The 144179-nt window shown below is 45.3% G+C and overlaps 2 protein-coding genes across 6 annotated transcripts; one reads left to right on the top strand and one right to left on the bottom strand.

The window, feature by feature from the left end:
* Nucleotides 1–34757: 34757 nt before the first annotated feature.
* Nucleotides 34758–62584, top strand: LOC129343569 (solute carrier family 2, facilitated glucose transporter member 3-like). 3 transcript variants are annotated; one of them, XM_054999854.1, is made up of 10 exons: nucleotides 34758–34820; nucleotides 39198–39293; nucleotides 46879–47039; nucleotides 47809–48049; nucleotides 48893–49055; nucleotides 51047–51234; nucleotides 54917–55021; nucleotides 55957–56058; nucleotides 58609–58812; nucleotides 59932–62584. In XM_054999854.1, exons 1-10 carry the CDS (start codon nucleotides 34806–34808, stop codon nucleotides 60157–60159), a joined length of 1503 nt encoding a protein of 500 aa, XP_054855829.1. In that variant the 5' UTR covers nucleotides 34758–34805; the 3' UTR covers nucleotides 60160–62584. The 3 variants fall into 3 exon arrangements, with proteins under 3 accessions (XP_054855829.1, XP_054855830.1, XP_054855831.1); XM_054999855.1 differs by lacking the exon at nucleotides 34758–34820 and adding an exon at nucleotides 34999–35016; XM_054999856.1 differs by lacking the exon at nucleotides 34758–34820 and adding an exon at nucleotides 37909–37923.
* A 3408-nt stretch (nucleotides 62585–65992) lies between these two features.
* ABLIM2 (actin binding LIM protein family member 2) lies at nucleotides 65993–141276 on the bottom strand. Of its 3 annotated transcripts, none has more exons than XR_008598296.1 (21): nucleotides 141177–141276; nucleotides 134897–135040; nucleotides 128960–129143; nucleotides 122892–123010; nucleotides 118063–118189; nucleotides 113670–113763; nucleotides 111640–111727; nucleotides 110702–110760; nucleotides 108380–108463; nucleotides 105054–105200; nucleotides 103110–103230; nucleotides 101041–101139; nucleotides 88470–88571; nucleotides 87842–87895; nucleotides 79646–79698; nucleotides 76685–76829; nucleotides 72368–72426; nucleotides 72049–72103; nucleotides 69121–69186; nucleotides 68892–68972; nucleotides 65993–66997 (listed from the first exon to the last, which is right to left on the bottom strand). XR_008598296.1 is itself a non-coding variant. In XM_054999703.1 (21 exons), the coding sequence occupies exons 1-21, from the start codon at nucleotides 141193–141195 to the stop codon at nucleotides 66884–66886; spliced, it is 1956 nt and encodes a 651-aa protein (XP_054855678.1). In that variant the 5' UTR covers nucleotides 141196–141276; the 3' UTR covers nucleotides 65993–66883. The 3 variants fall into 3 exon arrangements, 1 of the variants encoding a protein (XP_054855678.1); XM_054999703.1 differs by having other exon boundaries at nucleotides 69179–69186; XR_008598297.1 differs by lacking the exon at nucleotides 87842–87895.
* Between the last annotated feature and the right edge of the window lie 2903 nt (nucleotides 141277–144179).

Here is a 144179-nt window from a genome sequence, read left to right as displayed (position 1 = left end):
CTGTTACTACAGATCTCAACAACACACAATTCTCAAGAAGTTTAAACGGGCTCCAGGTGGGCAGCAGGGCTGGTTAAAAATTATGCTGGCCACCTACCTTTTCAGATAATGTTGGAGTTGTTGTCCATTAATATGACATAATATGTAAAATCAATGTTTTAAAATAACACTTGTGACTCAGAAAGCATGATGAGAACACTACAGCATGATATCAGTGCATGGAAAACAGCAAGACTACTGAATCCCAGAAAGATGCAAAGAGTGATGCAAGATCACCAGAATAAAGCACAGCAAAATTGACAGTGGCCCAGGCAAAGGTTTTTGAAGAGATACAGGGCTTTCCAGCAAGCTCAATTTACTCCTGATTTTCTTGGCAGTCGATCCACAAGCCTTGGAATCGGTTTGTGCCTGGTGCATTCCACACGTGTGCCCTCTCTCTGCATTTTTACAGCTGCACAGTTATTTTCTTCTGCACGTGTCTCAAATAACCAGGATTCTCAAGGGAGGGTGCAGTCATCATTGGTGGTATCACAGCACCCCTTTTTATTTTTGTGCTTATGCTTATACTGATATATTGATATAATGGTTGAATTTTTTAAAAGATCAAAATTGAGCAGACACTTAGGGACAAAGAAAAAGAGGGGGGCTTCACTGACACACACAAGACTCTGTGTGTGGGGGGGGGAATGATAGCATTCTCAGGTTGGGGGGGGGCTGCAGCTGGTTATTGAGGATGGTTGACACAAGCCCTCCATTCCCGCATGAGAAAGCTCTGCAGTTTATCTGTTTATGAATCATATATGAAGCACTGTGTTCCTTTCAAACTGCACCACTTTTTTCTGGCGCTGGAAGTGGCCACCCTCCCTTCCCTGGCCACCTGTAGGATTGCTAGGACCCCGATGGGACAAACCAGGGGGCAGGGTCCTGGGGATGGGGGCAGCAGGGAATTTACCCACCATACGCCCCTGGACTCCCCTGTCATGCCCAAAAATGGGCAATGTTCTAATGGGCCATTTTAAATTAGTCTGGCTACAGTGCAACCCACAGATCCTCCATTGTGCAGCTCAATCAGAGAGTGCGGGAGCATCCACACTTCTCCCCCTATGCCTTCACACACACACCCCGGCTGGCCAGGTGAGTGGGGCCTGGGGTGGCAGGTATGTGGCAAGCCTAGCCAGTTGGGCTTTTGCAATAAAAAAAGCCTAGTTATTTGAATATTGCTTTATCAACATACCATTGTAATGGTAGGTTTATCAGGTTCTCTGAATTCTCCGCTTTCATTTAAGAAGAGATAAGTCTCTAGCCTCTCAGAACCAAGCTACAAGTGACGAATGACACTTGCCTGGCAAGTGAACAGACTCACGTGTATTCCTCTCTGTTCACTTGCCGTTCACTTGCGCTCCACTTGATCAAGTGGAGCGCAAGTGAATGGCAAGTGAACAGGGAGGAATACATGTGAGTCTGTTCACTTGCCAAGCAAGTGTAGCTCGTCACTTGTAGCTTGGCTCTCATAGACATATAAAGCACAAGGGAAGGGTCAAGAAGCTTACTTTTTAAAATGACAGCTGGGAATTTAGAGCACCCGTGAAACCTATCAATTTTTTTGTGCATATTTATGGCCCTATATTGATATAAAGGTTGAATTTTTAAAAAAACATTGAAAACAAAACCACTTATCTCTTGTGGGGATAGCAGGAGAAGGAGTGGTTTGATGATGATGATAGTCCAATCAGAAGGCTATTGGGCAGGACAAAGAAAACTGTAAGGACAAGTACAAGGGGAAAAAAATCAGCTTTCAGAAAAAGATGGGGATAGAAGTGGTCTCAACAGAACCAGAAAAAAACGAGGTGGGGGGTGAAGACAAAAAAAAATGAAGGAAAAATGAAAGGCACAAAAATGTTTGCAGAAATCAGGATAAACTGGAGCATTATGGGGCTAGAATCAATGAAAAACCTGTGTGAAAAATCTACACTGTTGGAAGTATGATAGGGCAGGGCATTTCAAACGTGAATGTCCACAGAAACTAAGGGCCAAGCTAGGAGTGATGAATGACACTTGAATGGCAAGTGAACAGACTCGGAGCCAAACAACAAGTGATGCCTGACACAGGTTGGACACTTGTCAGCTTCCCTCAAGTTTTGATGGGAAATGTAGGCAGCTTGGCGGAATGTTGGACAAGTGACAGTTGGAAAGTCCATTGGACAGCAGTCGGAGAGCCAAGCTGCAAGACCAAGATGCCTACATTTCCCACCAAAACGTGAGGGAAGCTGACAAGTATCCAACCTGTGTCAGGCGTCACTTGTAGCTTGGCTCTCAAGTGATGAATTACACTTGAATGGCAAGTGAACAGACTCACATGATCAAGTGGAGCGCAAGTGGAGCACAAATGAACAGGGAGGAATACATGTGAGTTTGTTCACTTGCCATTCAAGTGTAATTCGTCACTTCTAGCTTGGCCCACAGTGTAAGGCAACAGGGAATGCCCAAGGCCCTATCCAACAGGTCCTGGAAGCAAATGACATTCCTGGTGCTATCACTGGACTTGCTGTAACATTTTGGTTGACACCAGAGCACAAGTTTCCGCAGTCTATTTCCAGTTCTAGAAAGCGGTTGCTAAAGAAGACTGGCAGAAATTGTGGCCTTTCCCTGGGACAGTTTGAGTTGCAAACGAAACTAGGTTTATGCGTAGGAATATGGAGAGCTACCCTCACTCTAGACATACTTAATCTACCTTATGAATTCTTAGTTACAGAAGAAGCTTCCTATAAAGCCCTATTGCTTTCCTCAGACAGTGTGATGCTGGAAGGTTTGGAAAGGGCCTCTATACTGTGAGGTTTGCTTTGAAACTTTACAAGCATAGAATAGAGATAAATGAGGTACCGTATAAAGGACAGTGACACTCATGGCTCATTTCAAGGGGGAACGCACAGGAATGCAGTTCCGGCAGTTCCCCAAAGAGGTCACATGTCAGCTGGCCCCGCCCACCTGACTCTTGGCCATTTTGGGCCCGTTTCGGCCTGGATTGGGGCCAAAACAGCCTGGATCGGGCCTCTGACGGGTGGTGAATCACTCTCCCACTCAGCAGAAGCCCAATCCTGACAGTTTTGGGCCCCTTTCGACCATGTTCAGTCCCTTTTTGCCATTTTGGGCCCAATTTCGGCCCTGAATGGCCAGGATTGGGTCCAAAAAAGCCAGGCTAGGTGATGCCAGGGAGTGTGGCATATGCAAATCAGTTATGCTAATGACACCTTTCCAGTGATGTCAAGGAGTGTGGCATATGCTAATGAGTTATGCTAATGAGTTCCTCCAGCTCTTTTTCTATGAAATGACCCCTGGTGACACTGCCACATAAGTGAGACAGTCATACTTGAGCAAATATCTCACAGAAGGAGGGGAACACATGCTGGAACCCCCCACAATTATGTCAACATGAATTTCTGGTGGCATGAACTATGGCCAGGAGTCAAAAAAGTAGTGAGAGCTGCCAATCTGAAAACAGGGTCACAAATGTGTATCAAGGCACAAATCTGGAAATGTTCTACTCAGTTGTAGTGGCTTATGGAGACGTGACATTCGAAGTATTTACAGCTAAGCTCTACGACCAGGCCAAGACAGGAACACCAAAAGAAAAGGACAAAGATGACAAATGGTAGGTCTTGAGCAAAGGCTGATGCTGAGAAACAGAAATGGATCACCAAAGCAACTGTTTCTTAGGCCAGCATACCCCTAAACATCCAGTGTGCAAGGGAGCCAGGATAAGAACATAACAGGAAGAAATTCTCTTGATGGTGACAGCTTACCTACCAAAGTAACAGTCCCATATATGAGGGACTTGGGAGGTAAAGGTTTTTAAACAGTGAGACCCTCTTGCTTCTTGGCAAACCTCTGCCCAATGCAGAAACTGCAAAGTGCAAGGTGATGTGAGGAAGCCGGGCAGTTGAAGATGGCAGTTGTGACATCCTTCCAACTTCTTGTTCCTTGATTAGCTGTTGGTTATAGGTATGCCAACTCCAATTTAGGAAATTCCTGGAGATCTGGGGGACAGAGCCTGGAGTGAATGGAGTTTGGGGGAGTCAGGGAGCTCAACCAAGGGTGTGATGCCAGAGTCCACCCTCCATTTTTCCGTCACTCCTCCTTTTGAGAAGTTGGATTGCAGCTTTCCTAGTCCCTCCCCTCACCTGTTTCTTCGCTCAGATTGCAGGAGCATGGACAGTGTCTCAGGGCCCAGTGGAGATGGTGGTGGTATCTGGTGAACTGGTGATTCTGGGGCTGCCCACTCCCTCACATTATGGGAGCCACTAATGTCCCATAGCCAACCAATTCCATGTCATTGCCCACTGTTTGGTAGCGCTGGAAACAATGCACATTCTGCACTTTCTACACCCCTTTCTACTTGTACTTCTATTAATCAAGGTATTTGGGGAGAAGTTGGTCTGTAAAAATGCCAGTGGGAAGTCAAACCTTTCACGTACTAAGGGTATTGACTCCTCGCCCTAAAGGCATTCATTTATCTAGATGGAATATGGAAGGAATGCTCGCCCTTCAAAGTCTTGGACCTTATTCATTCCACTATGAAGATATGTATCTTGCCTGAGATACATGGCTAAATTTTCCCACGTTAGGATACATATCACCAGCACAATTTTTTTTCTCCACCACTAAATCATCATCCTTCCATCTAGAAAAACTCACTTTCATCAGTTTGAAAGGAAATATCCTTGGGCAATTTTCCTGGAGAAGCCTCGAGCATTCTTCTTGATTCAGGACCTTCCGGCAGAAAGTTTTTGATCTCTATCATGGCCGTTTCATTTGTGGAAAATGGAGAAGAACCCTCAAAACCTCAATCCAAGTTTCAGCAAGGCAGAAGATGCCAAAGATGAGAAGAATGGGTGGGATAGACAGGAGGGCAAAGGATACACAAACAAAGTCAATGCTGAGAAAACCTATCACACCCCATCAGGGCTTTTTTTCTGGGAAAAGAGGTGGTGGAACTCAGTGGATTGCCCTCAGAGAAAATGGTCACATGGCTGGTGGCCCCGCCCCCTGATCTCCAGACAGAGGGGAGTTTAGATTGCCCTACGTGCCGCTCGGCGGCGCATAGGGCAATCTCAACTCCCCTCTGTCTGGAGATCAGGGGCGGGGCCACCAGCCATGTGACCATTTTCAAGAGGTTCCGGAACTCCGTTCCACTGCATTCCAGCTGAAAAAAAGCCCTGCACCTCATCCAATTTCTTCTAAGGAAAAGGAATTCTCATGTTGGCTTTACTAAGGGGCAGGCCTGGAAAATGGTTTGGAAACTGCAGATCGTCCAGAATGCAGCAGAAAGGTTAATTCAAAGTGCTGATTTTAATATGTAAAATCTTACACAAGGATACTTAAAGAACCACTTTCTGAAAATAGTCCTGCCCAGGTGCTGCATTAACAACAACAATAACAATAACTGCACTTATATACCACTCTTCTAGACAGTTTAGTGCCTCACCCAGAATGGTGAACAAGTTAAGTGTTATTATTTTATCTCATCATACATGTTCATGAACGAGCGCATATTTGTAGTACAATACTCTGCAGACTTATAGTACCATTCTAAACAGAGTTACCCCAGTCTAAGCCCACAGACATCGATGGGCTTAGACTGGAGTAACTCAGTTTAGGATTGAACTGTTAGTCCATCAGAAATCTGCTGAACCACACAGGCAATGGAGTATCCACTCACTAGGCAGGCCATTATGTCAGAAGAATGGTGATGGTGAAGGCAACGTGTTCAAGGAGCCGTCAAATACAGAAAGTACAGGGTATAATTTCTGGGCACAATTATGCAGTCGGCACATAAAAGCACCACCTCCTGTAGGAAACCCGCCACCAACAGACCACCACACCTACTTGAGTAAAAGATAGTGGTAGTTGCATTGGTCCATAGCAAAGTCCAAAAATAGAAAAGCCATGTAAAATATTTCATTTCATTATTATTTTATTATTCAGAGGTAGGCTTGAAATTGCTTATGTTTTGTTTCAGCATTGTTTCGGCTTTGTATCAGATTTATGTTTGTTTTCAGATTTCTGCCCTCCATACCCTATTGTATTGTTTATTGAATGTCCCAGGTGTTGACTGTGTTGGCTTACCCTGGAGTTTCAGTGAGAAATATGGACTAGAAATAAATAGACATCACCCACTATTCAATTTTTTGAGTTCTCCAGAACTCTGCTGCAATGACCTTAATGCTTCTTTTGTTCTGGGTGAACTTTGTCACTTTCAGCGGGTGTGAAGTGTGGATAGTATCAAGTTGGCACTGCAACACACATAGACCCAATGTAAGCTAAACTTTACTGCAGTTCATTTTCTGCTACTTTTTTAACCTGCTCTTCAATCTGGTATAGCAAACTTTAGTCAGTTTTTTGACGACGTTGTTTATTAAAAATCATCACAGATTTTTATATTTTGTAACCCCCCCTGCTGTTTGATTGAATTGTCATTTTTCTCATATTTTGTAATCTGCCTTGGGTTGCGGTGAGAAAGGCGGCCTATAAATGAAGTTAAATAAAAATAAATATAAATAAATATTTATCTAAAGGAGAGAGCTCGGACTCACAAAAGCTTGTGCTGGAGTTCATGTTGTTATCCTTTAAGATGCCACTGTACTTCTGTTTTAGGTTAGAATCTGTGATAGGGGCTGTTGGAAATTGTAGCCACTCAGAAATTCCATTACATGGTAAAAGGCACAAGAGACAACCCTGCTTTTTCCCTTGCTAATTAAAAAGGCTGTGAGTAATACCCATGAGTGGTCATAAATACCTTAGGTTCTGTATCTGATCCATTTTGCAAATTCCATTGTTTCTAATACAGATGACAGAAAATTTCAGTGGATTCTATCAAAGGGCTATTCCGCCTCCATGGACTAGACCAAACGCGGGAAAGCCTTTCTGCTAGCTGCCATTATATTCCTCTGCAAGTTTCCTTGAAGCCCACTTGTGAAAAGTGCAAAAATGTAAAAAGACAGGTGCGAAGATGATTTTCTAATGTTGCAGAGATTATTTTGACATCCACATTGTTAAGAAATGATACTTCTCACATTGCAATGGCTCTCCATCATGTTTATTGAGAAGTGAAATATTTACTTCATTCATAGGGGAAGTGTCACTCCTCTTATTTTGTTAGTCAAACTGTACAATATTGGGATCAATTCTGCTTGTAGGCATCTGTACCATTTAACTGGAAAGCCTCTTAGTCCTGGTGCTTTACCTAATTTCATGTTTAAGATGTATTTTCTGTTTTGCACAGTGATGTTGGAGCGGCTGATGCCTGTTGCTTTAAAATGCATGAGAGCAGAATACTTTCCTGAAAACATTTAATTTCATCTGCATGAATACCAACATCTCTTAAGTATAATTTTACAGTAATTTATAAATAAATCATTCATTTCCTACATAGTGTTAATTTTGTTCATAGAATACCAGAGTTAATATTTCTATTTTGAATTTGTTTTAAATAATAATAATAATAATAATATTCGATGTATATACCACCCTTCAGGATGATTTAACACCCACACAGAGTGGTTTACAAAGTATGTTATTATTATCCTCACAACAAAACACCCTGTGAGGTGGGTGGGGCTGAGAGAGCTAGAAGCTGTGACTGACCCAAGGTCACCCAGTTGGTTTCAAGTGGGGGAGTGAGGAATCAAACCCGGTTCTCCAGATTAGAGCCCCTCGCTCATAACCTCTACACCCAACTGGCTCTAATGATATGCTACTGAGTGTATCTTACTGACTTAGAATCATAGAGTTGGAAAGGGCATTCGGGGTCATCTAGTCCAAACCCCCGGCACAATGCAGGAAGTTCACAACTACTTCAAATTTTAATTTAAAAAGGTTGTGGTAACAATCTGGGACTGGATCTGCCTGCAGTCTTCTGTGGGGCCTGTTGGAGGTCAGTTTCTAGCGGCTGTAAATCTAAGGCATGTTCCTTTTTAAAAATTATTTATATGCAATGATACACCCTGTCATGCTATGCCCTGAGGGCATCCCAAAGCATAGCTGTGCTTATCTCCCTTATCTATCATCCTCAAGATGTGAAATATCATTATGTTTGGTCTATGATATCCATTTATTTGGATATTAACCTGTGTGGGTATAGTAGTCAGTTTAAGGTATGGAATTAGCTGGTAGCTTCAGAGCTGAGTTCGGTATTTTGGGACAGTGTCTAAATTGGCCATGAGAGGGTCCTTCCATCAGCTTCATACTGTATGAGGGAGCAGAGGCTGATTTCTACATACTCGGTTAGAGTAGACTGGTCTGGGAGAGTAAGCTTCTAGCAGAAAGCCTTCTGGCCACATCTGCATAACTAAACCCCAAGGCTAGGTGAGGCATAGAAAATATCTGACTTTCCCTTCCCCCTCCTACCTGTTCTCAGCTGAAAGACATTTTTTAAACTGGAGGAAACACAGTCCAAACGTACAAATAAAAGCATTTCTCCACATCTCCTCCTCACAAGATTCTAGCAAAAAAGTTCCCCTTTTCAAAAGAGTACACTGCAGCAAATCCAAGCAAATCCAAGTCACAAGAAACTTATGTGATACACAGCACACTTTAGAGAATCTACATGCAAGTCTCATAATCACACATAACAGCCCATTCCCAGGCTTTAAGAGTCTATGTCCTTTCTGGAAAGCAAGCCTGCCATCTCATTGTTGCACCCAACCATCTTCCAAGACTGGGATTCTCCAGTGGCAATCCAAATCTCTGCCTGGCAAGTGCTACTCCTGTGGTGTCCCCCCCTAGCCCTCAGAGGGGCTTTTGCTCCTTCTCTCTTGCACCCACTGCCATCACTTAGCCTTTGAGAGAATTGCCTATGGAGAGGGGCAAGACTCCCCTCTCCCCTGGGCAGGCTTACCCCTCTGAACCCTGCTTGTGCCCAGTCTCTGCTACTCAGCACTTAGTTACTGCAGGGACTGTTTACTGAACCTGTGCACCACTGGGGGATCAGCCAATTACCAACAGACCAATCCCTTCATGTGGCAGGCTTGGTGTGGGTTGGTGGTTGAGTGAGTTTAATTCCTGCAGCATTGGTGGGGCTGATTGGCAGGTACCCTTGAGAGAGCAATCCTAAATAGATCTGCTCAGAAAGAAGTAGGGTTTCCAGGTCCCTTTACCCTCCTGGTGGGAGGAGTGGTTGACCTGGCACTTGCCCTAGTGTCCTCCTTGGCAGGTATGATGGCATCACTTCCGGAAGTGATTTTGTTGTGCCCATGGGGAGTGTGCCCAATGCATGCTGGCTTGGGAGGTTTCTTGCCTCCCGTTCCCTGGGGCCTTTCCTCCCCACCAGCCAGTTGAGTGGTGGCAGGGGGCAGAGGCTGGGAGCAGGAGATCCCCAGCCCGCATTGAGGGACGTGGCAGTCCTAGAAGGAAGTACTATTTTACTCCTTCCTGCCTGCGCTACCCTCCCTCTGATTGGTCAGCTGTGGAACTCTTGTGTTCTGAGGTAAAAATCAGGTCAAGGAAACTGCAGACGGTTGAAGAAAGGCGGTAACTGGATTTAAAGTAGTTATATACCATAGTGAAGCACAGGTATCAAGCTAGTTAGAAATAAAGCTAGAAGCTAGTGGTTAGCATATTGAGACACCCAGGTTTGATTTCCTGCTCTGCCATGGAAGCTTACTGGGTGACCTTGGACCACTCTCTCAACCTAACCTATTTCACAGGGTTGTTGTGAGGATATGGAGGAGAGGAGAATGCTGTAGGCCTCTTTGGGTTCCCACTGTGAGAAAGGTGGGGTATAAATGAAGTAAAAAAAAACTGGCCACCCAACTTCAGGATGATCATGGGAGTTGCAGTGCCCAGAATGAAGGGAGTCGACTCGGAACATCCTGGCCTGGTTTATCTCCTAAATATCCCTCAGCTATTGGAAATGGAACTGCCTGCCCTCCTCATTAGCTGTGGAAAGGATGCTTGCCCTGCCCCAGAGGAGGGACAGGCAATCACAAGCCTGCCCAGAATGGCATTTGATGAGGGCACATAGTGCTAGGCAGCATTTAACTCCTGGAAATACTCCACATGTTACTCTTTACTCATGGACTCAGCTTAGGAAGCAGCTGAGCTAGAATTCACAAGCACAGCAATAAAAGGCAGCTATATAAAATAAAAATAAAGTACTTTTCTTGGCATCTATGGCAGACCCCCCCCCTTTCACTCCCCCACGCTGAGGCAGAGTTTCCTGCCAAAATCCAAGTTTACCTGCTTTGGCAGAGCACCCCAGGCAGTGTCTCTCTATTTGTGTTTAGGTTTGTTTGTGTCCAATCCTGATAAGCAGTTATAATTTTGGCTTTTTAGCCCAGCCCAGAAATTTGATGTGGGAAAAGCAGGAACCCTCTTTGTCTGTGTTGGAAACGGCACTGGAGACTTTATAATGTTCAAAAGAAACAACTTTATTGAACTGGCAGAGATGGAATAAGGGTAGTTAGGAAATGAAAGTGCTGAGGTAAAATTTGTTGGTGGAACAGTATACTCTTTAAGTAACAGGCAAAACAGTTTTCTTGAAGCTTAGTTTCTATGTTCTTAATCCTTAACAGCAAGAGCTGTTTTGTTTAATACTTTGATTACAGCAGCCATGTTTCTTCACAGAGTTCCTTTTTACAACTAAGGTTTCCTGATGTTAGTGCAAGACTGTTTTCCTTTCACAACAGACCTGGGGTCCTCCTCAGAGCCAAACCCTCTTTAGACACTGGGCAGGAATTAATCTTCTTTTCCTAAGAAGAATTAACTCTTCTTCACTTGGCTTGAATGGGAGTCTCCGCTTACTACCTACTCACTCTTGCCAAAACCACACTCCCAGTTCTATCGTGGCTGTGTAAATGGATTTCAGCTTGTGCTGGCTTTTATACACGGAAATCTTAACTAGAATTCTTTCTTAAGACAATGATGTTCCAGTTAGAACAAAATATTTCTTTTTCCTCACTCCAGAGGGGAACCTATCTGACTTTCCCTGTCAGACTCTCACACGCACTTTTTCTGAATCCCAAATCCTGTCAGCAACTGTCATCCTGAGTAGCCAATTAGAGAGAGGAGGGAGCAGCCTGTCAATCAAACTCTCATTCCAGGCAATTGTTAACTTCTTCACTTCCAGCTGTCTAATTGCTGCACTTAGGAAACCTGCTTTAAAGTGCATTCCATCAAAGCATCCTCCTCCATTCACCTTAATAGTGGTTTCATTGAGGAAGTGAATTAGGACATGAGGGTTAAGAAGTTACAGATTTCTCTTATAGCAATTAAAGAACAACACTGATTGCTCTGGTGGAGGTTAGTAGGGCAGCTGGGACACACAGAGGTTAGAAATTCTCCCTCTTCCCCATATCATCGGTTGGAGGGTTCTATTATTTGACTGCAACCCAGACCCCTTCTCTTTTCCAAGCACCATTTTTATTCAGGATAATTATGGGAGCTGCCATGCCAAAAATAAATGGAATTGGAACATCCTCCTGACCCAGATTAACTCCAGAACATCCCTGTGCTAATTGCAATGTAAATGATGGTTTACAGAATAGAAGCCAGAAAGGTAGAGGTAGGGTGGGTGGGGAATATCCCTTGCTTTACAAAACAAAGAGGGTTTAGCAACTTCTGACCTATGCTTCAAAAACCACTCCTTTCTTTGTACTTCCTTAATCAGTGGTTGTTCTGGCAACCACCAGTACTCTATAAGGCCCCCACCTACCTATTTTTAGGGACTTCTGCCGAGATTGAAGTCTTCCTGCAAGCTGAAGCAAAGCCACAGCTACACAGATGGAGAAGACAAACTGTTTACTTCTGGTGTTCTAAATGATTTCTTTTAAAGAAGAGCTAGTTCTTGTCAAACAAAATGTATTGAAAATACTTATCAATAGAGGAGAAAAAATATAGCCAAATGCTGCTTTGGAGGTTTGCCCACAGAACGTGCAGTGAGTGCAGCTAAGGGTTGGCCAGTGGAGTGGGCAGGGGCTGGCTCCTATTAAATACTAACAAAATTTTGTAATGTGCCAGGGAGCTTCTTGTTCTTGGGAAACTTGGCAGTCCTGTTTACCTTTGTAATAAATTCTTTTGGATTGGAATTTAAACAAAGCCTCGTACTGGCCCTTCTAACAGCAAACCCTAATGCTAAATGCTTATTTCCTTAATAATCCACTGCACATAGGGATGTAAAAAACCATAATCTACCTCCTTGACTTATATGACTTTTCAGTTCTTGCTTTGTGGTTGTGACAGAATAGGAACGGAGCCGGTGGCAGATTGACCTGGACTGATCTTTGGAACACATGGCACTTGGTAGAACTGCTAAGCACATAAAATATCTGTGGTTCTTAGCTGAGCGGAATGTTTTGTGTTGGCACCCCCCTTTTACACCTCATCTTTGCCCTGGTTATATGGTTTTCCTACACTGATTGCTCTGGTTGCACTCCTAGGTGTGCCCTCTAGCCTTTGCTGGATATGTGCCTTTGAAGAGCTGCCAGCCCTACTTGTCTCACAACCCCGCCCCCCCCCACAGCCCCATGGTTGGCCTATCAAGTATGCAGGACTACATTTGTGGGTGTGCATGACTCCTGCTGTATGCGCTGCGCCTCAGTCTTCAGCTCCTTTGGTAGGATCAGTGAGAGTGGGGGCAGGAGAAAAGCACATAGTAATTACAGGGGGCCTAGTCCTTGGGGTTGGAGAACTCTCTCTCTCAGGGGTGGGCTCTCTCAGGGCAGGCCCATTTCCCTGACTTTAATACTAAAACACTGTTGTGGGTCTGTGTGACAGAAACCCAAGATTCAACATGGCTCAAAAGTAGGGTTGCCAGGCCCCCTCAATCTCCCAGCGGGGGGTTTGGGGCCTGGCTTTTACCTCTTTTCTGAGGGGGGTGCACGCGCGTGAAGCGGCCCTGCAAAGTGCGATGACGTCACTTCCGGGAAGTGGCATAACCACGCTGCGCATGCCCCCCCCCCCGCGCTCCCACGCTCTGCAGGGGCTCGCGTTGGGGGCTGCTGTGGAGCGCAGGAACGCTCCTGCACTCCACAGTGGCCCAAAACGTGCCTGCATATCGGGCCCATTTTGAGCTGCTGTGGAGTGCGGGAGCACTTCTGCATGCTGCAGCCACTCAAAATGGGCCTGATCCAGGCCCAAACAGGGCTGTTTTGAGGTGCTGAGGAGCGCAGGAGCACCTCAAAATGGGCCCAATCTGCGGGAGCGTGCAGCTCCACAGGGGAGCGCGCATAGAGGGTTTGCACCCCCCACACTGGCCAGGTAAGTGGGGGCAGGGTGTGGGGGTGAGGGTGGGGGATCCCCCGCCCTCACTGTGGGTCTGGCACTCCTACTCAAGAGTACCACCCAGGGTGTCTGGGTTATTGGACCCTTGGAGCTTATCTGTGAATAACATTTTATCCTCCATTCCACATCGAGGCTACCTGGCCAACTTAATCCTTTTTTGGCAATGAACAACCAGCTTGGGCTAGATTCCCTTTTTGTCATGGAAGTGCAGAGCTATAAATATGGCAGGACCATTCTGTAATAATTTTCTGATTAAATAATCTCTGACATCAGAGATGGAGCTTGATTAATCAATCTCATAGAGGAGGCTGTCTTAGGTCAGACTCTACTGCCTATAAATATCTAGAAGCTGTGGACTATTCTTTGTCCCAACTTTGGAACATCTGGAGACCCCAAGATCTGTGGGCCAGGGGTTAAGGACTTCTCCACTAACTTGGTATTGCAAGGAACTCTGTACATGCTCTGATGAAACCTGCTACAACCTAAATAAAATGTACTTAGCTGAATTAGAGCAAATGTGTTGTTTTTATTTAAGCGACTGTGCGCTAGTGTGCTTTTATTTGAGAGAGTGTATGATAGTGTACTCTCCTCTATGCTTTATTTGTATTTTATCCCCTTTCCTAACCTTTTTGAATCCACCCACCATTTCCTCCTTTTTTTCTATAATAAACGTTCTTTCTATAAAGACATTTTTTGGCTTCTTTAGTACAATACTTTTCCTCTCTGAGATATTTCTTTAAATTTACAGTATCGTCCAAATCAAAGTTTTGCTTATGTAAGTTCTATGAATTTAGAAGGATGTCACTCTGCTAAGGATTGCCCTGAAGCCCGGTTCACAGTGAATGCACGTGTCATCTGTATACAGTGTACACTTGATTTTTCTTTTCTCATGTGTTAAATCATTCTTATGTTACATTCAGCACGTATGATTGAAACTACTCATTTACCCAGGTTTCATTTATATTCATATGCATGGAAATTAGTTCTTATTGAAGAAAATATGTGGGACAAAGTAAATTCCCAGTTTTTAGGAAGTATAACATATTTAATAGTTAGTTAATGGATGTGCATAAATGAAGAAAGGGGCTGGGGAGGGGAGGGGGTCTAGAAGGTGGAGTCCTGCCCCCCCCCAAAAAGGGGCTTCTTTTAGGACTATTGTACCTCTGTGGTGTCCGGCCTGCTCCTTTTGCAGTGTGACGAGGGCTCGTCCAGTGACTGGCCTGCCTCTTCTCCACCTGATCCCCATCTTTTCATAGTTGGTGATTCTGAAGAAATCTTCAAGGGACCCCCAAAGGCTGTGGCAAAACAGTGAAGGACGGGAAGGCACAAGTAGAGCTTGCTTATCTTCTTCCAGTTGATAGGGGCAGATTGGGAGAGGAAAATATCCCTGGAAAAGATGCCCGCCCGCCCTGGCACTGCCTCCCCAACAGAGAGAGGCGAGAGGAAGAGCAAAACACCTGCCTGGTGCAGGATGAAGGCTGCTGGCTTGTCCCTGCCCACATTGTAACATAAACAACAGAAAGAAGTTTAAAACTGTATATATATTCATTTATTTTATGTTTTATTTATTTTATTTGTGTAATTTATAGTCCACCTTTCCCACCGAGACTCGAGGCAGATTACACAGTGTGAGATTAGTACAGTCAGTTTCAAGGGCATTTCCATAAACAATGCCATAGGGTAAAGAAACACAATTTTACAAAGACATAACAGTTGTAAGAATCCAATACAGAGTTGAAGAAATGCTGAAACAGAGCATAAGCAATTCTAGGGCTCACATTAGACCACCTGAAACACAAGCAGCTCATAGGAGCACATATTTAAGACAACAGGTAGTATGTAAGGCAATACAGTGGTGAAGTCTATGGTCCTGGACTCATTAGTGAAGCATCTGAGACCCCCTCCCTACAATACATCCCTCCTTTCTGAGTATAAATCCGTCCTGAGCCTGCTGCCGTGAGGAGGGTGGAATATAAATTGAATTAAATAAATAAATAAATGCATTGCATCTCATGCCTGCCTTGCTTGAGATTAGGGTGGCAGTGATGGGCACGGACTCCCTCCCAGACCATCAGTCTACACTCTCTGCCCATGCTTATTGAAGGTCACAGCACTGAAGGAGAAAGCAGGGGACTGGAGGCAAACAGTTGTTATGGGGAAGGGCTTGAGGGACTGCCTGAAGATAAGAGAGATTTATTTATTTTGTTTACTTTTTTAGTATCCCACCTTTCTCCACAATGGGAACCCAAGGAGGCTTACATTATTCTTCTTCCTTTCATTGTATCCCCACAACAACCCTGTGAGGTAGGTTAGGCTGAGAAAGAGTGATGGCAAAGGTCTCCCAGCCAAGCTTCCATGGCAGAGTGTGGTTTGAACCTGGTTCTCCCACATCCTAGTCTCTAACCACTACACCATGCTGACTTTCATAAGGATTAGGAAGAATGTGTTTGCTGAGAGCCTTGAACAGGCGGGGTTTACATGAAATCCTGTTGGCGGAGAGAGTAAGCCAAGGGAAGCAGTAAGCCAAGTGTTAGGAACAAGAACATGTGAGACAAGAGGAAGCCAGATGGTGAGGGAGGTGCCAGATAATTTGCAGGAAAATTGAATGGGGAAATCCTTAGTGTGCAGGGCCCATAATCTCTGAGGGCCAAGCTACAAGTGAGGAATGACACTTTCCTGGCAAGTGAACAGACTCACATGTATTCCTCCCTGTTCACTTGCCATTCACTTGCTCTCCACTTGATCAAATGGAGCACAAGTGAATGGCAAGTGAACAGGGAGAAATACATGTGAGTCTGTTCACTTGCCAGGCAAGTGTCATTCCTCACTTGTAGCTTGGCCCTGAGATCTACAATAAGGTATGAATATGGGAGACAAACAGGATGAACTCAACACCCAAATCCTGGCAGAAAATTATGGATAGGCATCATTGAGACTTGGCAGGTGAAACATGACTTGAATAAAGGGAATATAAGGTATACTTTATTCAGAAGGAAATAAGGGAGAATTACTATATGTCAAGAATGTATATACTGTAACATAAATCCACAAATCTTAAAGTGAAAACCCTGTTGTTGTTTTTATTTAAAACATTTATTAGCCACCTTTCTACCTTGTAGGAACTCAAGGAGGCTTACAACATAAATTATCATAAAATGAATAAAAAGAAAGTTTAAAAGCACAGTTCAAGACCACTGATAAACATGGAAGCAAAGTTAATTTAAAGCAGTCCTAAATAAAAATGCCTTCAGCCAGGGCTTTTTTTTCAGTAGGAACGCAGTGGAACGGAGTACCGGCACCTCTTAAAAATGGTCACACGGCCGGTGGCCCCGCCCCCTGATCTCCAGACAGAGGGGAGTTGAGATGGCCCTCCACACCACTCAGTGCGGCCTCCCAGCCACCCACGCTGCCTTTTGCCTGCTCAGCAGGACAAGGGGCATGCGGCAAGCCGGCTGCACCTTGTCCTGTGGGGCAAGCGAATGGCGTGGACAGCCTCCCAGCCACCTGCGCTGCCGCTGCCAGCTCCACAGAACAGAGGTCACGCAACAAACACACCCCGTCTTGCCGCTCGCGTGCTCCCGGGGTGGCAGCTGTGCCCGGCACCCCCTCTTTGGCGGCGCCGGGGGCAGACTACCCCCTTTGCCCCCCCGTCGATCCAGCCCTGTCCATGGGGGTATGTTGCATCACAACATTTTCTTGGCAGACATTTTCCGGGGTGGTTTGCCATTGCCTTCCCCAGTCATCTACACTTTACCCCCAGGAAACTGGGTACTCATTTTACCAACCTCGTAAGGATGGAAGGCTGAGTCAACCTTGAGCCGGCTACCTGAACCCAGCTTCCGCCGGGATCAAACTCAGGTCTGTAACCCGGACCTTGAGATGACCTCTCCCAGTGCCTCTTCATATAGATATAAATAGCATGGAGGATAAGATTGAACCTTGTGGAACCCCTATTGAAGGCCTCTGAGAATGGCCAGAAGGAATTGTTGACCAGGACCGCAGGGGTACACGTGCATGGCCTTCACATATGAACTCCTGTCTCCAGATATTTGGTATTTTAAAAATCACCACTCTGCCATGGCAGCTCACTGGGTGACCTTGGGTCAGTCAAACACTACCAGCCTAACCTACCTCACAAGGCTGTCATGAAGAGAAAAGGAGAAATGATGTAAGCTGCTTTGGGTCCTCTTTGCAGAGAAAGGTGAAGTATAAATGAACTAATAAGTTGTCAATAAATACAATTGTGTGTTTGGAGGTAGTATTGTTTTGGAGGTGATATTGAGAAATGAAGCAAAGACAGTTCTAATTCTAGAGAGGTTTTTATTTATTGCAGAGGATAAAGGTAGAGAAGGAAAGGCATGGAAATGGATTCAGAGGATAAATGCATTTGGTGGATGAGCAGCAAAATGATCTCAAATGAATGCTCTGCTGCAAGAGAAAATCTATTAAACCCGTCCTGTATTTGTGGTTGCAGGAAAAATGTTCCCAGAAGAGAAATTCAGATAGATCTCAAGAGGGAGAGGGAGAAAACAGGAGATACAACTGCTGGGGAAAGTTTTAGCCTAGGCATGGGGTGGGATGGGTGCCATTGCAAAAGCCAAGGCTGAGAGCAGAGCCTTTTTGGGGACGAGAGGGGGCCCTGGGAAGGGGAGAAGTACTGGAAGGGGGATATTCATTTAGAATGTAGTGGGACTCTGGCCCATTTGGGACTCTGAGGATCCCCCTTTAAAAGGGAGGGGGGATAGAGAGCAAGCAGGCGAGGGAAGCGTTACACTTTGCCTGATCAAAGATTCTGGGCATGACGTTTGATATTCAAAAACCTCTCTTCTCCGGTCTCCAAAATTCTCAGGTATTTAGGGTTATATGGTTAGGGTTAGCATTATAGGATAGGTAGGTATTTTCTCAAGGAGAATTACTCTAGCATCTATGTTAATTTATGACAGGCTATGATTTTATCTCTGCTAATTGCTCAGGAAGGTAATTTGATTGCCCCATCTAATGGCTCTGGTATGTACCTGGATGTTTCCCTGGTTATTTCGGCTTCTGTTTTGGGTTGATGTTGGTCAGCTATGAGCCTCCAGGCTATGGGGCTCCCAGCTTGCTTCTCTCCTGAGTCAGTCAAAAAAAAAGGGAGAAAAACAATTTTACCTCCTTGAAGGATCAATCAAAATTCTGTTTGCCTGATCTAAAGTGGCTATTTGATGCTGTTCACTACTAGTGTTTTCTTAGGACTCTTGATCTTTGCTCATGGCCATCACTGGGTCCAGTGGAAGTGAATTCCACAATTTAATTACTCACTGAGTAAAAATTACTTTTCCTCAGCTGGAACTCTGTTGCCCATCAACTTCAGTGGGTGCCCCTAAATCCCAATATTATAAGCGAGGAAAAAATAGTTCCTTCAATCCACTTCTCCACCTATGCTTAATTTTATCAACTCCTCCATTAAGGCCCCTCCCTCACTTGTCTGTTTTCTAAGTAGAAAAGTCCCCAACTCTTTAGCCTTTCCTCATAGGAAAGATGCTCCAACTTCTTAACTATCTTTTGCACTCTTTCCAGCTCTGCAATGTCCGTTTTGAGATACAATGGCCAGAACTGCACACAGTATTCCAAAGGAGGCTGCACCAAAGATTTATACAGAGCCATTGCTCTATTGATCTTCTTTAATTTTCAGTCCCTTTCCTAATAATCCCTAGCATGGGCTTTGTATTTTTTTACTGCCACACTGGGGAAGGCAATGGCAAACCACCCCATAACAAAAAGTCTGCCAAGAAAACATTGTCATGATGCGATGTCCCCCCATGGGTCAGTAATGACTTGGTGTTTTCACAGGGGAGGGGACTACCTTTACCTTTTTACTGCTGCACTGAGTCAACATTTTCATCGAGCTATTCATTAGACCCCCCCAAAGTTTCTTTCCATCACAGTCTCAGCCACCTCAGATGCCATCAATATGTATTTAGAATTTTTTGTTCCCATGTGTATCACTTTTTATACATACCTATACTCAGGGCTTTTTTTCTGAGAAAAGAGGTGGTGGAACTCAGTGGGTTGCCCTCGGAGAAAATGGTCACATATCTGGTGGCCCCTATTCTCCAGACAGAGGGGAGTTTAGATTGCCCTCCGCACCGCTGAGCAGCATGGAGGACAATCTAAACTCCCCTCCGTCTGGAGAGCAGGGGGCGGGGCCAGCTGCCATGTGACCATTTTCAAGAGGTTCTGGAACTCTGTTCCACCGTGTTCCAGCTGAAAAAAAGCCCTGCCTATACTGAACTTCATTTTCACATTTTTGCCCACTCACCTAATTTAGGCAGATCCTACTGAAGTTTGGTTTTCCCAATCCTAATAATTTGGTATCATCTTTGCCACTCAATGGCTCACCCCCAGTTCCAAATAATTTCTTTAAAAAACTAAATAGCACTGGCCCCTGGACTGCTACTCACTTCTAGCCATTGCTAGAACTTCCAATTTATTCCAGTTCTCCGCTTCCTGTTATTTAACCAATCTACAATCCACTAGTAAGTCTTTATGGTGCCACTGGACTACTGTCTTATCTTTACTCCCCTCCCCCTTTTTTACATTTGCTATTGATTTCTGTGAATCATTCTATCACTACAATTTTTCTTAAAGTAACCTTTGACAAAAAAATATACAAATGTTCTTCAATGGGACCTACTTGCTAGATGTTTCATTCCTGATAGCTTTGCGTTCCTGAATAAGATATTTAACAGAGTCAGAGAAGGTGCCATGAATTCTAATTTAGGCATCTAAAGCTGTAATTTTGCTTTAAAGATTTTTTTTGGGGGGGGGAGTAGTAAAATGGTGGCATTCAGATCAGCAACAGTGTATCCTTGGAGTCTAAAATGCTCCTTTCTGTTTTCTAAATTGTTGTATGTGAAGGACACAAGGACATATATTACATGGGCCTAGGATAGTATTGTTGGTGTTATTAAGTGTTGTTCTTTCATACACACACAAGCACTATTGTTTCATGAATGGCGGGAAATTTACACTCACATGGAAAAAATATCCCCAGGTAGCCACAGTGCCCACTTCATGAAATATAACTTACATCTGAAGAAGTGAAAGCTGACTCACAAAAGTATATGCTGGAATACATTTTGCTAGTTTTTAAGGGGCCACTGAACTGAAAGTGAGATGAAATATGTGTACAGTCTATGAGCACACTTACTGTGACTCAGAAAAATAGTCACAAATGGCTAGGGTTGCCAACTCTGAGTTGGGAAATTCCTGGAGATTTGGGGGTGGGTTTGGAGAGGGGATGGACCTCAGCAGGACATAATGCCATATAGACCACCCTCCAAAGCAATCTTTTTTTTTTCAGGCAAGCTGATTTCTGTAATCTGGAAACCACAATACTACTGTGTACTATCTGTTGCTGTAAGTATGTTCCTACTTAATTATGGCCAAATCCACACGCACTCACCATCCGCTTATCTTGTGCAGTCATGGCAATCGGGTTCATTCTGCTACCATGATGTGCATCATCACATTCACTCTTGCAGTGTGTCTTCGTGGCACAATCAGCTCTCCACACGCCACTGAGTAAAGCGTTACAGTGGGAAGATTCCTCCTCCATCGCCAGCATTGATGACGCACGTCACTTCCCTTTAAAAAAAAAAAAAGTTAATTTTGCACAATACCGATATTCTGACTTTTAAGAAATGGCAAGGTCCCCGCCCCCTCAATTTTGATTGGCCCAATAAAGGTTTGCTTGGCTGGTAATAGCAAAGAGTGCTCTCCACGCGCTCTTAAAAATGGCGGGACACACTATGGGAATGGTCACTGTGTGACATGCGCATGCTCCAGGGACCGTTTCTTTTCCCGCACAAACCGCTGCTCAGTAAAGTAGATTTTGCAGTATACCGACCTTTCTTTATTGTGCAAATGTGCTATGAAAGCCCTTTAAAAAAAAAAAAGGGCTGGGCAAAAACAGATTTCTGCCATTATCACGATACGGAAAGGAGCCGCAATTGTGGTGCGGTGATGGCGGGGAACACGCAGAATAGGAAAGCGTGTGAGTATCTGCTTGAACAGCGTTGCAGTTGCGAAAAAGGCGCAGAAACACAAAGGAAGTGTAGATTCGGCCTATTTCTGCATTGTTTAATGTGTCATGTTTAATTGTCTATGCATTGATTCAGCTGTGTATCAGATTTCTACTTGCTTTCAAATGTCAGCAATCCAAACCCTAGAGACCAACAAGATTTTCAGGGAGTAAGCCTTTGACTCTCAAAAGCTAACACTCTGAAAATGTTGTTGGTTCTAAGGTGTCACTGGACTCATATCCTGCTGTTCTACTGTAGACCGACACAGCTACCACCTAAAACAATCCAAACCCTATTACACTGTTTATTGACTGTCCCAGTTGTTGACCATATTGAACTAGAGTGTGTAATCCACCTTGTCTCAGTGAAAAAGGTGGGCTATATAAATAAATAGTTCACGTGCATAAAAGAACAGAAACCCTAAGCACAAACAGTATCATTTCTATTTGCAAGAAAAAAGAACAGCAACAGAAACAGAGGAGAAAAGAGAAGAGTAGCTGTATTTTTCTCCTTCCACAGGAAGGGAGGGTGAGAGTGAAAATTCTTGTGCAGGGATGAATTCCAGTTGGTTCAACATCCCTTTGAACAGATACTTTGTATGCACATACCCTTTGGGCCTGCTTCCTCAAGCACGTACTGATGGGCCTAAAGGCAGCTCCGGAAAGAGAAAAAACAAGGATGCATTTCTAGGGCAGGCCCTAGCCAAATTCCTTTCTCCCAGACTCCCACAGATACAAAGCATCCCCAGGCCAAGGGGGTTGCTGCCTAGCCAGGGCCATCTTATACCAGGTGAGGCAGCTTTCTCTGCTAGCAGTTTTGAGGCAGTGGAAAATTGAGAGGGCCACAATCCACTAGGAAGCTTTTCTGCATAAGTCTTAGTTCCCATCCATTTCAACAGAGGCAACTTACAGTGTCCTGGAGAGTTGTGTTCCAGTTAACTTAATAGCCCATTTCTGTGCATATAATCCATGCACAGTGTACCTTACTTGATTTCTCAAGTAATTCTCATGTTACAGTCAACACACATACAGCTGCATATGTGATTTAAATACCGCATTTATCCAGTTGTTTCATTTGTAAAGCGAGCGTGCTTTGGCTGTAACTGTAACGTGGAAAGGGCTACTGTGTTGGGGGGGGGGGGTGCAGTGTCAAGTGGATTTCTCACTTGAACCACAAAATGTTCTGGGCTGGTCGTTGCTGACCATTGTATCAAAATGCCCACTGTCGTTTGAGAGCCAAGGCGTAGTTCCAGATGATGGGCACCTGTAGGTGGAGACGGCCATGAATACCTCCATATATCAAATTAGCAGAAATCCCTGTGGCCTGACAGCACCAGTGTTCAGTGGTGGAAATTTTTTTAGTGCATTTAGTGCATTACAGATGGTAAATCTTAATCGTGTTTCACTGGAGCTAGTGGTGGGAGTGTTAGAACTGGGGGGGGGGGTACACATAGGGATGATTACCTGTTGTTTTCCTGTTGCTGCTGCAGCTGTAGTTCCAGTACTGTGGCAATGGGGCTTCTAGATTATTTGCCCTGCCTCATCTCCACCCCGATCCCATTTCCCCGCTCATATCTGAGAGCATTTTAAAAACAATATGCATTGCTAGATCACTCAGTGGCCGTTTTCACATTTCCTACTGGCTACGGAATATTGCACAAAGCTCCTGGAACGCCAGCATCTCCCTGGTGCGATTTCCCGTCATAACTCCAGTTCTCGCACAAAATCGTGCCAGGAAGACACTGTTGTTCCAGGAGCTTTGCACGATGTTCCACGGCCGGTAAGAAGTGTGAAAATGGCCTATCATTATAAAGTTGTAAAAATCTGTTGCAAGTTCTCAATTCTCATTTTTTAAAAAAAGTAAGTCCCTAGGTCTTTTTACTGTAGAGTTATAAGGGGAAAAGTTGAAGCTTTCTTGTATTTGGAAAACAAGTTCCCCCTCTTCTGACTTCTGATTGTCAGAGTCAAAGCCAGGTCAGGGGAACACAGACCCTTTATATGACAAATAATAACATGCTATGTATTGTGATGCATGGTTTGGCCCCAAGTCACGCTGTTCTAAGGCACATACTTACGCCGAAGGATTAAGTCTCTGCACAAAATGTCAAGATGTAACCCCGCCATACCACCTTTTAAGCTGGAGGCTGTACCAGATGCAGAGCTGCACAAGTAGGGAGGGAGCGATGAGAAAGCAGCATATACTGTGATGATGCACATACAGTGATCTTTTCTCTACAATTGGATTTTTGAGATCTAAACACTACCTTATCAAGAACCACATTATTAGGATCACAGCTACGTGCCATTTAGGGAGCACAACGCTACACATTAACATCCAGTGAATAAAAGCTTGTATTCCCTTTTTTACTGATATTGTGGCTGCTGGGATTTAGAAAGAGAGGCCAAAGTGTGGGGGTAATAGGACCAACATTCAGTCATCCAGAGAGCCTTTTTCCTCAGAGGTCTCCCCCTCCAACTTCCCCTCTTTCTCCTTCCCCATCACATCAGGGCTTTGTCACAAATAAACCAGTCCAAAAAAAGCGGAGAGTCACAGCACTGAACTAGCAGCAAAAAAGGGAACAAAATCCAATGCAATGCACTAATTAGATATCAAGTCAAAGATACAACATCATTGCAACGCACTAATTAGGTATCAAGTCAACATCATTGCACAAATCCAATCTAAGGTACAATAAAGGAATTTAAAGAATGTCATACATAGCATTTCTGCATTATAAAGTGACCAAATGCAATACACAATAAATATACATCAAAGGCAAGATATTTCAGCCTTTGTATCCAAAGAATCATTCAATTGTATCAACTGGATTGGATTTGTGCAATGATATTGTAATATGGTTCTCTGACTTGATGTCTAATCAGTGGCGTAGTGTGGAGGGGCAGAGGGGCGGCTGCCCCAGTCTCAAAATTATTAGGGGGTGCCAGCCACTGAGGAGAGCCTGCGTCATGTCTGTGGGAGCTGGGAGGCCACCCATGCCGCCCTGGCTGCCTAATGTGCCGACAGGGCAGCTGGCTCTCTGGGCGCCAAGCTGGCCCTCTGTGGCTGCTGGCCGAGGAACATGCTGAGCGGGTGGTGGCAGTATGGGCAGCTGTGGTAGAGGGGTAAGGGGTGGGGAGGCGAGCAGCCATGAATCGCGGGAGCGCTCCCAGGGGGGCAAGCGGCAGCAGCAGAGGGATAAGGGGTGGGGAGGCGCGTGGCCCTGAATCAGGGGAGCAATTGCGGGGACCAGCCAGACCCTACGTGATGCTGTCACTTCCCAGAAGTGATGTTATTGTGCGGGGCCCACCTCCTGCCAGGAGTTGTTCTGGGCGCTCGCAACCCACACTACACCGCTGTGTCTAATTAGTATGTTGCGGTGGATTTTATTCCCTTTTTTGCTACAAATAAATCAGTGGTAGCCCACTCTATGCAGTAACAATGTACTGCAAAAGTGATGACAGCCAAGTGCTAACCGTCCTGTTAGAATCTGAGTAAATTATACACAAGACACTCCCTCAGCCTATATTTTCATTGCAGAACACAGAAACATAGCTACTTATACAGTGGTGCTTTGATCAACCCCTGCCAATGAAATGTTGAGAGTCTTCTGCTCAGAAAAGATTTTATCAACTAACATAGATTTCAGTAAGTCCAGAGCCGTTTCCACACGGCTCCCCGCTGCTCGTAACAACCCAGAATATCGCGAAAAAAACACGGAAGATCACGTTTTCTCATGCGAGATTTGCGCGACGTCACGTGATGTCGCGCAAATCTCGTGCGAGAAAACGCGATCTTCCGCCGTTTTTTTTGTGATATTCCGGGTTGTTACGAGCAGTGGGGAGCCGTGTGGAAATGGCTCAGGTGTGTTTGTACATAAAATCTACCATGAAATAACACGTGAACTAATGAGTGATTCAATCAAGTTATCAGAGCAGGAACAAAATATGTGATTAAATGCAATGTTTTAGTATCTTCCTGTCACCAATGCACATAGTAGCACATAAAATCTAGCCAGCATATCCCCATGACAATATCTGGAACAGTTAATATTGATAAATAACATGCATATTGGTGGGGGATCATTGGAGTTAAATTTAATGGGAGGAGAGAACACACACCTCATGGGCTTTGGCCAATGTTTCTTGAACATTAATGTCCATTATATGGTCATTGATCACCAAAGTAGCCTTATTTAGCTCCATGAATTTTTAAAAGGAGGCGGATTTTTACAAAGCCTAATCAAGTGACGCAGTGGGAGTGGAGACAGGATGAAGAAACCTGTAACAACAACATTTGATTTATATACCGCCCTTCAGGACAACTTAATGCCCACTCAGAGTGGTTTACAAACTGCAACTGATTGTGGAGTGACTAATTAAAGTACTATTATCAAACCAGCCCAACATTCATGTCAAGTCCTGCAGCCATTCTGATCCCTGGAAAAATGATTCCTGGATCCATATGGAGGAATAGCTAAAATGAGGAGAGACAAGGGCATGAAATCAACCTGTCTCCTGGGCCAACCGATGCTACAGCATGTCCGCCCAAGAAACTGGCAAACACCTCTGGCCCAGAGTATGAATTTCAACCTTATATATTAGCTAGAATGTACATTCCATGACTTTCTCCTTAAGTAGGTGATAAAAGCAGTGCCAAGATGGTTTTCCATAGCAGCTTTTTCCCTGGCTGATTCTGATTTTAATCCAGTGTGATGTGTGGGGAAAAGTACACAACAAGGAGACATCAGCATGCATTTGCCTGTACATGTGCTGTGAAATAGCTGTTCCTTTGGACTGTACCATATGTCACAGATTACCAGTTTGGGGTCTTTAAAGGACTCAAGAATGTTTTTTGAATTAGGGTGCTTACTGCTATTTTTGTTGTTTTTAAAAAGCCGTATGTGGAAACATCCTTTTCTGTTTAGCTGTAAAAAAGGTCATTGTTGTGACAGGTTCTTAACAGACCCAACCCATTTCATTTGCTGTGACAGGGCACATAAGCATCCAAGATCTAACACCTTAAATGGCTGTCTGAGTGCTTTGCCAAGTGCCACCACAATAGCGGTGAGATCCATGTATACATAATGGCCCACCTCTGGGAAATGTTCCCTCATATAGACACCTCAGGCAGACACCAGATGGAAGACTTTTGCAGTTCAGCTTCAGTGCCTGCACACCAAAGGGGCATTGGTCTTGTCGGAAGGAATGCTTCCATGGAGCCCCACGTCTTCTAACTGGCCATAGAAGGCTCACTGAACTCCTACGATGAGGGCTAGTGAGAAGAAGGGGACTTTTGTCAGCCTTCAGCCTAAAACCTGAATGACTGTCTGGCCAGGAGGGAAGGCACAGAAGATTGGAAACATCTTGTGAGAGTTGTATTAGCTAGAAACAACAACATTCAATTTATATACCACCCATCAGGACAACTTAACGCCTACTCAGAGCGGTTTACAAAGTGTGTTGTTATTATTTTCCTCAGGACAATCACCCTGTGAGGTGGGTGGGGCTGAGAGAGCTCCAAGAAGCTGTGACTGGCCCAATGTCACCCAGCTGGTTGTCTTAACCACTACACCAAACTATATTTCTATTTTGTTTTCTATGTTCTCTATTTCCCTTCCCCAGTTCCCCTTGTTTGCCCATCTGCGTGCTTACAATAAACTTTAAAAATCAGAATAAACTTCACCTTTTAGGAAAGGCTGAAGAGGGTGAGGCAGTGGCCCAGTAGAGAAAAGGGACTTGCTCAGGTCTGCCTCCTCGGCAGAGCAGGGCTTTCCCTGTTACCGACACACTCTTGCCCGTTGAGATTCTGAAGGAATCAAGCAGGGCCCAGAAAGAGTTGGCAGTTCTACCTAAGCACAGACGATCCAGAAGCATTGGATACTGTGCATGAAGTCTCCCCTGCATCCCTCCCAACAGGTCCTGCATGCCAGTACATGGTAAAATTAAGTATCTATGATGTGCGAGTCTGTAGCCAGTGGCTGCATTAATTCCAGCTCCAACTGAGTACATTAATCTTGCTGAAGTTAAACCTTTTGTAATCTTGGAAAGAATTTTATTCTGTGTTGTGTGTGTGTGTGCATGCGTTTTCCATTACAACCACTTTTGCAATAGGAAGAATACCAGGGTTTTGTTTTATTCCTCTTGATTGGTGGGCAGAAGACTATCTATATGATCTTTATCAGCTTAATCATCATATTATAGTAACAGAAAAAGATGAATAAACATAAATTGGAAGGTCATAAAGTTACAAAAAATAAAGCATGATTTTGTATAAAGCTTTTCTGCAGTTGTTCCCAAAGGTACCCGATTTCTGTCAACCATCTTTCTGGTTTCCTGTGTGCATGTTATCTTTGTTTATGTACATACTTTCAGGAGGGTATCCTGTTGGTCAAAGAAAGAAAAGAGCTTTGACTGTGAAAAGCTCAAACTCTGGAAATCTAGTTGGTCTTTAAGGTGCTACTGAATCTGAATCTTGCTGCTTATGTACATCCAGGGCCCCCAAACTTTTTGACCCTGTGGGCACATGTGGAATTCTGACACAGTGTGGTGAGCATAGCAACAAAATGGCTGCCACAAAATCGACGCGGCAGGAGACGGAGCCAGCCCCAAAGTGGCTGCTACAGCTTACCTTCAGTCGTACAATAAAGATCCTTGTGGTGCGGAAGCCGTTTCTGCCAAAGCAATGTTTTTTTAAAATTGGCCCAGTCAATCAATACTCCAATGGCCCCACCTACTTTCTAAAAATACTTGGTGGGCACCAGGAAAGGTGTTGACAGGCACAATTGTGCCCATGGGCACCACGTTGGGGACCTCTGATGTACATGATATGCTAAAACTTGGCTAACCATTCCAGTTTGCCTGGCATATACTGAAATATACTGCAACTTCCACTTTTTGTCAGACTCGTGCATTCATTAATATGTAGATAAACACTCCACATTTCCCCGCCCACAACTCATCCCAGAGAGGCAGTAACTTACAAGGGTTATATTAGGACATGTTTTTCAGACTGAATCACTTTTAATTCTCTCCACATCAGGCCCAGATTATCCTGGAGCTGCCTTCTATTAGAGGAGGGCATGGAATCAGAATATTGCCCCACCCAACCTATCCAGCAAAGACATGGTGGTTTACTAGATAGTGGATGATTACTATTTTGCAATAATGTGTTTCCCCAACACAAACTGCTCCAAATCTCATCTGACCTTCATCTGTAGCTAATTTTAGATTGCAATACTGGAATGGGAAAGAGTTGTTGGGTATGGGGGTGAGAGATAACATGAAGTCACGGCTTCTCTCCCATGACTCTTACTGGCATAACAAAGCGCACAGGCCTCTCTTCTTTATTTTGTTGTCCTCCTTTTTTGTTCTTCACTGCTGCAAAAGACCTTGAAATTCCATTCGGGAGCTGACTGGGCGCACGGCACGGGCTGTTCTCATCCTGCACGTTTCAGAATGTGGTCTCTATCTGCGTGCTCAAGTGCATGTTGCTAATACACGCCTAGGGTGCTGCACAAATGTGTAACTGTAGGAAGGGAGAGTGTTAACAGTTCATCAAAGACCTGGTTGCTGGGACCGCACGCTCTGGAAATAAAACATGCCAACATTTTAGGGAGAGGCCTAAGAGCCAAACTACAAGTGACGCCTGACACAGGTTGGACACTTGTCAGCTTCCCTCAAGTTTTGATGGGAAATGTAGGCGTCCTGGTCTTACAGCTTGGCTCTCCATTACAGCTGCAAGACCAGGACGCCTACATTTCCCATCAAAACTTGAGGGAAGCTGACAAGTGTCCAACCTGTGTCAGGCATCACTTGTAGCTTGGCTCTCAGTCTCAAAGACAGTTATAGGACAGGTGACTGCTGTGGTACATCAAGAACAGGGCTGTTTGACTCTGGAAGTCAAATGCCAACCCTACAATCAATAGTTGGTATATGAAAATCTGGGATCACTTAATCTCAGAGAAATTACATGGTAAAATCCTCCAGATGGAGTACTTCCCAAGAACCACAAATTTTCTAGAAAAGTGGCTTCCCTTCCTTGAATATCTTGAAATTAATAAGACTCCATCCAGGCTTAAAACAGTTTTATTTACATTCAAATGTAATTACATTCAATTACCAGGGAATGTTATTGACCAACCTCCATGCCCTGAAAAGCTTCAACTGCTCATTAAATGGATTAAACTCTGCTGAAGGGTCAATAGGACATTTTTTTCCCTGGTCAGTTGGCCTAGAGTTGGAGTGGAGGAATGCCTCCCGGGGCAAAAGATCTGCCCAGTTCTCTAGACTGTCCTTCCAGCTAAAGCGTGTTTCTCTCTCTCTGGTTCAGTGCTGAGAACCCTTTCTGGGTCACCTCTACCAGGAGGCAAAGCAAATAATGGGTGCCGCACAAAGGTAAATGTTTATATTGCACATGTGCAGTATTGTAGTTTAACAGACGATTCTGAGGCCAAAGCAGAGAGGGCAAGACTGTTGGGAAAGCTGGGGAGGGTGGAGGACAGAATAATTAATCAGTGCCTTAATTACTAGAAGGGGCGATCCCTAATATACACCTGTCTTCAGATTACTTCCTCCAACCTAGAAACAATCTAGTAATGTTGGTTGTTGTGGATTTTCCGGGCTGTATCGCCATGGTCTTGGCATTGTAGTTCCTGACGTTTTGCCAGCAGCTGTGACTGGCATCTTCAGAGGTGTAGCACCAAAAGACAGAGATCTCTCAGTGTCTGAGGGCCAAACTACAAGTGACGAATGACACTTGAACAGCAAGTCTATTCCACCCTGTTCACTTGCCCTCCACTCGATCCACTTGCCGTTCAAGTGTCATTTGTCACTTGTAGCTTGGCCCAAAGTTATTAAAGTTTGACACTGAGAGATCCCTGTCTTTTGGTGCTACATCTCTGAAGATGCCAGTCATGGCTGCTGGCGAAACGTCAGGAAGTACAATGCCAAGACCATGGCTATACAGCCCAGAAAATCCACAACAAACATCGTTCTCCAGCCGTGAAAGCCTTCGACAATCCAATAATGTATTTATTCATTTATTTAAAACATTTGTATGCTACCTTTCCACTCAAAACAGGGTGCCCAAGGCAGTTTACCAGGTAGACAGATGTATGAGGTTACTATCTAACAACAGAAACAGCCTCTAGACATTTTTTTTAAAAAAAATTATTTATAGTCCATCTTTTTCACTGAGACTCCAGGCGGATTGCAGAGTACGCAAACAGGGGAAAAAATGTAATTATATAGTGTTAGGACATTGAATGAACAATGCAATAGGACTAGGAGTACAAAATCAAATGACAATGTGATCAGACATTATAAGATACACAATGAACAATGCAGTGGGACGAGAAATACAAAATTCAATGACGCGTGCGTTGTGTTTGCAGTCTTGGCATGGGGAGAACTGATTATTCTTGGCACAGGTTTATTTATACCCTCCCAAAGGCCTTATTTTTCTGCAATGAGAGGTGAGGGGGTTTAAACCTGCCTGAGTATTGTGCCTCTTCGATTTTTCAGCCCTAATTCAATTGGGAGAGAGGGCATGATCTTGACAATGGTTATTCAATGACGAGTGAAAGGCATTTTGCACATGCTCAGAGGTATGCATACAGACAATGCATACAGACAATGGTTATTCAATACTACGAAAAGGCATTTTGCACATGCTCAGAGGTATGTATACAGACAATGTATACAATGGTTATTCAATGACTGAAAGGCATTTTGCACATGCTCAGAGGTATGCATACAGACAATGCATACAGACAATGGTTATTCAATACTACGAAAAGGCATTTTGCACATGCTCAGAGGTATGTATACAGACAATGTATACAATGGTTATTCAATGACTGAAAGGCATTTTGCACATGCTCAGAGGTATGCATACAGACAAGCTACAAGGTGGTTTGTAATTACAGAGGCTGAGTAAATGATGTTTTCAGCTTCTGCTCACTCTCTGTTCCAGGGGGGAGGAATCAGCCGCCTCTTGCCTCATTTCCACTCACTGTGTGTCCTTGTACCGCAGCCTTTCCCTCCTTCTTTTCATAGGATGCCCCCTATGGCTAGGGGAGAAGACAGAAAGGCGGGAGAGTGCGTCTCCTGCCGGAGCTGTTCTGGGCCAGCAGCCAGGTGTGATACTGCTGGTGCTGAGGCCCAGATGCTTCCAGAGGCTCCTCAGCAGCAACAGCAGAACTTGCCCAGCCACACACAGGCATGAAACGGTGCCCGACTGTGGAAGCAGCAGTGTGTGTGGGGGGGGGGAGCAAGCAAGGAGAGGGGCCCCACCCCTCCCTTCTATCCGTGCTGGTTCGTCTCCAACTGGGCTGCATCACCTTGTGGCTTGAAAGGGGAAGATGCTGGACTGAGCTCCATCATTTTTTAAAAATAATATTTTATTGAGTTTTTAAAATTTTTCTATACAAACATTATAACAAGCTTAATAGTGAAAAGATTCTCTTGACAGCATGAGAGAACAGTCCAATTTAACAAGCACAAATTTACTATAAGAACTAACAAACAAACAAGCAATCTTCACACCTCTGACTCCTATTTGAGCTCCATCCTTTTCAAGGCGAAGCTCAACTCTGCCCACTCCCCAATTTGGCTGTAGGCGAAGTTTCCACAGAAAACTTCCACCCACCGCTGCCGTGCATTTCCCCTGTGTGTCAAAATAAAGAGGAACAATTTGGAAATCCTCATTTCCTAAATCTTGCCCCCTCCAGGAATTTTTAAGCTCTCAGGGACATGAGCAGGATTTTCCATCCCCTCCCTCTCCCCAGTTTTCTCCCCAAGGTGGCTTACATCATTCTCCTCTATTTTATCCCCATGACAATTCTGTGAGGTAGGTTAGGATAAGAGTAAGTGACTGGCAGGCTACCCAGTGAGCTTCCATGGCAGAGTGGGTGTTTGAACGAGTCTACTGGATCCTAGTGGAGCACTCCTACTCACGGAACTATGCAGGCTTGCTTATGGGGTGTGTGTGGGGGGGTGAGTTTTGCTACTTTCATATTCCTGATGGGCCCAGCCACTCTACTATTAATTACACTATAGGACACAATCCAAACAGGTGGCCCATAAAGGTCCTTGACTGGCGCTAAGTGGGTCCCTTTTGGCTCTGTCCTATGACATCACCAGGTTCCACTGTGGTACAGGTAAATGTGTGGAGGGGGATGAGAATGCTACTTCCCAGCTGTCCTCTGGATTGAGAGGTGATCTTTCAACCCCCACCCCACCCCATGCAGAAATTTCTCAGTTGCATGCACCCCAGGGCCTCATCACTGCAATGCTGCAGTGAAGTTTCCTGGTGTGGGAGAGGTATGTTAGCCTGTTGCCTATTAACTCTTTTCTCAGTGCAACCAAACCATTGCAGAAATATAAATGTTGGTGAAAATTTAGTCTCCAACACGGCTATTGCAGAGGAGATTCCTGGAGATATGATTGGTAGATGTGAATGAAATGGTGCTTGAGAGAGATAAACAGCCACTCCCAGAGCATCATATTCATACAAGAGAGGAGCATGGAGCATTCCCTTCCGGTTTGGTTGTTAGGCCCTGTTGCCATAGCAACACAGATCAGGGGAAAAAGGGCTTGTGGCAAAGATGCTGAAATTGAGTCTTATCCAACTGATGCAAAGAAGGCAGTCGGAAAGGGTGAAGGGCTCGAAAACCTCAGACACCCTGCCACAGGATGTCACGTCTTCCTCGCCAGCATACAGCACCAGCGTCCAGGAAGTGTTGCAACCCCATAACCGTTCTCAGAAGAGCCTCTTCTGCTTGGCACTGGTGACCTCATTTCTGGCTGTCTCCTCAGACCTTGAAAGGAAGAAGTGTCACAGGAAGAAGTACACACAGACAGGCACGCAAATGCGTCCAGGAAATTTTAGACCATGCACAGCTACAAAATTAAAACGTATAATTGTCAATATAACTGGGGTGGGGGAATCGGGATACGATTTCCAGTTCTAACGCAGTGTAGTTGAACTTTGTGGGGAGCCATTCTGTTGTGGAGGGAGCTGCATGCAGAATTACAGCAGAGGGGTCAGGACCCCTTTGGGGCTGGATACAAGATCAGGAGCAAATGGGGGGAGGGCAGAGACCGCTTGAGGTAAGGAGCAGGGAGCTCAAGGGATGCCCAGCACCAGCAGCCTGGCCACAGACCCCGCTGGACTCCAAGCACTACAGGGGTCCTTTGCAGGTCGTCCTATGACCCGGGCAGGCTTTTCCTATGGGGGCTGGTTTGAAGCTGCTACTGCTCCTTGTGCAGCCAGGACACGCCCCCCCACCCCCACCGAGCTCCCCCATCTACTGTCATGAGTTTCATTTCAGATGGAAATGAAGATGCTGAATGCTCCAGCCGACAAGACACCTTCCCTCCTCCTTTGAGCCAACACTCTTACTGAGCCCCTAGGGCATGTGGAGCAAAGGGCTGTGATCCTCTGGCCAATGCCTGCTAGGAACGATGTGCCATTCAGATAGGAAAATACCAGGGGCTTGGCCAGAAAGGAGGGTTGCCAAGCTCCAGGCAGGACCTGGAGATCTCCCAGCATTACAACTGACTTCCAGGCTGCAGAGATCAGTTCCCCCGGGAGAAAATGGTTGTTTTGGAGAGGGAGGACATTATGGCATCATATCTCACAGAGGTCCCTCCACTATCCAAGCCCTGCCCTCCCCAGGCTCCACTCCTATAATCTCCAGGAATTTCTCAACCCAATCCAGAGTTGGCAACCCTAAAGGAGGCATCCAAGCATACTGGAAAGGTCAGGATTCGGTCAGCCATGCTGCAATCAGCTAAGCGCTCCACACTCCACGAGATGCAGGCAAGAGGGGGGTTCTGCCCCGTCCCCTTTTAGCATCCAGCAAGAGGAAACCTCCCGTTTGGCTCAGCTGCAGGTGCCCCTCGCTGTGTCCCTTGGGTTGGGCTTCATCGAGCTATTCTGTGGGTCTGGATTTTGCCGAGGACCAAGATGGCGACCTACCTTTTCCATTCACGAAGCCACCCTCTGGCTTCTCCCTCCTGCCTAAGTTTGTGAGAAGCAAAGCCAGGCGGCTTGCAAAGGGCCGGCCCGGGATGTCTGGAAGGGGGCCAGAGGGAGATGCTGAAGCGGCTCTTTCGAAGCCACCAGGCCGCTCCAGCCACCGCCCGCACGGGGCAACAGCGCCGGTGGTCCCTTCTCGTCGCGGCCAGTCCTTCCAAGCGGATCGGCCGATGGGGGCGGGGGGAGCCGGGGTCGCGCTTGGCTTCTTCTCAGCCTCGAGGCTATGGGCGGGCGGGCGGGGGGGGGGGTGAGGCCGGGCTCAGATTGGGCTGCGCGCAGCCGGCGGCTGGGCGGGCGAGAAGGAGATGCGCTCGGGCCGGGCCCGCCCCGCCAGCCCCGCCCCGGCCATAAAGAGGCCAGTCCCGGAGCGTCCCGGAGAGCTGGTGGCCGGCAGACGGGGCGGCAGGTCGGCGCGCGGGGGCCGCGATGGAGGGCAAGAAGGTGAGGGCGGCGCCGGGCCCGGGCAGGCTCCTCCTCCGCCAGGCGCCGAGCCTAGCCCGCGGGGCGCGCAAAGGGGCTGCTGCGGGCGGGAGGGAGGGGGAGCTGCGGCGCGGGGCCAGCCGCCCGGGATGCTGGGGAAGGGCGGGCGCCGGGGTCCCGGGGCTGAGGCAGAGCCGGGATGGAGGCGCGGGAATCGGCGCCGGCGGCACTTGGGGGGGGGGTGATGCCAAGGTCGTCGGGAGGGATGGCACAGGTGGGGTGGCTCGCTCGGAGCCCCGTCGCGGATTCCCGTTCAGAGGCAGGCCAGAGGTGCCTGCCCAAGCCCGCGGGGTGTGTCGGAAGGAGGGATGGAGGGATGGACGGGAGGGCGCGGGCCTGTTTGGAGCGATTTCGCGAGGGCAGAGACCATCGCGGGGGACGAGCAGGGCTGGGCCGGGGGGCCCGAGGGCTCCGCCGGGGCCGCTTGCAGGGTCCTCTGGCGCTGCCGGCTCAGGGGGATGAGTCTGCAGGAGGAGAGCCGAGATGGAGGCTGCGGCGCGGCGGGCTGGGCTGGGCACACGCAGGCACGTCTGCCTCGTTCGCTCCTGCCCGCCAGCGCAGGAGAGCCGTGGCCGGGGGCCAGGACGTCCCTGGTTCGGCTCGCGTTCCCTTCGGCACCTCTAGGCAAGTGCTCGGCTGCGTCCACGTCGCTCCCACCTTTCTTGCATAAAATGCAGGTCGCCCAAAGAGGGTTCGTAGTGTGGCCTCCTGGCCACACACTGATGCAATCCACCAGCCCTGCTCGCTGTCTGCGGGGCCTCAGGCAATAGCTTGGGGGCCATCTCTCCTCTTCCCGCCTTCGCGATATCGAGGCACCGCAGATCGAGGCCTGCCCCTCAGATCCGTTGCAAGAACCACAGAGATCCTGTATGTGAAGCTTTCCGGCCATTGAAAAGCACCGGGTCAATTACTTGGGGATGGGTCACAAATACAACCCCAGCCTTTAGTAGCCAGACTTTGAGTCTCTGTATCAAAAGAGCTGCCAAGGGGCCAGCTGGACTCAAGAGGGCGCAGAGCTCTGTAGTGGGCTGTGGACCTGCTGGGTTTAGATTTGGTGGGGGTAGGGCGGTCTGAAGCTTGGCAGTGAACAGGGGGCCCTCCTGAGCCCATGTTCTTCCCCATGAGACCACAAGGAAGCTCTAGAAGGAGAAAGTGGCGGTAGGTGGGGAGAAGGTGAGGGCTGAAGATCCATCTACCCCTTTTGTGCTTTTTATCTTGCTCATCTCCACTTTGTGCAGGTTTGGAAGGACCCATGCTGCCCTCACAGGTCAAGTGCCCCTGAAATGCCCGCAATACATCAGTAGAGCCCTGTAGACCAAAAGAAACACTGGGGTTGGCTTGGCTAGCCAGCGTAGCTGCAGGGCTGCCCCAAAGAGAGCATCTTCCTATTCTATGGCCTCTCTCCGGTCTCTGCTGGTTCTGCAAAGATTAGAAATGTGGGTTGGGGCAATTGGCAAAAAAGCAGGCCAAGCTTAGATCCTCCTGGCCTTAGGGGGAGCAGGAATACATTGCACTAAGTCTTTGAATGTTGCTCCAGCTGCTACTCGGGAATCTGCACTGAATGTGAATCTAGAAGGAGCCCATTGCAGGCTTTCTCGAGCCAGCCTGCTTTGGCTTTGGGCCTGGCTTCCCTAAGCAAGATACTTGGGCAGCTGGTAGGGAGCCTGGGAGAGCTGGAGATAAAGTGCAGGATGTGACAGCAGAGAGACGGGAGGAAGTGGCTTCCAAGGGATATTTCAAGGCATGTCCTGTCTGGGTGCTGTCAGTGGTGCTGGCATATCTCATTCTGTGGCTGAAAGTGGGGTGATGCCTGGTAGTTACACACATGCACAGGCTGACTGCAAAGGCAAGACCTGTGCAAATGCAATTTATACTATGGGATTAAGGGGACAGCAGAATGTCTTTTGTCATCTCCAACCCCCTGTAAGAGCCCTGGATGTGGAGTTCCCTTCCCCAAGGGGTGAGATTGGTGCCATTCCTACTGCCCTTCTGAACTGAATGGAAGACCTTTCTTCCTGGAAGGACTTCAGACTGGATTGTAACAGGGAACTCTGGTTGTTTATGTCCTCAAGCATGTTTATTGCTTCAGTTTGTGATCATTTATTTAGAAAATATTTTATTTTTTTTAACTTGCCAGGTCACTGCCTTTTGGATCTTTTAGATGGAAAGGTGGCCTATAAATATTGTAAATTTGATCATGGAGATCTATACAATTACAGACCAGTAACTTCCCCATCAGCTTGAGTGGGTGCAAAATATTGTGGGTGATCTTGTCAAGCTAGCCCAGTGCCAATGAAGCTGATTTGTCTCCAGCACAATGCAGTGTGCTGGTTGTAATGTTAAAGCAGCAAAGGACTCAGGCCAGAGTACCTGAAGGGCCACCTTTATTGGCCGGCCTGGGACCTAAGATCCATGCCTGGTGCCTTTCTCTGGGACAGACCTGGTGGTGAGGTGAGGTTGGCTGGGATTCAGGCGGGATGGCCTTCTCCAATGCCACCCTTCAGCTGTGCAACTCCCTTCCCCTGGTGCTGATAGTGGCTTCATCTCTAGCAGCCTTCCCAATTTCTGGAGGGCCTTGAATTCGATTGAAATGTGGTGGTGCTTGCTAATTGTGAAGCAGATCTTGATAATACTGTTTACTGCCTGATATTTTAAACAGCGTTTCTCTGCTATTTTTTATGGGCTTATCATGTATGGCTTACGTGCTAACTATTCTGAGGACCTTTCTAATTAAAAGGCAGTCTAAAAGTTTGCTAAAAAATACGCAACACAGCAGCACTAAGAGCCAAACTACAAGTGACGCCTGACACTAGTTGGAGACTTGTCAGCTTCCCTCAGGTTTTGATGGGAAATGTAGGTGGCCTGGTCTTGCAGCTTGGCTCTCCGACTGCTGTCCAATGGACTTTTCAACTGTCACTTGTCCAACATTCTGCCAAGCTGCCTACATTTCCCATCAAAACTTGAGGGAAGCTGACAAGGGTCCCAACCTGTGTCAGGCATCACTTGTAGTTTGGCTCTCAGGCAATTCTCTCATGGAAAGTGGCTGGAAATGGATAGCAAGAAGGTAATTGCGAGACCGCACTGAGGCACAAAACTAGAGAGCTGAAGTCCTTTTGGGGGGATGGAAATCTGGGGTTGGAGAGAGGAATTGGATTCTCTTGTGATTCTTCCTCCAAGGCTCCCCCCCCCCCCAATAAAAATATTGAAAAATTTGTTGGGAGTGCTGAAAAAGCCTCCTGTGAAATACTGATTTTAGAAATGGTGAAATGCAAGCAAGGGTTTTCACCCTCAACATATAGCATGAAAAAGTCTGGGGAAAGTGGTAAATTTTGGAGAGCACTGAAAACAGCTCTTGTACTATAGACGTATAAAACATACCTGGAAGATGTCTGAGGTGGGCAGACAAAGCTGACTCCCATAAATCTGACAGAACAAAAAAAATCTAGAAATCCGTAGGTGAATGTCTTAACCCCTCTGGTCATTCTGCTAGGAACCTCAGAGAGTTCATCCGCAAACATCTATGTTTGCATGGAAGTGGTAAAGCAAGAATTTATTTGTCAATTGGAGTGTGTCGGTTGAGGCTTGAATAGGCAGTATGGCTCCATCTCACATGACGTAAGAGCTGAGGGTTTTGTACCCCTGATTTCTCCATGTGCAGGCCTTAACGCTGAACATCTTTTCAGCCCATTTCCTGGCTTGCAACTCCGTCTCACTGGTTTATAATAAAGTCCATAATAACCAAAAAACCCTTCAGACCTTGTAAATAAAAGACAAGAACTGGTCTAAAGGGAGCCGTTGGATATTTCTTAATATACAGATATGCATATTACAGTCGATCTAGCAGCAATGGTTTTCCCCTTGATTGTCAATAACTTGCATCACTGATAAGTCTGGAGTGACTTTTTGAGTGATCTCAAGGAGTTGTTGTGCCCCTGCATGGCAGAGTTTTGAGCTCATCGGGGAGGTAGAGGAGAACATATTTGGGGATGAGAATGCGGACGTAATGAAAGAGCAGATATGCCTCTACAGGACATTAGATACTCTTGTATTGGGGGATTTATCTGTTGTCCAGTCATTCAAGGTATCAAACCCAGTAAGAATTATTTTTCCCACTTGATGGTTAGTGTTCTGAAAACCTTGGGGTTTTTTCACACTCTTATTTCTTGGGAGCTGTAGAAGCGCTCACGCGTTCCTCCACAAGAAAGAAGGAAAGTGATCTATCCTCTTAAATTTGATTTTTGATAATCCCTAATTTGAAGTGACTGTTTCTTTACATAGTAAACGTATCTGTTTGGGGAAGTGTAACTGAACTGACCAGCCCTTCCTTTTCTCCACCAGAAGGTAACCTGTCCCCTTGTCTGTGCTGTATTTGTGGCTGTCATTGGATCCATCCAGTATGGGTACAACACGGGAGTCATCAATGCTCCTGAAGAGGTAAGGCAGATGGAAAGTGAGGGTGGCGGTGGTGATGCTGTCGGTGTGCCTGGTGCCCCTGAGGAGATTTAGATTTGAATCCCTGAAGTAAAGGAGGAGAGGACAGTACAAGAGGGGAAGAAGCTGCATCCTTGTCGATTGCAAATGCTGAAGCTTAGTTAGCATAATGGTTAAGTGGTTGGGTTATGAATCAGCACTCTGCTGGTTCAAATCCCGCTACTGCCATGAGCTCTGCAGGTGGCCTTGGGTAAGCCACTCCTTTCAGCGCCGGCAGTATTGTGGGGATAATTGTGGGGATAATGATAACACTGGCTTTGTTCACTACTCTGAGTGAGGCACTAATCTATCAAGAAGAGTGGTATATAAGCACAGTTGTTGTTGTTGCTGTCTGTTGCTGGTGCCCCAAGGGTTGTGCATGCAGTGTGGCGAGACAGAAAAAATGGGTTTTAAGGAATAACGGACATTTGTGATTGCTCCATCCTGACTGTAGAATCTGCTCTGTCTGGACTTGGAGATGAGAAGTTTGAAGGGAGTCATGAAGGACAGAGAGGGAGAAGAACAAAAAAAATCAGTTTATGTTAAAATGTGAGACAACAGTGATAGAAACAGGCTGCAGAGGACAGACAGATCCTTTACTCTGGCAAAACCCAAAGAGAGGGGAAATTCCTGGTGTGATAGGCAGAAATTCCTTTGTGATAAGCAGAAATTAAACTTGCGCCGTTTTCTCTATGTTGGATATTTGCTGAACTTCTGCCTGCCTAACAGCTAACTGTTAATGACACAGAGCCATTGCCAGGAAGAAAGGATGCCAGCTCACTGAGTGTGTGTTCTGTGGGATGGTTGGGCAATGAGGCATTACCTAATCGGCCTGGTGAGGCGGGTGTTGGAATCCCGCTGTTTATAAATATATGCGAGTAGAGGAAGGTGGCCTTGTTTTCCTTTGAATTGTCTTGTGATGTCGCCGTGTCTATCCTTGCCTGTTTTGTGGATGAAGAGTGAACCGAAGCACTTTAGTCCAAAGAACTAACCATAGATTTATATACCGCCCTTCAGGACAACTTAATATCCACTCAGAGTGGTTTACAAAGTGTTATTATTATCCCCAGAACAATCACCCTGTGAGGTGGGTGGGGCTGAGAGAGCTCTGAGAGAGCTGTGACTGACCCAAGGTCACCCAACTGGCTTCAAGCGGAGGAGTGGGGAATCAAACCCGGCTCTCCAGATTACAGTCCTGCCACTCTTAACCACTACACCAAACTGGCTCTTGGTAGTGGCAGCCTCGGGAGAAGCTTGGCAAATCTCCCAAGTTGCTTGGGAGCAGCATCCCGTCTCTCAAGGAGCATTTCCACCTCTGTCAGACTGGACAAATCTCAGCATTGAGACTGACCAGGTCTGTGGCTCATAGGCAGGCACCTTGGCTTGCGCTTTTTATTTGAGGGCCCAGATTTATCTGCTGTGGTGACTGTTTAAGCGCTTATCTAACGGTGCTTGTGCTGAGATGGAGAGATTGGAGAAAGAGGCAGCCAGGAGGAGACGTGTTCTTCTAGCTTTCTGTCCAAGAAGTTGAGGGTCTGCGCAGCCCATCCCAGCACTATGAAAAGTTGTTCATGAGCAGCTAGTGAGTGAGTTGTTGATCAGATTTTCAGCCTAAGATTCAGTCTTGGGTTCCACAGCGATTTTGTCCTTCGAAACCTTCCCCCAAGGATGCCCTTTCATTGCCACCCTCACTGCTGATGGATTCTCCTTCCATTTTGGTCCCCTTGAACTGCTTCTCTCTTCAAGCCCTTGTCTTTCTGCTGTAGGCAAGGTTCTTTCCATCAGTCTGTTGTAGGGTTGCCAGCCTCCAGGTAGTGGCTGGAGATCCCCCGGAATTACAACTGGTCTCCAAGCCACAGAGGTCAGTTTACCTGGAGAACTGCCCTGGAGAAAATGGCTCCTTTGGGGGGTGGACTGTATGGAATTATGCCATGCCAAGGTCCTTTCCCTCCCCCAAACCCCACTTTTTCTAGGTTTCTCCAGGTTTCACCCCCCCCCCCAGATCTCCAGGAATTTCCCAACTTGGAGCTGGCAACCCTAGTCTGTTTGAAAAAGTCTTTGCAGCCTTTATGGCTGTGCACCTCATGACTGAGCTCCACAAATTGTAGAGATGCTCTGTAAGTGATCCTGGGCTTGTGGGTGCATTGGTTTCCTCCCTTGGGTCTTCCAAGCTGTTGGTCTTATTAATGCCATTGAGCTTACACATCGGAACAGGGTTGATTCAGAAGAGATGCAGCTCCCAGGAAAACTTCATCTATATTGCCATTTCCCTGACAAATCTGAGGGCGCCTGTTTGTGCGTCCCCGTATCCTAATGTATTTGGGACAAAACGGTCCTTTCCTCAGTTAGCAAGCCAGTGCTTGAATGTGGCTACACAACTGTCATAGTTCCTGAGTGATTCTCTTTGCCCAAACGCACACTTGGGGTGCCACCCTGAGCAGGCAGATCTACCCTTCCTAGCATTGTTCCTGTCCTCTTGGTTGCTCCTGTTGGCAGCTGCCTGTCTGGACCCTTGTGGAGGTCTCTTCTGAAGGAGAAGCTCTTGAACGGCTGCTGTTCCCAAGCAGGGAAATAGGCATGCAAAGACACTTGCATAAAATGCGTACTGTTAAACGGCTGTGTTGACTTCGCCTGTTCTGAACTTTCCTCCCAGTGTCTTGTGCAAAGAAGATGGATCGGCTCACTTCTAGGAAGATAGCTATGTTTCTGGGGATAGACAGCAGAAGAGGAGTTGGGAAGAAGGGCTTTCAAAACCTCTTCTGTACACACTTGGTTTTATTAATAAAGCAAAGAATCAACATTTAAAAATGAAGTGGCTACTTTCCAATGCTGCTGTAAGCTCCTGTAAGGAGGAGGAGAGTAAATACCAGGAGGTGTTTTTTTTCCTCCCGGGGGCTCAGCTTTTATGGTTGAGATCCTGGTCCAGTCTCTTTCCAAGGCAACTTGCTCCTGAATTAAGCATGTGAGGGTGGCAAGAGGCAGCACCTAGTAAGAAAAAGGGACTCCAGATGTTCAGAATTGCTCTTTCTTCCCGGTCTTGACCCTGGCCACCTTGGTTGCCCTGACTGGGCAAGAAGGCAGAATACAAATTCGGTAAATAAATATAAATAAATAAGTGTTTGAAAACTAATTTCTGAGCTAAGCCCTGTTGAGGTCAGAGTAAAGTCATTAATTCCAGAGGGGTAGCCGTGTTTGTCTGTTGCAGCAAGACCAAAAAGGAATTTTGTGCCACCTTAAGGGCTCGCAGATCTATTGTAGATATGCTTTCATGGCCAACGCCGCCTCCTTCATCAGATACAGGATCTTCAGTCATCCGATTTAGCAACACTCAGGGTTATACGGAGGGGAAATTGTGAAAGGTGGGGTTAAAATGCCATGAAATGCAAAGAGTATGTTTGGAACACATCTGTGCAAAACTCAGAAGTTCAAAATAAGTACCGTCACCATGCACGGCACCCATTCACGCCCTGGTCAATTCAATTTATGTTTACATTCTAACTTAGGAATTATTTATCCTGCTCAATAGCTGTTAATCTTTGAGGTGCTACAGAACTCTGTTATAATCATAATACCCATTAAAATGTTTTTCAACATGAATCTATGATCCTTTGCAATGAATGAATAAGGATTATACATTTAATGTAAATATTTTTAAAATAACAAGAAAATCATAGCCTTGGAAATGATAGGTGGTTTCCTATGAACCCAGGTCGTGCTGTTCAGGGCCAAATCAGCGGGGAGGGCACAACTGTACTTTGCATGGGGTGACAGAATACCTTGGGCTGGCCCTGCTCTCTCTCCCCAGTGCTCAGGGCATCTGGTAGAGGCTCTCACTGCCTAGTCCCTATCTGCAGACATGACCTTGAGACTAGAGAAAACCATCCAGGGATACCTGCCAGCATGGTCTGGCGACTCAGCAGCTTCGGCTGGTCATGTCTTCTCTTTGCAGGTTGAATAGTGATGTAGGGAGGGGGGGGGACCAGTGAGAGCATGCCTGTTCCCCCGTGTGGAGCAAGGCAGCAGTTTCCTGACCCATGTGGGGTTTCTAGATTGCAGTTATAACATTCATATAACTTCAAATCTACCCTCCCCATATAACAAGAGAGAAGGCACCAGCAGCTCCACCTGTTCCCTTCCTGGTTCTCTCATCCCTTTGTGTGTCCCCTGCTGCTGCTGGTGAACAGGACTTTTCTGTGGGCTGCACACCACGTGTGCAGAGGGGAGTAAACGGGAGGGTTGTTTGTGTCATAAGGCACATCAGCACTGTGGGTTGCAACCAGGCAACCTCTGTCCATTGCACAGACTGAACATTGTTCTCTATTGCGTTGCAGCAGTATCTTGTTAATGCCATTGAACGGACAGTGTGGGTCGTCTGAGCGCTGGCCATGCTGTGCGGGGGCGGCGATGGCACAGAGAACCGATTTGCATCCTTGAGGTGTCTTTGGTCAAGTGCCCCTCCGCTTCCCCCCCCCCTTCCCATGTGGATTTCTGAATGTTTCCATTTGCACATCTGATTTAGGTTCACAACTTTCCTTTCTCTTGAGACTCTACTCCCCCCGCCACACACACACACATACCATGCTCTTACTTTGTGTTGTGAGTTCTGCAGTTTGCCTAGTTTTCATCCTCTTAGTTTCATACAACCAACATAATAAGACTACTGAAGACATAAAGAGGGGAGTTTCCAAAGGATGCATCTCAAAATTATGCCGGTAGATTAAAAAGAGAAGAAATGGGAAATGAAAAACTGCACATTTTTCCTCTCAAAGGAGACCGTCCTAATGGCCCAAGTGTACCACTATATTTTCTCTCGTTCTGGGAATGCTGATGTCATCGCTGCACAGATTTTTCGGAGGAGCGTCTGGGGATCAAAGGACTGTGCCAAGTCTCCGTTGCTAATGCCTGCTGCCAATCTGTGGAAATGCAAAATTTGGCCTGAGAGACCCAAAAAGCAGACCAGGCCTACCTATATGTTTGAAAAGGGGAGAATAGATGCAGAACTCCCGCCTCTCTCCTTGCCTCTGTGTAGCACACTATACTTTACCTCCTTTATGCAGAAATCTAGGAGTGCTAGACATCTGGATATCCAGTACTCGAAGGTGGCTATGAACATCCCATTAGTCTTATTTAATGCCACATTATCCTCTAGAAAATTACCGAAGCTATTCGGTTCTGTATTTGAATAGGATTGTGTATGATTAAATGTACTGCTTTAAGCCTCTGTTCCTCTTCACACCTGCCTGTGAGTAGTCAATTGAATACAAGAGTTGGCTGCTTGAAATAAGCTTTCTTCTTTGTTTAAAATTATTTTTATCTACATGTATATCAGTTAAAAGCAGGGCTTTTTTTCAGCTGGAACACGGTGGAACAGAGTTCCGGAACCACTTGAAAATGGTCACATGGCTGGTGGCCCCGCCCCCTGATCTCCAGACAGAGGGGAGTTGAGATTGCCCTCCGTACCACTCAGCGGCGAAGAGGGCAATCTCAACTCCCCTCTGTCTGGAGATCAGGGGGCGGTGCCACCAGCCATGTGACCATTTTCTCCGAGGGCAACCCACTGAGTTCCACATCCTCTTTTCCCAGAAAAAAGGCCCTGATTAAAAGTACAGTCATGATTTTAAATTCCAGAGGTTCAAGAAAGTTTTCAACATAATGAACTTCATTTAGAGTTAACACAGGGAGACTCTTGGGTCTGTTTTCTGTCTTCTTTTGTGTATACTTAATCTGTTAATTTGTCTTTGTTGGCAGTTACTGATCTTACCTGCTATTAGCAAATTTCATATCCGATTGTAATGTTGGTATTTTACTGCTGCATCTAGGAATTCTACCAGATGCTAAGGGGTTGTGTCACCCCTGGGTTCAGTGGCACCTGGGGGACAGGGGCACCCATCACACAGAGTTCTCCCCCATTGACCACCCTTATCATCAGCTGCTGTGAGCCCTTTATTTATTCCCTTCCACACAAAACTAAAGAGTGCGATTCCTTTAAAGAGAGTCTGCAGTCCCGTCCCTAGGTTTGGAGCCTGCTTGCTGGCCCTGCCTCACCTAGGGAGCAGCTCCGCCTGGTATTGCTCTCTGCTGCCTGGTCCTCTCTGCCTCCAGTCCCAGTGCCCGCTCCTTCCTTGAGAGCTGTCTCTGCTCTTCCCCAGAGCCAGCTGCCTTCAACTAAGCCCTGCCCTGCCTTCTTTCCTCGCGGTCTGTCCTCCCCCCTCTTCCTGCTGGGGCTGCCTTTTATCGGGTTCCAGCCTGAGGAAGAGGAAGATGCCTCGCCCACTGCAGCCCTGCCCTGTCCCCTCCCTGGCTGTTTTTAAACTCAGCTGGGCCAGTGAGGGGTGCAGGACTTAAGTGCGGCTGTTGTAGCCCTCTCACAGGTTAGATGAAATAACATATTGCTTGATTGATGTGATGGGTTGTGATACTTTTTTCAAAACTTTCAATGAAGGCATAAATCTTCAGCATAATTCCCCAGTCTAAATTTCTCTTTCCCGCAGGGCAAATAGCTATTGAGGGAGTATAAAATAGGAAAACACTTTTTTAAAAATAATAATTGTATTAACATTGACATTAACAACTATCATCAAACAAGACAAAAACATACTCAGATTAAAACCAAAGATTGATACAAATTTGTCAGTATCCATACAATTAACCATTAACACTTATTTTAAACTTGCAACAAACAAAACAATCTTAACAGTAGAGATACTAATAATAATGCAACAATCTACACAAAAGGTCACCACAAACCCCACATTAAATAGGAAAACACTTAATGGAAATAATCCCCCCCAAACTGCTAGTCAAGATGCATCACTTGTCACGTGACCCTCACTGTTACTGCAGCTTAGTTGCTGATCTTTGGCTGGGGATTGTTCCATCCTGACAGCTGGTCACAACAAGCAAGAGGATGGTGCCTGTGCGTATGAAGGAAAAAGGCCCCAGGAGATCTTTCAGTGATGCTTGTAAGGCTCAGAGGTATCCCACAAGGGGCCGCTGGCTCAGCTCTGCTTTGTGGAGGTTTTCTTCCTCTAGAGCAGCTGTCAAGGTTTCTTCCTTCGGGAACATTTTTCCCAATGACTTCTCAGCCCTGGACACACTATGCAGGGTCCTGAAGCAACTTCTGGTCCACAGTGAATTTGTATAAGGCCTTGGGCTGACCAGACCCATTCCAGCTCATCAGAGGTTCCCATGGGTAGAGAGCTGGGCTTGAACACATGTGGTGTTACCCTCTGAGGAGTGATGGCTGCCTGTCAGGGAGGTGAGGGTGTTTTTTCTGATGTCCATATCTGTGATAAGCTTTAGGATCTTTGTAGATGTTTTGTTGGCTATTGTGAAAAACCGGAGTCGACTTTAGACTAGATGGGCCTTTGGTTGCATCCAGGAGGGTTCTTCATACATTTTTAATTTCGGTGGTCTCTCCTGATTCCTTTATGGTATACACAAACTCTTTTTTTTTTCTTGGAATCCTAGCATGTCACACCTTTTTGTACATCTGTTTTGCCTAGTTCTAATCCCATGCTTGTGGGATATATATTTTCCCCTTCTGCAGATCATCAAGAGCTTCTTCAATGAGACGTGGATTGAACGGACAGGAGAACCAATATCCAAAAACCTTCTGACTTCTCTGTGGTCTCTCTCTGTGGCAATTTTCTCAGTAGGCGGGATGATTGGCTCTTTTTCTGTTGGACTTTTTGTCAACCGATTTGGCAGGTAAATTAGTAGGAGTCAGGGTTACGCATGTAGATCTGAGGCATTTGCGAGGAATTAGGCCCCAAAGAGGGAACTCAAAACAAAGTAAAGATTTACTTCTGATAATACCAGGAGGCCAAGTAAGGTGGCCACCTCAAGCAACACTGGTTGTTGGTGACATTAAAGGTGGCAAGTGAGACATACGGATCTAATCCATAGGGCACAACCCGCTATGGGTCTCCTGTGCATTTCCCACTGAAATGAACTGCCATGTTCCTTGAGGCAGCTTCAGAAAAAAATATTCCAAAAGCGGGCTATGTCCCCTGTTAAGTAGGGTGGGGATCAACTGGAATTTCTGCCTGAATTTTACAAGGGCCTGAATAAATCTGTTATGTATGTTATTGTTACAGATACACAATTTCCAGAAATTTCTAAGCCATGGGAAAAATGTTTTGAAACGTTTGAAAGAAACAAAATATATGCAGTATTTTTTCAATTTCTTTCCCTCGGCCTTCACATCTCTGGTAGTAGTGGAAAGTGCCATCAAGTCATATCTGAGTTATGGTGACCCCTGGTGGGGTTTTCATGGCAAGAGACTAACAGGGGTGGTTTGCCACTGCCTGCCTCTGCAACCTTGACCTTTGTTGGAGGTCTCCCGTCTCTTTACCAAGGCGAACCCTGCTTAGCTTTCAAGAGCTGACTTACCTGGGCTATCTAGGTTAGAGTCTTCGCATCTCTAGTTATCTTCAATTTAAAAAATATATATATTTCACGATTCTTCCCTGTGCAGGCGAAACTCGATGCTGCTGGTGAACATTCTGGCCATCATAGGTGGAACTCTGATGGGGTTTTCTAAACTAGCAAAGGCGGTGGAGATGCTCATCGTGGGCCGCTTTATCATTGGCCTTTTTTGTGGTCTTTGCACTGGCTTTGTGCCCATGTACATCAGTGAGGTCTCTCCCACTGCTCTGCGAGGGGCTTTTGGCACCATGAACCAGCTGGGCGTTGTCGTTGGCATCCTGGTGGCACAAGTAAGATGGGTTTCTTTTACATTGGCTGCAAAGCCTGTCTGTCTGTCTCTCATTTATAGTCCTCCTTGCTCACTGAGACTTAGTGCGGCTTACACAGTGTAAGATTAGTACAGCCAATATCAAGAACATTTCCATAAACAATGCCATAGGGCAAATAGATATAAGTTCACAAACACATAGCATTAGCAGGAACATAGCACAAACACATAGCATTAGCAGGAATATAGCACAAACACATAGCATTAGCCACATAGCCTTCCAAGGCCATGTGGCTCACTGGTGCTAGTCGAAAGCCGTGTCTTCCTTCTGACACTGGAGCATTGGAGTAAGTGAGCAAGCGGATGCAGAATTTGGAGGGTGGGAAGGAAGCAGATCGAGCCAACATTAGAATTCCTCCAGAAGAGAAGTGGACCTACAGGAGCACCAAGAATGAAGGGAAGGTTTTTTCAGTTTCTGCCTCTTTACAAGACGTGGGCCATTGGAATTAAAGCTTGAGAATTTAAAAGCATATGCTACTAAAAATCGACCTTTTGTTTCAGTGGTACACCCAACTTGCAGAAGAAGATGGTTGGGTGAAAGGCTAAGGGGGGAAAGTAGGTGCATGGCTGCTGGTGAGAGATTACACAGTAGGTTTACCAATGACAGGGTGCAGAAATTAAGAAGGGCAACCTTACATACATTTTTCAAGTTTTTCCAAGCATAAGTGAATTTATAAGCAATGTCGAACTGAAACTTTTTTGATCCTAGAGTATTTTTGTTTCAGATATGCGTGAATAAACTTTAAACAATATGGAAATAAGTTACACCCATTCTCTCTCTCTCTCCTGCCACTGTTACCCTTAGGTCTTTGGCTTAGAGGTCATCATGGGAACTAAAATGCTCTGGCCGCTGTTGCTGGGGTTCACCATTATCCTCGCCATCTTGCAGTGTGCAGCATTGCCATTTTGTCCTGAGAGTCCCCGCTTCTTGCTGATCAACAAGAAGGAGGAGGAGAAAGCACAAGCAGGTAACCGCTCCCAGCCATCACCATCAAGAGACTCCCTCTTTCTCCTGCCAGTAGTGACTGTAGTATGTATTAAGTTAAGGAGGACGAATGTTCATCAGCCAAACTCAGGTCTTTCTCTTTGTGATCCCTAAAAAAAATTCTTAGTCTGTGTACCCCAGGAAGAGAGGGACTGTCAGAAACCCAGAATGTCTCTTGGGTGTTTTTGTGTCCGGGGATGAGCTGTCTGCACACACACATCCCGTACTTGCCACAGCCACAGCACCCAGTGCCTGCAAAAGGCATACCACCACCACAGCGAGCAGAGAGCAGTGGGACACTGGGGCCTGGGGGAGCCCCAGACGGGCAAGAAGGCAGCCTGCGGACGCCAGGAGACCCGGGAGCAGCTGCAGAGAAGCCCCAGACCTCTCCCCAGGTGCAAGGCACTGAAGGGCAAAGCACATGCCCAAACAACCAAATAGACAGGCAGGAAATCCCCCCACCCAGGCACACGTTGGGTGGAGCCGGCAAGCAGGACATCAGGCACACAGAAATGCCACCTGTCTAGCCACCCAGATGTCCCTGGAGAGGCGGCTACCGGGATGCCTTGCCTGGAAAGGCCCTGCAAGCCCCATCCTCCGAGTAGGGAATAAAGGAAAAGGGAGAGGCAGGAGCTGGGGAGAGACATCTGGGAGCCTCCCCAGCTGGCCCAGATCAGAAGCAGTCAGCCCAGGAGAAGAAGGGTGGAGATCAGAGCAAGGAGGGACACCTGGAGGCCTCTCCAGCTGGCCAAGATCAGGAACAATCATCCCAGGAGAGGGTGGAGAGCAGAGCAGGAAGCCCTATATAAGCAGGCTCAGTAGGGAGCTAAGTGGGGAGAGAGTTGAGGAATGGAGTGGGCTGCATATGGAAGGGAGTGCGAAAGGAGGCAGCAGGCAGTCAAGGCGATGGAGTGGATGAGAGGGAGTGTGGGTGATGTATACTGCCCCCCCCCCCCGGCCACAAACCCAATGCTGGTGATGAGCCTCAAGGCAGCCTCCCCGAAGCACCCACCAGGCACGAGAGTGCCTTGTGTAGTGGCGCCCCAGCCAAGTCAGGGCAAGGCCGCTTACCTAAAGCCCCAGCAAGATGCCCAGGGGCCAAGTGCAGCTACACCCCAGCCGAGGTGGGATGGGTTTACTTACCTGAAGCTCCCAACAGGCAGCAGGGTGACAGGTGTAGCCATGCCCGGATAGGGGCCTGACATTTTTACAACATCTATTCCTATAATGTTAGTTTCTCTCTTCATTGGGGCAATCAACAAGCTGAGTGTTAGATTCGGATTATTTTCATTCTCAGGGAGATTCATCCTGATAAGAGCAGGTTCCAAATCCACAACAGTCATGACTTTCCTCAAGTAAAAACTTTTTATGGGCTTTCAACCAGTCACAGATCAGCAAGGCCTGGCCATTCTCTGACCAATCTTATGATGATAACTGTTTGATTGACATGGTGCTGTGGTAAAAGCTTTGCAAACAACATTTTGCTGAGTTCTCTAAAGACCAAAGGAGAAGTCCGTGGCCAGAATGTTTGCAGTCTTATCTAAATGGGAAAGATGACAGAGGAAACAGAGAGTCTAGGGTAGCATGGAGGAGAGAATTAGTAGATGCAGTGTTCCTCCTGAAGTTGAAAGTGATGATGGTTAACAAAGACCAAGAACCACCTATTGTGGTTGTGTAAACTGTTGTCAAGTAGCGACTGACTTTTGTGAACCCTGATGAGGTTTTCAAGTCAAGAGATGGATAGAGGTGGTTTGACATCCCGTGACTCTGCATAGTGACCCTGGACTTCCTAGGAGGTCTCCCATCCCTGTAACAGCCACAGTTGACTTTGCTTAGCTTCCAAGATCTGATTAGCGTGAGCTTCTCTGGGGCCATCCAGGTCATCATATGAACTATAAGTGTGTGATGGAATCTCCACTGGAAATATTGAAATATCTCCACTGTGTTATTGAGATGCTTGGTTCTTCTCACCAGTTCTCCAAAAACTCCGTGGCACCCAGGACGTGTCCTCTGATATTCAGGAGATGAAAGAAGAAAGTGCCAAGATGTCCCAGGAGAAGAAAGTGACAATCCCCGAACTCTTCCGTTCCCCCAGCTACCGCCAGGCCATCATCATCGCTATTGCCCTCCAACTCTCCCAGCAGCTCTCGGGCATCAATGCGGTATGTCCCCTGCTTGTTCGATTTCCTGAGCTTTCTTCCTGCTTTGTGATGTGTAGCGGGAGAGTGCCACAATTTCAGCTGAAGAAAAGGGCTGGTTCTGTCTGGAACTGACGTGGGAATACTCAGCACTTGGTAGTGGATGACCTTGGGCGTGTTGTAGTGTTTCAGCCTCCCTGCAGGCGGCAAACTTAACTTAGGTGAAAATGTGTCCAAACCCAACTTGTTGCCAAGCTTTCAGGACTCCCTCGCTACCAGATAATCCCAGTTAAAAGCTAACTCTAGCTACTAAGAGCATATCAATGCAGGTGTCTGGCTTAACCTGGCCTAAGCTCTGGTTTAAAATCCCAGTGAGAGGAAAAACTCTTCCTGGTTGACCTGCCACCAGAGGGGAGGCAGCACACAAACTGGGCTTGTGCTCGTTTGCATGGAACATGTTCAGGGTGCCGTCAGATTGCCGCCTCAGACTCCACTCCTGATCCATCAAATTGGCTGGTGAAACTGGACTGTTGCAGGAGCAAACGAGAACAGGGGGTATGGTTAATTTTTTTTTGAGGCTTAGGAAGAGGGAAGGCCATGAGGCTGATTAAACAATTTAATATTTCAGTTAGGAATCCAGTTCGATCCAGAAACTGGCATTTATTGCCAAAGGTGTGTATGGTTGATGATGATATTACACAAATGCAGAGATTGCTGGCTTTGCTGATAACAGTTTCCAAATGCAGGGCCGGATCTAGGGTTGTCTGCGCCCAGGTCAACCCAAGCCCTGTGGTTCCCTGCATGTGTGTAAAGCACACGAGCTCACAGCTCTGCATGATGACGTCACTTTTGTGACGTCATCATGCAGGGCCCCCCAAGAAAAGCATGCTGCCCCGCTGCTGCTGGAGGGAAGGGAGTGCACGGCAAGCTGGCCGCCCTAGAGCACGGTGCACCGCGGAGCTGGTGGCAGCCGCACAGGCAGCTGAGTGGACGGCTGGAAGGCCACCCTCGCCATTCCCCTTCCCCGGTGACGGGGCAGCTGGCTTGCCGTGCGCTCCCTTCCCTCCAGCGGTAGGTTTCGCGGGTGACACGCTTCCAGGGGGTACCCTGCGCTGCTGCCAGCCACCTGGTCAGTGGAGCAGGCGAATGGTGCGGCAGCCTTCCAGCCCTCCATTCAGCCGCCCATGCGGCCACTGCCAGCCCCGTGGCACGCCGTGTTCTGGAGCGGCTGGCTTGCTGCCCCCTCTTTGGTGGTGCCAGGGGCAAGGTAACCCCCCTGCTCCCCCCTCGATCCGGCCTTGGCCAAACATGCACTAATTTTGCAAGGAATCCTTGTCATTGGATATGGGTTGGGGGGAAAGCTTCACCAGCTACATTTCTGTGGGTGAGGTTTGCATTTAACAGGCTGGGGACGTGGGCCAGATGGAAAAGGTGCCAAGCTAGCAGAAATCAATATCGGCCATACAATTTGGTGGCATCCTTCACATTGGGGCTGTTACAACGATTGTCGAGCTTGTTTCTTACCATGCCAAGAAAGTGCAGGAAGTGCAGCTGCATAGGAATGGATGAGCTGGTCACCTTGTGATCAATTAAGCTCCCAGTCAAGGTTACTGTGAGAGAAAGAGCAAGGATAGTTTTTCTACCACTCACCCATCCAGGGCCTTTAATGCCCACTGGCTGTTCAGAGCCTGCTGAGCTGCATGCTCAGCTATACGCCAAGGGAAGGTTTGCCTGCTGGTTTCTGCGGAGCACGTGGCCATTCGAGGCTTGTCTGCTCTTTTTCTGTTTCTGATGAGCCGGCAAGCTCAGGACAAGGTACAGCATTTAATATGATTGATTTAACCTCTAACTTGCCCTTCATTCAAGGAGCCAAGGGCAGCATCCTTGGACCCTGCTTCCATTTGATTCTTAGCAATCCAGTGACAGCAAGCCCAGGGTCACCCAGGAATGGAGGTTTTCTATAGTCTAGATCTCTCCACTGCATCTGGCCAGCTGTCTTTCATTATCCTCACTTTTTAAAAATACTTTACTTAACTGTGGTTGTAGTAGGTTTGTACAACGGATGAACAGAAGAAGTGGTTTAACATGACAGTCTGATAACCAGGGCTTTTTTTCAGTGGGAACGCTGAATGGGGGAACGGAGTTCCGGAACCTCTTGAAAATGGTCACATGGCTGGTGGCCCCGCCCCCTGATCTCCAGACAGAAGGGAGTTTAGATCGCCCTCCGTGCTGCTCTGCACTGGAGCAGCGCGGAGGGCAATCTAAACCCCCCTCTGTCTGGAGATCAGGGGGCGGGGCCACCAGCCATGTGACCATTTTCTCCAAGGGTGACCCACTGAATTCCACCACCTCTTTTCCCAGAAAAAAAGCCCTGCTGATAACTATTAATCGAACATGCTTATTATTCAGTTAGATACTAATGATTAAGAAAGTCAGACTTTAAAGCTAAGATAAGATAAAACACAAGAGAAATGACTGATTAAAAATTATTGATACTAAAGTTTGGGTATAAGCAAATAAGGAGGGGGAATGAGAGCTATTATGTAATTTAGTTGTGCTGTTATATATTCTGAATATATCTATTAGCCTAATTTAAATTCAAACATAGTGCTTGTATAAGTTCTTACTCACTTTCTATTGTTATATCTTTACTTTTTAAATAAAATCTTTAAATTTTTTTTAAAAAGGAAGTCAAACTTTGTGTAACAGTAATTGAAAATCAAAACATTTACAGATAGAACATTTCATTAAAATATTCACTGGTTGAAGTGGACCTTTTCACCAAGTCATTCTCTGTGAGATATTTTACCACTGGAGGCCAATATTCCATAAAGCGTGATTTGCAGTTGAAATGTTCTGTTTGTGCAATCTGTTCAGAAATTTTCTCCGTAGTGAAACAGTTCCAAACTCAGGTGATCCAGTTGGAGATTTGAGGTGTGGTTTTTTCTTTCCAGGAAAAGGCTATTGTTGATTTAGTTTCTGATAGCAGACTGGCTATCAAATTTGTGCGAGATGGTGGAATTGTTTTATCATGCCTATAGTTAAGAAGTATAGTCTCCAGCTTCATAGGTATAGTATAGTCAGGGCTGGTGCCTCCATTGAGGCGGTGAGGTGGGCGCCACGGGCACTGAGGTGCTGAAGGGGATGCCAGAGGGGGTGCGGAGGCGCATGCCACAGAGCTGGCGTGCCTGGCCGCAGCTGCTGCAGCCAGCCAGCCAGCCCTGTGCCGCCACCGCCGCCAACACACAGGTGCAGCAGCCACGGGCTAGGCACAGCAGGCATCCGGGGTGGTGTGCGGAACCTCCCCAGCCACCTGCCATGCCCGACTGGGAGCATGGGCAGCCTCCACGCGCCGTCCCAGCCACCCGCCGGCCAATGGGGCTTGCTTGCTGCGTGATGATGTCATCATGTAGTGATGTCATCATGTAGTCCAGGGGGCACACACGTGCACTATGTGCGCATGCACGTAGGGGCAGCCACGGGCGCCAGAAACCCTGGCGCCGCCCCTGAGTATAGGTGGTCATCAGTTTTATTATTTCAGTTACCTTAGTTCAAAATCTTTGCATTTCTACACATTCCCACCAACAATGAATACAGGATCATTATCCTCACTTGATATTTGTAATAACTGGTTGAAATGTTCTGACCAAATGCAGTTTGCCTCATATTTTTTGCTCATTAGCTCTAAATATTTCTCTGCCCTTAGGTGTTTTACTATTCCACTGGAATCTTCAAGGATGCTGGAGTCCAACAGCCAGTATATGCGACCATTGGTGCTGGAGTAGTCAACACCGTCTTTACAGTTGTATCAGTAAGTGTTTATAAAAATTACAAGGTATCATACTTGAGGGCACCATTTCAGAGATTGGGGGAGATTTCAGTTGAGGCGCAGATTTGCAGCAATTTCTTAAAGATGACTGAAATTTCAGAGGCAAAAAGTAATGGAGGTGTCTCTGTAATATCACAGTAGGTTGAGACTTACATGTTGGAGAATGATCCCCTGTTGTCTGACATTTTGAAATGGGCGATATGCCTGCAGGATGGCTCTGACAATTGCAGCTGTAATGATAGTGCACGGTCCCAAGTTGGGGTCCCCGGGTTCCAGTTCCAGATGAGAGAGAAGGGGAGGGCTGTGGGCTCCATGCCTTCTACACTTGGCTGAATTCTGTTGGCAGCAGAGGTTTTCCCTTGCCTTGTTCTCTAGACTGCAGCAGGCTTGCCCTGTGAGCATATACATAACGTCCACTTCCCAGGCTTTCCCTGCCCTTGGTACATTCTGCCTCAAACCTGGTTTGTTACGACCTCTCCAGAGACAGCACAGGCCAAACAGGTTAAAGGGGTGCATCTCTGAAAGTCCTGCTCACATGATGCCACTTTTCCTGCTGTGCCACTTTTAAAAATGGTTATAGCAATCGTGTGCTGTAGCCTAACAGTAATTGCCACCTCTTGCGATGATGCCCTAAGTCCTCTGAAATCTCAGCTATAATTATTTTAAAACAAAAAGTTTTTCTTGGGGATCTCAAAAAGCCCTCCAGGAGTGAGTGAGAGTGAGAGAAATGCGGGAGAAATGGTATCTGTCGTAGCAAAGTGTGCACAAAACCTGTGTGTCGATTGCCATTTTGAATGCCTCTGTGGTCCAGCATTGGCAGGGATCCTTGCTGTGCGGATGCAGCTTCAATCTCAGGCCTGCGACTCCCTCCAGCAAATGCCAAAAGCACTTGTTCTTGTTCTTCCTCCGTTATGCAGCTTTTCCTTGTGGAGCGTGCCGGACGCAGGACACTCCATTTGGTTGGCTTGGGAGGCATGGCGGTCTGTGCGGTTTTCATGACCATTGCCTTGGTGTTGCAGGTAAGGGGGTCAGCTTTCCTACATCTTTGCGTATCAGAAGAATCGGCATATAAACAGCATAATCAGAGCAAAAGTGAATGATGCAAACAAGCGTAACGAAAGTTTGACCTAAGAGAGAAACAATTCAGCAGTAAAGAAAGCAGGGCTTTTTTTCAGCTGGAAATGGTCACATGGCTGGTGGCCCCGCCCCCTGATCTCCAGACAGAGAGGAATTTAGATTGCCCTCCCTGCCGCTCTGTCTGGAGATCAGGGGGCGGGGCCACCAGCCATGTGACTATTTTCTCCAAGAGCAACCCACTGAGTTCCACCACCACTTTTCCCAGAAAAAAAGCCCTGAAACAAAGATAGGGACTTTGCAGATTTTAACCGCCACCGCCACCCCAGATCTGGAAGAGAATTCTAGGGGAGAAACTTTCTGGTTTGAGACAGGAGTAAGTATGTTCTACAGTCCCTTGTACAGTGCTGGCTTGCACCATGCACCTGCTCTTTCCCTTTGTCCATGTGAGAGAGTCCTCAGGTTGCGTCTGGGTCCACTGTGAGAAGCTACAATCAGATGTGAGTTGTGACTTTCTCCGTTAGGAACTCCGTTCCCAGCGTAGTGGAGTTCTGAATTGCATTGGGATGAAGGGGCTGACCTTCCTGACCAGAAAAGGCTTGGGGCAGAGGGAGAACTATATAACCTGTTGGGGTCTCCGTGGGTACTGATGTTTCCCTAATTGGCAAATAGCATTCCCTGGTGCTGTTTCAGGTCAGGAAATTGACACGGAGGGGGGCATAAATGCCCTCTCCCTGTGTGCCATGGTCCCCTTCTAATGACAGAATTCACTCAAATTACTTGAGCTCTCTTGGGAGAAGTAGAGGCTCCATGATAGTGAGCCATGGACTGTCATTTTAAGGACCTTTCCTGTTCTCAGTAATCTTCCCATCAACCCCGCTGGAAGGTTCCATGTATCATCACCAGCTTATTTTTTTTGCTGCCGAACTGCAAAAACGTCATCCTGCCATTGTTAACAGTGGAACGCTCTGTTCCTCCTAGCATTTTGTCCCTTCCCTCTGAAAACTGGGCCAGGGATGTCTCCTGGGATGCTGCAGAGGACGAGCCAACTGTTTCCAAGGGCTGGCACTGGTATGCGCGTTGCCAAGGGCTCCAGGTCTGGGCCCAGGCCTTTTAAAGGGTTTTTGTGTGTGGTGCTCTGGAGCAGGGACCCTGTAAGACTACCACATCAGTGCTCTGTGATCCCCGCACATGTTTTTTGGATGAGTGTGACGGCAGACTCTGTCCTCAGTCTTGGGATGGCAGCTGTTCTTTGCAGTGCTGCTCACCCTCTGGACATATGCTCTTCCTGACATGGAATTTGTGGTGGCTGCCACAGACATTTCAGATGTTGCTCCAAGCACTGTGGAGCCCACAGACTGCCCCCCCCACCTATTTCATACTCCTCTAGTCAGCAGTACTCAGTTCTTTTATATTTGGATCCGTTTCCAGCAGCTTGCTAACCTTTGGCTTATGCCCCCCTCCCTCCATAGTGGCCTGCAGCATCTCCCAGTTTGTGAAAACTGCGTTCCACTGTTACCTTTTGCTTCTGAGAAAGTATAGAAGGGCACAGGAAGTCCAAGGTTATTTGCATTTCTGCCTTCATATATGCAGGACTGCCTCTCTCCCTGTGCTCCACCACAGCAGCTTCATTCATCGGAACAGGGCCTTCTGCAGATACCACTCTGCAGTTGGGCAAAGTCAACCGCTGCCTATGCAGGCGCATTCTCTGTGGTGGCCCCTGCCTTATGGAGTGGCCTGCCTCGAGAGGTCAGGAAAGCTCCCACTCTCCTGACTTTCTGAAAACTGTGCAAAAACAAGCTATTCAGGAAGGCTTTTAAACACAGATAATAGGGCTGTGCTGTGAGGAGGTGGTTCAGAGAAATGCTTATGATAAAAGGACTGTAGACTGTAATACTGGATGCTGTCTGTTGATGTAGGTATGTTTCTGCAGGTTAGTTTCTGCACCATTTAATATGTCATGTCAAATTGCTTGTTTGTTTTGACTTTGTATTTGGTGCTGTAACACAGAAGGCAAACTTAAAAAAAAAACCCTACCAGGGAAGCAGGGTATTCAACAAAAAGGAAAACCAAACCAAACCACTCTGCAGTGCTCCAAACTTCTGTTTTCTTGTTGGGAAATGTGGATGCAGAATCTGAGGTACCATAGAACTGTGGAGTGATGAGGAAGTCAGAGTAGTTCATGGTCAGAGTAGTTCAGAGGTGGAATCAGCTGCCTAGGGAGGTGGTGAGCTCCCCCTCACTGGCAGTTTTCAAGAGGAGGCTGGATGAATACTTGTCAGAGATGCTTTAGGCTGATCCTGCACTGGGCAGGGGGTTGGACTGGAAGGTCTGTATGGCCCCTTCCAACTCTATGATTCTATGATTCTGTGAAGTAGAACTGAAGAAATCCACTGTTCTATTAAAAAAATAATGAAATGCTTTGTCAAAATGTAAGCCTGTTAAATCTGCAGTGTTAATGAAATAAAGGTGTGTTCCCTTTCTTTCTGTTCCAGAAAACTGTGGCCTGGATGAGTTACATCAGCATTATTTCTATTCTTGCCTTTGTGGCTCTCTTTGAAATTGGCCCTGGCCCAATCCCCTGGTTCATCGTATCCGAACTCTTCAGCCAGGGTCCTCGCCCTGCTGCCGTGGCTGTTGCTGGTTGCTCCAACTGGACGTCCAATTTCCTGGTGGCCATGCTATTCCCCTACGCAGCGGTGAGAGCTTCCTCCAGAAACTCACCTTGTTAAGAGAGATGTAGCAGCATCCGTATATAGCAAAACAAACCCAGAGTTTCCTGGGTTTATCTCCAAGCAGGCTTCCATAAGGCTCCTCCTCCGTTGATCCTGTGCGGGGAGGAAAATAGAAAAGAGTCCAGTAGCACCTTTAAGACTAACCAACTTTACTGTAGCATCAGCTTTCGTGAATCACAGTTCTCTTCGTCAGATGTGGGGGAAGGGTTAGGCTGAGAGAGTAACTAGTCCAAGGTTACCCTATAAACTTCATGGTGAGGGCAGATTTGGACTCTCCAGCCAGAGGTGTAGCGTGGGGGGGCGGGGGGCTGCCCTGGGTGCAAAAGTGTGAGGGGGCACCACTTCCACGCCCCCCCCCCGGAGCGCCCCTTTGCCACTGCTGCCCACCTCAGCCCCCAGCGAGCTGGACGCCCCAGCGGTACAGCAGCGAGCAGGGAGGCGAGTGGGGAGGCAGGCCACCTCCCCGCTCGCCTCTTTGCCACTGCCACCTGTCTCAGCTCTTCCACCTCCCCGCTCACCCCTTCACCGCTGCCACCTGTCTCGGCTCGGCTGCCACCCCACTCACCCCTTCGCCACTGCTGCCCGCTTCAGATGAGGGGGGCTGTTCCTGCGCGATGACATCACAAGTGACATCATTGTGCAGGGCCAGAGCGCATGCGTGCTTTGTGCATGCGCACGGAGTGAGGGTCGTCACCTCCTGCCCTGGGAGCCCCGCAACCACACTGTGCCGCTGTCTCCAGCCCTAATCCAGTCCTGCAACCACTTCACCATGCTGGTGCTTGAAGATCTGCAAGCTGTTTCAACTATTGCCCTTAGCACTCACTCTTCCAGGAGCGAGGTGTGATGACTTCATTCTTGGGCACCCCAGCCCATAAGGATTCTGGCGACACTGTAGCATGTTTGGTATAGCCCTGGCAAAGAATCTGGCAAGGAAGAGTATTTGAATGGTATAAGAAGCATCTGCAACCTGCCTGCCATGCAGATAGGATAGGGAAATTTGCGTGCTTTTTGATTTGGGCCCTTGCAGATAACGGCCACTTTTAAGCTTTCGGGTCTGTTAATTTCTTTTTTCTTCCTTCACAGGAATACTGTGGCCCTTATGTCTTTATTATCTTCATTGTCTTCCTTGTGTTCTTCTTCATCTTCACCTTCTTCAAAGTCCCTGAGACAAAAGGCCGGACTTTTGAAGATATCTCTAGCGGCTTTGAGAGGCGAGCAGTGGATGGTGTTGCCACAGCAACTGTGGAGAAAGGCCCCGTAATGGAAATGACCAGCATTCAGCCCACAAAAGATGTTGCTGGAGATATCTAACATGATCCATTCTTGAGGCTTGCTTGTTCTTGATACAAGTGGAGCTACATGTCAGAAGAGAAGATTAGGTCACCTTCCTCGTTTCTGCTGAGACTCTTGCAAAGCGCTGAAGCGAGTCTGCTACGGCAGGCCTGGAAGCCATGATGGCAAAGCTAAACCATTCTCTTTTCCCTGCTGCCCATTTGTGGAGAGTCGAGATGAATTGCTGAGTGTTTTTTTTTTAAAGTTCTGTTTACCTTGAAAATTGTTACACGGGATTAACCTGTTTTTGCCTGTATTGGTCATTAATGGTGTAGAGCAAATTACTTTTCCTAAAGTGAGCAACCAAACCACTCCTCCGACCCATTGCTAGAATGTTTTCTGCCATGTAAGAATAGGGTGTCCATGACACTGGCATTTTTAAATGAAAGAAGCCATTGCTGTGTTTTCTTTATCCTCAGGAAATGGGGACGAATGTGCAAGGGATCTTTTTCTCGTTTTTCAGGCAGCCTGTGAAATTTTATTTGCGTGAGTGTATTTATTCCTGTGTCACTTGGCTTGTTAAGTATTTATTTTTTTAATGTAAGAATACTACCCTCTGTAAATATGAACCAGGAAAAAATGTTTTAAGATACGTAACTATTTTTCAAGATGATGCTGTGAACTGAGATGTGAAATGTTTGTAAAAGCAGGCAATGAAACACCAAAGAGAAAAGAAAAGGGTCACCTTGTGGAAAGGTGCTGGACGTGGGATGGATGACTCTGCTGAGGCTGAAAGGGGTAAATTCTGCCTTCTGGAGAAGGTACGGGGAAGCTGAGCTGTGCAGAACACAGCCATGGAGCTCTGTTTCTATACAGTGCTGGGCCCACCAACATATTTGGTACTAAGGATTATAGTGAAGTTGTGATAACACATCAATGTTGGTTGCCTTGACTTGATTCCTCTTCACGGAAAAGGAGTGAGGCCATTTCTCATGGTATTTAGAAGAGAGTGACTCTCCCATTGCTGCTGTTGTGTGAAAATGTAAATGGAAGAGGAAACATGCATGTCAGGCAGCATGGTGTAGTGGTTAGAGAGTGAGACTAGGAGATCCGGCTCAAATCCCCATTCTGGGTGGGTGTCCTTGGATACTCACTCTACTTCATAGGGTTGGTGTGAGGATAAAATGAAGGGGAGGAGGAGGCTGTAAGCCACTTTGGGTCTCCAGGGAGTACAAAGGTATAAATAAAATGTCTTTTTCAAGACTTTGTAGGGCTGTCAACAACCTACCTGTTATGAACCATGGGATGGAGGGACGCTTTGTCTCCACTGATACGCCTCTTGCCTTCTGGAGGGCAGGCACTTGGGTCAAGAACTAAAGTCTTTGGCGCCCATTTTCTTCCTCCTTTTAGATATTACTTTAATCTTTTGATATTATTTTAATCTCCTCCTTGAAACAGATGCCATAATTAATTAAACAAATCTTCACCATGTTCAAAGCAGCTTGCGAATTCATGGTCACTAAAAACAATAAAGCCTCCTCCCGTCTCATTTTCACATCTGCAGCAGTCTTGGAGGGCATTCCCTTGTCTTCTAAGTGGGAAAAGAAGGTGAAGGCCTTAGTCAACTGAGCTCATGTCTTCTCGGTTTCCCTTTGTTAAAGGAACTAAGTGTTAATGCAGAAAGAGACAACAGATATTTATGACAGAGAAACAAAACTAGTTTTTGAACATGTATTTTTGCATTTGATTATTTTTATTATGAGATGGCACGAGGCAGCTTTCACAGCAAGACATACAGTCAGCTAGGATTCTAACAGTGGAAATCATGTGAGAATCGAGACCAAAGTTTCTAAGAATTGATACTGAAGAGAAGTAGAGTAAATTTCCTGTATGTGAGTAGTCTGCACAGATCCACAATACTTGTTAATCAGCATGAATGTAGACAACTGGGTTTAATTTAACTGAAGAGATGAAAATGATGGCTGTGTGAACGTGTTTCTGTATTGTTCAGGGAGTAAATTTTCCTGTAGCCAGTTGAGACTGGGTTTTGGAGATGCATGAAATAGTGAAAAATTGTCCCTTTTGGGGAGAAAAGTGGGGTATAAATACAGACGCTAGCATGTTATGGAGGGCTTCAGGGCATTTTGTGGGCTAGTAAAGAACCTAGCTCCTGGGCATGAGCTTTTCCTCAGTCCGCACACACAGTGAAGGAATGGGAATGAAACTTCTGAGAGCAGAACTACAAGTGACAAAAGGCACAGATTGGACACTTGTCAGCTTCCCTCAAGTTTTGATGGGAAATGTAGGCATCCTGGTCTTGCAGCTTGGCTCTTCGACTGCTGTCCAATGGACTTTTCAACTGTCACTTGTCCAACACTCCGCCAAGCTGCCTACATTTCCCATCAAAACTTGAGGGAAGCTGACAAGTGTCCAATCTGTGCTTTTTGTCACTTGTAGTTCCGCTCTGAGTCGGCAGGCATATATCTGCCCTGTAGACCAAAAGAAATGTAATAGACATTCCTTCTTCATTGGGAATGGCTATAGTTCTAGACCAGGGACTGGAGGTCACAAATAGCAAATGTCGGGTGCTCTTGACAAACTAACTCCCAGGATTCTTTGTGGTTGTCCTGGTATAAAAAGGATGTAAGATTCTAATGCTGAGATCAGTGTCACAGGCTCTGATATGATCATCCTTTGATGCAACAGGGGAAGCGGCGAAATGCATATTTGACTGTGTAGTTCTTCTTTAATGGGTTGAGAGGTTCTGGCTGCCAGTTTGGTGTAGTGGTTAAGAGTGGCAGGACTCTAATCTGGAGAACTTGGTTTAATTCCCCACTCCTTCACTTGAAGCCAGCTGGGTGACTTTGGGTCAGTCACAGCTTCTAGGAGCTCTCTCAGCCCCACCCACCTCACAGGGTGTTTGTTGTGGGGATAATAACAACATACTTTGTAAACCGCTCTGAGTGGGTGTTAAGTTGTCCTGAAGAGCGGCATATAAATCAAATGTTATTATGGTCACATCAGCAGTCCTGAAGACCTTTCCTTAACCAAAATGATTCCCTTTGAGAGATCAGATAAACATTCCTTCAATCTTCTGAGCTAGTTCAAGCAGACTTACGGATTCTTCTCATTTTCCTTCATAGCAGGTTCTTTACTGCATGTGTCAAAACATATTGTTGAGATTTCTGCTTTCACTCTGAAAAATGCACCTATTTCTTTAACGTCTCAAAAATGTTTATCTCATGCCCAGGCACCAGTTGAGTCTGCCCTCATTTTAGGGGTTCACCGCTCTTCATGTTTGATCCTCTCAAACCCTCTCATTCAGCTCTCCTGGAGCAGATTCTAGAGCATTTTCTCTCATAGGTCAGTGTGTCTCAATCTTCATCATATCCCAAGAAGCAAAATCCCTTGGGGATAAATGCAGCTCATGTAAGAATCTTGGGGCAATGCGATGGTTTGAAATGTGTGTCATTTTGTTGATTTTTTGTTGTTGTTGCCTGCATTGTGAAGATTTCAGTGGGTTTTATTATTGTGACTGTTACATGTTTTTAAATAAAAAGTTGGGATGAAAAAATGTGGTTTTTATCGTATGTAAATCCTTGCTTTGTAATCCTGCCTCCCCAATTTTCTTAACCGAGACTTCTTCCAAAAATGGTAGGGTCCACTCTATTTTTTACCAAAAGTTCATACTACAGATCTCTCAAACTTGCAGTGAAAATGTTAATCAGCTGTGGTCACTTGGGAAGCTGAAACTTGGATTACTCGGGCCTGAGCTGAAGATCTTCCTACCTCCAGCTTTACAGTTGTCCAGTAGCCGGGGTGGTGGTGTTTAATTTCCTTTCGAGGAAATTTCAAGGTGTTTTTGCATTGGTGCAGTAGGTAAATTCAGTTCTGTATTGCAGTCATGGATGGTCAGGTGAAGTAATGAACTGAAGGCCAGTTTGCTGTAGTGGTTATGAGCAGCAGGACTCTAATTTGGAGAACCGGGTTTGATTCCCCACTCCTCTGCTTGAAGCCAGCTGGGTGACCTTGGGTCAGTCACAGCTCTCTCAGAGCTCTCTCAGCCCCACCCACCTCACAGGGTGTTTATTCTGAGAACAACAACACACTTTGTAAACTGCTCCGAGTGTGGCATTAAGTTGTCCTGAAGGGTGGTATATAAATTATTATTTTAATTTTATTAATCAGTGTGCTTTTTGTTCATGTATATAGAAAGGCAGGAAGATGTGTACCATGTCTTTCCATACAGTGCAATAAAGATCTTGGACAGTGTTCTTTCCCAAAAGTTTGGCATAAATAAAATGGGGAAATGGGGGAGAATGGGGAAAGCCTGGAAACAGAATGATCACAGCATGATGTCATGTGAAGGAACCACACACACACCCAGCACCCCAGTATGGAAGCCAAAGGAGAGAAATCTCTCTGCTTGGAAGGAGGCCTCCCTCTAGTAAGGAAGGACTAGACCCCAGCACCCCTGCAGTTAGCAAGCGTTTAATGATGCGGGCTAATTATTCTGGGGATTCCCTGCATTAAGAAAACCAATGTTCTTCTGTAGGAAAAATGATGTCATATTTTGGTCACCATGGCAACAGAATACTAGCCCTCTTCCCCACCCACCCTCCAATGCCATTGATTGTATTACTTTGGGGAGCATGGATGCCACTCTGCGAAGCGGGTAGGCTTCCTTTTGTAAAGGCAGGGGGGCTGGGGGTGTGGAGCACCACTAGACACGGATGTGGCATTTCAGCTACCTACCAACACTGCGGGACCCATGACTGTCCCCATGTTGGAGAAAGGCATGCAATGCCTGTAAGTCTTTAAAAAAATACAGTGCCTCCTTCCCCAACTTCTGCTTTCAGATGCAAGGAAAGCATTTGCTTGCTCTTCCTTTCTGGCTCACGTTTGACAGCTGGAAAGGCAAAAAGCAGCTTCGGATATATCAAATGAGAGTCAGGGACCCAGCAGTGTGCTTGGGGGGAAATGCCAAGCCAAGATGTGACTGTTGTGCAGCTTTATGCCCTTCATGCTGGAGCAAGGCATGTGATGCCTTTGAGTCCTAAAAAAACCTTTCCCCAATCTTATCTAGTGCCTTCAGATGCAAGCATTCTGGCCTGGCAGGCACATAACTGCTAAGACATGATTTTCTCTCTCTCTCTCTCTCACACACACACACACACACGCACACTCTTTTAAAAGCATAAAAGAAAGTGATGCCTCAGACATCCAACAGCATCAGAAAAATGGCTACAAATGGTTCAGTCTGTTTGGGACTGAACACTGGATGTCATTTGTGTTTAGCTTTTTTTAAAAAAAAAATTCTGACTGCACACCCCCTACTCAGAGAGATCTCTTCCTTTCATTCTCAATGCATCTGTTTTTTCCCTATTTTTCTTCTTTTGATAAGGGCCAAAGGATATATAAGACTGGATCCAGACCAAATGTTTCACCCGTGTGAAAAAGTACACCACTTCTCCAAGGCGGGTGGTGATCTGCCGCAGTTAGTGTAAAATTAAGTCTAGATCCAACACACACACCTTTATACACTTGCATCTTCTTAGCCTAACGTTTTTGAACTCCTGACCTAAATAATTTCGTAAACGACTGCTTCCTCCTAAATTTAAGGACATGCTTTTTCTTACTGCTGGCAAATTGACTTTAGAGAAAGGTATTAATCCCCAGTCCCTCATTTTCTGCTTTGTCACCTACTATGCAAATATATTTTATAGGCGACAAGCTGAATGGGGGCTGACAGGGGGGGGGGGGAGAAGAGGGTCCAGAGTGCATGTGGGGGGGGCACCCTCTGCCCAGAGGCTTAGAAAGCCATTCATGTGAAGAGCACCTCTTTAAATGAAACGAAGAGTGGACTGAACTGTAACATTTACAAACCCATATTTTTAATGCAGACATTAGTGAGTGTATAGAATCAAGATTAATTACATCTGTCTTGTACCAGCATGAAATGTAGAAGAAAGACATACACAATCAGCATTGCACATTTTCCACACAAAAATTTAGTATTTTTGTGAATTGAACTTCTGCATGGTCTACAGTCTAGTGAATCATGAAGTACTGATATTTAAGGGAATTTTGTCTTACTAAGTTCAAGCATTATAAATCAAGTACTTCATCTAACCTGGGTTGTAGGATGAACTGCTTATATGTATGGTATTCTCAACACAGTACATTACACTCTAATTTTTACAAAAATAAAACTTTTGATAGCTCTTTTTCCACTTGCTAGTTCCTATCTGAAACAGTAGTTTGTATATACATGAGAGAATGAGACTTAAGGTGCTTTAGATAGTGTTTAACTCTTAAAATCTGTCTCACAACTATTTGCAAGAGTGACTGTCTGACGTGGTTTTCTTTGGCTTTATCCCATTTGCTTCATAGTAGCACATTTTCTTCTGCAGGAAGAATTTTCTTTCTATCTGTGTTGTGTACACTAGAGAAACAAAATGGTGGTAGTGTTTTCTAGTTGTAAAAACATTAATTCTTTTCGACTTGCAGTTATTGGTTTGCCACAAGAAACAATTAAAACAAGAATTAATTTAAAACAAGGCTCTGTGTGTTCATTTTGGGCCCAGAAGTCATGGAGATAAAATGCCTTCTGGGCCACACCAAGCTACCCTCAGGGCCAGTTTCTTTCCTGTGGTCTCCCTTGCTAAAACAATGAATCTGGACAAATGGACTACAGCCAGTGCATATGATACGTTGGCAAATGTATTTTGTTTTCACTAAGCATATTTTTTCCTGTAGGAAGCTAGAAAAGCAGCGCCTTTTTCTTTAGCTCATTCCGTTTCCAAAGTGCAAGCCGCTCAAACTGTTCAATGCTCATTTTGAAGACTTCCTGGAACTCTTCAGGGGACAGGTGCCGCTTGAAAAAGAAACCATAAAAGCAACGTAAGATCCTTATTCTAGAAATGTATATAAGTATAACATATACAGAAGTAAAGATTTGAAACAGATTTCCATCTTATTTTAGTAATAGTTTTAAGATTCATCATAAGATGTTAAATAAAATAGAGAAGCTGTTTCTTGGGGATGAATTCTAATGATCAAAGACATGCTATGCAATTTAATTCATTTTGATAATAAAAAAATAGTTGATTGCTGTGTGCTAGGGGTGCGCACCCAATAACGTTCAGTAAATCTGGATTAGGAATACTGAAGTTAAAAAATCTGGAATTCCCTAAAGAATTGATTCTCTGATCACAGAACAGAAGCAACCTGAAGCAAGGGAATGCTTTGTATTTGTGGCTGGGGTACTGCTTGGTTCTGTAATGTGGTGTTCTCCCAATGGCTGAACCCAATGCCTGGCTGCTGTGAATGACACTGGTTCTGTTGGACTAAACTGAAACAGTGTCCCTTTGCTTCGCTTTGGTTCTATGGGGATTCTGTTCCCGTGCTTCAGTTTGGACTTCCTTTAGGATGAACTCAGCTTGCATTTTGGAGTGCACTTTGGCCATGGCAGCCTTGCCCCAGTGTTTCTGCAGTGGGAGTCAGCTTTGACGTTTTTCCCATAGGAAACAATGATGCGGCTGGGGCACCTCCTTTAGGGCCCACAGAATTGGCCCCCAGGGTCCAATCTTCCTGAAACTTGGCAAGTCTTTAGATGATAAACAAGAGTTTATCATCTGCAAATTTGGTGGAGTTTGCTTGAAAAATGACGCCCCCCCCCCAGCCCCTGGATAGCTCCCAGATAGTTTTTCCATAGGGAATAATGAAGACTGGCTGGAGGCACCTTCTTTAGGGGCCCACAGAATTGGTCCCTGGGGTCCAATCTTCCTGAAACTTGGGGAGTTTTTAGAGGACAGTCAGAAGTAGGTTCCTGGCAAATTTGGTGAAATTTGCTTAAAAAACGACTCCCCCCCCTCAGTCCACTGGATTGATTTCCCCTTAGGAAACAGCCAAATCTTACCAAATTAAATGGAATGAATTTGATACAAAATACCGGCATACCAAATCTACTTCAGTATTCACTGGTTTTGATCTGAAATATCTGGATCCCACTGAATCAGCCAAAGTTTGGTATTTTAATCCAAATACCAAACTGAACTGCGCACCCCTAATGTGTGCAGTTTGCAAGCCCCAGGGTATCAAGGAGCTACATGATGTCATGGAACGTTCACAAGCTTTACAATTGTTTGGGGAATGTTGCCTACCAACAAGGCAGCTATTGAGAGGAAAAGGAAGGTCTGTTAGATTAGAGGAAAGCTCTCATGGGTCCAGGTATAGGAAAAGCTGCAGTAACTGGGAGATGAAGGCTAGGATACATGCAAAGATTTATAATCTAACCCTCCCACCCTCATTTCCAGAAAATGTTGTTTTGAGAGAGGGTGATTAGGAACAGAGAATTGATATGAAGGGGCAGCATTATGACCTCCCCCTTCCACTATCAAAACAGGGCACAAAAAAAGGGATCTACAAAATGAAATTGCAAGTCATGTAAAAAAACTCTCTGGATTCTTTAATGTTGGAAATAAAGCTAATCAGTTGAGGAAATCAATTAAAGAGTCACTTCTTTGTTTCAATGAGAAACATACTTCCAGATGTAACCCTCCCCTCCACAGGGCTAAAATTCTCAGGGATTGTACCCCTCATTGAAGAGAGCTTCCTTTCCAAATTTTAGGCAGAAAGAATTGGCAATAGCCCAGCAGCAGCTAACATTTCTGTTATCTATACTGAATCAAGATGGTGGGATTTTGTACATCAGTAACAATAATTTGAGCCTAATAGTTTTAAAAATTAAAAGCAGATGCCATTCTTACTTCCAACTTGGTTCGGTCCACATCCTTTGGTAGTTTTACACGAACTCTGTTTGTTACAATAAGTGTTTCATAGGAATAGACCTGTTTTAACAGAAAAAGAAAGATCATTGTATCTAAGAAAATCATCCGGTGAGACTATTGTTTTCTTTATGCGAGGGTACATACTTGTATCTATATTTGAGGTACTATTTTCACACGGACTAAAGAAGAAAAAAGGAATATACTGAACCTTGCTAGGAAGGGCTGATTTTCAACATCCTCCCAGAATGGTTGGCAGTGTTCCTTACCTTGTATTCTGTAAAAGACCAGAGAAATAATTAGTAGATTAATACAGTCCTGGCTGTAGTTTACCTGAGAACATTTTGAGACCTGGTTGCAATATTACTTTCCCCACCTGAGTACGGCCTAAAACCTCTTCTCTCCGGTGCCATTCTAGGAAGGTGCTGTGCAGGAGGCATCTATGGAATTTGCCATTCCATCTTTGTGAGGAGGAGGAAATTCAATTCCTCATAAAACCCACTCATTTTGACTAGCCAAATTTCAGATAGATCGATCAAAAATCACACAGTTTGAACATTTTTGTTCAAATATATTGTCGAAGGCTTTCATGGCCAGAGAATGATGGTTGTTGTGGATTTTCTGGGCTGTATCGCCGTGGTCATGGCGTAGTTCCTGATGTTTCACCAGCAGCTGTGACTGGCCTCTTCAGAGGCGTAGCACCGAAAGACAGAGATCTCTAAGTATCAAACTGAGAGATCTCTGTCTTTGACACTGAGAGATCTCTGTCTTTCGGTGCTACACCTCTGAAGATGCCAGCCACAGCTGCTGGCGAAATATCAGGAACTACAATGCCAAGACCATGGCAATACAGCCTGGAAAACCCACAACAACCATTTTTGTTCAAACTTGAGGTTGTTCTTGCTTGCAGAATTGCTTGATTTTGTATATAAGAAACATACCTTCAACATTTTCCCTCCTGATTCGCATTCTGGAAAAAGTGGAATATTTTCCAAGTGGCCTAACCCTCAAAACAATTTGGCTTTGATGGTTGCCTCTGATTCAATTTAGCTGGCACAAAAACAAAAGTAAGCCTCAAGACAACTTTCAAGACTAACAAATGTTTTGTCATATACACTTGCAAGGACTAAAGCCCACTTCATTGACTGCATGAGGGAAACCTGTTTGTGTTTGAGAGAAAGCACCTGTGACCTGTGTAATCATAAATCTATTCAAATCCAAGAAGTATACTCTGTGACATTTCTATTCAAAATTTAAATGTATGTAAGAAAAGTAGTAGTAGTAGTAGTAGTAGTAGTAGTAGTAGTAGTAGTAGTAGTAGTAGTAGTAGTAGTAGTAGTAGTAACAACAACAACAACAACAACAACAACAACAACTGCACTTATATACCGCTCTTCTAGACAGATTAGTGCCCATCCAGAGTGGTGAACAAGACAGTGTTATTAAACCCTGCAGTGACTATAATTTTATATTTTACTACACAACAGATCGGTTATTCTTTAAAATGCCCTCAAACTCCATTTTGTCTATTTCTGCAACAGACTAAAGCTACTCCACTGGAATTTTTAGTTGTCATTAAGCTGTCCATCTTCAAAAAATGACATTTAGTTAGTTTAAGAGAGGAATTAAACCATTGACAATTTTCTCCCATAACCTTAAAAACTTGGACACAGTCTCAGATATGATACCCATCTTTGAGTCTTAGCTAGATTTTAGAGATGTGTCCTGACAGAAAATCAACAAATGCAGCTGTCCCAAACACTTGTGACACATGTATTTATCTATCGAACCAATTTTTGGTTAGACACACCCATAAGGGACACAGCGCTTTCTCACCATACCAAGTCAAGGCAAAACACTTGCTGTCTTACAGTGCAATCCTAAGAAGAGTAGCTCCAGTCTAAGCCCATTGAAATCAATGGGCTTAGACTAGAGTAACTCTCCTTAGGATTGCTCAGTTAGTTCCTGAGTGGACAGAATACTCATTGGCAAAATCAAATTGTATGACGAGTGCAGTTTGGTGCCAAAAGGCAACGTGATATTTTGAAAAGGTGTTCAGATTTGCATGGTTTGGAACTATGTAAAAACCAGGTGCTGATAGTTGCATCTGACACACACGTGCGGACACACACACAATTACTGAATTCATGGAAACCCACAAAACCCCAGCTTGTTCCAGATAGAGGATGTTTCCTGCCCAAGAGACGTTTCTACTTGTACTTACTAATGGGCTTCTCAGATCCTTGGAGCTCAGCAATTCCCATCTGTAAGATGGGTTTAACTATGATGCTCAGTTGTTTTGTGGTTAAAATGTTTATAAATGTTCTTGGGCAATATAAATATCTGGTCCTCAGTGGTCCCCACCTGTAAAATGGGACAAATAAAAATCTGTATGCATGTGCCCTATGCTGGCCATACATGTGTGTATGTGTATCTGTGAAATAGGGAGACAGCCTTGCGAAGATGGTCCGTAGTTCAGAATTCTCAGGCTCGGATGCACTGCGAGGCTTAGGCAATCACTGAGGGCTATGGTTCAGCGTTCCTTATGGAAACATCAGGCAGAAATACATTAGGGGTATATGTCACACGTGTTTGGGAAACAGCTGCTGTTGACTTTCAACATCGATGCCCCATCGAACCCAATGTGAGCTGAAAGACCAAGACAAAGGGTGGTACACAGATTGTAATTTGGAAGTAAGACTGCAGGATGTTCACCCTATTGCAGAGCGGAAGTCAGGTCAAGGTTTAGCTTGTCCTTTCATTACCACATCAACACAAAGCACTATAAGAGAAGAAATTACTCGGTGGTGCTTCTCTGAGAGTAGCAAAATCTACCCCAGCTCAGAAATTTTGAGATGACTGTCAGGCAGCTGTAGAACCTAGAAGCTGGTCTAGCTCAAGAGGTCTGAGAGCTCTTGACAATATTTCTGGTAACATCAGGAAAGCCACTCACTTGCACCCAGGCTGATAAAAAAAATCTTGCAATTATAACATTAACCCCAAAGCTTTGCAATATGTGTGTGTGTATTCTTTGCAATAAGTACAATACTTGGGTGATATAATATTAACACAGCTGAGAAGCTCCCCACCCAGTAGAAAATTCCAAGCTCATGCGGAATAACATGATGACATATTTTACCTCTCTTTCCCCAATTAGAATCCTGGTCCATTTCATATTGGGTCATGTTTGCATCCTAGAACAGAAAGAAAATCTGTGTGTAAAAAGTTGGTCCAGGGGAATGCAGAATCCCTCTCTCCTTCCATCCACTTTCCCCAAAACCTCATTGCACCTTGGGAAATGTAGTCCTCAGGATATTGGACATCAAGATATTTTGGCAAATAGCTTTCCTTATCCGTGTCCAGCGCTAAAGTGACCTCAGAAGGATTCACTCATTTTTGCCACAAAATGAAAGCGTAGCATTGCTCAAGCACTTAGATTTTTTAAAATGTCTACCTACGTGGTGTAACCCATTCTTGCCATAGTCAGGAAGAGAGGCAGATTTGGAATATGGAAATCCTGTAAGAACAGAAAAGAGATTTCTTGTAAAATGCCACTGTCTAAAATGCGTACCAATCATAAAAGCCATAAACAGGAGATTATCTTTGTAAAAATGAATGGCTCTTGTCAAACACACAAGTTCAAAACCAAGATAGAGTCTGTGGCATGAACTATTTATATAAAACTGAGATCTTTTCTTTATTTCAGTGTAACAGTACCTTCCTTCATTTAACAAGAGATGGAAAGCACTAGCTATAAATACACTGAGTGTCTGCAGATGTTTTGGATTTTCAGCTGTCTTACACCCAAGACTGGGGATAGAGAAGGGTGGAAAGAAGCTTGCCTTTCCCCAAAGGTTCCCCCAATACCTACTACCACCCCGGGCCTCTCCAGGGTCCTCTAGACTAGCACAGTCTCTCAACTCCTGTGCGTGCAGTAGGGCGAGCAGAGGCATGAATTAGACTGGCTGTGCCTCCCCAGGGGATGCCCCATTCTCAACATGCACACCTGCTGAGGATTCTCTAGGCCCTGGTGTGTCCACTGTCATTGTAGGCTGTTGCTTAGAGAATTCTGTTAGGATGATTTGTAGACATTGTGGGGACCTGATGGAACCTGCCAACGCCATTGTGGGTAGATCCCAAAAGATTCTGTAAAAATTGCTGCCTTCGCAAAACTTTAAACCCACTGCTTCACAAACAACACTTGCAACAAATTCACTGGTAGGTTAAACACAACAAACCATTAGACAGCCTTTCTTCTGAAGACAGGCTGTTTCTGAAGAAAAGAACCTGGAGTATTGACCTCCCAGCCTTTCTCGCTGAACATACTTCTTTGCAATGTTGGCATCATGTTGCATTGATGCCCTAGGCTCGAGACGGTGATGCTTATTGGCTGGAACAGCAGATTCTGGGACTAGTCCAAAGACATAAATCACTATACAGGAATGTTTAAAATATGCTAACAGGAAACAGAATTATCTTGAGCCCCAAATGCCTAACTTCATTAGAGGTCTGAAACAAAAGGCAAGACATACAAATTTCAAAGATCCCCCCTCCACTCCTCTTGAATAACCCCTTTGGTGAACACAGAAGGCACTGCCAGAGTGACATGGGAACTCTGGTTGCATTACTGGACTGTGCCCTTCTCTTGGAAAAAGAGTCAAAGACTTTTCCTTCAAAAGTCAGAATTGCCACTTTTTGGAGGCTGTGTGGCTAGGAAGAACTTTGCATTCTGGTTGTTTACAGTTCCTTAAAACTCCCATTACTGGAGCAACATGAGACCTAGAAACATGAAAATGACTCCAATGCTATTGCGGTTACATAGGAGTAATTCCATTGGCCTATTTGTGGGATACTCATTCCTACCTTGGACTCAAGAAGTCCAGGGAATCCCCATAGAGACAATCTTAGAGGCAGTTCAGGCATGTGAAGGAAAAGTCATCAGCTGCCTGCGACAAAAATGCTAATTGGCTAGGGAATATCCTCAACTATGAGCTGTCTTTAGGGGAAAAGAAAGCTTAAATGAGGCCACAGTAAATATCTGCCCTGATGCATGCATTTTCATCTGCAGGTTAGAAGCTGAATGCTTTCTCTGCTCCACTGAAGAAAAGAAAGGGTAGAATCTTTGCCACTTCTATGATTATTTATCCTATCCTAGAGACCAAGAGAAGAATTTATTTTTCTTGTTTCTGGTGCTTCCCAACCCATGATCAGTGCTTAACGGCCTTAGTCCAGTTGTATCTACTTTGGTATGTTGGTATGCCACCAGCACTGGTAGGTTCTCCTTCTGAGAACTCAAGCCATTGAAGCACAGCGTGGGGGCTGGCATGACTGACTGGGTCTCTCTTGTATTTATAAGGATGGAAATACTATTGTGGGATTTCTCTGCCGTCAACAGAACAGTGGCAGCAGCTCTTGAACTTTGGTTGACTGCCTGGTGAACTGGTTGGAAAACTCAAGAAAAAGCTTTAATTTTTTTTTTCTGTTAGCTAAATCTATCATATTTATCAATTTCCTGATGTTTCAAGTGGCATACCAAACGGATATAAAATGGGTTTGATTGGAAGATATATATCTTGATGCTATATTCAGCCTATTTGCCAAAATTGATGTCAAAATTTTGTAGCCATAATTTAAAACGTAAATAAACATAGGAGGTAATTGTTTGTAGGTCTTTACTCGATTTGGGGGATAATGATAATTTTTTACTGTGACCAAGAAGAAGGAAATCTTTTCTTTTCAAAAATTTCATTCCTCACAGCTAAATAGAGGTGGTGCAAGGACAGGGGCAAAGGTTAGATAATATTCAGATATTAATCCATCCAACCCAGGTGATTTATTTTTCTTCAGATTTTTAATTGCATTCGCCACTTCTTGAAGTGTCATTGGAGAGTCAAGAATGTTTCTAACTCATAATTTATGAGTTTCTCAACTCAACTCAGAACTCAGATAATTTATGTATTTTTAACTTCCTAAGAAATCTAAAATCAATCGAGTATCTGGTTCCTATGAATCAGAGAGTTTTAAAGAAATCAGTAAATTCCACGATTTGCTCAGTATTAGCAACGATAGCCCCCTATTTCATTGTTATTGAATTGATTATCTCATTCGCCCTCCTAGGCCGCCTTTCTCACTGAGACCCAAGGCAGAGTGCACAGTGTGAGTCAATGGTATCAACAGATAGGACATTCAATAAAAATACAATAGGATATTCATAGCAGAAATTTGAGAAGAAGCATCAAATTTGAATACAGGAATACAGAGATGAAATGCTGCAGAAACAAAATAAAAGTGAGTTGATGTAACCTATTAAACAATTGCCTCATGGCATTTTTAAAGAGCCAAGTTCAGCTCTAAAATGGCATCAGCATCCATGAAACATCTAGTCTGGCTGCAAGACAACTATTATGGGAATCTAGACAGTTTTAGACAGTTAATAATAATGCAGACTAAATGAATTCTTTAAACCCTTAGTTCAGCCACTTAGATTATATTACTCAATCTACTGGACTAAGAAAATCATTTAATAGTCAGAAAATAATCCTTTAAACGCCTACACCAAGGAACATTTCCAATCCCTTCTGAGACTGCTTTAGCTATTATAGTGAATTCCTAAAAATCTATCTAGTACGTTGGTACTCTTACATGAACTGATACAAGCAAAGGCAAAATGGAAATTGACCCAAGAGTGCGTACAAACATCTGAGGAGCATTTGACTTCAGCTGCAGTTCTCACGCATTTCGCAGGTTCTCTTTCTCTGCAAGTGCCCTGGGATGCTTCTCCATATGAAGTGGACACAGTCCCCCCTTTCATTTTTCCCAATGGCTTTTGCTTCCTACACACTAAACCCTATTGAAAGGAATTTACTACAAAACTGAATGAGAAGCCCTGAGCATTAGTTTTTGGTGCAATAAAGTTTCTATTTGTAGGGCAAGCAGCTTGATTCTGCTATTAGCTTATTCCTGTAACATTCAATACTGGAATTCAACCTGGCAATGTCAATGAGATCTGTACTTCTTTCCAGCCACAAAGCTCACATCATCCAAGAGTCTGACTATGAAATATTTTATCGCAATTTAATTAACAAGCTGCTTATCATTATGGTTCTATCAAGAAAGGAAGTGCTAATATCCTTTCTCTTGTGATAGGAACAGTCTTCCATGGTACAACTGACTCCCAAAAGCCCATATTTTATCCCTTTCATATTGCAGAGACCGGAAATGCTGGGAAAGTAGCAAACCCGTCTCAGAGGTTTTCAACATACCTGAAATATACCTTTAAAATATGTTGGGAGATTCAAAATCTTCATCTTGCCTTGTTTACCCTAATATTTAAAGTGGGGAGAGAAACCAGCAGTCTTTCTATAGGCATATGGAAATTGCTTTTGAATTTTTGGAACAGAAGATTTGGTCAAAATGTGCCAGAGGTCTATCATCCCTACAGAAGTCTTCTTTGCAATCTTTAATAACAAGAAAACGTATCTTCTGTTGCTATGGTTTTGTGTTGATGACGCTTTTAATAAAATAAAAATTTAAAAAGAAATCCAGGGGCTATTCCAGTGTCATCATTTATGAATCAACTTGGGGCAAAAAAACAAAATGGGAAAATTCTTTCACCGCATCTGAAGTTTCTCTCCAGTGGTATTTCTTTAGTGGATGAGGATGTTCTGCAGTCTAAAGAACCAACCCACCAGAGACCCCGATGTGGACATAATTTGGAAGCCGCTCTCTGCCCTGGTTCTCTCCGCCACATTTGGGACATGCGAGTCAGTGCTTACGTGGGTAAGTGCTGCTGTCGTTGTGTTGCAATCGCTGAAGCTCTCGATCAGTCCCAGGACTTTGTGGGAGCGACTGCGTATCCAGACCAGGTGAGTTGGTTCTAGCATCGATGTCTCCTTTCATAGCCAACCAACTAGACTTTATCTAAGAAGAACGAATCTGAGCATTAAACACGGGATGCTTTCCGGCAAATTCACACAGGCAGGAAATCTGCACGAGACTTCAACACATAAAAGTGCACTTTTATCACTGATTTATCTGTAGCCAGTTTGAATCAGAAGGGCAGTATTTCAGGCTGGAATGCTGGTGGTAAAGAATGCATTCACTATTCAGCGGTGACAGGTTGCATTTATTGCAATGTTACTCCAGTAAATGTTTAGGTGTGCAGCTAACATTTTAATTTCAAGGGACAAATAATTGTTCCACCCTCACTTTCAAGACTAGGAGTTTACTTATTAGTAGAATGATATTTCCTCCAACTGCTTTATGGAAAAGAGGAGAAACGAACAGCTCTGAAGCTCAGAATTGCTGCCGTTCCTTACCTCCTGGTCTAACGGCAGCTGTGTGTTAGCCAGAGTGAAGAAAAAAGAAGCAACACAGATCCTGTTCTCAGAGTTGTGATGTGGGAGTAACAAGACAGGGCATGAAATAAGAGCTCAAAGTTGACAAGAAGTATAAGAGTGCGAAGGGCAGGATAGGAAGGGCTGGAAAGGAATTTTCTGAAGAATCAGACAAGTCATTATATGGATCCTCCCTAATGAATCTAACAAAAATTCTCCATTTTGTCAGGTTCATTAGGAGGACCTGTATCTCCTAAGAAGGGGTTTCCTTCCTACAAACTCCTAAATTGTCCCACAGGCATTTGTTATCCTTCAGGAAACTGTAGAGAGAAGAGGCACCAGGCAGGTTACGAGTCCTTGTTCATGCACGTCTCTCATTCCAAAGGCAACTCCACCGAGGAAAGGATAGCTGTTAGCTGTCTAATAATGCAAGTAAACACCCACACTACCATCTTGGAGCCAAGCTACAAGTGACGCCTGACACAGGTTGGACACTTGTCAGCTTCCCTCAAGTTTTGATGGGAAATGTAGGCGTCCTGGTTTTACAGCTTGGCTCTCCATTACAGCTGCAAGACCAGGATGCCTACATTTCCCATCAAAACTTGAGGGAAGCTGACTAGTGTCCAACCTGTGTCAGGCGTCACTTGTAGCTTGGCTCTTACAGATCTCTTTCAGGGGAGATGTAGCCAGGAATGTAGCAGAATGAAACATGATATACTGTGGTGAGGATTTGTTCAACGTATAGGCTGACCCAATACATCCCTGCACCATTTAAACAAGGATACATTCTGAGGCCTTCTTATTCACTGGCCTCTTGAAGAAGAAATCAACTACAGTCTTAGAGATTCTAAAAACTGCAGTCCTATCTAAATAGTACCTAAGGGCTCTTCTCAAAATCTAATCTATGCCAGTTCTTCTCCTAAGGATGGACAGGATTTAGGCGGAGGAAAAGGACTACCTCCTATCACCTCTGGAAGAGAGAATTTATTTGGGCATAAAAGATGGATGTGGTTTAAGGTCTACCTTATCTATTATTATAGTAATTATCATTATCATTATTAATTATAGTTCGCCCACCCCGTGAACGGGCACAAGGCGGATCACAACAACATCCAGATAAAAACACATTGATAAAACAGTATAATGATAAAAGCCAGATTTAGGGGCATAAAAACAAACTCTGTAGCATGTTCCTAATATCCCAGGGCGGGATTCAAATTCAATACGATGTAATGAAGGCTGTTGGTTTACCAGGACCTTTCAGCCATGTTTAACACGGTATGCCACTTGCCAACATGGGCTTAGGTTGGTTGCGAGACAAGGCTCAGAATGTACTGATGGATTAAGTCAGCTGCAAGAGGCTACAGAGTTCCACAAGGTCCAATCGTGCCCTCCACTAAATAAATACTCTGGGAGTGATCGTCCAGAGTTTGGAAGCACAGTATTGCCAATATACCAATAACACACAACTGCATCTCTCCTTTCCAACCAAATGTAGGGAGCAGTGGAAGAACTGAACCAAAATGTGAGGGAAGTTAAGGACTGGTTGTGGGTAAAAAAACTGAAATTTAACCCGCACAGGACAGAGGATCTGTGGGTTAGAAATAAAGCTGATGCAGAAACAGGCGTCATGCCTGTTCTGGACAAGAGTACGGACAGAAGCAGGTATCCAGTCTGGGGTGCACCTGGATGCCTAGAGAGACAGATGGCAGAAGAAGTAGGCAGGAGTGTCGTTCTCCAACTCATGGTCGTTTCTCAATTATGCTCTTCCTATAAACACGTCATTTAGTCAAAGTCATACATGTCCTAGCGCTTGTACTTATGCTTGTAACTAATGCTTGCAGATGATACTACTGGAACAAACTTTACATGGAGCGGCCCTTGAAGATGGTTTGGAAGCATCAACTGATTCACCATACTGCAGCTAGAGTTCTCACCGATACCTGTTGGTAATTCGCATGCAATTGTCCAATAGGCAGGAAGGTCTCAAAATATATCCAGTCTAAATGGTGCTGAAGTGTACTGGGTCAGCCTACAGTATGTTGAACAAGTACTCAGCTCAGTATATCGTGCTTCAATCTGCTACATTCTTGGCGAAGTGACCCTGAAGGAGATCTGTAGGATGGCGGGGCACCTTTCTGTATCTGACAACAAATACCAGTTGAAGTTATGAAAGTTAGGAACATATATTCTTTTGGCTAGGAACTGAAATTTTTAGAACCACTTCCCTGGGAACAGTCCTATTGGTTTAAATGAGGCCACCCTTCTTGATGTGATTTTAGCATTTCAGCATAGGTATTTTAGGAAATCAGTGGCCTGTTTAAGCCACAAGGATGTAATTAAGCATCGGACAAAACCCAGCACTGATTCCCAGGATTACAGAAAGACGGCAGAGTTTACCTTCATGCTGTCCTGATCAGAATTCCCGCTACCACCATCAGATTTCCTCAAGGCTGAAAGAGAAAAAAGAAAGTCTAAAATCCAGCATATTATATTTATGGGGTTATGGCAAGCCACCTTTGGGAGCAGTGGCAGCTTGAATTCGCCAGGTGTGCACAACACAGCAGCCCCTCTTTTTAAAAAAGTGCCAGAAAGCTTGTGACACCTGCTCAGGCCTAACAAAGGGATTTTTTCCTGGCCATTATAGTATAGTAAAGACAGGACATTAGTAATTGTGCACCAGATATGAGCCCTGGCACTGCACAGGACATAATGCCACACAACTGGCCAAAGCCTTCTAAAGCACAGCTTCTTTCAATTATTCAATTATTTCTGCTTCCTGTTCACAGTAGCCGGTTGGCTAGAGATGGGTGACATTTTAGAACAGATTACTAATGTGAAACAACAACTCAACGAACAATTGTGTCCCATTTTCTACTCCCCAGGGGCTAAGACAGCTTCCTAATATAAGTACAGTAGTTGTATGCTGATGTGCCAGGAGGAACCCTCAACACTCAACGAGAGACTACAGCGGGGCTTGCTTTGTAGATGGCTGGGGTTTCAGGGCTGCTTTAATTCACCACAGTTCTATCACCTTGGCCAAGGATTCCATATAAGGATCAAAAAGCCTTCAGTTTAAGGGAAGAGTTCAGCCACATGCAAACTCAGCCATGCTCCACAAGCACCACGATCATAAATTTAAACCATGGCTTCAATTTTGCTCTATGTCACTTGTAGCCATGTTGGACAGCCTCATATGTTATGCTCACTTAAAAAAAAAAACTTAATTCACACCCTGCCTTTCTCCCAATGTGGACCCGTTGCGGCATGCATCACTCTCCTCCATTTTATCTTCACAATAACCCCTGTGAGGTAGGTTTGCCTGAGAGTGTATGGCTGGCCCACAGTCGCACTGCAAGCTTCCATGGCAGAGCAGTGATTCAAATCTGGGTCTCCCACATTCTAGACTGAGAGCCAAGCTACAAGTGACGAATGACACTTGAACAGCAAGTGAACAGACTCACATGTATTCCTCCCTGTTCACTTGCGCTCCATTTGCACTCCACTACATGATCAAGTGGAGCGCAAGTGAACATGGAGGAATACATGTGAGTCTGTTCACTTGCCGTTCAAGTGTCATTCGTCACTTGTAGCTTGGCCCTAACACTAACAGCTCCATCACATTGGTTCCACGCGTGTACCCTCTGCACGATCTGTCAGCTCAGCAACAGGCTCCAGGAGAAACAGAACAGGTCAGCATCCCCAAGCCCTTGCTACATACACACTTAACTTTGTGAATTTAAAATTTGCAAGTGCAGCTCAGCTTTTCACATAGCTCTCCATTCATTTCACCAATATAAGACACGCATAGCAGGCACAGAATACATATACCTGCACTTTCTATTTATCCCATTTTACAGAAGGGAAACACTGAGGGTCGGGGAAGTTATCTGTCTAATGACAGGAACTATAAAAACAACAACTTGAACATAATTAGTCCCCTTTTCATGGTGGACATCAGTGAGATTGGAGAACATGTGGCAATAAAACCTTAAAACACAAACAGAAGTATATTCTGTACAAACAACTTGAGGTTTTTCTGGTTCCTAAAAACTGGATATAAAAATGTCTAACGAGTCCGATCCTTCACTAAGTTCTCCCTCAACTACAGCCTTACGTAGCATATATGAAGATACTGGTTTGTGACAGGAGTAATTTACTAGAGTTCATTTCAATAAGGCGGAAGAAACAAAAAGCTACCAAGGCTGCTTGAGAGCTAAACCACACAAGACAAATTACACGAGGACACTCAAGTGAAGGGAGACGCAATGTTAGCCAGGAAGCATAGCTTGAGTTTCACCTCTCTCTACAGAGCCGGCAAAGATCGCTCCTCAGAGGGTTTGTTAATTTCCTCTTTGCCTCCTTGAAGGCTCTGTCAATTAACAAACTCTCTGAGGAGCGATCTTTGCCGGCTCTGTAGAGAGAGGTGAAATTCAAACTACGCTTCCCGGCTAACATTGCATCTCCCTTCACTTGAGCATCCTCGTGTAATTCGTCTCGTGTGGTTTAGCTCTCAGTCTCAGAGAAACCAGTCATGCTGGGTGGAACTGCCTGGGGTTAGAATACGAGGGTCACTGGACTCACCAGCATTAGAAGAAAGGTCCTAGAGAAAAATGTCCTGCCCTTTTAATGGAGGCTCAATGTGTGAAATGGGAAGCTGAAGCTTTTCATGAACCAGAGGAAAACACAATCACCTAGTAAATAACGTCTCATTAAACCTCTAAGATAAAGAGACAGGGCATTTTTTCTTCAGGCAGCCGGCAGTTACATCTGCAATCACTTCTGCAGCCCCTACTTCTTGTTTAAATTTGGAAGAGGGCCCTTCCAGTCCTAACTCAGGGCTACCAGTCTGAAAGGGCCTGTGGATGGCCTGTATCTCTGCCCGTCAGGCTGGTTTGATACCTGAGGGACTATCTAGTTCTGAGGTTGTCCACTGAAACAGCAATCCAGTCCAGTCCTGCTTTCACCTTGCCAAGCCCCGACTCGCTTGTAGCAGGCCCCTGATTTAGAGTAGTTCAAAAGTTATCAGATCCGTTTCAAAGTTATCTGGATTAAATGCACTTATTTATTTTATTTGTGTTAATTACAGTCAACTGTTCTCACTGAGACTCAAGGCGGATTATACATTGCAAGACAATGCGATGGACAGGATGGGCCACCCAAGAAGCGATATAAGAAGATTAGGATTGCAGAAATCTAACAACCTTGCATAAAGTTAGTAATTCCAGAATTTAAAAAACCTTTCAAATTAAGAGTTAATGATCTTACAAATCCATTCATGCATCCCATTCCATGTAAGCACTAACACCCTCTCACAAACTGGCCTTTCAGCCCTCCAGAATTTCAGCCCAGAATTTTCAGCCCCAGAAAATCCACCGACTTTAACTGAAGAGCTGCACTTCTGGTTATATAAACCTGGAGAACATGGAGGACGGGTCTCTCAGTGGCTACTAGCCAGGGTGACTAAATAGAACCTCCATATTCAGAGGCAGTAAACTGAATACCAGTGCCAGGAGGCAACACTGGGGGAGGCTTCGGCCCCTATTCCTTGTTGTTGGCCCTCCAGAGTAACTGGTTGGCCATTGTGTGAGACAGGATGTTGGACTGGATGTAGCACAGGTCTGATGTTATGTAAACATCTTGCACTTACATTCACAGTATAATGATGGCAGGACTTCAACATTTCTTTAAAATGTGTATTGTTCATTCAAATCCATGAACAATTAAATTAAATAACCAAAAATAGAGTCTTGGAATGGTAGCAAGCATTGGCCAGTGTTTGAACCAAGATAAAGAATGATTCTAAACCTCTGGGGGTTTTGACAACAGAATCCCATAGACAAAACTTCTGTATCTTTAGACTTCAGTTCAAGCCCAGCTCACACAACTCTGGCCCAGGCAGATTTGTCCAGATGCCTGGAGTTTTGCTAACTGCACGTGTTTACCAATAATTATGGCTACACATTCAAAGGGTACAACCTAGGAGTAAATCAGCTCACTAGTAGTTACAAACTCCTGGCTAAGGATATATCAACCATGCATTTACTGTATATAATTTACAAAGTGCTATACGTGTAAACAAAAAAATCAATATTTACAATCAATGTACAGTAATACAATCATACAACAATAGTACATAAATCTAGGGTTATATCATCCGGTATCAGGTCCTGATGTACAAAGTTGATGGAATTATCCTGGGAAGACTATAAACAACACAGTTCATAAGTTCATAAAAGAGGTAAGTGCTGCAGATGTTGAGGAAGATATACTGGAGTAGTCAATCCTCAAAGAGTCTTCAAAGAATCATGCTGCATTCACGTGAATTCACGTATGATTGTATTACTGTACATTGATTGTAAATATTGATCTTTTGTTTATACGTATAGCACTTTACCAATAATTATGGCCTGTTTTCATCACTAAAAGATTTCCGAGTGAACATTTACTGAGATAAGTTATCCTGCTATATAAAAGGCAAGCCGTATTGGCGACAACTCACTTTTTATCCTCATGCAGGCGCACCCCCGATGACTCTAGCTTTGAGGCCGCTGCGAAGTGCTCACTTGCTGCTAGGAGGGGGCCTGCCGAATCAGTTTTCTAGAACCCGATGTATTTTTTCAGACAACAGGCTTGGCTGTTAGTCCATACATACAAGGCAACATACCCCCAAAAAACTAGGTGCTTGTTTTCTTCCTCCACAACTTTTTTTTACAAAACATAAAATAAATTGCCATCAACACACCCACCAACATCTGAACTTAATAACACATTAAATCAATTCAAATTTATTTGAATCAATTTGATTCAGTCAATGAATAAATTGACAATATAGGCAGCACGAGTAAATGGGGGGCTCTTGTAATGGAGGGAAATAAGCAGTAGAGTCTTGCAGCGATCAGTATCGAGGCTGGTGCTGTTCAATAGGTTCATAAAGGATCTGGAATTGGGGCAGGGGGGAGTAGTGAAGTGGCCAAATTTATAGTTGACACCGAACTATTCAGAATGTTACAAACCAAGGCAGACTGTAAAGAGCTGCAAAAAGGGTTCCTTCAAACTGGGTAAGTGGGCAGCAATAAGGCAAATGAGGTTTAATGTATGTAAAAGGAGATGTACGCTGGAGGAGGGAAAATATCCAAACTCTTAAATATACACTGATGGGATCTGGATTGGCAGAGATTGATAAGGAAAGTGACTTTGGAGTTGTGGTTGGTTAGTTCTATGAAAATGTGCGGCAGCAATAAAAAAGGCAAATTTTATGGCAGGGATTAGTTCAAGGGCAGCAGAGTCTAGACAAGCAAAAGAAAGCACTTCTTCATTGCAATAGTGATACAATTGTGGAATCTGCTGCAGTGTGATGTACAGATGGCCACCAGTTTAGCTGGCTTTAAAAGGGAATTGGACGCACTCATGGAAGAGAGCTCTGACCTGATGACTAAATGGAACCTCAACATTCAGAGGCAGTAACCCTCCAGATATCAGTGCTGGGTGACACGACAGAAAGAGGCTTTGTTCTCTGTCTCTTGCTTATGGATCCTTCAGGCACATCCGGTTGTCCAGTGTGTGAAACAGGATGCTGGACTATAGGTGGACTACCGGTCTGATCCAGCGGGACCGGTCATGTTCTTGGTAGAGGAGACATAAAACGACTCACTGTTTAGGATCTTCTACGCCAAAATTTTTTCCCATTGCCTGGTTCATACCTCAAGCGGTCTGCATCTTCATTATAATGAAGACATTCAAGCACTTTTCTCTGCACAGATATTGGTATAACAACATTGTGTGACCTTCGTAAACATTAGGTTTGCAACAGAACCAACAAATGTTTTTTTCCTGAATTGTGCCAAAGTCTATGTCCTCAGTCTGTGTCTCTTTTAATAAATCTGCTGATACAATGTACCTGGCTCAGGGTTCTTACACTCTTCTTGAAACACAACCTCCCAGGACCAAGCTGTATCCTCTTTTTTTTAACCACTCCCAATAGTTTTACAAATCCACAGCCACATTCTGCTTCCCAGGTTTATGGTGCATATAGTCAGATTGTTTGAGGATTTACCTTGCACAGGTGATTTTTCTAGCTTGTAACATGTACCCTCTGAATTCTGCACCCAGCAATGAGGGCCGATAAATTTTGAGAGCCCGCACAATAAGCGAATGTCCCATTTCTGTTGCTGTCTAGCTTCTGTCCATCAAAGAGCATCTTCCTGTGCCTTCTCTGCTCATCTCTTTGTTCCAGTGCAACTTCCACAGCAGCTTTGGAGGAATCCCAGCTTGCAATAAATGGATGGGAAGGACCCAAGAATTTAAGAAGCAAACCTTCTGTCAGCAACACAAATACTTTCTGATGCTTTGCCCTCCCCAAAGACAGTCTTTGGAAGCTGGTATAATGGTGTTGTACTCCCTGAAAAATCTTTTACAAATCTCTTGTAGAGTCAACGGAGACCAAAGTATCCTTCTACCACCTCAAGAGTTGATGTGGTCTTCCAGATTTTTATTGCATCTAGTTTTGGGAGATGAGCATCAACCTTTACTTAGGTTAATTTACAGTACAATCCTATGCAGAGTTACTCCAGTCTAGGCCCATTGACTTCAGCAGGCTTAGAATAGAGTAACTCTACATAGGATTGCCCTGTAGGCCACTAATAAGAAAAGTGATGCTACTCCTGGCATTTACCATAACACTCTTTTGAGGTTACTCCTGGCAAACTGGCATTTGTTCCCTAACAGTGTAAGTCCAGACTCTCTGAATTGTTTCAGAGAGTTTTCCACACCCAATATTCCTTTCACCATTCATGAAAATAAATAAATATAATCATCTATGAGCATAAGAATGTCTTCAGTTTTCAACACCTTAATAACTCGTTGGAAGGTACCTGGGGCATTCCAGGTGCATAAGAACGAAAAGAGTCATATAGCATAATCCCCTTTTTTCTGGCCCCAGCTGAATTTCTAATATGGAGACCAAATCAAAAAAATTGCGCTGTATTTCCCGGGACTCTGGAGAACAAAACAGTTACAGGCTCAAATGTCTGATAAAATAATAATGCCAGTCTCCTTGGTGCAGAGGTTAAAGTGATGAACTAGGATCTGGGAGACCTGGGTTCGAATCCCCACTCTGCCATGAAGCTTGTCAGGTGATCTTGGGCCAGTCACTCTCTAAGCCTAACCTACCTCATAGGATTGTTGTGAGAATAAAATGGAGGGAGGGAAGTGATGGACACAGCCCTAAGCTCCCATCCTGGAGGACGGATAAAAATATAGTAAACAAATACATAATGTTTTTATGGATAATGCTCGACTCCTTGCAACTATCATTCTGAAATGTTGCAGGTATCTTGCTGAAGAATATCTCCACATCTTCTGAGAGTTATATGCAAATTGCAAAAAACCCAAAACCTACAAGCAGGACAAGTAGAAGCATTTTAAAACAATCAAATGTAATGCCCTGGAATAAAAATCCCAGCATCTATTTGGATGAAAATTAGCAGAAATTGAGGGCTATAAATTTCCCTGTAAAAATCCCTGTAAATTTCATAGGATTCTATGAACAAAGATAAAATTGCAATGAAGGGAAGTTTACCCTTCGAAATTAACAGGAAACTATTCCAAAACTGAAACAAAGTGATTGCCTAGATTGGGCACAAAATGAAACCAAGCAATGAAATGAATCAAACCGCCAAGTAATAAACAAAATCAGTTTTTTTTTTTTGCATATCCCAATTTATGCCACTTTTTGTCCTGTTATAATCTTTGAATATTCCTCCTATGTCCAGCCTCCTCTTCCAAAAACTGCAGACTTTTTTAAAAAAATGCCTAATCTGTCAGTTGTGCCCTATATACCCAACTGGCTCTCAATACATTTGACTGAGGTTTGCCAAGGAAGACATAATATGAGCCCGCTTGCAGGGAGAGTGGACTAAAAGTCTACTGAATGAATGAATGAATGAATGAATGAATGAATGAATGAATGAATGAATGAATATGGGAAGTGTGTCAAAAGAGGCTGACCCAAGAAGGTTTTGGACTCTTCAGCAGCTACTAAAAAAAACAAAAAAGATGTAATTACTAATAAGGTTAAAATGATCTAACAAGGGTAGACACAAACACACGTCAAGGAGAAACAAATGGAGGGCTTGGCACATCTCCCCCCCCTGCCCCGGGAGGGGGGTCTGCTGTGGCACCACCAGAGTATCTGCATCCTTGGATGAGATGACTGATCCCTTGCTGAATGTTAATCGAAGAAAGCTCAATAGAAACTGCTTGTGGTCCTCCTATTAGGTGAACACAATGATCCAGTGTTGCCACTGAACAGACTGAGAAAGAACCAAGGAGAACACAAAATCTTTGTCTGGGTGAGTCACACAAATGTACAAATGTTGCATAAAAGCATTCAGAAAGCACACTACACCATGACAGATGTTGGGAATTTCAATAGTACCATGCACAAAAACAAAAAAAAACCCTTTCTGTCTGGATACATCTTAATCAATGGGAACTCAGATATAATTATATGGGAATAAACTCATTCACAGGGAAGCAAGCACATGGGTGAGCTAGACCACACTGCAGCGGGGTGGGGTGGGGGGGAGACTATACCATGCTGTTTGTAGATAGGGGGCTTCCTATAGATGTTATCTTTTGCTCCAGTGTCTGAAGAAAAGAAAAATAAAAGAACCAAAGAGTAAGCAAGAAGCTGAAATATGTCATTTTATTTTCAAATGCCCACAACCCCCAATGTAAACAGAGTCGGCTTAGTTCGATCATGTTTCCTTTTACAATAAAAAGCAAGATTAAAAAGTATTGTCGAAGGCTTTCACGGCCGGAGAACGATGGTTGTTGTGGGTTTTCCGGGCTGTATTGCCGTGGTCTTGGCATTGTAGTTCCTGTAGTTCCTGCAAGCACCTCAACTCTTTTCAAAAACGTCAGGAACTACAATGCCAAGACCACGGCAATACAGCCCGGAAAACCCACAACAACCAAGCTTAAAAAGTACTGGCTGCGGGGGGGCTCCCCCAAAATTTCACTTGTTTCGAATGGGACAACAATTTGATGGCCTAGAAATGAGTTGATAGCAAATGGAAATTAAGCCCCGTTTACTGAACATAAATATGCAATTAACAGTAGCATTTAAACTTGTTTGGCTTGTTACATTGCTTAGCTTATTCACACCACTGATGCATGCAGCCGATGTATAGAGATGACAGCAACAGCAATGAATGCCTACCTGGAACATGAAAATGTCTAGGAGCCTGCGGATAGAGAGATGAGGAAGATTTGCTGTCTGAGTATATGGATAAGCTTGGAGTACTCCGGCCACTTTCACTGCCTCCAAGGGGGGAAAGCAAAAAAAAAAAAAAAAAAAGAAGCAGATAAAACAAAAAATGGCAAGCAAAGTAGAGAATTCAAACATAAGATGCTTTTCGTACGGCTTGTTAATCAACAGAGATCAGCACTCTGGACTGATTCTACGAGCATCAGCAACACTGTAATGTGACTCAAATGCTGTATTTACTCAGGAATAGGAAAAGGTTTCTTGCCTGTGCCTATAACTTTGCAGAAGGGCTTGAAAAGACACTGCTGGTTTGTAGGTGAATGCATCTCACAATGACTGCTTCAGGAATCCAACCTGCATCCTGCCCTACAAACAAATGGATCTGGGGCAGAGCACACAGGGTGCCAAACAAGGTCGCTATCACCCCCCCCCCCCCCGCTATGAGAAGAATAGGCACGTGCACATTCAATATAGCATGGAAATTGCACCACACAAAACTATATAACCTCTTACACAGCAAAGAAGTTAGGCCAGGCATCTTTGGCCATAGGTTCATACTTAACATGGTGTGAGTGAATTTGCAAGCACCTCAACTCTTTTCAAAAACTGAAGGTCTTTTGATTGTAGAATTTTCTTGATTTTTAAAAGCAAATCCAGTGAATTATGAGACAAAAAAAACCCCTTTTTCCACATCTCGCTTGCACATATAGAGTTAGAGCCCACAGAAACTGCACTGTTCATTTAAAGGATACAGGTATTGCATTGTGCTTCCAAGTCTTCTGCAACTAGGCAAGACATGTGATATCAAATTTGAATAGACTTGACACAACACAATCCATACAACAACTGTGTCACAAGCACAAAAGATCAAAAAGTCCATGCAGAGCAGTCTACGCAAGCATTTGAGCCCTTGTGCACAGTGGCAGACCGCATGTCTGCTCACACGCAGAATATATGCATTATATTATCAAGGAATGAAACATTTGGGAACGTCGCTTTTCCTCATTTTACACACGTGGAGCACCAAGGCTGAAATCCAAGGACCTTTCGTGAATTCGTAGCAGATGGCTTCCTGCCATTGTCACCTACTGAGAAGTCTTTCATACCTGGGCAAGGTGGCAGCTTCCTCGGGACGAGTGTTATGGGCAGTCTGTGGGGACAGCGTTGCTAAAGACTTGGTGGGAGTGGCTGACTGCCATTATTGCTATGAGAGCTCTCTTTTCTACTTATAGCTACTGCTCTTTGAACTCTCTTTGCTGGGAGAATGGAGAATACCAACCAGTCACATCAGCAAGCCCACCAGCGTGGCAGCAGCCGTCTTACGCTCAACGGCAGGATCACCTTCCTTCCTCCCTTTATTATCTGAGTTCAATCCTTGCGTATTAATTGATAACATTTCAGTTGTGTTATAGCAATTAATAGTTATAAGGAAAGAAGAGTCTGAACAAGAGGGATTGCTTCTGTAGTCACAAGGAACTGATCCTGAGATTGGTTGTCATTCTTTTTGCTTCCTTTGAAGTACGTGCTATAATTTGGCCATCTTTTAGGGAAACTAACAATTCAAATAAAATGCCACCATCTTTAACCAACATTATTCCTCCCTTAACTAAAAAGTTAAACATTTCAACTACCTTTTCAATTCAGAGGTGCAATCAGCTAGAATTCATATTTCTGGTCCTGCCAGAATTATTTTAGAGCACTTATACTGCATCTTCCTCAGCCTTCGCAGACCCCCAAGGCAGCTAACAATTTAGAAGAGTGATATATTTTATAAATCAAATAAAGTCAAGATAAAATAGTTGTCACAGTAAAACCCATAGAAGTTCATAAAACAATCTGGTAATCCAAGCAATTACCAGTGCTCCTTCCATCAGTTCAGTTCAAAGGCATTCCAGAACAGAAATGTTTCGAGTTTGTGTCAAAATGCCTGCAAGAATGGTGCCAGCCAAACGGGCTGTCCCCCACTATAATGGACACCCAATATAACTTCTTCATAACCGTCCAGTGAATAAACTATACAATAACATAGATGGGCTTGTTTAATCGTTTAGCATTACTCCTACATAGCTTTAATTCCAATAGCACAATTTACTCACACAGTACATCAGAAAATGCTATCATAGTCTACTATTTGAGCACTCTCAATGCTCGCTGGTACGCTTTATATGATAACATCTTAATTCTTATTCCACTGCCCGTAATCCCGTTTTTAGTCTTATCATTTCCTCATCTTTAGATTTATTTATTTTTTTTACCAAATACCAAATGGAAGAATTATGTTTTGTTAGCAAATGCCATGCACTGGATTTGACATACCAAAGGGGCTAAAAAATTGAAAATGACTTTTTTTGGCTCACTAACAATGACAAGTTGGTTAATACTTTTAATATTACCAACAATGTTTCTCAATGGCAAGGTGAGCAGCCGGTGCAAAACCTGTGCTACAACACATGTGATTGTTGTGGAGATGCCAATACTATTGCACACGACAGAATTCTCTCTGCTATGACATTGCTCATTCTGAATATCAGAGTGACAGAATGTGATTCTAGAAAGGGATCAGCAGAAGGTGGTACCCGTTTTCTTTGCTCAAAAGGGTGATGGTACATGCCTTCATCTTCCCTCCACATGTGGGGCAGGGCGCTGACACTCATTCCCTGACACTCTTAAGATGACTTCAATCCCCGTAGCTATAGTGAGGCCGATGGTAACGGGCCCTGTCAAATGCTGAAGGCAACTTGCGAAGAGACTGACTTTGGCCTATCCCAGGTTCTGCTATCAACAGCGGGTCAAGCTACATGAGTAAGCATCCATGGCTTTATCCCCGCGGCCACTGATGCAACTGTGCATGGGAATGCATGAGAATTGTAGTTTTCGAAGTTTTGTAAGACAGAGCCATGCGGGCTCACTGGGGGATGGGAGGAATTGCCCTGCATCCCTCCACCTGACTATGACTGGCTAATCAGCCAGCAACCCCCCCCCCCCCGCCCACCCTCTTGTTGCACTCTGGGTTGCAGTACCTGGGCAGAAAGTGAACCTGCCGGCTGACTTCTTGTGTATTGGCCTATCTTGGTGCACTCAAGTCCCACTGGCAGCGGCTCTCCAAGGTCTTTCCCAGCTCTGCTACCACAGATCCTCTTCCATTGGAAGTGCCCAGAACTGGATCTAGCCCTTTCCCACCTTGCCATCACCTTCCTCCTGCCCTTGCTCCCTCCCCCTATGCTCTGGGTGGCTGCATGCCCACAGCCCAAGATGGGCAGCCATTGCAACACCACATGCCAGAGCACAGGAAAGAGACAAAGGGGGCTGGCCAAGCAGCCAGCAGCCACCAAAAAGCTGTGGGGCAATCCCGCCCCCCACTTCATCCCCCTGTGAGCCCACATGGCTCTGTCTTACAACTACAATTCCCGTGCACAATTGTATCAGCGGCCAAAGGGACAAACCCACAGCCACTGTCTTATGTAGCTTGACCCAGAGACTCTTGGAAGCAACCTCAGTAGACAGCCTTGATGGCTCAAAGTCACTATGAATGCTATCAAGAGCTGGGCACTGAGGAATTGTGTCTAAGGGCAAAGGAGGAGATAAGGGCCATACTTCTCTCCTGAACAGCCTCTAATCTAGTTATACTTCAAGTAGAGGAAATTTCATGCACAAAGTTCAAAGGAAAATGGTGAATGAGTACTATCAAGAGTGAAATGACTTTTTTAAAAATAAAAAAATGTGAATAATTAGAGAGGGGAGTTTCCTCGAAAGAGACTACTCATGTTTTTAAAGGGTGGCCAACTATATTTTAGTGGTAAAGAAGGACTATCTTGTTCTGAGTCTGCAGTAAAGCACCAAAACTCTGTTTCGTGGGGATGGGCCCAGCTCATCAACACTCCAGATTTGGAGGGGCGGGGATCAGCAGGCAGACGTCTCACTTTGGCCATCCATCACAGAGCCAAGCTACAAGTGACGCCTTACACAGGTTGGACACTTGTCAGCTTCCCTCAAGTTTTGATGGGAAATGTAGGCATCCTGGTTTTACAGCTTGGTTCTCCATTACAGCTGCAAGACCAGGATGCCTACATTTCCCATCAAAACTTGAGGGAAGCTGACAAGTGTCCAACCTGTGTCAGGCGTCACTTGTAGCTTGGCTCACAGACTCCTGTTAACCCTGTGGTGAGATAGGAATCGATAAGAGTATTTCCCCAGTCTAAGTCCTTCCTCTGTGCACTCTACACTGTTGCGGGGGACATGATCAAAACCCCCTAGAATCCTAAGGGATAAGTTTATTCATCCAAGCCTCCTTTGGAGATGGAACTGCATCCGTCGAAAGGGAAGAAGGCACATCGGGTGTAAGAATCAGAGTCACCATTATACTGTTGCCCTTGAAAAAGCTTGGATAGTGAAACAATCGTGGCTAGCAAAATGTTAGGCGGAGCCTGCCCCGTCCCACACCCATACAAGATATACCTCTTAGGATAGACCGGGTTGCACTTTGCACTTTGCTTGTTGCCTCTTTCTGTGGGAGCCTCGGGAGGATTCCAGACAGCGATACCCTTTTACGCACGTGGACTGACTGTTCCATCTACTTATCAGGACTTTTATCACCTACACAGATTGTACACATATGAGCTATTATGCTGCTAACGTTGTGATTGTAATTGACTGCTATGTATGAACTATTTAGTAATTGTATTTATTGCTATTCATCATATGCACTGAGCACTTTACACATTTTTTCACAACCTGAACATTTTGATTAAAAAATTTAAATATTTATTGGGAGACTTTTCTATTTGGTTGTACTATTTGGGACTATGAATCTTGAGGGGGGGAAAGAGCATGTCTCAGAGCTCTCAATTCACTTTTCTCTACATGCAGAGGTAATTGCTGTGAGGAGCTGAAGGGAACACATTTCCAAAGGGACTACCAGTGTTAAACTCCACTGTGGAACAGGAGCAGAGAGTGATCAACCTAGACTCTCTCTGATTAAAGGCAGACTTTCACTTCATTGGGAGATGAGAACAAACTATCACTCTTGAGCAGACTTTAGTGGAAGCATTAGCTAAACCTTTAATTCTTTAGACTAAGAAGATATTCAAAGATATGATTTAGAACACAAAACTGAAGAAACGCATTCTTCTCAAGGGATGACTGAAGAAGGCTACTCCACCCAAAGGAATAAGATTTTCTGGTAAATGGTTTTCTGTTTTCTGTTAGCATTTTCTGAATGACCTCTGATAGCCTTCTGCCTAACTATGAATCTGCCAAGCAATAAGATATGAAGATCTGATGCTGAGATGAATTAACCCCTCCCAAGACAACAGATCACAGGGATATGAATATATATCTCCTTGAACAGAACTGTAAGAAAGGTGAACCAGGGTAGTCTGGCTGAAAAAAATACATATAATTCTAGCCCTTTCTAGATTGCATAGCAGCCTGGCACTGTGGACAGTACATTAAAAAAAAACTCCATACCTAACTGATTTGGAAAGATTCTTATGTTCTATAGCCTCTGGGGTGACTCGTAACTAGAGATGGGCACAAACAGCAATATGAACAAAAAAAGGCCATGAACAGCCCAATCCGCTGTTCACGCGAGCAAGTTGTTCATGAGCCCCCGTTCCCAGCGAACATGTGTTCGTTCCAGCCGTTCGTAAAGCCAGACAGTTCGGCGCCTTTTAATCAATTCCCCTGGCAACATAGGCATGGACTGTCTCAACTCTGTCTGAACTCCTTCTGGCTTTCCTTCTGGCTTGTAACCCCTCAAAGTAGCTTCCAGCAGACAGTCCAGTTTTTGCCACTGTGAAAAGAAAATGACAGGAAAGGGAGGAAGCCATGGATCATGGCTTTCCCAGGGTCCAATCTCTCTGAAACTTGGGGGGTGCTCAGAGGACAGTGAGGACTATGTCCCCTGCAAATTTGGTGGGTATTGGACATTGAGAAGGTCAGTTTGTAACTCCTCAATTAGCTTCTAGCAGACAGTCCAGTTTTTACTACTGTGAAGAAAAAATAACATGAAAGGGGGGGGAGCCATGGACTCTCCTTTCCTTGGCTCAAGTTCAGCTAAGTCCCAAGGGGGCCATTCTGGCTCCCATGAACCTCCAACTATGAACATGTTCATGACCATGTCATGTCCGTTGATGTTCATGAACCCGTTTGTGGATGGCAACAAACAACGAACATCGTGTTCATTTTTTTCCTGTTCGTGCCCATCTCTACTTGTAACTCCTTAAAGAATATGAAGTTTTACATTTTGTATTGAGTTCTGACTCAAACAGATAACTTGAAGTTGGAATATGGTTATCTTGAGAGAGGCTCCCCACCTTGTGTTTCCCTAGAGGTCCAGCTCAAACAGCTTGCCAGGACATGTTTTGCTTGTGCAACATGAATGGTGTGTACTGCAACTCTGTGTATGCGATGAAGAGATGCTGCAGTAGTATTCCACCCTACCCACCACTTTCGTTAACTGACAAAGGAAATAAGTTTGTGGTTTACAGGTTTCAACACCAACACATTTACGTGAAGCAGTGAATGACTAGGATCAAATGATTGGTCAATATCCTTCTCCAACCACAGAAGATGCTCAGATCATTCTGAATTTTTTTTTTGTTCTGATAAAATTATTCAGCTTCTTCAAATCAAGTATGGGTCATTTCCTACTTCCTAAGTTTGGAGTGATTTTTAGTGAATTGACCCCCAGCATGACCCATAGCTTCCATGTTGTGCTGGAAAATGATGTCATTTTCCAGTGCAATGGGTGGGTGTCAGAGTAAGTATCCTGCTGCCCCCCCAATTTGTCCCCTGGGTGACCTGGCACTTCTATTCCTCATATATTCAAAAATGTTGTCTTACAGAACTAAGGTTATGGGGAGGTAATTGCAGTTTAGACTGATGTTTAGATCTCTGGAACAATTTTTATCAGTACGATATTTTTGTGAACCTGTATTTTATTTATAATAAGGACAGGAACAGTATCACTGAAATTTCCAATATTTATAGATATATTATGGTCTACTAAATAGGTTTCACTGTTGGGAATCAAACTGAGGTATTCATCCCAAGAGACTTTGCTGTGAACCTGTTTTTCCTTATCAGCCAGAATGCCTCATCTGGGCTTGAATAGAAAAATTCAGAAGTTTCAAAGGGAAGATTTTCTTCTACCATATTTTTGGTCTACCATATTTTTTCTTCTACCATATTTTGTTGAAGAGCCATAGCACTGAACCGTATGTTGTTCTTAAATCCATTATAGTTAGTTATGTTCCTAACTGAATAATCTACTGTGCTACTATGTTTTACAATGCTGATCTTTTGCTTTGACAACTTTATTAGTACTACCTACAACCCCTTGGCTCAATTCTTTTTCTTGTCTGGAACTAGATCTAAGAACAAAGGCATGCAGTCTCATAACAATAACACCTGCCCATTATAGCTTCATAATTAGATATTTTGAATATTAAGACAAGGATGAGTATGTTTTTCTTCCAGGAATATATCTAATTCTCAATATGGCCCTATCTGTGGATACTCAAATCCAGAGATTGGAGCCAGGAAGAGACAAGGCAGGTCCTTCTGCAAACCTGAGAAAAGCCCCAGGTTTGCAGAAAAATCTGAAATCTAATAAAAGAGGGGGTTAACCAAAATAATAGAAGAAGCTCCTGTAGGTTTCAGAAATGAATTCCCTGCATGGACATTGTTCAGCAACCACAACAGCATAGGCAGCCATCGTGGTTTGGTTTCTGTCAGTATGAGGCAGAGGACAGGGCCATTTACAGTTCTGTTTTGGCCTTTGAGAGAGGACGCATCGGGGCCAGGCCCAGTAGCAACCAACAGGTAGTTTGCTACTACTTGACTTGCATAAATTACTCAGGCCTAGCTATTTTCCACTGTTCAACAGTAGTCACACCAACAAAAGATAGTGTGGAATAGCGGTTAGAGTCTCAGAGTAGGATGTGGTTCAAGTCCTCATTCTGCCATGGAAGGTCACTTGGTGACCTTGGGTCAGTTACACATTCTCCATACGACCTACCTCACAGGGTTTTTGTGAGGATAAAATGGAGTAGAGGAGAATGTTGCAAGCTGCTTTGGTTCGCTAGCGTAGAGAAAAGTGGAATATAAAATGTAGGAAATTAATAATAAATATAGCTGAAAATGAGGGGCAGCTAAATAGTTGGTGGGTGGGGACTGGGAAGGAGAAAAGGAAGCAGGGAAGGATGATTATATGGGTATGACCAGGAAAAGAGGAAATGATTTGGGAAAGAGAAAAATGAGATGCCCTTGCAAGACCTTGTGGGGTGCCTACTGTGCCACTGGACCTGGCCCAGCAGCCAGTACTGGGCATCTGGGCCCAGCCTGGCAACCAGCACCATATAACTGTGCCTGGCTCAGCCCAGCAACTGGAACGGCACTGAGTTTTCCCAGGAGAGGCTGCCATGGACAGAGAGAGAGGGGAAGCTGAAGACGGGGAGGGACAGATAAAGGTAAATTGGCTGGTAGGTGGGAAGGAGAGAAGGAAGCAAGAAAAGGGAGCTGCTATTTTTCCTAAAGCAACACAGCACTGACAATCTCTTCACAAAGTTTACAGGGCTTACTGCCACATGATGGCCACAAGCAGAAATACTTTTAAAGGGCAAGTTGACAAATGCAGGGAGGGAAGATCTATCACCGGCTAGACACCATAATGGAGCCTCCATGTCCAGAGGCAATGTACTTCTGATTATCAGGCATTGGGGACAGACAATAGGAGAGGGGGATGCTGTTGAATTGCATCTAGCTTTATGAAAGAGAATGCTGGAGCACGCAGATTGCGGCAGAGTAGGTTGTAGCATTCAGCAAGGCATTTCTTCTTGCTCTGAGATCCTAGCTGGATGGAATTACTCATTGGTAAAATCAAGCTGTATGAGATCGGTCCAGTCTGGGGCCAGAAGGTAACAGGGTGTTTCAAAAAGATGTTCACACAGCTCCAGAAATAGCAGAAGCTGATGTTTGTATTTTTTTTTCTGGTTCTAGGGTTCTTAGGAATTAGCAAAAATCCCATCTGCTCTGGATAGATGCTGAACAAGGGATCTTCCCGTTACTTTTAAAGAATTTATCTGACCCTCACAGTAAGCCCAGTCTGTATAATGAGACCAGTTATAATGACCAAGGAGCTCTGCTTGTTACTAAGAATTTCTTGACTGTCGTGGGCAAAACTTTTACCTCTGGCCCTCTGGGCTTCCCATCATCCTGTGCCCACAGGATTTCTGATGTGTGTGAAATGGAGAGGCAGTTGCAGTTGTGAGGCAGTTGCGCAACGAAGCCACCATCAGCCCTTCACTAGATTCACTGAAGACCCTCAGGATGGTCACTTATGTCTGTTTCAGAGGTCCTCAGTGATAAACTCGAACAGATGCTCCTAGTTAAGTCTTCTAAAAGATGCAACTGCTTTCTTTTTAATGTCGTCGTTTTCAAAAATCCAATTTCAGTTTTGAAAAGGTTAGTTGTGGCATTTTCTAGGATTTTTCACCTTTAAATTGCTTTTTATTTTTATTTTACTTCATTTGGATCCCACTTTTCTCCCTAACAGGCACCCAAAGTAATTTACATTTGCCCATTTTCCATGTTATGCATACAACAGCTCTGCGAGGTAGATTTGGCCAAGAGCACATGACTGGTCCAAGGTCACTCAGTGAGCTTCCAAGGCAGAGTGGGGATCTGAACCTGTGTCTCCCAGATCCTAGCCCAACACTCCAACTGCTAAACCACACTGGCCGTGATCCTGAGGCTTTCAGTAGCCCCAGGCAGTACTCTGCCTGTTAGAGTAAGCTCAGTGTATTCTCTTCAGCTCGTAATTCCAGTCTCCGAAAAACTTGGTTCTTTCTGGGTTCTCAATAAGCTCTGAAAGGCTTTTGAGTCTGCTCTAGAGTCTTCTTTGCATGGTTAGTGTAAATTACTAAATATTTCTAATGTGCTGCTTCCAATGGAATCAAGTATGATAAGCTGCTAGAAACTTCCGGCTGGCTGCTGGCTTTGGAAATTATGTATGGCTGAAACCTTGGTTTGTTTCCACTTCCAATTTTCAGCAAGGTAGTCTGCTAAGGATAGTTCTGCTGGTAACACCACTGCTAAGACCACAGAGAATTTGAATTCAGGGATACACTTGTTACAAAACTCCTGTACAGGATGTCTTCGTATTCAGTTATATGGCAGTACACCCCAAAATATTGCCTAGCATGCTAGACTGTATTTGTAATATTCACAGACGTGATTGTCGGGAGGGGGGCTGCCACTACTTTCTAAATTAGTTTTCTACCTTCATCTTTTATTTTTCCTATTTTTATTTTTCCTATTTCTCAGGAGTCAAAAATTAACATATATGTGCTATGGTAGCAGTTTCAGCAGTTAGCAACTCCTTCTCAAGTACTGGGTATACTTGCAATTTTTCTTATAGAAAACAAAGGTATTTATTCTTTCAAATCCACAAATAGGACAAATAGTAACATTGTGTGTGTTAACTAACTTATAAATGATGCTGAGAGAGTTCTAGAGGGCACACGACGACATGCATGCCTAGTAACTATGTAACAACACTTTCATCCTCTTTTCCATTGTATGATGCGTCTCAGCACCCGGTTCTTGAAGGATGAGCCTCACTCATAGCCCCACGTCCTTCTTCAGGTAAGACATGGGGAGACAGCACCTGCCGGGCCACCTCCCTTCCCTCAATGCTCCTCCCCTCCTACTTTTCTTCCTCTACCAGCCTTTTCTCTTCCTCTTTGACCTTCTGCCTCCTCTTTTTTTTCCTTTCTCTTTCGGTCTCCTCTGCTGCTCTTACTCTTTCTCTGTCTGCCCCATCTGCTCTCCTCTCCTTCCCTCTCTGCTATCACTGCCTTTCTGTCTTCTGGCTCCATCCTTCATTCTGACGCCTTCTCTGTTGGCGCTGGACCCTGCCCTCACTGTCACTGGCTCCTCATCTCCTCCCACCCTCCCGTTTCTACTTTGGGGTGGACTGGGTGAGGCCACTGTCAAGCTTCGGAGGGACTGCTGCTGCCGGGAGAAGACTGGCTGTTGGGGGGCTCCACTGCTGGGCCACTGAGGCCGGTGTGTGGCTTTGGTGGGCTTCCTACACAGCTCCCGGCTATCACTTGAGTTGCTGGGAGTGGATCGTCATCACTTTCGCTGGCCAAGGTTGCCACCTCCTTTTCACAGATGTGTATTATATTACTCAACCACCAAAATAAGTTTAAGTTTGACAGGAGAGTAAGCTTTGCATATATTCCAATTTCCCCTCAAATTCTTGGGGTTTTTTGGGTGGCCAGGGGAATGGAAACCCCTTTTTCCCGTGGCTTCAAAATCTCCAGAAATTTCTACCCTCAACAGCATTGCAAGATCCAATTTAAATCAGCTTAGCAAGAGATGACACCATACTGTGTACAAGTGCAACGCAGCACAAGGAATATCTCAAGGCTGCACATCTCATCACATGTGGCTGGGACTAAACCCCACTGAATATGCTTCTGAATAAACATGTTTAGGATTAAACGCTACATGCCATTTAAAAAGGGGACAATGAGAGGTTGCTTTTTGAAAAGAAAATGGTTAGGATCTTTGCAGGGAATTGCCTGGCTGAGAGAACAGGTTCCTTAAAATAAAGGTCCACTAGCATGAAGCCACAGTGTTCCACTGCCACATCCTAGAGCATGAACACTGCTTTCATGCATACCACTGAAACTCATGTTCACTTTAATTGCTCAAGATGAGTATACTTGAACCGTAGAGGTGAGTCGGCCTTTTGCAATTACAAACCAGCTTTCATCTCACTCGTTTCTGGGAGTTAGGCCTCCTCAAAGTGACCACTGCCTCTCCCCTAAATACACCTTTTACTGCTTCAGCTATCACTTCCTTTGGTTTCCCATTTATTTTACAATAATGATCAATTAAGTGGGCATGATCAGTTAAGAAAAAAGTTGAATTAAACGCCTGCAAGTTACTGAACTAAGGAATACTAAGGCAATCTAATACAAGAGTCCATAGAATCTGTTCACCCCACAACACATACACCAGATGTAGCTTATAAATAGTTCCAGTGTTTTTGTCTGATATCAGAAGTTCCCAGTCTAATAAAAAGCACTGCTGAGCGAATAAAACACACCAACTAGAACAGGACTAGAAATCCTTAAATGAACCACTGGGGGGAAAAAACCCTGCCCTCTCTACAGATCGTCCCATTCAATGACAAAGCATTTCAGAGGCTGGCCACCTTTCCCGTCTCCCATGACAATTCTGGTTGTGAACTGATGCATTTTTTTCATGGGCTTTCTATCTTTGCATTACCAAAATACCAAAACAGACATGTTCGTAAATTGTGCAGCATCGTTTCTAAGTGTTAAAAAGCCTTCAGGAATTGTTCCACACTCATCAGAAGAAAAGGTTTCATATTTATATCAGAAAAGTATCAAAACTGTCTCTATTCAGGACATGCGCAAACATAACATCCAAACACAGGCAGAAAGGCGTACAGTCACCACAGCACGAACGGCATTCCTGGCCTTACCTTTGAAGAAGGGGATGTAATGGTGCCTGAATGCAGATGTGAGGCTTGTGTGTTGGGGGAGGGAGAGGCAGCTACTGGTACCAGGACTCTGAGTACCAGCTAGAGGGCAACAGAAAGTTCAGTGAAAATCAGTGCCTTCATTTCCTGTCTAAGATCTACAAAACATTCCGTATCCCGGAGCTTAGGAAAGGGTTTCTCAGCCGGGCTGGGTTCCCCTTCCCCTTGCTCATCTGGCATTCCAGCAAGGGCCACCAAAGCTGCAGCCCTGGGAGTGAGGAGTTCAGCAAAGGGAGCCACGGACTGGGAAGGCACGATCTCTATAAGGACCAGCTGGATCCCAGGCTCACAGGTGCCTGGCTAGAGACAGTGGAGGAGTAAGTGCAGCTGACCTGCTGCTGCCTACCATAGGGAGAACTTGTTGCTCCTGGTAGGAGGGTACATATTTCTCCCTGAGTGTTCCACTGGATCTGGGATTCCTGCCTGCTGATGCACCAGAGGAGAGAGAACCTTGGAGAGCATCTCCTCTGCTCCATCTCTCCTCCGCCTCTCTCCCTCTGCTCTGCTCCTTTTTCCTGCTGCTTCAACAAAATCCAGCCATATTCAACTGCTGGCTCCCTTTGCTAGTGGGGCTCTTATTGACTGGGCACTTAACATGAGGCCCAGTGCTCATTTTTGGGACTGTTCGGCACTTGAGACTCCTCCTCCCGTCCCGTTTTAATCCTAGGCATATCAGAAAAATGGGAAATTCAGTATGATCCCGATGGGCTACCTCATTCTGTAGGAAGGCTTCACAAGTCTTGAAGGCCTGTGTTGCAATGGTAAGCTCTTGATGGTGGTTTCCACATAGGGAAAGGTTTATGCGATTTCCTCACTGCTGCTGTAGCTGTCAATACAGCACAGCGGCAACGGGACCTACACATGAGAGGATTCCCCAGTTTCCCTGCCCCAGTCCCCCAGTAGCAGCCATCTCAAGAGTCACCAGAGCCTTTTCAGTTTTGTTTTTTAAAAAAGGCAATGAATTACAGTTATACTGATATAGTGTATAACAATCGCTATATCAGGTTCTCTAAATTCCCAGTTTCATTTTTTTTAAGTAAGCCTCTAGGTCCTTTAATTGTGGAGACATGGCTTTCCTCTTGTGTCTCTGAAACAAAAGGGGCCAGAGACTTACTTTTTAAAGAACAAAATGACAACTGGGAATTCATAGATCCTGGTACACAGTCTGTTATAATGATATTTAATTTTGAAAAACCGAAAAGGCCCCCCGGGAGAGGAGAAAATGGCCATCACGGGGACAGAGGAAATGGTTGCCATGTGGGTAGCAGCCATCTAGGATTTCCCAAAATCTTTCTCAAAACTTTGGAGCAAAGGAGGTTTGAGAAAGATCAGAGAAAAGCCCGGAAAATCCCAGGAAGTGCATGAATGTACCATGATGCAGCGGGAAAGCAAGAAACAACCCCGCTTCCCAACATCGTTGAATCTAGGGCAGATGATTCATGTTGTGTGGAAACAGCCCCTCTCTAGCATTTCGCTGGAAGCTCTCAAGGCCTTCACTGCAGCCCTTCCATTCACAAGAGCAGTCCTGAACATTCAAGCCCCAGTCATCTCAGAGGAGATGATCTCATGACAAAGCGTACATTGTCATTTTCAGCGACTCTCTTGTGCTGGACTACTTCTTACACTTCCCCAAGTTCAGAAAGGAGTTGCTGGACTAAAGGTTTCATTTATTTAAAATATTTACCCCTTTCCTTTGTTCCTATTGATAGCTGGGGAAGAGGAACGCACAACGGAGTCCTACAAGACTCTTAAAAATCCCTCAACGTCCTTCAGGGTTAGGAGCTATGATTACACTTCTACAAGAGTTATGTGCGAGTTTTCTCATCTCACCATACCTCTTTAACTTTCTCACGATGGAAACCCTTTGATCACATCACCCACAAACACGCTTGATAGAATTTGCATGGTTTCTCCTAACACAGATCTGATTCAGGGGACTGTCCCCTTCTCCGGTGACCCCAAAAGGGAAATGTAAAGTGATGGCTGACAAAAGCTGCCTTCTCATCCATTACCTGGTCTGCTGTAACTCTGAGGAGAGAGGCACGGGGGCGTGTTGCAGCTGTAGCCGAGCGATCCCGTGGAGCTGGGGCTCGATGTCCTGTACTGTTTGTAGGATCGGTCATCTTGGTCCCCCTAGAAAGAAGGAGGGGGAGAACCTTTTACATCATTATGAAAAAGGGGGACTTGACTTATCTTCATCCAATACAATATATTGCTGGATTTTGTGTTGTCTGAAGTTAGTTGCTTTTACTGTTAATGAAACTGACAAGTCTATTGATTTTTAAGCTAAATTCGAATGTTTATTCACTGTTGCTTTTGAAACACTTTTACAGTGCCAGTTTTAAGTTTTAAGGACTTCTTTTGTCAACTTGTTTTGAAACGTTTCAGTGTTTTGTCATCATGTATTTTAGATTAAGCCATTACGTTTTCTATTCAAGTTACCAAAGACAGTGTCAAATATTCTGTTTAGTAGTGTATGCTTTTCACCCTATCCCAGTGAAAGAAAGAAGAAAAAATTAGCTACAAATATCTTAAATCCACTCTTTTACTGGTAACAAATATTCTATATAAATGTAATCTCATAGTACATTGTAAATGGAATGAGTTAAAATTTTTGTGACTGATTATATCCAACTTATTTCTTTATATTCTGCTTTTCTCCCTAATAGGACTTACAGTATCATTCTCCACTTGTCCATTTTATCCCCACAGCAACCCTGTGAGGTATGCTGGATGAGAGAGAGAGCGCGACTGGCCCAAGGTCACCCAGCAGCCTTCCATAGCAAAATGAGGATTTGAACTTGAGTGTCTTAGACCTTAGTCCACCCTAACCACTACACTATGCTGCCTCTCCAAGTTAAATTCTACAAACTATGATGGCCTTGAAGGCTAGTCAACAGAATTGTATCTAAACTTTATCTAAAAAATTATCTAATTTCAAAAGAAACATTCCATGATGACCTGGTTGTAATAATCAAGCATGTGTGATCAGCAGCTACCACTATGCCAAATTCTGCCACTGCACAGAAACAAAAGCTGCTTGTATTATGGCTCCCTTTGAACTGAATCTTGGAGAGGATCAAAAGAGACACCCAATTCAAGTGAATATGCTATTTAGAAGTCTGAATGTAGACTGCATTTCCTGTGAAGTTTGCAGCACCCCACATTATTGTATGCTACTGATTGTGTAATTTGATGGAAATCAAGAGGGAACAGAGAGGGTTAAGGCATAAAATGAAGTCTGCTGATAGAGCAATTGTGCTGAAACGAAGGAGGCCTGTGCCTGGGGAATTTTTAAATGGGAGCATGCTTTTGAATACTATATGTGTTACCTTGAGTTGCCCAGAGAAATGTGAGGAATACATTTAGTGAATATATTTTAAAATATTAGGCTAGGCTGAGCGTCCTTGTGTTAAAAAAGGCTGTGGCACTGCATAAAACTTGGTAGCTATTGTTAATTAAACAATTCAGACCGGCTGTTGTGAACTTCAGGACTGGACATTCTCAATTTTAAAGCAAGACAACATAAGGAAGTGAACCAAGGTATAAAAACGCTTCTAGAAGAAAGGCCTTCTATGACATAAAAAAGTGTTCTACAAATGCACAATTCTGGTAAGTGTCTGACATTTAAAATATACATTATTTGAAGATGAAGTGGACTGAAAGATAACTACTGGGAATTTGTGGAAAGGGAAAAAGTACCTATATTGTTCCAATGTAATTATTTTCCACATAACAAAAATATTAAGGTATTTGACTGTCAGAATTAAATGCAGAAATATTTCCTATCTCAAGCACACATAAAATACTTGGCAGAAAAACTTTTAAAAAACCATTAAAACATTAGTGCACAGAACTAACAAAGAAACTGGAAAACAACAGCTTTAATTCCAAGAGGAGCATTTACAAATGGATAAAGTGACTCAAAGAGTGTAAAAAACATGGACTCTCAGTACCTCCTCATAACTGCGCCTGTAATCTGATGAATAGCTGATATAGGGAGAATAGGAGATCATATCTGGACGGTCGATGTTATAGATGGCTTTGTCCTTAGGAAGGGCAGCCAAATCCCTGTAGTCAATGATTTCATCACCAAGCTTTGCCTACAGAGGAAAGAACAGCTGAACACAGTCTGATACAATTCTAGGATATCTGAGGATATAATAATAATAGTAACATTCAATTTATACACCGCCCTTCAGGATGACTTAACACCCACTCAGGGTGGTTTACAAAGTATGTTATTATGCCCACAACAAAACACCCTGTGAGGTGGGTGGGGCTGAGAGAGCTCCTAGAAGCTGTGACTGACCCAGGGTCACCCAGCTGGCTTCAAGCAGAGGAGTGGGGAATCAAACCCAGTTCTCTAGATTAGAGTCCCACACTCTTAACCACTACACCAAACTGGCTCTCAAATACAAGGTATTTGTGGCACATGACATGAGACTCTACCTAAAATAATGACCAGGTGGCTGTGTCTTCCTTTCCAACTGCCACAGCACAAAATCAACAAACTGTCATCGCTTAGGCAACCACTGCCTCAGGATCTGTCCCTCCATTTCTCAGCCTTTCGCTGGTCCAAAACTGAAACTGGGCTTGGGAAAGAAGCCACTCTGAAATGACTGCTCAAGCTGCTCCTGCCCGCTCAGTCTTTTCTTCACTACCACACAACTCCATAACATTCTAGGGGACACAGTTGTCGTCCCCTAGAGGGAGTTAAGGCTAACTTACTGCTACTACTACTGCTACTACTACTGCTACTACTACTTATAGTCTGCCTTTCTCACAGAGACCAACGAGGATTACATAGATCCAGAGGAGTTAGCCGTGTTAGTCTGTAGTAGCGAAATCAAAAAGAGTCCAGTAGCACCTTTAAGACTAACCCATTTTATTGTAGCATAAGCTTTCAAGAATCACAGTTCTCTTTGTCAGATGCATGGAGGGCAGAAAGAGAAACTGGTCAAATATAGAGGAGGAGAGAGGAGGGGAGGAGGAGAGGAGGGATGTAAACAACTCCTTTGATATGGAGATGCAAACAACTCCTTTTGATGTGGGGATCAGTTTGCTTGTGTAAAGGTTCAGAGGAGTTTGCCGTGTTAGTCTGGAGTAGCAAAATCAAAAAGAGTCCAGCAGCACCACCAAGACCAACCAATTCCACTGCAGACATAGTGCAGGTCAATACGATCAACAGCTAGGATATTCAATGAACAAAATTGTAGGGTATGGATTGCAGAAATTGAAAAACAAGAATAATCCAAACACAGATGAAAACACTGCTGAAACAAAGTATAAGTAATTAAACATGCCATCTTTAACAACATGGAAACTAGGTAGTTTCCATGTTGTTGAAGATGTCATATGTATGTCAACAGACAGTACTTAGCAGAATTGTTTCTCTACTGTGCCATTTTTCTAAGCCGTTTCTTATTGCACAGTGCTATTACATAAGTTAAAAAAGCACTCCTGAATAATTTAGTTTTGCATAATTTGCAGAAAGCCAGGAAAGTGAGAGTTTCCCTGACCTCTTCAGGCAGGCCGCCGTTCCATAAGATGGGGGCTACCACAGAGAAGACACGTGTGTGAGCAGCTGCTGATTTAGCTCAGCGGAAGGGTGGTATCTGCAGAAGGCCCTGCTCAGATGCTCTGCCACTGCACAGCACAGGGAGAGAGGCAGTCCTGCAGATATGAAGGACAAAGGCGATGAAGGGCTTGGTATGTGATAGCCCACACTTTGATGGTTGCAGAATGGGAGTAACATGCATACTCCACTAGCTCCTGATAATAATTGAGCTGCAGTGTTCTGCAGCAGATGGTGTCTCCGAGTTAACTTTAAGGGGATATCTATGTAGAGCGCATTACAGTAGTCTAGTTTCGCTGTTACTGTGGTGTGAATCCAGGTGGCCAGATCAGCCAGGTAGCAAGCCATCTTCCAGGCTAGTAGGAGTTGGAAGGAGGCCTTTTTTGCAGCTGCATTTACTTGCTTTTCTAGCAGCAGTACTGGATCCACTATAACTCCTAGGCTCTACCTAGTCAGCAAGGGTCAGATGAAGCCCATCAAAAGCAGGCAATGGGAAGATCTCTGCCTTCCCAACCAGTATCACTTCCATCCTGTCTGGGTTCAATTTCAATTTGTTTAAGTCATTTGACCACAGCTATCAAGCTGCGACTCAAACCTCTTACTGAATTACCAGGGAATTTGGACAGTGAGATATAGAACTGTGTATCATTTGTGTATTGATGGCATTCAATTTCATAGTTACGATTGATTTCGCCTAAAGTGGTTTACAATTGAATAAAATGGGGGAGAAGGTTGAATAACATGGGAGATAAGATTGCACCGTGTGAAATCTCACCAAGTAATTCCCTCACAGAAGATGGCTGGTCTCCAACAGCAACCCATGAAGAGCCAAACTACAAGAGACCAATTACACAAGGAGGAGCACGCGAAGGGAGTCACAATGTTAGCCGGGAAGCTGAGTTTTAAAAGAGACCGGAAGGCTTTGTCAATTTTTCCTCTCTACAGAGCCAGGGAGATGCTGCTCAGAGGGTGTCTGTTCCATGAGGATTGATGGTCCTCAATAGCAGAGTTTGAAAATCAGGCTGACTACAAACATGACACACAATGCAGTTTAGCTCTGTCTATAGTCATGGAGCTGTGAAGAGTCACAAATCCATTCTATTACCAGAACTGTTTCATGTTTTTATGAAGTCCCTGGGAGAGACTATTAAGATCATGAATTTGCTGATATATCTAACACTCAGGGCTTTTTTCTGGGAAAAGAGGTGGTGGAACTCAGTGGGTTGCCCTCGGAGAAAATGGTCACATGGCTGGCGGCCCCGCCCCCTGATCTCCAGACAGAGGGGAGATTAGATTGCCCTCCGTGCAGCAATCTCAACTCCCCTCTGTCTGGAGATCAGGGGGCGGGGCCACCAGCCATGTGACCATTTTCAAGAGGTTCCAGAACTCCGTTCCACCACGTTCCTACTGAAAAAAAAACCCTGCTAACACTTATTTTTCCCTTTCCACTGATCCACAAGCAGAAATAACCCCGAATCAGAGTTCAGTGGCTGAGAAGGATTAAATAAGGATCAGAAGCCATTTAATCCGGCCCAGATTGACTGTGTTTCTACTGATGGTCATCAAGATACTAATAAGTACTAACTTTGTTCTGGTGTTCAAGACAATACAGTCCATATTCTTGTTTCTTTTACTGTTCTATCATTCTGTTCTCCATTGCTCACATTTCTTTTCTTAGTGCAAATCTTTACTACAAACACTTACATATATCACTCTGCTCGGGGACCCTGATGTACTTGAAGCAGGTACTGATATGATGCTCTCAGAGGATGTCCTGGTTTCTTGCAACTGGAAACAAATATGCAAAATGGATTTCACCTTGTGCTTATTAAAGAAATATGTTTTTGAAACCATTGGCCTTCTCAGGTACTTACAACTGGAATGCAATGCTGGTCAAATAAAAGCAGATAAAAATATCTTTCCATTTAACAGAAGAATTAAGCCTTTGCAAATTCATGCATACTCCAAACCCGTGGCCATTGTAAGTAAGGGCCGCCCCATAGCTCAGGCGCCATTTAACAGAAGAATTACACCTTTGCAAATTCATGCATACTACAAACCCGTGGCCATTGTAAGTAAGGGCCGCCCCATAGCTTAGGCGCCATTTAACAGAAGAAGTACACCTTTGCAAATTCATGCATACTCCAAACCCATGGCCATTGTAAGTAAGGGCCGCCCCATAGCTCAGGCGCCATTTAACAGAAGAATTACACCTTTGCAAATTCATGCATACTCCAAACCCGTGGCCATTGTAAGTAAGGGCCGCCCCATAGCTTAGGCGCCATTTAACAGAAGAATTACACCTTTGCAAATTCATGCATACTCCAAACCCATGGCCATTGTAAGTAAGGGCCGCCCCATAGCTTAGGCGCCATTTAACAGAAGAATTACACCTTTGCAAATTCATGCATACTACAAACCCGTGGCCATTGTAAGTAAGGGCCGCCCCATAGCTCAGGCGCCATTTAACAGAAGAATTACACCTTTGCAAATTCATGCATACTACAAACCCGTGGCCATTGTAAGTAAGGGCCGCCCCATAGCTTAGGCGCCATTTAACAGAAGAATTACACCTTTGCAAATTCATGCATACTACAAACCCGTGGCCATTGTAAGTAAGGGCCGCCCCATAGCTCAGGCGCCATTTAACAGAAGAATTACACCTTTGCAAATTCATGCATACTCCAAACCCATGGCCATTGTAAGTAAGGGCCGCCCCATAGCTTAGGCGCCATTTAACAGAAGAATTACACCTTTGCAAATTCATGCATACTACAAACCCATGGCCATTGTAAGTAAGGGCCGCCCCATAGCTTAGGCGCCATTTAACAGAAGAATTACACCTTTGCAAATTCATGCATACTACAAACCCGTGGCCATTGTAAGTAAGGGCCGCCCCATAGCTCAGGCGCCATTTAACAGAAGAATTACACCTTTGCAAATTCATGCATACTCCAAACCCATGGCCATTGTAAGTAAGGGCCGCCCCATAGCTTAGGCGCCATTTAACAGAAGAAGTACACCTTTGCAAATTCATGCATACTCCAAACCCATGGCCATTGTACCTAAGGGTCACCCCATAGTTTAGGTGCCACATGAGCAATGCACAGTTTGCCGTTTCATGCATGTGTACCAGTTAGATTTCACACAACTCTTCTTCTCTCAGCCCTAATCCCTGTCTTCTTTAAACTGGGTGTGCAACGTTAAGCATAAAGCCATGCAGGCATTTAGTAAGATTTCGATTATACATCCAAAACAATGAGAGGGCGCACCTTACTTGATGATCTACAGCATGAAAAGGACAGGTGGAATAATACCCTGCAGGATCCTCCTGGACCCCTCAGTGTTAACCTACACCACAGTTCTTCTACTTGACTAATACCCAGGCTTTCTCCAGACTGTGAGACAGCACAGCTGGTGCAGAAAATCCAGTTAATTTCTTAGATCAGATCTTATATCCATTCGCTTAGAAATGCCTCTTTCAATGCTAAAGAGGCAAAACTAGGGGATGGCTCTTTATAGCAAATAGCCAAATATTTATGGCTGTGATCTTTGCAACAGCTGTTCGTGAACATAATCCCACCTTGAGGTTCATAACTGCCTCTGTTATACATTTAGGGAGTCCCAGAAAAGCACTAAGGAATTGAGCCCGTATCCTCTCTATGTTTGGATTGCCTTTTTGGCTCAAAACATTTGGAGCCTGCAGGAACCTTTGCAATCCTGAAACTGTGCGGCTGGATGCAGCTATAAAATGGCTGCCACACAAAGCAGAGCGAGAATACAACTGCTGCTCCACAAGACAAAACAAGCCACAGAATGGCTGTCCCAATATTTCACCAGAAGCTCTGCTGGGCAAAAGCCCTGCCTGGCTCCTCCGATTAGCAGGCACCAGAAAAGGTATAGGTGGACACCATGACACCCACAGGCACCACGTTGGAAACCTCTGAGCTAAACAAACCCAGCAGCCCAGAAATGCTAAAGAAGAAAACGAAGCATATTTAAGCGGATGAAAAAGCAGAGCCTCACTTTGGTCTTTTCCTCCACTTTGGCTGCCTGTCGACAAGCCGGATGCCAAATTGAAGTCCCTGAAAAGGAGAGTGACATTGGGATTATTTATTACCCTCTTGAACATTTTTTACTGCAGTGGCACATTCACTGATGCAAAAAATAACCGAACTAGATCAGAAGACTGCACAAGCAAGCAGCAGAATGATCCAGACCAAGGGCTGAACTGACCCACAGCCAAACCGAGATGTGGCACTCGTGCTGGTATTCAATGCTTTGGGAGAGTCCCATCATGGGCAATGCCTATCTCTATATCTTATAGCCAAGGGCTGGGGCCCCAATTGATAGAATGGGGCAAGCCACGGACACCATTTAGGGTTCTCCAAGCATGTGAGAACCTAGTTTGTGAGCAAATCCATGCCCACCCCCTGGTACATAGGATTTGCTGACATTGCCATCTCTACCACCCCACCAGACTGCACTTGACATTTTGGGTTACCGCAGCAACCCAAACTAGCGCATGAAAACCCAACAGCCAGCAGGAGGTAGATGGGAGGGGGCACCAGAGAAGATGGCAGGTGAACTGAGGAGGGTGAAGCTGGAGGAAGCGAGCCACGGAGGAGGAAACCGGGATTTCTCCTCCCTGTGAGTCGTTGTAGGTTGTCTAGAGCCTTTTTAGATTATCTATGGATCAGACTGCAGTAGCGGTTCAACAGTTAGGAACAAATAAGAGCAGCAGTCACGCGCTCCAGAGTCTGAAAAGGTGTAACATTCGGAAACAGAAATTCCATATTTATGATTTTGCTCTACCTCTCTTACACCTGAGGTAATTTAATTACTCAATTAAAGCAAGAAACCACAACCAAAACCACACTGAAAGCCAAACCCAGTTACAACAGATTTCCCTAGCTCTCCCACCCCCATGAAAACGTAACCAAAAATTGAGATCTTGCCCTTACCTTGAAGATACATTTCTTCGCCTTCTGCGAACATCTGATGGCACTTGATACATCGGGCACAAGTTGGGTGATAGTGTTTTTCTCCTGCCTGGGGGGTGGGGGGGCAGGGGGAGGAGAAAAGGAAGATAAAGGTGGCTAGGAGTGTGCTAAATCTAGATCAGAAAAATGCTTTGGTACAGCTGAATCTTCAGAAAGAAGTCAAGAAAGCAAAGTCTGTATTGGTCTCTTAAACAGCTACCCCGCCATACGGCAACTCATGACACATGACAGGTTTGCATACCTTTGTTCATTGCAGGAATGGACATAAGGGAAACTACAACCCCCTGGTACATCCCTGGACAATTGTCCATGCTTGTCAGGCTCCTTGCCGAGACTGCTCCGCTAGGCAGCCTTTGGACTGTCCCAGCAAGGAACAGCAAGAGTGAATACTCATGATCGCTTAACACACCAGTTATGCCTTCACAGGCTGAGAGAAGCACTCTTGCTCAGCAGATGGAAAACATACTGGTGGACCACAAAACATTCCACAGATTCCTTAGCCCACAGGAAGAGTATAGAGAAGAGAGGGACTCCACTTAGAAGAGCAAATTTGCATATATTTTCCAATACCACCCAAACAAATACTCCAAGGAAAACTACTTTAGCGTGACAACAATCAATGATTTTCCACAGTTTCGACACAAAGGTGTATTATGGCACTTTAATCACCAGCAAATGTATCAAAGCATTGGCTTTCACGGGCTGAGGATATGTTGAAGCGGTAGAAAGGGCCTTCATCGCCTGACATCCCAATACCTGAAGGACTGCCCTCCTATCACTAGGTTGCATCCAGCCAACTTTTCCAATTCAATTTCACTCAATTCAACTCCTCACAGCAACACCCATTCTTTTGTCCTTGTAGGTCCCACGATTCACAGCATAACCTTTTGGGAAATCAATGAGGATCCCTTCCTCCCATTTTCACCAGTGGAAAATCTGGTTGGCTCAACCTGTCAGATAAGCCCCAGCATATCTGCCATGTTTTAAATGTCTTATGCCTCTGAGAACATGCAGAGTAAAACCTGTTTTGCTGAAGGACTGCTAGTTGCTTATCTTGCAGGTGTTTTGGTAACAGTTTCCTGGCAAGCCTGAGAAAGTAACCTTGAAGTACAGCAGAGACTGCACCAAACTTCTAAGAGACTGAGCAATGCTCATCCTTTCACTCCTCCCTTCTTCCCAGGCTCTGTGAGTCAAAATCCTAACGGACTTTCTTCCTTACTAGGAACTGGGGGCTACGGACTCTGCCCTATAATTAACCTTGTTTTGCCATCCTGAGCCATTCCAGCTAATGATCCTGTCTGACCATCTTGATACTGGTATTTCTCTTCAATAAAGTAACTTTAACTCATACACCTGACTGATGCAGTGAAGTGCTCGGGGATTTACTTGGCAAGACCTGACACAACCTTCAGCTTTGATTGGCTCATCAGCTGCAGTTCAAGGTTCCCTTCTGTAAGATTAACCCAGCCGCCATCAGATTGTCACATTTCTGAGTAACAGCATCTACCCTGTGGTTACGTTTCCTCTCTTTCACATCAATGAATAAGTTCATTCCCACACAGATGACTCCATTTCCTCCGTGGAAACTCCCTGCCATGATTTTGCAAGGAAAGACTGAAAGCTCCAGAGAATGCCTTCAGGAACTCCAAACGTATGCTTCAAACGGTTCAATAAAATCACAATTATAGTAATCATCATCATCATGATAACTGAGCTTATATATTGCTCTTCTAGACAGTATAGTGCCCTACTCGGCTAGCTCTCAGTAAACAGCCTTCTTTTCTAAATGCTCAAGAACCGACTGCTCGATGATTTGTTCTGGAGGCTTCCAAGATATGGAAGTCAAGCTGACAGGTTGGTAGTTAATTGGATCTTCCCTTTTCCCCTTCTATTAAAAAGACATCAAGATGGCAATCTTTACTTTCTTGAATTAAAACTGAATTCTTGGAGGTTTTTTTAGGACACATCCACTGAGAGGAAAGATGACTTACCTCCAGAACTCTTCCCATGATGTATTTCTCACAATTGTCACATCTTATTCCAAATTTAACATGATAATCCATTTCACAGTACGGAACACCATCTCTAGAGGAAAGAACAGACCCAGTACATGGCTTCAGCTATAATAACTCTACAAACATTACACAATTCCTTAATTTCAAAATAAATGTCTACGCTTTGGTTTCTTCCCAGCTCCTTAGCAGCAGCCCATCTTTTCCTGATCCTCTAACTCAGGTCAGGCCCTGGAGAAGGCAGCGCAAGACATCCCTTGTGAGTGGCTCAGGGTAGCCTCATTAGGACAAGTGGAGTGGAGCCATTTCTCTGGGGCACCAATGTCACAAAAGAGCCAGTCTTATTATTTTTAAAAAAAAATTAAAAAGAATCACATCACTACAGGGTCGTTTTCACTGGCCCCTTGAATTTGTTCTCAAATAGTCAAGAATTTAGGACAGCTAGTGTGGTGTAGAGGTTAGTTCTGGATGAGACCTTGAAAGGATTCAACCTAATCTATCTCATACAGTTTTGGTGAGAATATACTGGAGGTTGTGAACTACATGTATCACTCTGTGCTCCTTAGAGAAAGGATGGGTTAGAAATCTAGTCAACAGTAGGTGTGTGCACTACAAAATTTTCAAGCAGAAGATATACACAGGAAATTGCTGTTTTGAATCATTACCTTGATTTTCTGGAACAGTAACAAATCCAAGATGTTTGGGAAGAACAAAGCACCCTCCCTGAAAAAAATCTGACACACACACCCCCCGCCAAGTTCTAATGTTTACCAGCCATGCAACATGAACGTGTTTTTCTTTGATTCTACTGATTTCCTGGACAATGGCATTTCTCCCCTCCAATCAGATTCTTGCAAGGAAGGCACCCCCAGCCAATCTACTGATTTCCTGGACAATGGCATTTCTCCCTAACCGTCAGATTCTTGCAAGTGAGGAAAACAGAGTACTGCCAGCTAACCCCAAGCTCCAGAGAGCTGCCATTCTCCTTCCTCCCCTCTGAAATTAGAAAGCCTGCACTTGTTCAAGGGCCCACAGAATTCAAACCTTTCGTCCAATAGGCCTGAAACTTGGGGGTTCCTTTGTGTGCAAGCAAAAGAAGGCCCTCTGCAATTCTGGTGACATTTGGTTAAAAACAATTATTCCAGCAAAAGCCCCACCCACTTTCTAAAAACACTTGGCGGGCAATGGGAACGGTATCAGTGGGCACAATGGTGCCCATGGGTACCATGTTGGGGACACCTGCCATAAGGAATATTGGAAGGACAATTACGATGGCTGGGGGGAGGGGACCTTGTTTAGGGACCCGTAGAATTTACAGTCTTTGTCCAATTTGCTTGAAACTTGGGGATTTCTTTGGTGGACAGGCAGAAGAAGCTCTGCTGCAATTTTGGTGCTATTTGTTTGAAAAACAATGACTCCCGCCCCCGAGTGGACAAAATGACGATCTCCTTCCTTCCTTTGTTAAACAGAGCACAACAAGGGAGGATGGCAAACAGAAAGTTTTCAGCAGAAAAGTGAAAGTTTTTTATTCTCAGTCAGTCACTGTGAGAGCAGGAATATGAAATGAATGCAGACAGGGTTTTGGTTTTTTTTAATGCCAATGCCCATAGGGAACTTTGCTAGTATGCTATCCCCTTTTTGGAAATCAGTAGAGAGAAGTTGGTCTGTGCAGGGAGGGACCTACTTCAGGGGTCTGTAAAACTGACCCGCCCTAGTTCAATCTGACTGAAATTTAGGAGTTCTTTATATTAGAAGGAAGACTGTGCTCCAGGCAAATTTGGTGCCATTATCTTTATAAACTGCTGCCCCAGACCCTTGAGTAGATTCCCCTTTGAAAATGATCCTGAAATAAAAACACACAGACTTGATACCTGAGCAGGCCCTATCCTACCTGGAGGTAAGCAATCATGGTAAAAATGCCCTCCCTTCAATGTCTGGAGTAGAAATTAAATAAAATAATTTAAAAAATCTTGGTGCAACACTCCTAGTTGATAGACCAGATAGTTGTCCTTTCAAGAAACATAACAGCAAAATCAAATGATTTTAGCCACATGGGATATTATTGCTATTCACATACTTTAGACAGATGACCCTGAACACAAATGGGGGGGGGGTTGAAATAAAGAACACCTCTGGGTGTACCTCCCTCTCGCAATCTCAGAGGTTTATATTTCCATTTCTATCTCCCACAGCAGGAGGCCCATCTCTCACCTGCTTCCAGGTCCTACAGTGAAGGAAGACATCAGAGGAGACTAGGAACCAAGCTACAAGTGAGGAATGACACTTGCCTGGCAAGTGAACAGACTCATGTGTATTCCTCCCTGTTCACTTGCTCTCCACTTGATCAAGTGGAGCGCAAGTGAATGGCAAGTGAACAGGGAGGAATACACGTGAGTCTGTTCACTTGCCAGGCAAGTGTCATTCCTCACTTGTAGCTTGGCTCTAGGAGGCCAAAATGGTAAGCCAGGCAATTGCCTAGGGCAATAAAATCACAGGAAAATCTGCATCATCTATGCTCTTATCCAAGTCAAAGAGCCATTAGGGTAAGAGACGCCAAGAGCTGGCTGTGCGTATTCCCAGAGCCTTCTAACCTCCATTCACTGTCCACAACATGGACACTAAGAAAGGGGAAGCAGCAAGGAAGTGGTGCATTAAACACCCTGTCCTATTAATTCTTAATTACTTAATGTGCTATGTAGAAACTGACAAAATAACCAAATTAGCAGGGTTAATTGAGCCTCAGTTAAAGTATGAGGTAAGATCTGACCACTCCAGCAGTTCAGCCATCAATGAAGAACAGATGACTGGGATAAGGGAGAATTAGGGTCATTTGGTGTAGAATAGGATTGGTTCAAGTGTCCCCCTGTCCCATTTCAATGGCTGGAGTTCAGCTAGGCTCTTGTTCTTTGTTTGTGGTTGTCAATCTGTACATAACCTTTAGGAGTTCTCAGTACTATAAGGAATCAGTCACCAAACTGTAGATTTTAGAGACTTTTAATGTCTCATTTTAATGTGTATTTTCTGTAGAAAGCTGTGAGGCTTTTTGTAGGTTTTAGGATTCGTTTCTAATGACATTGCAGTTGGCTGATTTAGTCATCCCCATTGAAGACTAAAGATTAAGCTCCTTCTTCCCCAGTCCCTTAGGACTGGTAACCTAATTTTCTGCAGCACAGACTCGTTGCTTTTCCCCTTTCCCACTGTGTCTAGTTTATCTATCTCCCACCCCTTGGTTTATCTTCAGCCCTGGAACTGCCTGCAGGAGACATTTTACTACTGTGGCGACGAGCCACTACCAGATCCACTCTCTATGAATTTGGCTAATCCTGTCCATAAAAATGTCCACTACAGAGTCTCAGTCTATTGCTCCATTTTGCGGTAGCGTAAGGTACATGTTTTGAGGAGACTTTCTCTGCCTCACCCCCCCCCCTGGTTTTGGATCGTTACCCCTAATCCTGAATGGTTGTGATCACTCAGGTGTAAGGGAAACCTTTGGGTGCAGAATTCTAGATCACAAGCACTTTTAATATATACTTTCTCTATTACCTGTTCTTCACATTGACAAAACAGCCCCATGGCACAGAGTGGTCAACTGCAGTACAGCAGCCCATCCTTCCAAGGTAGGTAAAATGAGTACCCAGTTTCCTGGGGGTAAAGTGTAGATGACTGGGGAAGGCAATGGCAAACCACCCCGTAAAAAGTCTGCCAAGAAAATGTTGTGATGCGACGTCCCTCCATGGGTCAGTAATGACTCAGTGCTTGCACATTGTCAAATAGGAAATATCTGCACTTTGCTCAGATCTCCATCATGAACTTTCAAACATTCTCTGTTTCCAGACACAGTCAGTGCTATCCTATGCCAGGAAGTTCTCATAAACTCAGCTGGACCTACTCCTGAGCAAGTGTACCTAGGAAAGTAGGCTATAATACTTGAGTCAATTAGAGGGCGGTCATGCATGCGGGGGGTTAATCATTCTTTACTGCCCCACTGACTTCCGCTTGCATCTATTCATGGTACAACTGGTCAATAAATCCTTTGCATGCCATGCTTTCACCTTTCGGTAAAATAACACATCTTTAAGAGTTATTATAATAATAATGTTCAATTTATATACCGCCCTTCTGGACAACTTAACACCCTCTCAGAGTGGTTTACAAAGTATGTCGTTATTATCCCCACAACAAAACACCCTGTGAGGTGGGTGGGGCTGAGAGAGCTCTGAGAGAGCTGTGACTAGCCCAAGGTCACCCAGCTGGCTTCAAGCGGAGGAGTGGGGAATCAAACCCGGCTCTCTAGATTAGAGTCCCGCGCTCTTAACCACTACACCAAACTGGATGGATTATCATTCTTTATCATTATCATTCTTTTACGTACTTGCTGATGTATTCAGCATTCAGGACTTTGCCACACATCTTGCATTTAAAGCAGGTCAGGTGCCAGTGCTTGTCCAAGGCCACCAAGGACTGTCCATTCTTTATTTCAGAGCCACAGCCACCACAAGCTGGAAAAGAGAAATAGCTGAAACATAAATAATGCACTTTATGCATCATTTGTGAGGTGAAAGAAAACGTCCTTCCTGTTCGGTTTCATGCATTTAGGACAGAGAGTCATGGGCGTCCGAGAATCCTAATAGTGGGATGGAGGAGGCATTAGATCCACAACACTTCAGGTAACACCGCACACAGGACATAAAATGTAGATCAAAGTCCCACACTGAAGTTAATGACATAATCGCTTTTGAGGATAGACTTTTTGAAAAAATGACCAACCTAAAGGAAAGGGAGTCATATACTTGCTGCTCTATGTGGAATCTAGTGATGATTTAAAACTCACCTTTTTCATTAAACCTGTGGCGCAGTCCCCGCTTCCCTACTGAAACTGAGGGCCAAGCTACAAGTGATGAATTACACTTGCCTGGCAAGTGAACAGACTCACGTGTATTCCACCCGGTTCACTTGCCATTCGCTTGCTCTCCACTCGATCAAGTGGAGAGCAAGTGAATGGCAAGTGAACAGGGAGGAGTACACGTGAGTCTGTTCACTTGCCAGGCAAGTGTAATTTGTCACTTGTAGCTTGGCTCTGAGTGGAAGAGCCTGCAAGTAGAACAAGGATCCCTTCCCTATTGGCTCCCTGGGCCCTCCGGTGTCTATCAAGGACTCTGCAGAATGAAGGCACAGTTATACCTTCAAGAATGCTGAGCGAGTGATGAGGGGGGGGGCGGGGGGGCGGGAGTCAGATGCCAAGGGATGGAGAAGCGGCTGAAGGGAGAATCAGAGGAGGGAAAAAAGCAAAACTGTATCAACATTCAGAGGGAGAAAAGGCTGAGGTGCAGCAGAAGGACTGGGAGATGCCCTCTGAAAGCGGTATTTCAGATAAATTCCACAGCAGGCTTTGTTCATCTGTGTTTCTGTAGCTAGTTCTATGTTCTGTTTACATTCATTGTAAGAGGTAATATGGTTCTCATCTACAGTGTTAAGCAGTTTTACATGCATTTTTGAAACATTTTTTAAAACTTCTGGTTAGTTTGTGAAGCCAGGATTGGATCACAGGCAATCATTCAGATCTTGGTTTGTTTCCACAGGAAAGCCCTTTCTATATGTCCTTAAAGGGATGGCCCACTCACCGAACACTGTCAGCTTTCCTCCTTGACTCCACCCACCTCCATTTTCAAAATGGTTGCAGGCCATTTGGTTTCCGGTTTTTTGGTGCCTTTTCCGGAAGTGCAGGAATGTACAAATGCAAACAGCCAGAAAAGTGCTGTGGCTGCTCCTGATTGACCCGAAGCTCTACGAAGCGATCCTAATTGCTTCAGAAAGCTTTGGTTCTGTATTTCCGATTCGGAAATCCCGAATCTTTCGGAATCAGGTCAAATTTGGGTGTTTTTTCCAAATCAGAATCTCGAATCACACACCCCTAGTCAGGTCCCCAGGGCTTGAAACTGAGGGATGGGGGGGTTGGATGTGCGTGACAGGAGTATTTATTTTGCATGTGTGCACAGCATGCGTGCCAAAATACTTCCTCACTGTGCCAGGAATTCTGTCATTCCTAGCGTGATATGGAAGAGACAGATTTGATAAAAATCTGGGACAGATTTGATAAAAATCAGTCCCAAACACTAGACTGGGACTAATTTTAATCAAATCAACCCCATGCACAACCCGTCACTTCCATATCACCCCAGGAATGGCATCGTTCCTGGTGCAATGTGGAAATGCTCTGGAGTGCATGGGAGTGTGCTGCAGGGCTTCCAGGCTCATTCCGGCACCTTTTCCCCCTGCCAGCCGGGTGAGAGGTGGCGGGGGGCAGAGGTTGGGAGCAGGGGATCCCCCACCCCCCGGGGGAATGGGATTCCTACCCATATACCTGCAGCAGGACCTTTCCTACTCTGCTGTGCCATGGCAGCGTAGCTCATCTGAGAAAAGCCTTCTGAGGTTGTGACCCTGCAAACAGGTTCACACACATTCTCAGTGGTGGCTCCCATCTTGTGGAAGGGCCTGCGTAAGGAAGCCCAGAAGACTGCCACGCTTCTATCATTCTGCAGAATGTGCAGGATAGAAAGGTTCAAGAGGGCAACGTTAAAAAGGGATTAGAACTGTAGCAGAATGAAACGTACCAGGGGGTGCTTTTATAACGGAATAGGATTATAGTTGAAAGATTATTGTAGGGATAATATACAATTATGATTGTAGGGATCCCCTGCTTTTACTGCAGTCTTTACCTGGTAATCCACTTTCTCTTCCGTTTATAACATACCTGGATAGCTTGTTGTTCACATTGTTCCCTAACTCAGTAAACCTAGTCCTGTTCTACTAGCACCTGGTTGTCTTATGCTGTCCTATTGCTCTGTTTATTTCCTGTAATCCGCCTTGAGTTTCAGTGACAAAGGTGGACTATAAACAAAGTTAATATTATATACTAAACACATATAACATCGTATATATTTACTGTTTAACAGTGAATAATTCTGCCTACAATTAACATGATATACTGTGTTTGATAAAAAATTATTAAAACGTTCCACGTTTTCTTTTTTCTTTAATATTTTATTTGTTTTAGTTCCACCTTATTCTGATAACAAAATTAATCAAAAGTCTCACATTCTTTGGATACATGTTATAAATCATACATTTCATTTCATCTCTGCAATCCCATCATAATCATACTATTTTCACTACACTATTATCACTATAAGTCTGCATTCTTTAATTCTAGTACTTCTTTACTCTGCGCATTCATTTGATTGTGTTCTGCTAACATTTAGTTGTGTCTCTATTTTATACTTCCGTTTAACCCATCTATAAAACGGGGTCCATTTTTGTTTTCCATCATGTAAGCGTTCCATGTTTTCAATGGTCAGCTTCCCCAACCCCTTGCCCAGTGTGAGTCAACACGATCTATGGCTTGGACATTCAATAACAGTGTGACAGGCTGTGGACTGCAGAAAATTGAATGCAAACAGAAATCCTAATATAGAGCGGAGACAATGCTGAATCAAAGCATAAATAGTTAGACATGGCATATAAATGAAGCAGAAGCTACCCAAGTACACAATAGTATACTCCACAGCCCCTGTCCCTTAACCAAAGCATCTCACTGAACCCTTTCCTTACAGTACAAACCTCCTTCCTGTGTAGCATTTTGTGGAAATCAGTGGGGAAGTAGGAAAGTTACACTTTGCTGATGGGAAATTTAGTCTGGAACCAAACCCAATGGTTTCAAAATTTCTGGAAATAGAATACACAGGTTGAAATCCCCGCTAAGCTGCAATGCTCACTTTTGGCCAGTTGTCATTCAGCCAGACCCAAATCTCAAAGGAATTGTGATGATAAAGGGATGTATGTGCGCTGCCATGAGTTTCTGGAGGGATAAAAACCTTAATTAATTAATTGTTTACCTCACTTATAACTAGGGGTGTGCAAGGCCTGCCTGTTTCGTTAAACCTGATTCGGTTAATCAGCAAGCCGATTTGGTATTCGCATTTCGGCTTGATTCGGCCATTGTTTTCAATGAGAAAACCTTCTCCTGGCTTTCCGGGAGTCTGGGGGGGGCATTTTCTGTCCAAATCACACCAAACTTGGTGGAGACCTTCTCCTAACTCTCCTCTAACAACCCTCCAAGTTTCAGAAAGATTAGACTTTGGGGGGCCATGTTATGCCCCCCCAAACAAGGTGCCCCCATCCTCCTACACTCTCCATGGTTCTCTATGGGGAAAAACAAGTCATCCTCTTTCTAGGAGGACTTGGGTGGCATTTTGCAAGCAAAATGCCCCCAACCCTCAGGGGACTTGCTCCCACCTGTCCTCCCACCCTCCACCAAGTTTCAGGCAGATTCCACTTGGGGGGGGGGCATTTTATGGCCTCCCAAAGAAGGTGTCCCTATCCACCTCCACTCCACTATTCCCTATGGGGGAAATAAGAGAGGCTTGTCTGGCTAGGGGTGGCATTTTGCATGCAAAATGCCCCCAAACATCAGAGGACCTCCTCCTACCTGTCCTCCCTCCCTCCACCAAGGCTCAAGCAGATCTCACTTTGGGGGGCCATTTTATGCCCCCCCAAAGGTGGTTCTCCTACCACACCACTTTGTCTTTCTACTGTGGGGAAGACTTCCACACCACAGAAACACATGGGATTGGGGCTGCCAATGGCCACAGCCACAGTCCACCTGCACCCAAACTGCCAAATACCACACACACCCTCCCCCAAACCTAACCTCCCCTGTCCTGTGGCCAGCCACTTTCTATTGATTCCTGTTATGGGAAAATCTCCCACAGCAGGAACCCACGGAATGTGGCATCTATGGCCCCAGGAACAGTCCCCCTTTTAAATCTTCCCCCCTCACTAGGCCCAGGCTCATAACAGCTTCCGACATTTGACAAGATCAGGCTAAACCTTGCCACGTTTCCTCCTGATACGTACAGTGGTCAAATATAAACACTTTCGCACATAACAAAAAATGATCACGGTATGTCAGCCACCAACTCTGACCAACACTGAATATTATTACATAGAAGCTAAAAATATCACCAAATATAAAAAATCAAAATAAAATTAGTAGATGTTTGGAGAAAAGCCAGTAACTACTCAGAGAATACCCACTGTCTTATTCAACATCAGCACAGGCAAAAAGAGAATTTGAAGACAGCAAATTATCTTCACTTTTTAAATAGCTCAACTGAAAATGATAAAATGGAACCTGCAACTTACTTTGGGGGGCCTGGACTGGAAAACTCCTGTTGATATTCCCAGCAGGTAGCAGAGAACATTTCTGGCAGAGACAGTCTTTGCCATTGAAAGTTACACGGTCTCCAGGAGGAAAACGCTGCCTAAAATAAGAAAAGTTAAAGCATCAGTAAATGGAAATCTTTGCGTTCTTTGAACCACAACCTTTTTTATTTTGGTACAGAGGACTTATTTATTTGTTATCATTTGTTCTCGGTTCAGCAAAACTGGCTACAGAGAGAAATAATCTTTGGCGAGAAACTGAGGCACTCTTTATGTGACCTTAATATTTTCCAAAGTCTTGTTCTCAAGAAATCTAATGTGCTTTGGTAGAAGGCGCAGCCATCCAAAGAACTTCGTTCCTCATCAGAGGAAACACAATCAAGGACAAAAGAGGTGCTTTAGAATCTTACAGCTGTAATCTTTAGCATAGTTGCAACAAAGCAGCAAATGGAACACTGTGGGACTTACTTCCAAGTACACATCTTTAAGATCAAGCTGTGAGAGCCACACTCAAGATGTGTGTACAGCCAACACAGCCGTACTGCACTCCTATGAAGTTGGACCCGCCCCTCCCTGATGTCATCTTTGCCTCAAGCCTCTGTTGGTGATGCCCTTCTCCCCTGTAATCCTACACACATGCACACACACACTCCATGCCTATGCCTTCCCACCTTGCCCCAATTACAATCTCCACTCACTCCTCCTCTTTCTCATCAAAGTTATTTCTTCCCTCCTTTGTTTGGATCAGGTCATCACTCAGGCATCTCTGCCCAGATTCCCTGCAGAAGTGCTCTTTTACCTATCAGGTTCTGGAACAACCTGAAACTTAGGGCCAAACTACAAGTGACGCCTGACACAGGTTGGACCCTTGTCAGCTTCCCTCAAGTTTTGATGGGAAATGTAGGCAGCTTGGCGGAATGTTGGACAAGTGACAGTTGAAAAGACCGTTGGACAGCAGTCAGAGAGCCAAGCTGCAAGACTAGGATGCCTACATTTCCCATCAAAACTTGAGGGAAGCTGACAAGTGTCCAACCTGTGTCATTCGTCATGTGTAGCTTGGCCCTTAGCTGAAAACAACATGTGGAACCCACTCAACTGCAAGAATGTGGCAGGATGCCACAAGACATCAGTAACAAGACAGGAAGTCGAGCTGGCAGAGATGCTCTTGGACAGGGCACTGGAGACATCCAGACCGACGGTTCGGGGTGACTTCCATATCCATACTGAACATTACACATCAGGGCCAGCCCAGGACTTCATAGCTTCCTTAGAAGCCACGAGCCTCTCTCTAACTGTGTGTCATGGGCCAGCCAGGGCTCAGCGACAGCAAGGAGCCCTATGTAGCCAGCTCTGAAGCGGCCAATACCAGCTGTTGTTGTGAGGATGAAATGGGGGAGAGGGGAAGGGTGCTGTAAGCTGCTTTGGGTCCCCACTGGGAAGAAAAACAGGACATAAATATACTCTGTTTTATACACACATATACAAATAAGCCGGGCTTATTTCTTGACCTGGAATAGGTAAAAATTGGTTTAAATCGCTGGGAGAGGGTATTTGAGGGCAGAGGACCAGTGGTTGGGATCAGGATGAAGCACCTATTTCCCCCCCTCCCTGCAGGGGTCTTCAATTCACAAGGCAAAGAAGGGGTTTGTAACCTACTCATGGGGTGACTTTTAGGTCAATCACACTCTCTCAGCTTAACCTTCTGTGACAAAGTTGTGCATGAGCCTCAGTCCTCAGGTATCTGGGCTGTTATGGCTGGTGCCCCCTTCTGCTTATCCTTGGCCCTTCTACCCAGTGCTCCCGTCCTTGTGCCCAGCCTGTGATGCCTCGCCTCCATCGCTCTGCCAGGCAGCTGTGCCTCTCCTACAACACCCTCCTGCTTCACCCCCTTTCCTCTGCAAGGGCCTGTTGGGGGGCTGAGTGAGAGGCTCCTTAGCACCTCCCTCTGGGGTCTCCTGCCCCTGGGGCCAACTGTGCTTCTGGAACCTTCCCTGAGCCCTCAGCCCCTCTCATTGCTCCCGCTGCCACCCTGAACTGAGTCCCTCCTTCGCGCTCCCAACCTCAAGCTGCTGCTCCCGAATCACTGCTGCTGCCACCACGCTTCCCAAAACATCTTACAATATATCCACACTCCACAATAAGTAACAATTACAAAATATGAAAAGTCGGCCAGAGTAGTACATTCAATAAAATACAAAAAATGTAAGTTCAGATATAAATATGGAGACTGGAATTTCTTTCCATATATTTTTTTGAAGGAGCACAAAAGAAGGGTACTCTGAAGAGAAGCACTGAAGCTCTGGTAAGTATCCAAGAGCAATGGCTAATCTCTCTGTCTTTTTTCTGTTGCAGGTGGAACCACAAACAGGAAGAGGGAAGATCCTCAAGGATCCAACAAGGGGCCAGCGAATTGTACACTTGTTTCATACAGGGTGTCAGACTACGGAATCCCAGTTATCTAGAGTTCGTCTCCCCCCTCTTGCAAGAAGCACAAGGTTTCTTGATTCCAAAAGGTTTATTGAAAGACAGTGCTCAGGTTACAGGTGTCCGTAATCCAAAGACTTTTGAGGCCCTTGGCTGAACGGAAGCTTTGTTGAGAATGGCATGCAAAGCGAAAGTTACAATACTTCAAACACCCATTCCCAGCCTCCCCCCCAGTCCCATCTGCAAAGGCATGAGAAGACGAGGACATCAAGGTCGTTGGCTGGATTGGACAGATAAGACTCTTCGCTCCCATGGGTATGAGCGGCCTGGATGACACCTGGGCCTGGAGGGAGGAAAACTGTACAACTACTGATTATAACACAAGTCAACATGGCGTAACTCTGGCTAGAGAACTGACATCCTGACACAGGGACTTACTTCTTCAGGGGTCATAAACTGATCCACCATACAAAAATCAGAGAAAATGCCTGAACTCTTTCAAGATTCTCTCATAGGATGCACCTCAAGTCTCGGCCTCACCACTAGCTCTGATTGGGCTGCTGGAGGTACAGCAACACCGCCCTGATCCCGGTGTCTTGCCCCAGGATCCATGCTGCTGCAAGAGACATTGCCCCACCTACATTACAGGGCTGCTGCAATGACCCTGACACAGAGCCAAGCTACAAGTGATGCCTTACACAGGTTGGACACTTGTCAGCTTCCCTCAAGTTTTGATGGGAAATGTAGGCGTCCTGGTTTTACAGTTTGCCTCTCCATTACAGCTGCAAGACCAGGATGCCTACATTTCCCATCAAAACTTGAGGGAAGCTGACAAGTGTCCAACCTGTGTCAGGCATCACTTGTAGCTTGGCTCTGAGACTCTTCCAACAGAAGGGGAACCACATGACTGTTAGTATATGGAATGGTGAGATATAAATGTTTCTAAAACATAAGAAATCTCTTCACTGAATGTCGTTGTATTTATTCAGAAAATGCCACCTCTCCAAAGAACCTGCTCTTTTTCCTGATTAAGTATAGCAAAACTGTAATTTGTATGTGGGAAAAGATTTCCTGACAGAGGTTATTCCCCTTGTCAACACACACCCCACAATCAAAAGAAAGTGCTGGGAACACAAAACCCGCATACATGATGAGTCATTTAAAACTCTTGGACACGCTGGAATTTCTCTCCTAAGCCACAGAGCAAAAGAATGAAAGAGAAGTGATAAAACACCAGGATCTGCTCTTTCAGGAATCTCTCTTCTCCAATAAAACAGACACAAAGGACGCACTGCGTATTTGTAAGTGAAAGCAAGAAGTGGGCAACCACATTCAAAGCCTTTCATGGCTGTGGCCCCTTATATCTATGTAACTGCCTCTTCTCCTATGTTCCACCACGGCAGAGCAGGGCCTTCTGCAGATACCACCCTGCAGTTGAGCAAAATCAACCGCTTTCTCTGTGGTGGCCCCCCCACTTTATGGAATGGCGTGCCTGAGAAGGTTAGGAAAGCTCCCACTCTCCTGGCTTTCTGCAAACTGTGCAAAACTGAATTATTCAAGAGGGCTTTCTACCCAGATTATAAGGCTGTGTCATAAGAAATTAAATCAGAGGGATGCTTTGGTAGGGACAAGAACTATACGCTATGCTATTGGATACTGTATGTTGATGTACATATGAGCCACTAGAGAGTTTCCACATTGCTTAACAAGTCGTGCAAATTACTTATGCATTGTTTCTGAAAGATTTCATCTTTATGCTCGACTTTATGCTTATTTTCAGATTTTCTGCTACTGTACCCTGTTGTATCTGTTTCACTGAATGTCCTGTGTTCATTGTAGTACTTGCTCAGTGAATGTCCTACCTGTTGATTGTATTGTGTATCACTTGCACTGGATAATCAGCCTTGGATCTCAGTGAGAAAAGTGGATAATAAATAAAATTTTAAAATCGTAAACCAGCCTGGAACACGTGAAGAACTCCTGAGCATGCTTAAAGATGAGCAAGTGAAGACCAGAAAGCACGCTTGGAAATTCCAAGGCGGGGATCAAAAGAGAATGTTGGGGTGCTGAGAACTGAGAGCGGGACCACAAGTGACGCCTGACACAGGTTGGACACTAGTCAGCTTCCCTCAAGTTTTGAGGGGAAATGTAGGCATCCTGGTCTTGCAGCTCGGCTCTCCGACTGCTGTCCAATGGACTTTTCAACTGTCACTTGTCCAACATTCCGCCAAGCTGCCTCCATTTCCCATCAAAACTTGAGGGAAGCTGGCAAGTGTCCAACCTGTGTCAGGCGTCACTTGTGGTCCCGCTCTAAGAGAAAGCATCTAAGTGGGGAACAGGCCGTGACTCCTAGCGCTACACAGCAGCAAGTGTTGAGAGAGTGGGACTGATACAGCAAGAGCCTGAGATTGGTTTCCCCAATCAATTAAGTAAACTGAAAGTCAATCCAGCCTGGAAGGATTTTTGCTTTCAAAACACGTTGACTAGAAGTTATAAGACAAACACACACACACACACACACACAAATCAGGAAAGAACACTGAGCACAGCCACAAAAGCAAGGGAAGGAGATAAATTCAAAGACTGTAGCCTTCTATTACACGCCATCTATTACAAGTAGAATCCCCAAGAAAATAAATATTGTTTGCACCCAAAATAGAACAACAGCGTGTACCCTAAATGGATTTCTTGGAGGTAGCAACATTTGTTTGTTTCTACAAACTGAAAATCTGGCCTGCACGGATTACAATTCTTCTGTGTGGTAACATGATTTTTTGTTTATTTCCTCTTTGCCTCCCCAAGGCTGCTTCAGTTTCACCTCCTCTTCTAAGAGGTGAAGAGGAAATAAACAAACCAAATGAGCAGTGATCAACCTGTAGAGAGGGGAAACTGACAAAGCCGTCCAATCTCTTTTAAAACTCAGCTTCCCGGCTAACATTGCAACTTCCTTCAGGTGCTCTTCCTTGTGTAATTTGTCTCTTGTAGCTTAGCTCTAAGTTGCCCAAGTCCCCACATAAAAAAGCCAGTGCAGACAAGAACACTGAAGTATGATATTTCCACCAATATCTATAGCAAAATAACTGGTGAAAGGTAACTGCCCTTCAATACAAAGGTGACCACAGCCAGCATAATATTCTTCTTAACACACACACACACACACACACACACAATTAGAGATGCTGTCAAATTCCACGCAAAGCAGTTTGTTGTTGGCTTTATTTTGGGATTGGAAGACTTCCCAGGTGAGGTTGGCTGTGGGTGGCAGGCAGAGGAGCCATCTGTATCACCAGGAGATCTTAACAGCACCACATCTGCAGCCCTGGGGTAGCCCACTGCACCTCTGGGAAGCCTCCAGACATGCCTTTGATCAGACAAGGGCATGATGATGATGATGATGATGATGATGATGATGATGCTGATAAATCACATGGGCACAAGGAGCTTCAGCACGACTTTCAGCAGAATGTGGAGGGTTTGTTGGCAGAGCAAGGAGTATCTGAAGCCATGAACAGTTTCGAGTTAAAAGGCACGTTCGATGCCAGGGTGGAAAATCTACTTTGGGTGGTGCTATGCATCTCTGGTTTATTTTAAAATAAAGCTTCTTTTAATGTTGCATTGAAACTGACCTGCAAACCACACACACAAAACAATGCGGGTGGTAGGTTTTCCCCAGGGCTGAAACCACCTCTCCTTCAATGAACTGGTCACAGCTGAAGCAGCGCGTTCCATAGAGCCGCTGGTAATCCAGAGTGCAGATATAGTCTCCCTGCCGCACGAAAAATCCTCCTTGGGCCAAATCACAGCCGCATGCTGCAGGCAAAAGCAGGTCAGAGAGATTAAGAAAAATAAGGCCAGCACTCAGAAAGTAGAGCATCACCGTGCATAACGCGCACACCCGTTTTGTGAAACTGTTCTGGATTACTCTGGTCAGGCCTGATTCAGATCTAGACATAAGAAGCCCTAAGTATCTAGTTAGCTTCTCTATATCAAATTATTTAACTCCTGACATGAGGCACACCACAAATAGGCTCGTTTACTGGGTATTGAACACAAGCAAATGTAACGAAAGAATCTCTGCTTCCACTCTAAGCCTTTATTAAAACACAGTTATTCAGTATTCTTCATATAAGCTCAATCATCAGAAATTCATACCATCCTTTAGAACCAAAAGATCTTTAAAGGAGAGCAATTACATGAGGTCAAGAAAATATCTTACCCAAAGATAATCAAGTCATAGGCAAGTAGTCAGAGAAGAAACTCCTAATCAATTAAGCTTCATATTTATAAGGTTTCAGAACCATCTCCTAACAATAACTGACTGTCCCTCTTGATAAGGACGCACATTCTTGGCTAACTAATTATCTTGTAACTTCAAATACCATACAAGGTTATCTATATTTGAAGCATTTTCTTAAAGTATGTAAAAATTGTGAGTTCATTCTTGCTACTTTTAATCTGACCAAATCTATGTAAAAATTAGTGATTACAAGTTTCTCAAGCACATGAATATCTTTTGGCCCTCAACCAATTCACTCATCCTTGAATTACATCTCCACTTCTGTGGATCTGGTCATTCTTGCCATTTTAAGATGTTCTCTGCACCTGAGCCTCAACACACAGTATCTACCGATATGGGTTAGATAGCTCTTCTAATCTACATATGGCCCATCTCCAAGTTTGTTCTATTCTGGGCCTCCCCGTTTTGGTACGTCTAGCTTTGGGGCCCTATTTCTGCATGTGAATACATTGTCTATGACTACTTGGTCAAATCTAGCAACAGTTCCCCTATTTTTCTAGCTATAACCGTGACACAACACTTTGCAGATTACCCAAGTACCAAAGCAGGATGGGGAAGGCAGGGCAGCAAACCTTTGCAGACAGCTGGGAAATGCTATGAGCGGTTTGGACATATACTTCTTTCCAAACCCCAAAGCTAGCTGTGGCTGAGGGCCCCTCCTGCAGGTGGCCCAGGGACAGTTGGCTGTTGACAGCAGTATGTAGGTATGAGACTGGGAGATCAGCTGACAAGAAGCCAACAGGCTCTGTTTGCTTCCCTTCGGCCATCACAGAAAATGGACAGCTGTCACTGCAGCCACCCAGCTTGAGAAAGGCCATTGCATGACGAAAGAGTCCTTTAATTTAATGTTCCTCTGTATCACCAAAAATGTCCTGGACCTCACCTTCCGGTATGCATTTGTCAGACATCATTTTCAAATGTCATTTGTAGTGATGCTAAAATATGGATATAACAACAGTCCGACAGAAATTATAACATCAGCAGCATTTAGACTACCATGGCTTTCACTTTCTCAGCCACCAAACCAACACATAAAGTAGTTTCAGGTGGGTAGCTGTGTTGGTCTGCAGCAAAAGAACCAGATTTGAGTCCAGTAGCACCTTAAGATTCTCCAGTCAAAGCAGCGCCCTTTGTCAGACAGCATACAAAGTAATGTCACTCAACAACACACTATAATATGGACTGGAAACATTTGCGTTTCTATGTAACACGCCCAAGGCAACTAACAGATCAAAAGAATGAAGAATCTTCAAAGGCCCAAACCCCACTAACATCCAATAAACTATGGCATGATCCAAAATAAATCAACATGAATTTGGAAAAAATATAGCAATAGATCATATTGTAAACAGCCACCTCCCCTTCTCACCAAAAGCCCTCTCAACTAACTGGTGAGCAAGGGGCAACCCCACCTCTCTCGGGGGGGGGGGGGGAAGAGTTCCAGAGTCCATGGGCCCCAACTGAGAAAATCCTGTCCTCAACCTCTGAGGGCAGAAGGAACCATGATAACTATGACATTTGTATGGAAGGCACCCAAGGCAGCTTGAGCTGGCACGGTCTGGTACGCGGCAATTGCTGGGGAGCGCAAAGCACCGGGTCTGAGAAATGAACGTAATACAGGAGCAGAAGAAACACAGCGAAAGAGACAAGAGACTGGACGCAGAAAGGCCTCCGGAGATGGGATATGGATGCCTGGAAAACACAAGGATGGAGACGCAGGTGCCCCCTAAGGAGTGCCTGCAGGTGGTACACACAGCAGAGTTATGGGCAGAGAAAGAAGCATAGAAAAAATGCTAGGAAAGAGAGGAAAGAGACACAACACGGCGGAGTGCGGGGGAAGAAATAACAGAGGGGGGGTTCATTGTTCCCTTTAACAGAACAGATAAGGGAGTAAAAACAGAGAAAGGAGTAGAACAGGAAGAAGGGCCTGGCAGCTTTTTAACCAAACTCCTTTAATGCTGACACACCCATCATTTTCCTTGTTCTTTGCCTCACCTTCTGTGCTGTATTTTACCGACCAAAAGGCAGTGGCATTCCATAGCACTAGGACTGTCATCTGGCTGGCTAACTAACCTGAAGATTCCACAATTCACTTTGTTCATTTCAGGCTTCCACCATCCGCTAGTTTTCTGCACCATCTGAAACCATCTTTCAGTGATGCTTTTATGCCATCTTGCTCAGATCACACACAGTCGTTATAGCAAACTTATTGAAAGGCAAGCCAAAGAAGCTGATCTGGAACATAAAATGGCTCCTCTTTCTCTGCTCACACATGCTTAGTAGTACTAGTTATTGTAATATCAGAATAGTTAGCCTCCACCTTACAACATTCTAAACGAGTCAATGATCAACATGCCAACGTAACAACACACAGACCTTGAAGGTATGATAGAATATAGCAGCTGTGATTTCACAACATCGCACGATCACAGCAGGCTTCTTATGGGAAAAAATAAGCCAGGTTCAGTGAGAAGAAAAAAAGTCCAACTTCAGTGTGGTTTTACACCTCTGTCATGCTGATCACTCATTTTTCCCCTTCAAGTCAGCTGCCAAATCTCATCAGAACTGACACTCTGTTGCTACCCAAAGCTCCATGTAAACAGCGCCAAAGAGTCTCTGCAGTCCAGCCCAGTCCATGCTCCCCTGTTTCCCAGAACTAGAGAAGTGAAGGCCCAGGGGGAAAAAATGTTTTCCCCCACAGGCCAAGGAATTAGAAAAATATATTTTAAGAGAAGGTTTTACAGAATGTTTTATGTATAAGAATCCACAGCCGTAAAGAATAATTCCTGTGTATACTGGAGACATATACAAGAAGTTTTCGAGAGTCAAAGCTCCCTTCTTCAGATAGTTATACCAGTATCTGAAAAAGGGTGTGTTGACTTTTGAAAGTTTGTACCTTGTATCAGGGCTTGCCGCGACTGCCGCTGGGCGTGGCACTGGGTGGTCTGCTCCTGACATCACAGGGGGGCCAGGGATTCTGCAGGACCCTGCTCTGTGGAAGGAGGAGCGGTATACCTCACCCAGACTCCCTCTCAGTCCACTCGCTGGCCTGCTCAACCTGGCCTGCTTACCCCCTGCATCCTCCTTCATCTCCTCCTTCCAGCACTCTCCTCCAAGCCTCCACCCTTGCATCCTACTGCTCTCACTCCACATCATCACTCACACCCACCACCTCAGAGCTCTTCCTAGCCACCTTATATAGGGCTTCCTTTCCCCGCCCCGCCCTCCTTCTAGGCTCGTGCCATCTCCTGACTTGGCCCAGCTGGGCCTTCCCTCAGGTGTTTCCCTCCTACCACTAATCCCTTCTTGGCTTCCTTGCCTTGCTGGCAGGGTGGGGTTGAATGCGAGCCATCCCCAGCTGAGGTCTCCTTGGCCTTGCTCATGAGGAGCTGCCCCAGCCGGCTTCGGTGCTGCTGAGCCTGCCTGGCCTTGCTCACAAGGAGCTGCCCCAGCCGGCTTCTGTGCTGCTGAGCCTGCCTGGCCTTGCTCGCGAGGAGCTGCCCTGGCCAGCTTCTGTGCTGCCTGTTCACTGATGCCGGGCGGGGCTACCCATCTCCTCCCCCAGAATGCCTGTGGCAGCTCCACCTGGAGGGGCTTGGCTCCTAGCACCTCCTGAGCCAGGCTGCTGTCCTCTAGCCAGGGGGTGGCTCTGGGCTGTAGTGGCTGCTTCTCCTCCTTGGAAGGTAAGGGCTCTGTTTGGGTTGTTGCTGTGTCCCTATTCCCCCTGCCTTGGCCCTTTTCCTCTAGCCTGCTTAGCCCCCTCTCTTCCCCCTGGGGGGTGGGACTAGCTGGCTTCTCCCTGCTCCCTCCAGCCTTCTGAGGCTTTGGCCTTTCGCCCCTTCCCCCTGGAGTAGGCAGGTTCTGGCTCTGTTTGCCAGACAGAGCGGTTGTACTGCTGTCTCCTGGCTGCCCCCTGCCGCTGCCTGTCAGCAAGTCCGGGGGCTGGGCTGCTGACCCCGGACACCTTGAAAATCTTGTTGGTTTCTACGGTGCCATTAGACTCAAATCCTGTTGTCCTACTGCAGACCAACATGGTTACCTACCTGAAACTGTATCCAAAAATGTTGAGGCCAGGACGAAAAATGTAAATGTTTAGAAATTTTGCATCTCTGCCTTGAACACAGAAGATCTTGACATACCATACAGCCTGTGTATTAACATTTAATCAACCTGTCCCCGCTGATTCCATCTTGGGGTGGGATTGCGGCAACGAAGTTTGAGTGGGCTCCTCAGAGGCCCTTCAGTTGTGGAGAATACATCTGTTTATTTATTATGATATCTGTAATTTACTTTTCTACAATAGCAAGATGCAATTAACAGTAAACAATTCAATACCTTGTAGGAAAGGGCATACCAATAAAACAGACAGTGGAAATAAACCAAAGACTATCATTTTCAGTCCTGTAATCAAGATTCAATATTTTACTACTAGATGTGCAAAAACAAAAATTTTCAAAACTTTCTCAGAACTATCCATATCCCACAGACAGCAGCTGGAAGCAGGTTGTGCAGTCTAGGGATGTCAATAGAGAATGTCAGTTCTGCCACAATTGGAAAGATGGCAGCTCAAGTTCTAAAAGACAAGCTGTTGACGACTTTTTTCTGGTGTGTTGCTAGTCACATGTACTCCTCTTGAACACAACTGTCTGCTCTCCCAAATTCCAAGCAATGACATATTTTAAATTTGTGCACATTGTGTGGCCGCATATGTGACCACATAAATTAAGTCATACAAATTAAGTTAACTAACTATTACAGTGCCTGAAAATTCTATTAATCAAAGCAGCTAGACAATTTGCCTCATCAATTTGGCACCAAGCTGCTCGCTCGCACGGGATGTAGTCACCTTAAATCACTCAAAACACACAACATACTGCACTATATCATCTTTATTTTTTCTCCTACTGAAGGAGGTGATTTGCCATCAGACTAGCCAGGTTTAACAATGGATCATATATCAACTTAAACCAAGTTTGACAATCTGCGCTGTAGCTCAGTTGTATGCCACCCTTCTTCCAGGCAGAACTCTTTTTTTCCCCTCACAACAACCTTGTGAGGCAGATTAGGCCAAGAGTGACTGCTCCAAGATCACCCAGTGAGTTTCATGTTTGAGGATCATTTCAGCCCCTACAGGAATGGGATGGGGGAAGGAGTCACCTAGCTCAGCTCCCTGGGAACCTTAAGACAACACAAGCCTCCTGCATCTGGTACCTCCCAGTCCCGCCCCAGGCTTGAAGGCTGACAATAATAAAAAACAAATACATACCTTTGCAAACAAAACACTTAATATGGAAATACTTCTTCTGTACTCTCAGCACCTCTCCTTTGCAAGTTTTTCCACAAGTATTGCAGAGGATTGCAGAGCCAGATAACTTTTCCAAGTGACTATGCACAGCCTGAGGTTGAGAAGCTACAAGAAAAGGGGGGAAATTCCTTGAGTAAAATATTAGTGAACGATTGTAAAATGTTTAGGGAAACCAAGAAAAAAAAACCGGCCTATGAGAACACACTTTCTCTTTCATTGTTGGGTAGAATCTCTGGTATTAAAAAGAATATTAATATACATAAATCTTTTAAATAATCTTTTGCTGGTTTTAGAATCTTTTTTCCTGGAGGTTTTTAGCTTTTGAGTTCTTTACTGTTTTCCTATGTTTACTGTTGTAACTGTTTATTTCACGATGCTTTGGTAAGCTCACGGACCAGTATCAGCAGCTGCAGGATATAAAGACTTACAATGCATAAATCCCACGGGCCCCATAATGCAGTCTGATGGGAGCTACTCTGTTGCCAAAACATTTGAGACCCACAACACAAAGTAGACAAGACAACATTCCCAAGCTAGTCAGCCTCAGGGGCCAGAGCAGCAGGAAGCCTCTTGTTTCCCAGAGGTATTAAACAAAGACTATATAAAGGAAATATGATCCAATTAAAAGACTTTTTCACAGAGTTCAGTTCCACTACACAGAGATTTTAGCTCTGGGTCAATGATAAACAAATGCCTTGAACTCTGCTCCTAACCACAGGGTGAAATGATACAATTCCTCCATTTTCTGTCCTTTTGTAATTAATTCAGTGGTAACAAATGCTCCCACCTGCCTACGGCTGGCAAGAAACAAACCAGCAGGCAGCAAGACCACCCACAGGCCAGAGTGAAAACGCCCCTGTGCTCGGTCTGGAGCTGCCTCTTCACAGAAATGTGTTCGGACTCATATGACACCTGCCCCTCTCATGTGCCAACAGCCAAGATCACAAGGACAGCGGAGGTTTACTGCCGTGTAAAAATAGAAAGGCTGAGTAAAATTCTCACATGCCATCACTGGGCACACAGCAACGCTAGTAGGCCAAGGTCAAGATCCCGTAAATGGCACATATCTCCCTCAACATCACTACGCAGAGAAACTGAGACAGAACACCGTCCTAAGGGAACAAGACCTGCTGAGACCTAAATAACTTTGATTGGACTTTTGCTCGAGATCATATTGTTCTTCCAAACTTTCTGGCTACACAAATTAAAATGAACAAAGGTGTGTCCTGTGAGAGCCAGTGTGGCGTAGGGGTTCAAGCGTCAGACCAGCATCTGGGAGATGCAGGCTCTAAGCCCCACTCTGCCGTCAACGCTTGCTGGCTGTCCTTGGCCCAGTCACAAACCCCAAGCCTATTCTACTTCACAGGATCGTTGTGGAAAAAAATGGAGGACAGGGGAACAACGTATGCCGCTCTGGGCCCCCACAGAGGAGAAAGGTGGGAGAGAAATGAAGTTAAGTAAAAAAAGGAAGAGAGCTGTGTGGAGAGGTAATCTTTCAGCATGGATTCACTCAGGGGCCTTAAGTTTAGTCACATACAAGCGGGAAACCACAAGCAAGTTGTGGAAGCAACCATGCCATTTCCTCCCCGTTTACTTCTTCCCCTCTCACCAACCCCTCCTCATTTTGTCTCTTTCCCTCTCCCGCAATGTCCACTGTTTCATATTCCCACCTTCCAGCATGACCCAGAAGCAATGGGTCACACCAAGGTTGATTCACTAAAGATCAGTCCCAAACGTTATGTCCACTATGGTTGTTGTGGGTTTTCCAGGCTGTATTGCCGTGGTCTTAGCATTGTAGTTCCTGACGTTTCGCCAGCAGCTGTGGCTGAAATCTTCAGAGGTGTAGCACCGAAAGACAGAGATCTCTCAGTCACTCAGTCTCTCAGATCTCTCAGAGATCTCTCAGACACTGAGAGATCTCTGTCTTTCGGTGCTACACCTCTGAAGATGCCAGCCACAGCTGCTGGCGAAACGTCAGGAACTACAATGTCAAGACCACGGCAATACAGCCCGGAAAACCCACAACAACCATCGTTCTCCGGCCGTGAAAGCCTTCGACAATACATCGTTATGTCCACTCTTTCACATTTTCTCTTTCAATTCCCCATCCCATAACTTTTTGTCTCTCCTTCACACACACACCAAATCACTTTCTTGCTCTGTCCCCCAATGCCCGCTGTCTCTCTCGCACCCATCCTCAGCGCCCTGGTTGCCTGCTTCTCCCTAGTATTCACCTCCACCTCGCAATCCTTGGCATCCGTTCAGAATGTCAAGCGTCCATGAGCAGGGCCGGTGCCTCCATTGAGGCAAATCCAGCAACCTCCTCCAGTGCTGAGGTGCCGGAGGGGGTGCCAGAGGCGAGGGTGCATGCTGCGGAGCTGGCAGGAGCAGCATGCAGGTGGCTGAGCAGGAAGGATGGAAAGCCACCCACGCACTGCCCCAGCCGCCTGCCACACCTGGCCCGCAGCTACTGCAGTCTCCTAGCCCTCCCGTGCTGCCGCTGCTGCCAGCATGCACCCCTGGCCAGGAGCAGCAGCCGCGGGCCAGGCACAGCAGGTGTCCGGGATGGCGCACGGCACAATGGAGGAGAGCTGGGCGGACACACGCACACCTCCCCAGCCACCCACCATGCCTGGCTGGGAGTGTATGCCAGCGGCGGCAGCGCAGGACAGTCTGAGCAGGCAGCCCTCCCACCCAGCCGCCCCGCAGTCCAGGTGCGCGTACATGCACGGAGGCAGGAGCAGACCTGAAGCTGCCCCCAGCCTCAGGCACCAGAAACTCTGGCGCCGGCCTGTCCACGAGGATGGCAGAGCAGTCCCTCCCTCTCACAGACATGTGTTGGCAATGGCAGCACCTGTGTTAGTACTGGAAGCTGTGCCCTTCCTGGGGAACGACTGCATACAGTCGCTGCACTGAAGGTGGTTATCTACCTGCTCTCCACCAATCCTCTGTGCTCTGCCCACCCATCTCCCACCTGTCATTCTGCCCATCCTAATCCTCCTCCTCAAGACTCCCCTGCCCTCAGCACTTTCTCTGCTGCTCTAAGGGGATAACAGTAGTGGGTGGCTCCTGCCCTCCCCCTCCCCTGCTAGCCAACACTGATCTGGCTTAAGCAGTGGCTCCCCCTCTTTCAACATCTGCTGCATGCAGCGCAGAGGGTGAATGCTGCCAGGCCAGCACAGGCGCATTGTGTGTGCAAGCACTGACAATTCTCCTCCCATGGGTGCGTGTGTGTGTGTTAAACTCCCTCTCAATTTTTAAAAAGTTTTTGGATTTTTCTGCAAGTCTGCAGATGGTCCCCATCTGTGGATTTAAGTATCCGCAGAGCAGGGCCACTTGGCTATTCATATACAAGACTGCTGTGCTTCAATTTTTCTCAGGGATGCAGCAGGCAAAAGTTCATTAGTTGTGTAAATAGCATGTGTTTGTTATAGCTGCACCTGTTGAATTTCTGCTTGGGACCCCCCCACCCCCGCATCCAATGTCATGCCAAAACACCAAAGCAGAGTTTGGTGTAAGCAGTCTCATTTGCCACCACAGCTCAGCAAGCTACAAAGAAATCAAATTTCTGCAATTTCTGGAAAACAGGTACATCTCAAAATGAAATTTTTAAACATAGAACCATAGTACTAGAAGGGACCACATGCGCCCTCTGAACGTTAAGGAGAACTCTCAGGTGCTGACTGCCCTAGGAAGGTCTTTCAGTGTTCTTCACCTGGTGAGATTTCAAGCATTAGACCATCCTTCAGGTGCCTCTTGCTTCCAGGAGACCAAGAGGATGAGGTTATTCTCAGGTAAGGATGTACACAGACTCTCTGTGATCTCAGAAGGGCCACTAGAGCTGCCAGGGTAGAACCTGGGCATAGATACCCATCCAAGTAGGACCCTGACTATCATTCTTCCTATAAGCAAAATGCCATTCTTCCTTGAAACAGTGAAGATGAAGTGTACCTTGAGCCATGGGTCATTTCGTAGAAAAAGAGCTGGAGGAACTCATTAGCATAACTCATTAGCATATGCTACGCCCCTTGCCATCACCGGAAATGTGTCATTAGCATACCTGATTTGCATATGCCACACCCTCTGACATCACCTATCCTGGCTGTTTTGGACCCAATCCTGGCCATTCAGGACCGAAATTAGGCCCAAAATGGCAAAAGGGGGCTGAAAATGGCTAAAAAGGGGCCCAACATGATCAAGACTGGGCCACTGTTGAACAGGAGAGTGATCCACCACTCATCAGAGGGCCGATCCGGGCCATTTCAGCCCCAATCCAGGATGAAACGGGCCCAAAATGGCCGAGGGTCAGGTGGGTGGGGCCACCTGACATGAGACCTCTTTGGAGAACTGTGTTCCTGCGCGTCCCCCCTCGAAATGAGCCCTGCCCTGAGCACATTTCTAGCCACAGAACTCAATGGCATTTATCTTAAGGAGATGCTGGACGGCTCCTGAACTCGGACATGTGTCCCTTGACTGAGATGTAGGAGAGCAGAGCAAAGCAAGCAAGGCCCCTCAGGTCATGTGAGTAGCCAGTCCTAGTAGTCAACACTGTGTGGCCAATGCCCTCCCAAGAGAAGGGGGTTTACTAACAAATAGCATCCAATTTTTGTATCATTTATACTTCCTTAAGGAAGGCTGTTACATTATATCTTAAAAGACAGGAAATCTTTAAAATTTCATGCATTGCGTCCATGAAGATTCCAAAGTTCTCGCTGGTCCTGAATATCTTTCTTGGGATGCTGATACCATTGATTTAAAATTGGCAAAATGTAGTTGTGAGTCTTTTGATGGGCCTCCACTGTGAGCCGAACTACACAATGCATTTTTAAACAATCTGGGACAGAGTTATCCTGACTCAAGTCGCTTTCCCAGTAGCCAGATAGCAGTTGCAAAGAATCTGTTTCCCCAAGAGCTGCAAGACCCAGTTCAGACTGGGACCACAGCATGGGAGGAGGAGTCTCTGCCCCCCTCCCATTTACCTGGGCTGAGTGGCCAAGAGAGTTTTTTGCACGTTTGCAGGAACTGCTTGCGCCCCGGTTACTGTCTGTCTGGGATAAGCAGAAGCCCCCTTCCTCCGCCACTCCACCATCCCAATCCAGCATTTAAGAAAAGAAATTCCCTGCAGCTGCCCTCTGGCAGCAGTTCTGGGCGATTCCAACTTGCCTCCTTTTAAAACGGATCACTTAGTTCAGGTCTAACAGATCTTCTGCATAGGCTGTGTCTCATAGCCAGTAAATGGCACACTGGGCCACTGCAGTACTATGTATGCAGTCCCATCTTACCCATAAAAGACTAAGCAGCTGTGCCAGCACTACTTGTAAGGAGATCATTGGCAAAGGAAACCAATTGATCAGGAAAAGATGTTGCAGAATGTGCTAGATGTTACTAAAGGCCTATACACACGTACTTATAGATGTATACACACACGTCTGGTTCTGGAAAGTCTTGAGCAGATGCGCAGGTATTGTACCACTCACTCACTCACTCACTCTCTCTCTCTCTCTCTCTCTCTCTCTCTCTCTCTCTCTCTCTCACTCACACACACACACACACACACACAAACACACACACACATTGCTTTGGCTGCAAATCTCTCTCCATCCCCCTGCTTATCTGCCCAGTCTAGGGCTTATGCAAAGGTGTCATGAAGGTTCCAAGCCACCAATTCCCCCGGCCAACGAACATGATCCTGGGCATGCTTACTGGGGCGTAGCGCTCACTGGCTTACTCCCGAGGCGGTCAGTATGGTCCCAGGGCAGATCCGCCTGGGCAGATCAGCCTGAAGGGTGGGCACGGCCAGGGCACTGGCCGGCCCTTCCCGCAGCGAGGCCGAGCCAAAGGCGACGCTCGGAAGAGTCGCCTGGAATCAGGGCCCGGGAGGCGGGGGGGGGGCAGCGCCCCCGCATCCCCCCCGCGCATTCCCAGCGGCCTACCCGGAAGGGCGGGCGGGGGCCGGCTCTCCCACCCCTCCCTGCGCGCCCTCGCCGCGCAAGGCAGGCCAGGGGGCCGAGGGGCAGGTGCTTCGCCCGCAGCCATGTTGGCGCCCCGCGAGCGCCCACACCCTCGGCCGGCACTGCGGCGGGGCTGCGGCGTCGTCACGTGCGAAGCCTCGGCCACGTGAAGCCGCCGCCACCTCGCCCCTTGCCGGAGGGCTCCTCCGAGGGGCTCCGGCGCCCCCAGCCTCCCCCCGCCGCGCCGCGCCTCGCCTCGCCTCGCCCCGCCTGCGGGCTGCGGCTCCTACCTGCCTCGGCGGCGCTCATCTTGCGCGGCTCCTGCCCGCAGCCTGGCCGGCGGGCGCGCAACCATCCCCCGGCGGCTCTGCGGCTGGCTGGCTGGCTGGCGCGGGGCCGCGGCGGGGAAGGCAGGAGGCGGCGCTGGCCCCCGCGACGCTCGCTCGCTCGCTGCGACCCGCCCCTCGCCGGGCGGCGGCCGCGCCGAGAAATGCTGCAGTGGCCGCCGGAGCGCCTCGCCTGGCGCAGAGCAGCCGCCCGCTCGTGCGCGCGGGGCCGCGGCGGCTCGGCGGAGATTGGCTGGCGCTGGCGAAGGTTCGAAACGGATCCGCCAGGCCTGAATTCAGACGAGCGACCCCAAGCCGCCGTCACGTCGCAGCTCTCATCCCGGCCCACGGGCAACGCCGTGACGAATCGCCGGCCCAGCGCTTCGCGCCACAGCTGCCACGGCAGAAAGACTGCATCGCAGAACCCGGGTGTTCGTATTTTATTTTACAGGGAGCCGCCACCTCTCCGGTTCGCCATCATATCATTCGTGACAGCCGTGCCTACAGACTGACCCTCAGAATCCATGAAGCCGCTACTTTGGGGGCTGTCATTGCGCAAAAACATATCCAATATGTAGATCGTCAGGCCAATTGGATTCCACACAATTGTAAATTTGCACATTTTGACAATATTGATTGTCAATATTGTACCACAGAAAACAGTTCCAATCCTTTGTGATGCCACCGTGGAGACCGCCCCCCCCAAAGCATTAAAAAGCATGAATCCTTACCATTTGTACATGGATGCGACTGAAATCCGCCATTAAGGCATACATAATAACAACGACAACATTCGATTTATATACCGCCCTTCGGGACAACCTAACGCCCACTCAGAGCAGTTTGCAAAGTGTGTTATTATTATCCTCTCTCTAATCGCCCTGTGAGGTGGGTGGGGCTGACAGAGCTTTGGAGAGAGCTGTGACGTCAATGTCTATGAACGTCAGCATATGATGGAGCTCTTGGTATGTCAGGATCTGGGAGACCCAGGTTTGAGTCCCCACTCTGCCATTGAAGCTCACTGAGGGCCAAGCTACAAGTGACGAATGACACAGGTTGGACACTTGTCAGCTTCCCTCAAGTTTGGATGGGAACTGTAGGCATCCTAGTCTTGCAGCTTGGCCCTCTGACTGCTGTCCAATGGACTTTTCAACGGTCACTTGTCCAACATTCCACCAAGCTGCCTCCATTTCCCATCCAAACTTGAGGGAAGCTGACAAGTGTCCAACCTGTGTCATTCGCCACTTGTAGTTTGGCCCCGAGTGACCTTGGCCAATCACACCCTTTCAGCCTAACCCACCTCTTTGGGTTGGGTTGGGTTGAGGAGAGATGGGTCCACCTCTTTGAGCACCTTGGAGGAAAGCTGGGATAAAAGCGGGCCACACATCAAACAAAACTTTGATTTGGCATTTTATAGCACTGCCATGGGGCTAGAAAAGAACATTAAAAACCTGTATCTTATGGAGCCTAACAATTTCTACACTGAGCCCCTCAAAATCCACCATAAGACCACATAGCATAGCCATGTCATGGCCTGCACCACAAAATACCCCCAAGCCTTTCTGGCACCACCACAGCACAAAAGGTTATTTTTAAAAAACTGATCTTTATTATCTGTGCACGGATTGTACCAATATCTGCCATAAATCTCATGATAAGAATACCCAAATGACTTCCCAGGGAATAAAATTAATACCCACAGTGAAAATCCATTAAAGAGAGAGAAACAATTCATACATCAAGAGTATTCGGATCCAGTTTCCATTCCAATACAAACATATTTATCTAGGAATTAACCAATCACCTATAATACTCTATATACTCATCAACAATTAATTCAACAATCAACTGTGATGCTTTCGTAAGTCTCACAGTATAATATAGTTCCGGTCTCTGAGTCAAGAACGAAGTGAATTTAAGTCCTCAATACTGGAGACAATTCCAAATCCCCAATGATTCTTTTCCAAAATGAATCTCTTCCGAGAGCAAAAAAGGAAACGGTAACTGCAGGGAAACATTGTCCTCCTCCCTACTGGGTCCGTGTGGATGGAGAGCAGGTGAGAGAACGCGAATTCCCAAATGATGATGTTTCTTATGTGAAATATTTCTTTTTATTGTAAGTGGAGCCACAAAGATGTAACAAGGACCACGAAGGGTCCCCCTGCCCTACAAGCAGCCGGCAAAATTAGCTTGTTTCGTGTAACATCCACTTCCTCAGGGGCCAGTTTGAAATCCACCAAACTAACAATTTTCTACAAATAATTTTTTTTACAGTAGCATTAGTTTCCAAATATATGTGACTCCTTGAATTGATCAATATTAATCTTTCTGGCACCACCACAGCACAAAAGGTTATTTTTTTAAAAACTGACCTTTATTATCTATGCATGGATTGTACCGATGTCTGCCATAAATCTCATGATGATGTTGGTGTTCATAGACTGCTCCACAAGGAACCTGGATCCAGTGCTTCATCATGATACAGGCACAACACACACACACAAAGACAAACTAATCTAAGGCATGGATCCTCATGGTCGCCTCCACCAAACATGACCATGAAATGGAACATGATGTCCATGTATTGCATCCCTCTCCCCAAACACTTTGTATCATTGCAAAGTGTGTCTGGGGGGGGGGCGGGGCAGAGGGGCAGTTGCCCCAGGTGCAAAATTTGTAGGGGCACAAAAGACTGCATCACACCCTTGGGGAGACTGCCCATGCTGCCTGTGTGCTGATGGGGTGGCCGGTTTGCTGGGCGCCAAGCCAGCCTTCCTGCAGCAGCCCAGCTGGCTGTGGCAGGGCAGGCAGCTGCTGCCGCGTCTGCACAATGATGTCACCGGAAGTGACATCATCACACAGGCCCAGGAGCGTGCACCCAAAGCACGTGCACAAGGTAGATCAAAAAAGAAAAGGCAGGATACTTGCCTTGCCCGGGGCACTCTTAATCTCCACTACGCCACTGGT

Source organism: Eublepharis macularius, chromosome 15 (assembly GCF_028583425.1).
Source record: "Eublepharis macularius isolate TG4126 chromosome 15, MPM_Emac_v1.0, whole genome shotgun sequence".
NCBI lineage: Eukaryota > Metazoa > Chordata > Lepidosauria > Squamata > Eublepharidae > Eublepharis > Eublepharis macularius.
This window is presented reverse-complemented; position numbering and strand designations above follow the sequence as displayed.

Bases quoted from the DNA above. Each gene is read 5' to 3' on its own strand.
- LOC129343569 (XM_054999855.1), top strand. The intron at 51,235-54,916 runs GTATGTCCCCTG...CTCTGCCCTTAG, and splicing joins AGCTCTCGGGCATCAATGCG to GTGTTTTACTATTCCACTGG. The intron at 58,813-59,931 runs GTGAGAGCTTCC...CTTCCTTCACAG, and splicing joins TGCTATTCCCCTACGCAGCG to GAATACTGTGGCCCTTATGT.
- ABLIM2 (XM_054999703.1), bottom strand. The intron at 72,427-76,684 runs GTAAGCACTGAC...CTGTTCTTACAG, and splicing joins CGACAGCAGCACTTACCCAC to GATTTCCATATTCCAAATCT. The intron at 72,104-72,367 runs GTAGGTAGACAT...TTTCTGTTCTAG, and splicing joins GCAAGAATGGGTTACACCAC to GATGCAAACATGACCCAATA.